General features: G+C 41.6%; 1 protein-coding gene across 6 annotated transcripts; it reads right to left on the bottom strand.

Moving 5' to 3' along the window:
* Positions 1-20905: 20905 nt before the first annotated feature.
* LOC121856341 (b(0,+)-type amino acid transporter 1-like) lies at positions 20906-120239 on the bottom strand. 6 transcript variants are annotated; one of them, XM_042351830.1, is made up of 13 exons: positions 120008-120239; positions 115886-116165; positions 51357-51545; positions 49903-50004; positions 45363-45644; positions 43840-44065; positions 43232-43276; positions 41814-41937; positions 40344-40450; positions 31838-31934; positions 29787-29936; positions 28987-29155; positions 20906-26621 (listed from the first exon to the last, which is right to left on the bottom strand). In XM_042351830.1, the coding sequence occupies exons 2-13, from the start codon at positions 115941-115943 to the stop codon at positions 26554-26556; spliced, it is 1617 nt and encodes a 538-aa protein (XP_042207764.1). In that variant the 5' UTR covers positions 115944-116165; positions 120008-120239; the 3' UTR covers positions 20906-26553. The 6 variants fall into 6 exon arrangements, with proteins under 6 accessions (XP_042207764.1, XP_042207766.1, XP_042207768.1 ...); XM_042351832.1 differs by lacking the exon at positions 40344-40450 and adding an exon at positions 36565-36668 and having other exon boundaries at positions 120008-120238; XM_042351834.1 differs by lacking the exon at positions 45363-45644 and adding an exon at positions 47086-47328 and having other exon boundaries at positions 120008-120237.
* Positions 120240-129422: the final 9183 nt, after the last annotated feature.

The following is a 129422-nucleotide window of genomic DNA, read 5'->3' as shown; positions in this document are numbered from 1 at the left end:
TTGTTCTGTCTCAGGTATCTTATTCCCATCTAGTAAATGACTACTGATGTATCCTTACTTTTACTTTTATCCTCTTCACCACTGATCGGCTCGTTAGCCGCTTGGGCGATCGGTCACGTCTCTGAGCAGTGTTAACAGGTGTAATATTGATAAGAGACGAGGGGTGAACTGGGGTTGTGACAACTGTGTGTGCCAGAATAACCTGTAACCCCAGTATTGAGAGTAATAATAATTACTGTACACGAATAACAATCTTGTGACAGGTATTTATGAGAGGATTTTCCCATTATTATTTATTTGTGTGTGGGCGGGCTACTCGCACACACATACTGTATACAGTACAGGTACAAGAAATCCTAAGGGCAAACACATATAGGGAATACAGTAATATCTCCGTTAGCCGGAATCCCTCAAACCCGTAACTCTCCGATAGCCGGAATTGAAATTTTCTCGGAAAATCGTTCCCAAAGCCAGAATTTTCTGGAAAATTCCTGCTTTGGAAACGATGGGGCACATTTTCCGGAAAAATTCCGAGAAAATCCCGGGGATGGGGGAGTTTTTTCGGGTTTGAGAGATGAAAATCAGGGGCATTTTCTGGAAATTCCGATAAGCAGAGCAGCACACAGGCGCGAAACGGACAAGTGTTTAACCTGGACTGTCACTGAGGCGGAGTGAGCGCACATGGCCGAGCCACCTGGGACAAGAGAGACACCTTGTGGGACGCCATAAAACTCGCAGACTCCCTGTCCCGGACGTGAAAATGCTGCCAACTTTAAAACTACCTGCAGACATTCTTACTTTTACTTTTACTTTTATCCTCTTTGCCACTGATCGGCTTGTTAGCCGCTTGGGCGATCGGTCACGACTCTTTTCCTTTATATTCTTCACCAAAAGGTCGGCTCGCTAGCCGCCCGGGCGATCGGTCACGTCTCTGTCACGCACTGTTGGCAAATACTGGGCATGCACCGGCTCCTGAATGTACCTGAACCCGCTCCAGTGTTGGTCAAGTCTTCTCTTGAAAGAGCTCACACTCGGTGCCGTCACAACACTTTCTGGTAGATTGTTCCAAGAGTTTACAACCCTCACTCCGAAAAAGTTTGCCCTCACGGTTTTCCGGACTTGCGGCTTCTTCAATCTTGAGCTGTGACCCCTTGTGGGGCGAGCGTCCGCCAGCTCCAAGTAAGGACACTCAACTGAGTAGTGCCCCCTGAGATGCTTATAAACCTCAACTAGGTCCCCCCTTGCCCGTCTGTAGTATAAGCTAGGCAAGTTCAGGCGCTCCAATCTCGCAGGGTAGCTGAGATGCCGAAGTGCAGGCACCAGCTTGGTGGCCCTCCTTTGAACATTTTCAACCAACTGACAGTCCCTAGCATATCTCGGGGACCAGATGGGGTGACAGTACTCCAGATGGGGAAGCACTTCACTCCTGAAGATCGTCACGAGGGACGGACCGTCTAGATATCTGAACGACCTTCTTATAAGACCCAATAATTTATTTGCCTGATTTACCTTCTTCTCACAATGGCCCGAGAACTTCAGCTCATTGTCAACATACACACCTAGGTCCTTCTCACACACAGTCTCAACTAGTACATTTTCTTCATCCCGTTGGGACATATGGTACGCCTCCTTACCGTTGGTACGCCCCAGGTGCATCCTCTTACACTTCGTGACATTGAATCTCAGCAGCCATTCCTTCGACCATTCCTGGAGCCCACAGAGGTCCTTCTGCAGCTCTTCACAGTCCGCTTGGTTCTTAATTTCCCGAAATAACTTGGCGTCATCGGCAAACATTTGTATGGAGGAGTGTACAACGTCAGGCATATCATTTATGAAACAAACAAACAACAGCGGGCCCAATACACTACCCTGCGGTACCCCACTTGTTACAGGTACAGATGACGATTTCGTGCCATTAATCACCACACATTGCTTGCGGTCATGTAGAAAGTCTTCTATCCACGCTAGGACATTTCCCCGAATTCCGTACCCTTCCAGTTTGATTTTCAGCCTTTCGTGGGGTACACTGTCGAAAGCCTTGGCAAAATCTAGGTAAATATTGTCGATATTACCACCCCGTTCTAGAATATGGGTCCAAATATCCAATACCTTGAGCAATTGTGTCAAGCAAGAGCGCCCCGGCATAAAACCGTGTTGGCAATCTTTTACAAGGTTGTTTCGTAGTAGATGTTCCATCGCTGCATCTCTGATAATACTCTCAAGTACTTTACATATTATGCTGGTCAGGCTCACTCTATAGTTGTTCGTGGAGTGACCTTCTTGAAGATAGGACTCACATAAGCCACTTTCCATTCACTGGGGACCATTTGTTCATCCAGGCATTTACAAAACAGAATCTTCAGGGGCTCTGCAAGCTCGTTGCACAGCTCCCTTAGCACTCTAGGATGCACCATGTCAGGTCCAGGACTCTTATGGACCTTTAGCCTGGACAGTTTATTTCTAATACCCTCTTCTGTGAACACAATGTGGGTCAGTGCTGTGTCGAACCGTCTGTCCTCAAACGCAGGAAGGTTAGTTGCATCCTCTCTTGTGAACACTGAGGAAAAGAAGCTGTTCAATGCCTCAGCTTTATCCTGGTCAGAATCTGCGTAACTACCATCTTCAAGCCTCAGGTCTGATACTCCTACTCGCGTTTTCAATTTCGACTTTGCATAGCGGTAAAACGCCTTTGGGTTTGACTTGACCTCGCGTGCAACCAGCCTTTGGAACTCCTTTTCAGCCCTCCTACACTCTATCTTTGCTTGGTTTCTGGCTCTTGCATACATCCTCCTGTCCTGCTCATCGTTTGACCCAACCCACGTCTTGAATTTCTGGGTTTTCTTCTTAATTTTGTCGACCGCCGCATGGTTCATGTGTAGGGATCCCCTCGTATTCCTAGAAGCACTGGGTTTGGTCTTGGGTATATATTTATCGATCAAATGGGTCATTTTACTAGTTATGATATTCAGCGTAGTGTCTGCGTTCTTGTACCTTAATAAGTCAGGCCAGTTGATACCCCTCATCTCTTCCCTCATCCCATTGTAATTTCCCTTGTAATATTTGCACCTTGGCCTGGCCTTATCTTGAACTAGGTAACAGTTAAATCTGAATGACAACACTGTATGGTGACTGGTGCCAACTGGGGCAAGGTGTTCCAGTTTGGCCACCATACCCTCCTCGTTTGTTATGATGAGGTCAAGTGGCTTGGGTGTTTGCTCCCCTCTGTAATGTGTCGGGTCTCTCACATGTTGGAACAGAAAATTATCTCTCAGAGTTTCTACAAAAAGAGTAGCAGGATTATTCAAGTCATTCGGGGTTGACTCGTTTCTCCAGTCGATGTCGCCATAGTTAAAGTCCCCCATGATAAGGAGGTGGCTGGGGTTGAGCATCGCCGCATTGTTTATTAAGGTTCTTAAGTTCCTTTGATTTAGTGGGCCACAGTTCGGGGATCTGTAGATACACCCGACGATAAGTAAGTCCCCTCCCTTTAATTTAATTTTACACCACTTGGACTCTTCAAAGACATCCTCTCCCTGTACCCTCGCCTGGCTGGCTCTAAGGTCTTGCCTAGCGTAGATAACCACACCCCTCCTGCAGGATTCTTGAGTTAGGTTCGTAAATGAGTCATATCCAGCAATACTGAACTCACATTCCTCTGGGTCGATTCTCCTGTTCTTGTACAACAGTTCTACAACTCCTACAATATCTGGTTGGTGTACTCTTAGTAGTGTTTCAAACTCCTCCCTCTTATCAAGGAACGTGTCGGTATTAGTGTACATGACATTCAAGCCAGAATTTGTTCTCGGTAACGTCTCTGCTCTTAGTAATAAACCCGCTCCACCCACATTCTCAGAAGCTGCAGCATTTGCTAAGTACACTGTATTTTGCAGGGTGTGGTTAAAAATTTCATTGTTTACACGGCGCTCGTTCCCTCCTGTCCGGTAGGCTGAGCCGGTGCCGCCTCCCGGGTGGGGGGTTGAGTGGGTGGAGGGTGCACTGCTGCCCCCTGGCCCTGTGTCGGCACACTTGTTTCCACTACCCTCCCCCTGAGTATAACCCATGTGCACCTGTCCCCGTTCCTTCTCGACTCCTCCCTCTTCTGCTTCAAGTCCAGCAGGAGCTTCTTGTGCTGTTCCCTCTGCATTACCGTGCGGTCTGGGTGGATAAATACATCTCGAAATGCCTCGCTCCTTGCTAAGTTTTTTGCCTGCCGGATAACTTGCCATTTTTCCTCCTCACTCCCTAGTGTGATCCTGAGGGGGCGAGGCTTAACCCCCTGCTTTTGTCCCAGTCTCCTCTTGGGTACATCCAGGGTGTTATCCACAAATTAAAAATCTGCGCATTGTAAGGGCTCGCTGGAATGTACTTGAAGAACTGATGACCAATCTTTGTTGTGTCACTGTCAAATAATATTACCAGTTACCTATAGTAAGTTCAACTAAACACTGCTCCTGTTAACGTTGAATATTTGTTTGGCTGACATTAAAGTAAGGCCAAGTGGTCTGTGCATTTTGTATCAGTGTTAATGTAAATTTGGTCAAGTCTTGAGTGAACCCCAAGGAGTGATTCATGTGTGTATGTTCTGGTAAAGTGTCAGGTACTTAATTTCATTTTACATAAACCATCATTATAGTACGTTGCGGTGTCATAATCACTGCAGTAGTTGCCTTTTTTTTCCCCTTATCATGATACCATTAAATACAACTGAATCCACATGCACTAGACACGTTAAAAGATTAAATGTTATATGCATGGGCCCTAGACCTCGCCACGCTACCACATGTTAAAGGCTAAAGCTAATATGAAGAAGATAATAAGAAGTAAAGTTACAAAGAAATAGATAACAGAAGGAATAAGTAAAGTAAGAAACAGAGAAGTAAGTATGTTGAGGAGTTGAATTAGAAAATAAAAATAAGAAACACATATAATGAAATAAAGAATAGAAAAGAAAAAAAAGATAAGAAATACTCCCTCCCTCCCTCCCTCCCTATAATGGTGTACAAAGGCACGTACAACAAGAGGACCACAACAGTTTAATAAAAGCTCAGATAGCTCACAGTTTGGCACTTGTTGTTAAGGAAGACGAACACTCTTGCCACTTCCCAGCAGCAAAAGAGTGTATCGACCCCTTAATGTCACTATGAGGTACAGGTACTCCTCGACTTAGGACCTACTCGACTTAGGACCACCCGGACATACAACCGCCGCAGCCGTATAAAGTATTTTTCAAATTACATATTTTCAAGTCCCGACATTAGTGATCGCACTGTGTACTGACAAAATTTTCATTTGTAATTCCCTTTAAAATGGCTGGCAAGCATAAAAGTGAGAGTTCTCGTGGTGCTGAGAAGAAAAAGAGACACACATTTTAGATTTTCTATGTATTATTTTCACCTTTTCGACTTACGACCAATTCGACTTACGACCTGGTCGTCGGTCCAGAACCCTGTCGTAAGTCGAGGAGAGACTGTATATTGTACTGGTTCGTGGTGATTTATTAAGTGTCTTATATTGTAGGTGAAATTTTGTAACACCAACTGAACGAAAATATAGTCTGATTTTCTCTTAAATCCCAATAACCAACCACGAGTCACAAGAACAAATTTTTTTTGCTTGTAGGGAAAGAACATTGATAAAACACTTCCACTGCAATCTACCATCTTGCCATTCATCAAGAAATCTGATCTTTTACATACAGTATATACTTGTATAGTATATATACAGTACCGTATACAGTATATATTTGACATCAATAAATGTACAATACTGCTGCAGGACTCAATTTTTTTAACAATTTGTAAGACCCAACGCCTATAGACTCAAATACAAGTACTGTACAATACAATATTTGAAGATCCAACTCAAATTTTCAAAGATCAAAAATTTATTAGTACAGTATTTTACAAAATTACAAATGACACTTACAGCTTAAAAAGGCTGTTAATTCAAGAAAATTCATCTAGTGATCAGAAATCAATTGGGTGACTCACAAGTGATAAGATTGAGCCCTGTGAAGTAATTCTGAAAATGTAACACTCACCACTTAGTAGGGAAGATGAACGCTCAGTTGAACACAAGCTGCAATGCAAAAATCACCAATTTAATAACCAAAAATTAAAGAGAGTACAGGTTGACAATCCTTTATCCGAAATCCTTGGGGCCAGATGTGTTTCGGATTTCGGAATTTTTCGGATTTCAGAATGGTTAGGTTAGTTATTTTATTTATTTATCTGTATCTTTTTTTGGGGGATCAGCCCACTTAGTCACCGACCCAATACATGGGGACCTGGGAACAACAACAACAACAACAACAACAACAACAACAACAACAACAACAACAACAACAACAACAACAACAACAACAACAACAACAACAACAACAACAACAACAACAACAACAACAACAACAACAACAACAACAACAACAACAACAACAACAACAACAACAACAACAACAACAACAACAACAACAACAACAACAACAACAACAACAACAACAACAACAACAACAACAACAACAACAACAACAACAACAACAACAACAACAACAACAACAACAACAACAACAACAACAACAACAACAACAACAACAACAACAACAACAACAACAACAACAACAACAACAACAACAACAACAACAACAACAACAACAACAACAACAACAACACAACAAACAACAACAACAACAACAACAACAACAACAACAACAACAACAACAACAACAACAACAACAACAACAACAACAACAACAACAACAACAACAACAACAACAACAACAACAACAACAACAACAACAACAACAACAACAACAACAACAACAACAACAACAACAACAACAACAACAACAACAACAACAACAACAACAACAACAACAACAACAACAACAACAACAACAACAACAACAACAACAACAACAACAACAACAACAACAACAACAACAACAACAAACAACAAAAAATAACAACAACAACAACAACAACAACAACAACAACAACAACAACAACAACAACAACAACAAACAACAACAACAACAACAACAACAACAACAACAACAACAACAACAACAACAACAACAACAACAACAACAACAACAACAACAACAACAACAACAACAACAACAACAACAACAACAACAACAATAATAATAATAATGGTAATTCATAGGTCTAGGTCATGTTTCTCACCTTTGGTCTTTTTTTCATTATTGTATTTCATTATTACTGTATTATTATTATTATTATTTGTATTATTATTATTATTACTTTATTTTTATTATTGTTATTATTATCATTATTATTTTAATATTTTAGTTTTGTGTATCAGTGACTTATACCCGGGTGGGAAAAAAGGGGGGAGGGGGAGTATGTGATGCTCCACGAAAAACTTTCAGTTTTCGAAATTTCGATAAGGGGTACAGTACAGTACAGTACAGTACTGGATACACACCTGACATCTTCATCTAGTGACCAGTGGCTCCCAACCTTTTCTGTTCTGCAGCCCCCGGGCAAACTATGATAACCTGCATGGCCCTCATCTATTAGTGGTACAGTACCAGTAGATACAGGGACAGCATAAAATAAAACTGCCACTCAAGAAAACAGTATGAAAAGGTTCCAAATCATGGGAATGTGAAAATTACGCGGGTGGGTGGCGCTATCACCACTGCCCGGCATAAAATAAACGTACTGAAACAGCACCGTGGGCATGAGATACCCAGCCACAATAATGCTGTACTAGTATACTGCCATGCCATTCAAGTTTTATTTAGATCTGATTTTTAATTAGCATCATTAGTTCATATGATTTGAGCTCTGGCACTCTGCTGTGAGGGTCAAACCTTATTTAATTTCATTACGAACTCACAAGGTTCAAAATACTCCCATGACTCCCCGAAAATTCACCGTGGCCCCCAGGTTGAGAACCACTAGGACTCTAGTCACTCTAGAGACTAGCACTAAGAGATACAACTGAACAATCTCTGGCCAGAACACATTGCCCAGTACAGTACAGTACCGGGAGGATCACAAGGTGCGAGATAATCATATATATATTTGTTTAGATACTGTACATAGAAAAATATAGACCCTTTAGTGAAACAATATTTTCTTAATAAATTGTTGCAATAAAAATTCCAGTGACTTTTACTGATAAAGGAAACTACATGTGCAGTACTTCATATATCTTGTATACTACACTGAAAGATTGATAATATTGTTCTACCTTATAAAATCATAGAAAAGTTTTCATTTTGATACAGTATTTTGATGGACTGTGAATACAGTATATATAAGACTTAAGGTGAAAAATATGAAGGTAGTTGACATGCTTAACTGTTTATAGTCAAGTTATTAAGAGAACAATTCTTCAATCTTCTGTTATGTAAACAAAAGACAAGAGTTATAATTTACCTTGTGTGTGTTAGCCGGATGTGGTCTTCTCAGCACTATTAACCTTTGTCTTCCACCATTCTTTCTTCCTGTTTCTTCACTTTGTCTTGTTTGCATCTTGAGACACGAGGACATATCCTGTAAATGTGTGTTAGTAGAACAGAACCCTAAAGCTGAACAATTAACAAGCCTCGGTGTGTCTCACTACCTGAAGTTGGCACCGTTATACGTTTCCAGCACTGGCGGGGCAGGTGTTAGTACAGTACAGTATAACAAACAACATCTAATATCCTCCCCTGACACACCAAGGCTCACGGGTCAACAAATCACAAATTTGTGGTTTATGGACCAGCAATACTGAATCTAAATTCAAATTAAATAAATTAACAAATACACATTGGATTACTTTTAAATTTTGGTGTGCAGATTTTAAAACTGCAACACAATGTAATATTAAATTAATGAGCTAAACGTTTAAACTTGCACTTACCTTAACCCATTCTTTGGCTGCTTATTAATTCTTGACTGGTAATTGTAATCGCTCATTGGAGTCATTGAGGCTGTGCAGGACAATAAGACCCTCTATGTTGACGCGAAGAATATAATTCGGTCAAAACCTGTTGAATAAATCTCACACGTAACAACTGCTGGCACATCAGGACACACAGTTTGAACAATAAGATCAATGTACAATATATAACTTCAATTATTAAAGTCATTTACGGGTCGAGGGGTAGACAAACCAATACGATGTCCTGCAGAAGAAATGTTGGCTGACGAGAATCAAGATGTTGCCTCTACAGGAGGCGATAGTCTGCCCTCAGGCTGTCTCATGGGCAGCTGCGAGCCTTCCGCCCACTTAGTCAGCTATCTTAGTTGTAAACAGTCGTCTCTTCACTTCTTCCTCTCTCCCTCTTATTCTTTCTATTCTGCCTGTACCTTCACTTTCACATGTTGCTGGCACGCACAATTTAGTGCGGCGGTAACAGTAATGACTTCCCACCCTGTAAAATACAGTAAAGCAATGTTAGATGCAGATTTTATCTGTTCCTCAAATGGGCTGTTTTATGAATCAAATAAAGGTTTTGTACCTAAAACAACTATGGACAAAATAATTTCACTGTGATAGGCTCCCATATTTTTTCTGGGTTTGAGAGAGTCGTCTCGTTACCCGGAAACCTCGCTTCCAGAAGCGCTCTGCACCAATTGTTCCGCCTAACGGGGATATCACCTGTACTTCTGATTGTGTGATGCATTGTGTAACCAGTATATTCTGTATATCATGTATAGTTAATACAAGGAAATTTACAGGAATACATATAAAACCCATTCTAAAACCCATACGTTAATGCATTATATACTACATTGTAACACCCACATATCGTAACAATGTCTGCCAGCCAAGTAAATTAGTCATCATATAGGAATTTCAGATATTATGAGATGCAACAACTTACATGTAAATCCTCAGTGTTATAACCTATACAGTATTACATATAAAGTAAGTTTTACAAGTGAGATAATACTGTACATGACCTCATCCAGGAAGACAACTAAATACATCAATAAGACAGTAAGAACACCAAGCAATACTACACATAGGGAACTGAGATACTGTTAAGAAGCAGATGTGTTATGAAACCTCTTTATTATGCCACAAAGTATGCTATGGTATGTATGGTACCTTAAATGTAATGAATATGTATGAAATGGAACAGGTTTAATTTGCCTCATCTTAGAGCGAACATGTCAAATAAATAGCAAAGCTAAAAAAAAAAGGGAATCGACAACTAGACAAAGACAGATAGACAAACAACTGGCAAATAACTAAACAGACAGGTAGACAGACAGACAAATAGTTTGTATCTATGGCTGTATATAATAGATAATTTGTATTATTTGCGTAAAGTAAACAATCATTGCACCTTACATTTGTTATAGTGCAGCAGGGGATAATATCAGTACAGTATTTTGTGTCATAATTGATTGGTTAGGTCAGGGGTAATTAGTGACAATAAACCTGTCACCCAATTTTCATATATAATTATTTTAAAATTGCCACACACTCACTGTGTTTTGTAGTGGACACTGTCGTAGTTTTGGCAAATGTATTTAATAGTGATTATAACTAAATTAGAACTAACCTAACCTTAATTGTTAAGAAAAACAAATAGCTAAAGCATTGTTAGAAGACCACACCAACCTAACCAAAGAAATCTACCTAACTGATTATAGGTTAGGTTTGAACATTTCCTCTAAAAATTATTTTATGTAACCTAACCTAATCTAGCCTAACTTAACCTAACACTCATTGGTAGTACCTCATGTAAACACCACCAGAACAACAACCCAAGCAGTGAAATATAGCATGGAAAAAAATGTCTAAGTTAATTATCAGCATCGGTCTCACAGGTGACTCTTTGTTGTAAACTATTACCTCAACAATCTACCAAACACATTTTGTATCATCTTGGATCTTTACTATATAATATTTTAGCGAGCTGGAAATGACGTTATATCTACCTATCACAAAAAAGTGCTCTTTTTATTGTACAAGGCTACGATAAGATGTTTACAATACTAGATAATTTGTGAGAAGCTCGATGGGGAGACGAAAAATCTTGGGAGTTGAAGGTAAACATCACAGGGGTACACAAGTGTCTTAAAAATATATATATTTCCATTAGAACTTGTTAGTACTAAGTAGTAACCCGAACCAAATCACGTATACTGTACCGTATCTGGTTTTAAAAATTAATGGCTCGGAGGGCACTTTCAGGATAATAATAAGTAATCCAAATGTTTAAAAAATGGTCGTACGCTAAAAAAAACTCAACTATTGTTAGTTAAATAAAATACTTAAGGCACCCAGAGCTACTAAGACCACCCCCCATGCACTCCTCTGTCCCAGACCTCCATAAAATATCATGGTAAGAGGGTGTGGAACAACTTACCCCCACACATCCGAGCAAAGACTTTTATTGTACCATCAAAACCGTTTTATTGGAAATTATCATGTAAATAAATAAGTAATTACCATTGCAATAAACATAATTGCCAACTAGACATAATCCTGACAGCTCTGTCCTCTTGTTCAACCTTATTACTGTACTACCCAGGTTGTACTGCTCCCCCATTATACTTATGTTTTTCAATTCCACTGTAATATATATATATATATATATATATATATAATGTGTGTGTGTGTGTGTGTGTGTGTGTGTGTATATATATATATGTAAGAATGAATAAATAAATAAATAAATAAATAAATAAATAAATAAATAAAAATAAAAAAAAATAAAAAAATAAATAAAAATAAATAATAAAATAAATAAATATTCAAGTGATAACCGTGGTAACATGAGATGTACTTATTACCACCATGCTATTGTACTATTCCAGATGTTACTAAATGTTACATAATACTTCCTTGAGATAAATGTATAGTATATATCAAGTGCCTCAAAAAGACCTCAGGTTCTCAACTGGCTCAGCCATGTTAATATTGTTATTATTATCCACTCTGTATCTGTATTTTTCTGGCTAAATAAAATGTTTCAATTCAATGTTTCAATTCAATGTTTTAATTCAACTGTATTAAAAATGGCAATCCTGTAGTAAAGGAGTTCAGGGAAAGAGTTTATTAGGAAACTTTGAGAATCCATCTTTGTGTCTTGCGTTAGTGAGTTTAAGAGATCTATTCTGACCTTATCAATGTGAATGTGCCCTTATCCGTCCCTGTGGTATAGTTCTGGTGTTTACCATCATCCAGTGCATCAGTGTGCCTGTCTGTTGTCCCATGAATATTAAATACTGGACTCCTATTCTTCCCCAACTACTTTTAAATTGGATTTGGTGACTCATAACTAGAGCTGCATCCCCCCTGATCCTGTAGCTAAAGGGTCCAACTACCAAAATGGCCGACCACTGTTCTTCAATCAATTACGCTCGCTGGTTAGTCCTACATAATTACCTTTAAAGCAAACAGTAGGAAGATCAGCTGCAATCTGGGAAGTGGAAGGAACATTTTCCCCAACCATGTCAATAATACGGATCAAAATGAAAGTGACTTAGCAATATCCTTATTTTAAGCTACATATACTTATAATCAACTAGTAATAACTAAAATCACCTACCGCCACTTGTAGTTCGATATTTCCAGCAAAAATTGGATGACTAAGATCTCGACGTCTCTTCAGATGCTTTAGGACCCGGCGCCATGGCTACAGGTAACGAGGGTAAAATATTCAAAAAAAAAGATAAATTTCTACTCTTGTGATATATCTACCCCATTTTCCCCAACAATTACAAAAAATGGAGCAAAATGTAAGGGTGTGGTGCTAACATTGTGTGGCGCTTAATGTGTGGTAATAATATTGTGGTGCTCATAGCCTCATACTAAACAATGGCAGATGAATTAGATGAATGGTTAAAAATTCACCCATTTGAGGTGTTTCCAACCTAACCCTATCAGCTTCGCAACATATCAATTAAATTAGCCAGTTTAAAGTAATCCTACAATAAAAATACGGACAAATATAGTAATTATCAATATTACCTTGTAGCTCATCGGCGTTGACATGAACAGAATAATTGTCAGATATTCTTCCCTGTACTCTACCACCATGACGATTGTTTAGTGGCGCTGTTAGCTCATAGATGGCGATCACCTCCATATTATTACCCACCACTTAAATTCTAAATAGAACTATATTAGCAAGTATTAGATTATGTGAATATAAATTGACTTCTTGGTGTACTGAGTAGATTAGTACTGGCCTCTATAATCTTTTATGATTTACATCACTGCCGCATAATAAACAAAATAACGTCCTAAAGTAGTATCTCAGTTTTCTATGGTGTTGCGTCATAGTAAATGATAAACTCCTCACAGGAGTAGTTCGTATACTTAGCTATTTTGTACGAATTATAAGTGTCCATTCTTATAATCTTAAGTCTGTATAGAGATAGTATAAACGAAGAACTCATGTTGCCTATAATGATAGTTCAGAGGGCCCAATTAGAACGTAATAGTGTAATGTTGTGTTTACGTCTGTGTAAGGTTAATAAACAGTTATAAGCTCACAACTGACAGATGATTATATATATATATATATATATATATATATATGTGTGTGTGTGTGTGTGTGTGTAAATAAATCACTGTACAGTAGGTGCACCTGATCCATGTATATGCTGATAACGGTGCGTTTTCGTTTCCCATGTGGTTATCAGCATATATATATATATAGTGTGTGTGTGTGTGTGTGTGTGTGTGTGTGTGTGTTTTTATTGCGTACCTGACTTTTGAATGATACTTTTTTTTATGGGGATTAGCCATCCCGGGTAGGTCACCGACCCACACCGGAGCCTGAGGAGAGAAAAATATAGCAAAAGAAGAAACAAATTGCAACAAATAAATAAAAATAAGAAGTGGAAAAAATAAAACTAACCTCAGCATGACATCTGTGGTGAAGGAGAGAGGTGTGTTGTTGTAGAACTGCTGTACAAGAACAGGTGTGTAGTGACCTGTTCTCCTTACAACTCCTCTCCTGTCTTTGCCCAGCCAATCAGCGGCACCACTCACCTCACACCTCTGAACCTGATCTGGCAGAATCGTATAAATACGGTGCTAACGCTAGACGCTGTGAGGCTCCCTGCAACTACACGAGGAAGCAACGTCGATGGGGATTGGTAAACGCCACAACCTCCGGCACTTCAGGCATATCACCGCTGCATAACAGCGACCGCATCCATGGTCTCAAAAACCCACGTGTACAGGCCTCCCAGCGCCTTCTCATTCAAAATGTCGTTTCGCCCGACATCAAGACTGACACTGGGAAATGGGCTGCCCAGTGTTTGGCCTACCAGTCCTCTAAGATACACCGACACACCCAGACTCCCTTAGAAACCTTTCTCGTGCCCAAAGGACGCTTCCAGGTAGTGCACTTCGACATCATGGGACCTCTTCCTTCATCCTGTGGGAACACCTACATTTTCACCTGCATTGACCGTTACACCAGGTGGATGGAAGCCATTCCCATGCCTGATGCTAAAGCAGAGTCAGCCGTCCGCGCTTTCCTGTCTGGTTGGGTCTTCCGTTTCGGTCCTCCCACGACTGCCATCACAGACCAAGGATTCCAGTTCGAGTCACAACACTGGTATAATCTCTGCACTTCCTTGGCACTACCAGGCACCACACTTCTGCTCATCACCCTCAACCCAACAGCATGGTAGAGCAGTTTCATCGTCAGCTGAAGGACTCCATCAAGGCACAGCACGACCCCTACAGCTGGATGGATGCTCTACCCTTAGTGCTCCTTGACATACGTGCATCTCATAAAGAAGACGTGGACTACAGCCCAGTGGATCTCACCCTAGGCGAACCCCTTCACCTACCCAGGGACTTCTCACCTACAGCAAACACTACGACAGGCAGTTTCTGCCAGCCTTCCCATCGCCCTAAACACATTCATCCCGCACCTCTTTCCTCTTTCGCCAATCTGCCCACCATTGCCGCTTGCAGCACCACCTCGCCCACAGCATTTCTGGGTACCCTCTTTTCATCCTCAGGTACCTACTGCTCCTGACGTGGACCCTGCTCCTGACGTGGACCCTGCTCCTGACGCGGACCCTGCTCCTGACGTGGACCCTGCTCCTGACGTGGACCCTGCTCCTGACGACCCTGCTCCTGACGTGGACGTGGACCCTGCTCCTGACGTGGACCTGCTGTCCTGACGTGACCCTGACCCTGCTCCTGACGTGGACCCTGCTCCTGGACGTGAACCCTGCTCCTGACGTGGACTCTGCTCCTGACGTGGACCCTGCTCCTGACGTGGACCCTGCTCCTGACGTGGGCCTTACCCCTGACGTGGGCCTTACCCCTGACGTGGACCCTGCTCCTGATGAGGATCCTGCACCTGGCCCATTGGACCCAGACACTCCACATTGCTCGCCTGTTCCTCCCGCCGCTCAATCTTCCCAAATCTACAACCCTTCTTCTCCCGATGCTTTCCCTCCTGCTTCTCCCACAGATTATGTGCCATTCGACAGAGTTATCACCCGTAGCGGCCGAGTGGTTCATGCCCCTGCTCGCCTTGCCTGCCGCGCCTTGAGGGGAGGGGGAGTATTGTAGTGACCTGCTCTCCTTACAACTCCTCTCCCGTCTTCGCCCAGCCAATCAGCGGCGCCGCTTACCTCACACCTCTGAACCTGATCTGGCAGAACCGTATAAATACCCCCAGCCTCGCCGCGAAGGTAATCTACTCAATGCTCTCAAATGGAAAGGACCTCCTCTCAACAAGCTCCTCACCACACAGCAACTCCTTAGCACTGCATTGTACATACAATACCTGTACATGTAGAGTTAAGCTATTTTTTGTTTCCTTTCTCACCTCCTCCATTGTGCCTCAAAACCATTGGATATTCACTAACCTCGCCTTCAAAGAGACAAACCAACCAAGCATAACCTTCCAATTTTCCCAACCTAACCAAACGATCTAAGTAATTTTCGACAGCAGACGAAATTACACAACTAATTGCTGTCATAGAAAACAGTTGATACCAGAACCAGGTGCACATCAAATCCAGAGAGAGGGAGCGCCCACTTGTATACTGTACCTCCCTGGCGAGAGAAAATCCGAAAACCAACAACACCCTTAGAAATACCTGCCGGGATGATTGTCTGGTTTACAAAATTTCTGTCATAATACATAAACAATTAGATAAGGCTGGGTTAAATCATCTACAGTATGTGGTTAAAATCTCTAAGGAAACCCAACCAACTTAAGCCACACTAAAACATTACTGTATTACCTTGGTCCTGTCTGAACCTACACAACAATGGTAAATTAACCCTAAGTTTACAAAGCTCATTCCAAAGGTAAATTGATTCTTTTTCTTTTGTGTTTGTAGTATTTTTAGTTAATGATTTGCTCTATATGGTTATAAATTACAATACCTGTTTTACACATTGATGAGTTTTATTTTCAATCCAGTACACTGATTTACAGTATTATAACATCTATAAATATACAGTAGTAACTCTGAATACCGATTACTGTACACCGATTTGGGTAATCCCTTTTCGTCTAGCCCAGTACAGTGTGTCTGCTCTGATATGTGGTGATGTGGAAAGGGTCCGGAAGGCCACCATATGTTGTCACATTGAATCTTTTATTTTCTATGTAATTCTGCAATAAACTGATTCTTCAATTCTGGTTTTAAATAAATTTCCAGCTAATTAGGACATATTTTTGGCAGTGTAAGAACACAACTGCATTGCATTACAGGATAAGGTGCTGAAGAAGTTACTCATCAGCAGAGATATTTCCAATAGCAGACAGACTTAGTTGGTATCAGTCAGGTATTCAGAGGATTTACTGTGTATTTCTCCTGATATCCACACATAGCTAACTTAATATATTGTATATCTATCTTAGTGGCAACTATTTGATGATGGGTTAGGGAGTAAAAGGAAATTTTAAACATTATGAATATAGATGCATGAAATGATAATGTTTGACTCCCTGTAATGACATAAGTTTATGATATTTTTGTTCCCTCAATGAAATATTACAAGTTCAAGAATATGCCAAAAATTCATATGTAAATATAGTATACATGGCAATGAGAGTGAGTTTGGCGTATTTCCTGAAAAAAAAATGCATTAATAAATGTATCTTCATTACACTGTAGGAAATTTTGTCAAATATTTTTCTATTGGTAAAAACCTGTCACCTCTTATGCTACTCAACGAACCCTGAGATTGAAACTCATGAATCAGAAGCATTTATGGACTGAATAACACATCAGTGTCTATTGCTTCTGGTTCACAAGGATGAATCTCAGGGGTCATGGAGCAGCAGAAAATGCAACAGGACTTTTGTTTGTGACAATACAGAACATATAAGCATGGCAAAGAAAATATATACCGGGCGTATTAGTTTTAATATTATGTGCGGATGCATGGAGGCTTTCACCATAATGAAGTGTAAAGAAGCTGATATATAAACTGAAGAATTTATATATATATACTGTATATATATATACAGTATTCAAAATTCATACACAGTAATTGTTCATTGGTCTTTAGTTTTAAAACACCTGACTTCTATTGGTCTACTGCACATTACACACATTTGCTCCATCATGTCCTCACCATCGTTAACCACTTTTGCTCGGGCTCCCCTGAGAGCCGAATACATTTCTGGCATTACACAAATAAAATAATGAGGAGTTCCTGAAGTGAAAAAGTTATTTATTTGTTTATGTACCATATTCATTCACATGTTGATCAGGCAAGGAATCTCATATTTTTTTATGGTAAAATCTTATTCTTTTAAGAGCAAATGGGGCAGTGTCCATAAACCAGTACAGTAGTTATATTCTAAAATTATTTATCCTATGATCCCCTAGCACCTAATACTGTTTTTTAATAATTAATTTTCAGTGTGAGTGAGTCCCATAGGATTTATGGCCCAATAGGGCAGTGTGGATACAGCATGCTGTAAAACTATACCTTTTTCGGTACATCAGTAGGCAGTGTGGCCAGTATTGTACTTCATCATCTACTCTTTACTTTATCCTCTTTGCCACTAATCAGGCGCTAAGGAGATTGGTCACATCTCTGTTACACACTACACTATTGGGCATGTACTGGTTCCAGAATGTATCTGTACCTGTGCCATTACAGAGTTCTATCACTCATAATTATTTAGCACATTGGACTAGTGTATCATTGTTGAGGCGCTCTAATAACATTATAACAACAAAACCTGCTTCAGTGTTGGTCAAGTCTGGTCTTGAATGAGCTCACACTTGGTCCCATCACATTGCTCTCTCGTAGATTGTTCCAAGAGTTCACAACTCTCGTTCCAAAAAAGTTTGCCTTGACAACTTTCTGAACTTACGGCTTCTTCAACTTTAAGCTGTGAGCCCTAGTGGGGCGGGCATTTGCCAGTTCCAGGTTCTGTAAGAACACTCGACTGCATACACTGTAATGTCCTTTGACGTGCTTGCTGTATAGACTTCAATTAAGTACCCCCTTGCCTACCTATAAGCTAGGCAACTGCAGGCAAACAAGCAGCCCTGGGACAGATGAGCACTACACACACACAGAAGCTACATCCTGATTTTTAAAGTTTCATATACCAGTAATATAGTAAATATATCATACATTCTTCACTCACACAGCTCTCTGCAGAATGGTGGGTCAAGTGGAGGAATGGGGAAAAGTGGAGGTTGAGGTGGAAGCCCCAAGAGACATGATCAAAGTTTGGTTTCAGATGAATAAATTCTATACGGTGCTGTATTTGTGTAAATTTTACTTATAAAGTACAATTACTCCCTAAAAATTGCTTTTGTGAAAAACGTCCTTAACAGTGGAATACAGTACTAATACTAAAATAAGAGATATTCTTGCCTTGTTCAGCTTACCTCACTTGTTTAAGGCAAATCTCTTTTTTTCACAAATCTTTTCTTTCTCCTGTATAATACATCCAGAATTATGTAGCAGTTTTTCCACTATTATGTGGGTGGGCCGTACTTTACCTGAAGGTGCAGTGACCAGTGTGTGGACAAGACTATGTAAGAATGACACAAATATGAAACATTATGAGGAATTATTTCTCAGGTAATTAAACTGGTAATAAGTTTGGTAAGGCATCATTAGTTGACTGTTTACATGTGCTACTCAGATGCTCAAAACATAACTCCCAATGTGATGGAATGCAAGTGTTTATACTTTATGAATATATCATGTTAATCCACAAAGAATCCTCCAGACTATCATCCTGGTCTTCCTCTAGTTCTCTGTGTGTGATGTGGTGTTTTTATAACAAGCTGGTAGGAATATGGTTATAAAACCAGTACTGAGCTAGTTCATGTCAGTACTATATGGTGTGTATATTTATCAACTACAGGTAATCTTTTATGGCAGCACATTTAGTAAGAATTGTGAAAATGAGTCCCAAAATACAATACAAGTTCTGATAAAAATAAAGATTAAAGGACATGTAAAAATACTAATACATATTACAAAAAAAGAATAATGTGACAAAGACTGGGTAAGGTTATAAGCTCGAATACAATACTTAAAGCAGACACCAGTGAAATTTCATAAAATGGCTGTTACTTAAGAGAAACTAGGACACCAAATTGACAATCGATTAGAATACAGAGGATTATGCAGTCTATGAAACGTCAAGGCATCATTCAACTGTGAAGGGAAAGAAATTGATTGGGAAAGTGAGGATTCGAGTCTTGAGGTAAACTTCGTATCTAAATAGAAGCCCAACAAAAATAAGAAAGGGACAGAGTTTGGGTTACCCAGCATAGTGTCAGAAGGTATGGGTTGTGGTACTGTTTTAGAAAGTATGGGTTGTGGTACTGTTTTAGAAAGTATGGGTTGTGGTACTGCTTTAGAAAGTATGGGTTGTGGTAGTACAGGCAATCCCCGGGTTCCGTACGAGTTCCGTACATATAGAACAATGTTTAAAACCCCACTAGGAGTACATTTTAGCCTAAGTCCTTATATACAGTACATCTAAAGTCACTTAATTTAAGAGAAAATAAGAAATAGAATGATAAAATGCAGTAAATGAAAGTAAAAGATAAGACATCAGGTAGAGATAGTAAGCAACTATGAAACAGAGATGATATTGGAAGTATAATGTGTTGTCTAATATACCTGGCTGGGCTAATCCCTGTTAAAAAAAAAACTATTTATTTTAAAGTTTAACATTATGAGACCTCGTTCATATCGGTGAATGTTCATAAGTCAGATGTACAGTCAGCCAAAGACACACCGACCCCACCCTGGGTCTCGTGCTCGCAATTTTACCTGGCAATACTTGGTAAAGGAAGGCTGTATGTAAAGGCGATTGTGATTGGTGGATCTGTTTTTGGCTGTATCACTGTTAGGATAATTAAGCAAACCAAAGGTAGAGTTTATAATAATAAACTGTTCATTGTTTTGTTTAATCCCCCTCGTTACAGAAGGGTTGCGTCTCTGGAAAATTGACCGTATCGCGAAACCTATTTTCCCATTGACTTCCATTATAAAACTGGAGATGCGTTCCTAAGGAATTTTTTTTCGGCCCCCAAAAAGTAATTCAAGCACTTTTATGAATGAAAATAAACATTTATAAACACATACAATACAGTACATTAAATAATTTATGATACACCTTTTAAAACATCAAGTTTAATATCCAATGTAATGCCTTTGTGGCTTCTTTTTGCACTACTGCGGTCACTTCCACTTGATGGCCTCTTTCCAGTCATCGTGAATAAGGGTAATGCACTGTACTGTACTTACTGTATGTTTGTAAAAGTTAAATCCAACTGCTGGGGCGAGAAACATGAGCGCACACTGGATGTAAACAATGGACTGACTCCTCGTGGAGACGCCACGCTTGGTGGTAGCAAACACCAAGAAATCCACACCAAACAAATTATAATTTTTAACCAAAAATTTTAATTCTATATAGTGACTTTTGTTTTTTAAATTGTTAAAATTTACCCCAATTTCCGTAAAGGCAGATTTACGGGCCGTATCGCCAAATTATTGGTCATAATTTACAAATTCCGTAAGAGCAAAATTCCGCAACCCGGGGGTTCCATAACACGGGGGATGCCTGTATATACAGTATATTATTATTATTTTTTAGTTATATTTTGCCGGGAAGTGAATTAAAATAAATGAAAGTCCAGTACATATGCTAACTACTCCAGTTGTGTTTTCTATGGTATGGTATTGTATTGTAATAAGTTGTACATGTATAGTACTGTACCCTGTATTGTGTAGTATTGTACAGTATGCAGAAGAGAAGGAAAATATTATGATAAATTCCTATAACTAAAATTTGGCACAGTCTACACCCACTGAGACCTGTTCAGCATGGGTTGTACAGTACTGTAGGAGGAACAAAAGAGGTAAGTTAAAGCCTTTCCATAGTGACTGTATCTGGTGAACCTCAGACAAGTTACATCTTTTGTATCAATATCCACATCCTCAATAATCTGCTGTAGGTGAAGTCAATCATTCATAAATTATCTAAAAATTAAATATCATTACCATCTCTTTTTCCAAGCTTAATAAACAAACCCAGAATCACTTTTAAACTGGAATTATGTATGATTGAATGAGCATCAACAGTTGTGTACATAACAAGTAAAACAAAAGACTCTTTAATGTTCATATTGCAGGTCTGCATGCAACACAAATATAAGAAAATGCTCTTTTATTTAAATAGGGATAATTACATAAAAATACTTCATGCACCTTACTGCTCATACAGAATAAACTGGAGGACAAACTGTGATTGCAATGTAACAAGTTCCTGTTTACAAAATGTGAGAAATAAAGACTGTATATGAACTTCAAGAGGACGGAACTGCCCTAAAAATCTCAAGAGTGGCAGCACAGGTCTGTACACGCCACCCAAGAGCAAATAAAATATTGAACAAATCCACCAATTATTTAGTGCATAATGTCAATTGTACTTCAGTGTTAACAATCAGCATTACTGTTATGTTTACCTTCAGTCACAACTCTGGTTAACCACTTGTGTATGGAGTTACCTTTGAGCTGAAAAATATTGTCTGACGTTACCCAAATAAAATATCAAAAGTGGCGTCCCGATAGTGAAGGGGTCAACCAAAACACAGTTGCTTGCTCAGGATGTGCATAAGACCTGACCTTTATCACAGATATGAAGGTTTATTCCCCAATTTATGGTTCCAAAAGAGAGCACCAATGTTATATACCATCATGATGTTAAATACAGAGCTATAAAACATAATCAAATCAAATAGTTTTTTAATATGAATTTCTGTACAATGGCTAAATATTAAAAAGAAAACAAAATCATGCATAAATGTCAATCATATTCTAATCATCTCAATTATGTTATACGGTTTCTCTACCCAAGGAACTGTATTATCTGGTTACATTCACAAAATAAACAAAGCTTCCTAGGAGAGAATTAACAGACTGAGGAACCTACACTGACAGCCACTCACTAACCTTGGGATCCATCACTGAGAATCATGAATTGGGATCCACTTACAAGAGTCTAGAGATAACAGTAACAAATTATAGAGCACCTCCGTTATACTGACTGACAAAAAAATAACACCATGAATCCCACACTCAACGTCAGGGACACACTCTTCTCCAGGAACTGTTTCTCCTCGGAGCTCTTTACCCTCAAGAAAAATTTAATGATTTAATTACATCACACATCAATAGTTTAGACTCCAAGTTTTCTCCACACTAATGATACATAATTTCCAAGTTCATAATACTGGCACTGTGATCCTTATACAAACAAAATATCAAAGGAGATAAGATTTTTGCACCATTCCTAAGTTGCATAAACAGTAATAATACACTGAACCAACGTAAGATTTCCTTTCTATAAAACTGTTGTAGTTGCATAAAGTTAAATATCCACTTAAAGTGAGATCTCAACCTTTCAAGGAATATTAACACAAATTACACAAGGTCTAGTCATGATCTAATTACTCTTGAAGGGAGGATCCAGAGGGAGCTGGGGAGCATCTGCCTTCACCCTCTTTTCTCTTTTATTTATGTTAAATTTCTCCTTCATATCCATCATTTTTGTTGTAAAATATAATTACATCTCTCAAGCTATCCAATTGGCCAATCATATGTTGCAGTACATTCCAATTAGCCAATCGTATGTTGCAATATATTCCAATTTACCAATCATATGCTGCAGTATATTCCAATTAACCAATCATATGTTGCAGTACATTCAAATTAGCCAATCATATGTTGTAGCTCATCAGATGCTACCAGTTGAGCTTCAAGACCTCAGCCCGTACCACATCAGGGCAATACTCTCTCTAGATCTACTCCCTCTAGTGAATTAGTATCAATGAAAGAGAAGAAACCCACAATGGCAGACAAAATATTACTACTTAAAAAATTATACAGTATTGTCTTTCAGAAGCCATACTGAACTAAAGACAAGCATTGAGATAATACTTGGAAGCATATTCTCCATTTGCCAATAACTCACAATGTATATTGATTATTCACCTCAGCTATATACATTACAGTACAGTATTACCCTGCATGTATACATACCAAGAAAACCATAAATTGCCTTGAAAATACAATCTTTCTTAACACTTTCATAAACATTCATTTACACAAAGTTTACACAATACACTGCATATTAGTTCAGCATATAATATCCTCTTTAATATGACAAAGAAACAAGAAGCAGTCAGTAATGTTATGTGTCTTAATAAACTAACTGATCTTTATATAACACTAATGTATGGAACAGTATTTCATGTGACCTCTTTAAATATTATAAGATTAAATGAACCATAATCTAGGTCTCCTTACAAAGCCTAATCCAATTCTAATGACATCAACGTACACAGAGTCAAAATTGAACACTGTGACTCCTGTTGTCTTGGTAGGGTTGTCAAAATCCTTCATCCATGGTGTCATATTGTCTCACACATAATGGTAAGGATAACTTTTGGAGTGAGTAATGGGTATAAAATATCCACTGTACTAATTACCAGAACAACTTTTTGTCTAGTGGGTGAGAATTGTTCAGAAAGTTGAGTCTTCATTACCACATACAAAGTCTTCAGCTTTTAAGAAATTACTTGTCACACATAAAGTTTTAGTATATTAATTAAATTTATGCTGTAGTAACACACTGTGGATAATTTAGTCTTAAAATTTTCATAATCAGTGGATATAAGTTAGCAAAGATGATCAAGAATTAGAGTTGCAGTGTATAATGATTGGAGTGTGGTCATCCTACATCACTTGTACACTTAGTGGGCTGGTATCAACATTGACAAACAACGCATCATAACTGTCGAAGAATTCTGTGTTTTCTCCCCTATGACTACAATGGTGACACAATTCAACTTAAAATCAATATATAAAATTCATCGTTCTTTATGATAATGGTTTATATTTATTAAAGCTCTAATCACCGCTTAATGGTTTATATAATTAGCAAGGAAAATCAAAGGTATTGTACTGTGATTAAATACAGTACAGCCAATAAAACCAATCAGACAAATTATAGAACACTGAGAATTTCTTTAGTAAAACCACATGAAGAATGAGAAACACTTTTATCTCCATCTCGCATGCCAATTCCCATCTTGAAATCATACATGTATATAGAGGAATACCCCAGTGTCAAAGATCATCAGCATCTCATTAATTTAACATAAACATCAAAGGTTAAAATGTTTACGGAAAAACCAACTGATGTAGATGAACTCTGATGCCGTTCTGTCTTCCTCACCCATATTATAGCTAATCACGTACCAGCTAACTAGATGGTGGTGTGTGTTTGTGTGAACAAGACATTCGAACATATACACACACACACTAAAGAACATTCAAATCAGTACTCAGAGCATTCAACGTTTACCAAGATTCGTGGCTGCACTTTTGCATGTTTCCAATCAAACTTGAATAATTTTTTCACATGACGTACACATTATATTCTGGCTTTCAGCTGTTTTAATAATATAATACAAACAAGGACTTAAACGACACAAAGACAAGTGAAAAAAACACACATCTGTTACAGACTTACACCTTTTATTTATGGCAACTGCAGATCGACATTTTGGTCCCTGAGCTTCTTCATCTAGCAGGAAAAAATAACATCTTCGAAAAGTACACTTAACTTATTCTAGAAATACTACCTTACTGAGTTGTCTTTATATGTTCAGAGTCATCCCAAAATTCCATTAACATAAATGTACTCAAAATTGGGTACTGAGCGTATGAAAATTTGAAAATAAGCAGCAGCGGCGGTGGCATGACAAATTGTGTTTCGTGATTCTCATTTTATTTCAAGTTGGTCCATTCACTGACAAAGATCAACGTAAGAAAGTTCGGTAATCCATCTTGTTAAAAATATTGGAAGTTGTTAAGGATGATTCTAGTCAAAGGATTTATTGCATCAAAGTTAAGTGCAGCAATTTCGCTAATGTGCCCAACACGGCAATACGTGAAACTGGCTATTCTGGATGATCTCGGTAAGTACTGTAAAACTACATTAACATCTCGCATAAATTTGGGGTGTTGATAAGAGTCCACAACACAGTCCATTAATAATCATGTAAAAAAACACCATAAATCATTAAAACATTACCATATATGACCAAATCAGTAATAAAAAACAAACTTAAATGAGTTTTGTACATGAGTGTTGCCTTGTTTACCTAGCGACCACAACAGCCAGCAGTAATGTGGTCGGGGGAAGGAAACCAACCTACTTACTGAATATCACAAGTAAAAGCAACCTCATTAAAGTATCAACTATTGGACACTGATTTTGTCACATATCCACCTCCAAAATAATCAGTCTCAGTCTCACTAGTCATTATAAAGAGCGCTTCAGGGTCAATCAGGAAATCACATGTCGATCTGTCAGGGGCAAAATTTCAAAATAATACTTTCGAATGTTGCGAAGAGTTGGTAAAAGTAAGAGGCTCCTAATGTTTGGTTTCTAAGGTAAGGTTCAAAGTATATATATATATACGTATATCACCGACTCTTAACCTATAGTAAAAACAAAAATAATTGTTATTCAGTTTTCACCATAACAAATATATCTTCCAAAATCTTTTTACTAAACTGTGCAGTAAATTTCTCTCTCCTTACACCAATGTCTGAATAATTACGAAGGTTTACATATCTTTGAGAAAAAACAATAGTTTCTGTTTAATTGAATAATAAAGATGTTATATATTTTTTCTTACAATATCCAGAAACACAACTTACGAAATCTGTCTCACTTTCTCTTTTCTTTAAATAGGTATTGAAAATTTGAACAAACATTGACCTAACAAAACAATTATCTCTTTAAAAATGTAAAATTATTTCCTAAAACAACATCAATCACAAAAAAGTCATAAGACTGTAAAAGGGATAAAGGGACTACTTGCAGCAATGAGATATATTCTTCTCTTATCTTGTCTAACAGTAAGTAAGAAACTATAGTCATTATAGCACTGTCATCACTGCAGACATTTTAAGACTCTGCTGCTAATGTTTCCCAGCTGGGGGTAAACACTGTTGCAGCTGCTGGTAATGATTGACTTATGGAATGATAAGGTGACCAATGAAGCTTGACCTTTAAGCATCGGGCATGGTGTTGGTGGGTACAACTTGGAGGAGCAACTGGAAGAATGTCGTCAAGTGACCTGCAAGGAGAAATAACCTTATCCAATACAACTTTTTATTTTATACATTAATTTATAAATTTTAATTTTCGGAAAAAAAAAGAGCTATTTGCTATAACTACAGTATCTCTTACACACTATCTACCTCTATCTACCAGTTATGACAATCAAACTTGATATATCTATGCACTGCAATGTGTGTAAGCGCATAATGAAAATTCTAGAGACTAACAAATTGTATATATCACTATAAAGTATTTGTAGTTTAATTCTTAACCTGAAATGAAATTCTATCTAGTATGAAATGTTGATATTAAGAAATTTTCCAAAGTGTAGGAGAAGTGTGACAACATCTGCCTCTATATATCTCCTTGGCTGACTTTGTGACACCTCTCACACCTCAGTAACTCTCCTCTGAGGGGCAACCATGACAGAAAGGCCTCCAAGAATTGTTATCATTATTTATCTCTCTTCCCTTCATCCTCTGCCCCATACTCTCCTTAATGTACTACTGCAATCCACCTTTCCTCCCCACAATATAACTTGCCTCTTTACCTACTACACCTGCTATATATTACTCAATAAAACACTGGGTCATCTGAATAAATTGATCCCTTGCCTGCATACCACACAATACCAGTACAGTAACACCCTGTACTGTACAAGGAGATCCCTCAGAATCTGTCAGTATAATACAATACACAACCAAATCCCTACATAACACAGTCATGTTAACCTTCTTGGATGTGTCTGGGAGGTAGAGACATGGCTGAGAGGTGTTGTGAGTCACTCATTACCACACTCTGTACATCATGTATTATAATTTCCATGCTGTGATTTTGTCTTCTATGAACTAATGTGTATGTTATATAATCACCCCCAAACACCATATGCAGCCTTCTGGTGATGCTGCAGATAATAAGAGGACTAGGAGAAGCATCAACCTAAAAACCGAGATACAGTTCCTCAATAGGTCAGCCAGGGAGTAGCAACAATATTGGTGGTGCTTTACTTAGGGTGAACAAGTCCACCACATGAATACCCAGGAAAAAGGTGTGAAACTGAAATCTTCCTTTACCTCCATTTCTTCACCATTACCCCAGGCCAAGTGCATCAAGAATCCTGCTTGGGGGTGTTACGATAACTGCTCTCTTGCTTCCAGCACCACCTTTAATGTCTCCAAGTCACATACTGTGCAGTCAACAACTAAAGTCCATTCACCTCTCCCCCTGAACCACGAACCCTGAGATTCAGATTCAGACTCATGAATCCGAAGTGTCTATGGACAGAATAATGTAAGGAACTTCCCCATTCAAGTGAATCATTCTCTCTACGTAACGAAGACAATTATCTTCTGGTGGATTTTATATGCTTGAATGACAGCTTAATAAACTGTAGTGAACACCTCACCATGCTGCTATCTTCCTACCAGCTCTCATGACCCACAGGCACAGAACGAAGGCCTGTAAGTGATATTACAAGCAAGGTGACCATGGATATCTTTAGTGCTGTATCCCTCAACATATAAACAGAACAGTATATTTGATAATGAACTTTATCCTTTGTTCATTTCAAGGTATGGTAATCATCCAAAGTTTTAATGACAATGGCCCAAGGAATTTAATGAAATCTAATTGATTGGTGTACAGAGAAAATGCCTCCCAAATTTCTACTACTACAGTACTGTACAGTAGTTAAAACAGCTATCTGTGCAGGTGGGGGTCAATATGCTCCGAAATTTTACGTATGACTAGTGGCAGCCCTCATATTCCAAAATTTATCGTCCATGGTCTCATATTGTTTCTCGCAAAGTATGCACAGATAGTTGTTTTAGCTACTGTACAAACATTAAGTACGGATTTACACTTGAATACCATTATGTCAAATTACATCACAATCGGTAGTGGGCTACCACCTACAGTACAGTTTCAAGTTTTTGTGTAATACAGTACCTGTAATGTAGAGTTCCCTCCTTGTACACTCCACAAAAAAGTAACACTGCACCACACACTACTGGATACACATGGCAATGTTGGAACAGTCATTGAATGGACTAGCATTCTGCCAAGAAGGTCTGATGAACCATAAGCTGCTGAATGCATGTGCAAGAATACTGTAAAAATTTTAGCTGACTAACCTATATAATTACCAAAGATCAGATGGTCATCCAATATCAAGTACATAACTCCTCAGTCACACCTAAGGCACTTGTGTAGTCATGGATACACATTACATTACTATGACCATTACCTAAGTCAGTTCCATTAAGCAACACTCACCCATTACTAGGAATCAATACCTATTCACCCTTACAACTATGAACACACTTATAAATTAATTAGTCACCCAAATGGGGATTCAAGTAAACGCTTATCAAAATATTTACCCATGCCGGGGATACTCTTCTTCATGTAGACGAAGGGGAAGTAGAAGAACAGGCCAGCGACGATGAAGAGGGATGCATAAAGGTATTCGATCTGAGGAGAATCGATGATGGGGCCAACCACCAGGTACACGGAGATGATCAGTACCAAAATGGGGATGAAGATGGGGACCTGTTCGGGGTTAAAACACACACGGTAATGCCACGTCACAGAACAAGACATTAAGGCTGTGACTACATATTCCTTCCCTCTTGTATCAGTCTAGAATTAAATAAAATGATGAACTACCTTATACAAAACAAATTGGTATGTCATCTTCCCTGACTAAGGAGGAATTATATCACCACCACTGACTGGAAGTTGCACATAACATCCAAATCACAACAAAAGGCTTCATTGCTCACATTGCATCAGCTCCAAGGTTTGTGTGAATCACTTAAAAACTGGCCATACAGTGTTGAAAGAAACAAACCTGTATCATGAACTCAACTTTTTCAGGATGTTAATAACAGAAGTATATCAGGGTATGTAAAAGAGCTGTAAAGTGTGAGGAGGTCAACCACTCAGAGTAAAGCCAGTGAAAGTTGATGTGCATATTATATATCACTGATGGACTGCTGATAGATACAGTACTAGAACTATATCTAATTATACAGTACAGGTATTTACGAGGGATCAGATGTAATGCCACTTTATCAGAACGTACACATGTGACCTGGTTATACAGAGTGTGGCATAGTCACTTTACTGAGTACACTGTATTGTTTAGAATTTCTACTAAATACAAAAACAAATACTGTACCTTATAAGGGCGTGGAGCATCTTTCATGGTATAGCGCATAATGATGAGGGCTGCCATAGCACCTCCATAGAAGATCCAAGCAGTGAAGCTGAAGAAGTCAATGAGGGAGCCGATATCCGAGGGGATAACCATTAATAGCGCGATGGACGCCTGGGGAACATCAAGTCCATATTATCAACACAGCCTTGATATACTGTAGCCCACTGGCATAAGAGTCTCTGTATGTACTGGTGAAAGATAAAGCACTGTATCTGTCAAATCAAAATCTACTTTACGATATAAGAAACTGTATTCTATGAAAGATTTGAGAATTCTATATAGTACAGTACAGTGGTCCCTCGATTAACGAACGGTTCAATTAACAAAATTTCTGTTAACGAATTAGCTCCCATGAGGCTTTCAGTTCCATTAACAAACAAAACTTCAATTAACGACAGCCTTACAAGAAACACGCTATGTTGTGCGCATCACCTGATCAGCTGTTTTTATTTATTATTGTACAGTACATGTATACTGTACAGTACAGTACTGTATTTAGTTTAAATTTAATGCTTTGTTAATTCTATTACCGGTATACAGTATTTTGTATGTATACTTTTTCTACGAGTTGGAACTAATTACCCAATATCCCATTGAAATAATAGATTCAGTTAAAAAAAATTCGGTTAACAACCGACTCTGTGGAACCAATTGTGTTCGTTAATTGAAGGACCATTGTATATGAAACTTTCGAATATATTGTACAATACAGGTAGTTCTGCTATAACGCGATAATTGTGTTCTTGTAAAATATCGTGTTATAGAAAATCGCGTAATAGAAATAACAGGGCTTATGGAGAAAATGGGGTTAGGTGCAGATTACTCGAAATCGAAAAAATTTAGTAGTTAGCCTAACACAAAGGATAGCACAGTCTAAATAAATGTTACATTCATATCTAATAATGAAATCATACAGTAAATGTAACACTTTACTTGATGGGGGAGAAGGGTGATTTTGAGGTTGATAAAATCGAGCTTCTCTTCAAGTGTTATATCCTTTCTTTTACGATCATCACCGGGAATTTTATCACCAGAATGCTTCTTGTTGATATTCTCCTTTACTATATTCACAGTTAATACCACAAAATTGGAGAAATAGTAAGCAAAAATCGCGTTATAGCAAACAAGCATTCGCGTTATACAAATATCGTTCCTAATTCATAAATCGCGTTAGAGCAAATTCGCGTTATCAAAACACGCGTTATAGCAGAACTCACTGTACAGTAATTTTCTTTTCTTTAAATTTTTACACATTACTGTACATGAGAGTAAATGAGGAGAAATTGGACAGTCAGACACCTGACTGAAAGTCTATGTGGTGTGAGTGATGATTTGGACCATCAGACAATTGACTGAGTGACTGTGTGTGGTGTGAGTGACGAGTCTACTTGTCTTCAAGTAATAACACTGAGAGAGTTAGAGAATAAAGAAGTAAGTCAGTGTACAGGTGTTGGTAGAAACTAATAATATAACCACAATGACACAACTAATGTGGTTTATTACATGCTTTTTGAACACTTGTTCATGATGGTCACTACTTTACATAATTATCCATTTTACAGATGCCTCTTGAGCCCAAGCATTATGAATGACAGATACTTCACACTACACATGTTTCTAGCATTCAATATATGAAAATGCAAGTGGGTTCCAGTGTGACTCTCTATTAGGGTCAGTGTGAATAGCACACTGTATACAATAGAGTAGAGTAAAGCAGAGCAGATTACAGTACAGCAGAGAAATACTGTATAGAGAAAAACAGAGGGTACATTCTAATCCTCAAATTACAAGCACTATACAAATAAAAGACATACATAAATTAACATTACTTATTCAACAAAATAAGTACATCTACCAAGAGATTAAAGGAATTAAATATTTTTACATATGTATACTCCATTTATACACCTACAAACACAAACAAATACACACACACCCCTACACACACACACACACACACAAAACAAACAAATACACACCCCTCCTAAACACACCTACACATCAGTACTTACATTGAAGAGGAGTGCCGGGGAGGGAGTAAGTTTTTTGGCATGGACATAGGAGAGGACATCTACCATATGACCCTCTCGTGCAGCCACAAAGCACAACCTACATGTCCAAAAATACATCACATTAGTGTAAGCGATGATCTTCAGATGAGAGTTTTGGCATAAAGTTAATTCCATATTTGTAAGTGATTCCATATTTTTAAGTGATTTTGATATTTTTCAGTGATTTCCATGCATGTATTTTTAAGTGATTCCATATTTTTAAGTGATTTCGATATTTTTAAGTAATTTCCATACCTGTATTTTTAAGTTAATTCCATATTTTCTACTTTTTTTTTAATCATGGCAGTCCAGAGGCTCAATGACATCCTCAGAAGGAATATATTGACCAAAAATTTTAATATCTGTGCCACAGTCTATTTAATATGTTACAATTTGATCATGATATAAAAACACATTCCCTGATTCCCTAAGTTACTGTAGTGATGTTCTCTGATGCTTTAGCTTAACACACAACTTCTAATATCACAACACACAATGAAGTATACAAATGACTCTACACAACTCACTCTCATTAAGCGTTTAGTGAAATTGGTGAGAGTGAATACGAGTTTCCTCAGTAAATTGACCATCACATCCAAAGACTCACTACTGATGATCTTTTTCTTTTAATTTTTTACTCTTTATCTCTGGTTTAGGAAGTAAGGATGCTACTGGAAATAATCAGCTAATGGCTTTGTTGCACAGTATATTATCACATGATATTTACAGTACTTAATTCCTTCTGTGATGTCAACTATATTACTCTTATTTTTCAAGGAACATTATAAGCTCGGTAAAAATAAGGCTACTTGATTTATGATTAAAATTTGGAACATAACGGATTTAAGAAAGAAATGCAACTTTACAAAATGTCAAATTTCTTTTTAACTTTATATACAACATGATTAAGAAGTCCCTGTACACCCATTAATTAACAATATACTACAGGTATAGTTATTAACTGTACCTTATTCTACTTATGGTAAATACTGGTAATGGTCAGAGTAAATAATGGTAGTTGAGACCATCGCAAATATTTACTGTGAGTAGAAGAAGGTACAGTAGAAGTCCGAAAATCCAGACTGCTCGGGGATTGGGTCGGTCCGTATTTTCAGATTTTCCGGATTCTCGGGCAGTACTTGTAAAATTCAAATTTAAGGAGGAATAAAGAAGAGATGAACAGGTAAATTTTGATAATCTACTACAGTATTCATTAGCAAATACTCAGACGAGGCTGTGAATTCTAGAATTTTATTCTTTGCCTTTTTTATATTGTAAATTGTAGACTTTCCGATGTCATATGTTTCCATTAGATCAGTATTGCTCACACCACGTTCTAGTTTCTTAATTATTTAAAGTTTGTCACTCAATTTCAACGTGTTCTTCTTTCTCTTCACACAACGAAGTTCATCTAATTTAGGAGCCATTATTATGGGCTTGTAAATACGTATGCTATACAGTACAGGTATATGGTAAATGGAAAGAGTAGGACACAATATTACATAAGTTGTCACAGTTTGATTGCTCATTTTAAAATGGTGACCGTGTGGTCGCTTGTTGTCGCTGTGCAGCTGTGGCGCTCACGCATGCACACACACACACACACAAAAGCTCCGCTAAATTTAAAAAGTTTGAGATTTCAAAAAGTCCGGATTCTCAGGTGGTCCAGATTTCTTGGCATCCGGATTTTTGGACTTCTACAATGAATGTATAATAAAAAAACACCATAGTTATTCATTGTAGGTGCATGGGGACTTTTTAAACACCCTAGATTCAGTGGCTCCACAGTTCATTTGGCAGAGCATTTGTCTTGTTTGTGAATGGTCATAGGTTCAAGTCCTGACCAGAAAGAAGGATTGGATTCCCATCTTGTACTCAGCAGTAAATGACTACTACACTGCTGATGGTAGAAAAACCCTTAGGTGGCCTATCATCAACCTAAGGAAGTGAAGTAACCAACTAGCTGCTGAATGTTAGTCCTTAAGAGATCAGCAACTGTGTAACCACCCGGTACCATGACAAGAAAAGGCTTACGTGAATAAAAAACAAAAATATATTTAGACAATAGAAATTACAAAAGCAATATCAACAATTAAAATGCTAAAGCAGTACACGGCAACATAAACCATGCAAGCCGTAAACAGGACATGGTGATGGATGATACGAGGGCTGTGAATGCATGCCCCCCCTCCCCTTCCTTATCCAAACACCCAACACAAAACTGATAAAACACTACAATAACATCATCAGCGCCTTTGAAATATTACTAAGAGGGAGGAGGTACTGAAATGACATCCTCTAAGCAGACAATGAATATTTCCTCCCAGCTTAAAGTTGTCTGATATTTCTGATGATAACTTTGAGGTCATTCACAGTCCCTTTATCATAACCTTCACAACAGGCCTGAGAAAACAAGGTAGATGTTAGTTATTACTTGCCATAAGGAGTTAACACAGTGATACCTCGATCCAACAGATATACAGTAGTCTGTTAGATGGAGGTTTCACATCTAATGAATCGTATACAGAAGGAAGTCAGTTAGGTGTGAAACCTCCATCTCTATAAAATTCATTTGAAAGAAGTAAAAGAGCAAAGCATTCACAAGCAAGAAATATAAAAGCAAGTGTTGGCTAAAACTAGGAAATTTTTTTTACAGACAAACCTGTGAAATAATAAGAGTCAAAACATGCAAGATTCACGATGCAAGATTTTAACAACTTGGTTCCATAAAATTCAGATTCAAAAGCAAACTAGTCGAGAAGTCGTGACTCAGAGAACAAGACGCTATGTGTGGGCACCGACATATTAATCGGTGATGCGTGTGCGTGTGTGTGTGTGTGTGTGTAAAGAGTCAACTAGTGTTTCTAAATGATATTATCCTAACAAGCACTCAAATATAGTTCCTAGAGAAGACCTCAAAGCAGAGTATTAGGTGGCTGATTGTTGTTCGCCTGATTCTTTAAGAGAGATTGTTTAACTGTTGTATTTTACGAGACAGAAGTGAACAGGTCACATACACCCTTCACTAACTGTCACAAGTGCTGTAAATTATACGTTAACTGTAATTAACTGGAAATAGACACTTATTTAAATACCAGTTGTCAATAAACCAGAAACTATTTACAGGGTGTCACAAAAAAAAGTATACAAACTCCCTTATAAATTTTCATAGTGATTGCAGAGATGTTTGTACATATTACTAAAGCAACATTGTCCTCACTTGTAGATGTGTGAGGCTTCCAACAAGTGGAGACAATATTGCTGGTGTAATGTAGTCATCAATCCACCGCCACAAAAAATCTATTAGGTAGTGTGTTTATGGTACATCTTTTTGAGACAGTCTGTATTTGGTGTCACTCACAAGTAATATTTTCTTCAAATTCTTTCTTGGAAAACTAAATCCTGTATGTTTTAACTTTCATCACTCAAAACCTCACTCCAGCTGGCTCCCCTCAGACTCCCCTTTGAGTGGTGATCATCCCTAGTCCAGTTGACTCTCCTCTGAGTGGTGACAATCCCTGCTGCCCTGCTGTGCTAAATAGTTTCTCTCAGAGTAAGGAAGCTCTCTACTGTGCTAAATAGTTTCTCTCAGGGAAAGGAAGCTCTCTACTGTGCTAAATAGTTTCTCTCAGGGAAAGGAAGCTCCCTACTGTGCTAAATAGTTTCTCTCAGAGTAAGGAAGCTCCCTGCTGTGCTAAATAGTTTCTCTCAGAGTAAGGAAACTCCCTGCTGTGCTAAATAGTTTCTCTCAGAGTAAGGAAGCTCCCTGCTGTGCTAAATAGTTTCTCTCACAACAAGGAAGCTCCCTGCTGTGCTAAATAGTTTCTCTCAGGGAAAGGAAGCTCCCTGCTGTGCTAAATAGTTTCTCTCAGGGAAAGGAAGCTCCCTGCTGTGCTAAATAGTTTCTTTTGTGCTATCTAAAGAGAGAAAATCCTAATATATGGGGTGTAAAAAGGTCTTTTCTGTCATATATACAAGTTATGTTAAAATTAATCAGTATATGTTGCAGTTATCATGGTTACACCTCAACGACACAGACAGATACATGGAGGGATGGAGTCCTATAGCTCCCCCCACATGTCAGCAGAGGGTAATAAACAAAAGAGGGAAGCTTAAGTATAGGAAATTAAAATGAAAAACCAAAGAAGAATAATAGAAGAAAGAAAGTGAAAAATGTCTATGTATTGTGATCACTTCTTTCAATGTACACAGAGTCAAAAAAGTATCTTCATGGAGAGGTTCGGTGAATTTCAAAATGAACACTGCGACTCCTGTTGTCTCGGTAGGGTTGTCAAAATTCTTCGTCCGTTGTGTCGTACTGTCTCGCACGGAACTGTAAAGATACTCTTTTGATTGTGTGTACAGGCATCCCTCGATTTAAATAAGGGTTCCATTCCAGATAATTAGTGGCAAATTAATCCTTTGTATATCAAGTGATGCCTGTGTTGTTCTCCCGAGAGGTGTTGTTGGTGTCCAGTATGATGATGTTAACTCCATGATCTATTTCTCTATGCAAGGTAGAGTATACACCTCTCTCTAGCTCAAACTCTATGAATGAATTTTAGGATGGCCAAGAAACATCATTATTAATATATACAGGATGTAAATGCAATGTTAAAAAAAAACCATAAAAAAAAGGTAAAAAAATAACAAACAGACACAATTTGTCACCAACACCACAAGCATACCTGCCAGATGTAAAAGCTGTTCCATTTGCAGCCCCGAAGGTGGATAGCGTGACAGCTAGAGGCATGAGGAAGGCTGCCCATCCTAGCACTCGATTGCCGAATGTCTAGCATAAGAAGGTTAATTGAAGACATTGGAAAGAATTCCCAGAAAGTTTGATGGCTACAGAACAGAAGTGGCTACAAACCTATACCATTATACCACAGAGTCACTTACAAACAACATTAACATAAAAGGATCTGATAATTATTCTATACATAAATGACTCCGGAATATGAAATAATGGTATGTTTATCACCAGAGCATGGGAGAGTCTTAGTACCATTTGGTTAATACAGTACCCAGATTATCACATAAAAGCACCAGTAAGAATAAACGAAAATAAACAGCATAGGAAATATTAAAGCATCAGCAGACCTCATTGTCGGGCCTAACGGAGAAATCCCCAACCAGAAGACAGATCATTTCACCTCTATACATTGTACACTCACAAAAACACGCACACATAACCCTATAGTAATTATGTATGTACTATTGATGTTTCTGTGTACACAAATAACAAAAAAAACTCTTACACACACGTAGAAAAAAAACTTGCTTGGAAGAGACAGAAGAGATCCATTTGGTAAGACTAACGTGATGTGTGAATTGTGTGAGCTGAAAGATGAAGTGTCTATATTCGTTGTACTGTGGGATGCACCTTACTGCCCTACCATGGCTCTTCACCAAGTTATAAATGCCTGAGCATCCTATGACAGTTAACAAAGTTTGTACATTTATGGAAAAAAGTCTTGTCTGTCCTTGGTCCCATTCATGAACCCTGACTCACGAACCGATGAATCCGAGGTAACACACAGTGAACCATCTATGGGCCCAACAATGTGTGATGTCTCGGTTCACGAGTCTCAGGGTTCATGGACGGGACAGGGGAGTGACAGTATATTAGGGCTCTAAATATATTAGATAATTAGCAAAGATGATGTTGAGTAATATAAGGATGGTCAATTTAGGTGTTTTGTCAAGGGATAAGAGGGTTGTATATAAGGGTATAAAGCAGTCTGGTTAGGTTTGAGTTAACAGAGATCACTGCTTTAAGTCTTCAAGGGTCAATATATTCATCATAAATAACATGTATTGGCCAGTTCTGTATTTTACTCAATATGAACTAATACAAATACAGGTAAGTGAATCTTCCTACATAAGTGTATGAACTTTTCAATGGGAAGTCAATACAGTATGACAGTATTACATCATGTTTCCAACAAAGGATGCGTGGCATGTGGGTGGGTAGGCGCATAGTGCTCTTGAGATACAATTGGCTACTACTGTCATGTGACTGCATGGCTGATGTGTCTGGCAACCTATCTCCTTAAACTCTTGCATCATAACACTTTTAGTTCACTGTCTGCTGCCATTGTACAAGCTTGTTTGCTTGCTCGCTGCTGTTTTTGCATACGATCTGTACTGTACATTATTGTAGTACCAGCATAAAAACAGCCAAGAATACTGTTAAAACTGTGTTAATATGTAAATGTGATTACAGTTATGTATACTGTACTGTATATTCATTAAGTGTGAAAGTACCATGTACAGTACTGTAGATAGCAGAGTGGACAATGTATGCCTACTATAGACTAGTGTGTAGAGGGTGTATACAGTATAAGGTGCTTGTATAATCCCTCCTTCATGGAGGGAGAGGAGAGTGACAGTTAGCAACACCTGCCACAATAGATGGTACAGGACAAAGGCAGGTCATCCTGTATTATCATATCACCATTTGACCTGCCTGCATCACAAGTTCAAGATGACAGCATCTGCTGGTGAGTGCAGCATAGTGTATACAGTATATATGTTGTTTATTAACAATATATTGTATGGTACAATAGTGTTTGCATAAAAAAATACAGCTCTGAGCCTGTCCAACTGCAGTCTGATGCAGAAACATTACAGGAATGTCCAATTTTTTCCAGGGATGAGAAAATTTGTCTCAGTACCCGGAAGTCTCTCATTCCCAGAACCACTCTGCACTAATTATTCCGGCTGATGGGGATCATATTCCTACAGTGCCCTGTCACCCATGAGGCCTAGTTTTTTTTTACAAAGTTTTGGTCTATGTTGGGGTGTAATAAGGTCTTTTACATGTTGAGGTGTAATAAGGAGGTCTTTTACTGTACATGTTGGGGTGTAATAGGGAGATCTTTTACATGTTGGGGTGTAATAGGGAGATCTTTTACATGTAGGGGTGTAATAAGGAGATCTTTTACATGTAGGGGTGTAATAAGGAGATCTTTTACATGTAGGGGTGTAATAAGGAGATCTTTTACATGTAGGGGTGTAATAAGGAGGTCTTTTACATGTTGGGGTGTAATAAGTTGGTGTGATTGTCAACAAGGAGTGGGCAAATAAAGAATAAAATCACAAGAAAGATCTTAAACTGAAAAATGACAAAAGAAAACAAAAGACAATCAAAGCAAAGTGTTATCAATAATAAAAATAATAAAAACCCAATTTTTTTACTTTACTATGATGGTTCACTGACCGATCCAAACTATGGCAAAATTACTGTTAGTATCTTGAGCATAACGACTTAATACTCTGAGCACAATTTATTAGTCCAGCATGATGGCTTAACCCCTTGAGCATGATGGCTTAACCCCATGAGGATGATGGCTTAAACCCTTGAGGATGATTGCTTAAACTCTTGAGTATGATAGTTTAACCCCTCAAGGATGATGGCTTAATGCCTTGAGTATGATGGCTTAACCCCTTGGGTATGATAATTTAACCCCTTGTGTAAGATGACTTAACCCCGAGTACAATTAATTAGCCCGGTGTTTATTATACCATAAACTCTCAAGTATGATGACTTTGCACCCAAATATAGATGCATCATTCTATTTAAGGGAACTTAACTAGTCATCGTACTCAACCAGTTAAAATTCTGTACTCAATACCCACAAAGCAACACACAGAACTCTTAATGGATACTCTGACAACACAATGACAGTCAAAATCACCCACATTCTACTCAAAACACAATCCCAAAACCCATCTGCAAATTAAACTACAAAACCTAAGCTGAAAATTAAAAAAGAAAAAAGAAGGAAATATATCATCATTATGGTCTTTTCTCCCCAATAACACAAACCAAATTTACTTCACCACAAAAATGTAAAAAACCATAAGAAACGATGCTCGATTGCCCTTAAGCCCCACATACATTCCTTTGTATCGCTATCATCGTCCTCTAAGTGGGCCATTAAATACTTGTAAAATTACCTCCCGGATGTGAAACAGTTGCCATTGGCCGCCCCAAAGGTTGACGTGACCACAGCAATGATCATTGTAACCTCTCCAGCAAACCCAAACACTTGACTACCAAAATACTAAAAAAAAAAAAAAGTATGTTGATGGATCATTATTTTATCATAGTGAGATTGGGGAAAATTATATATAGATATATGGATTAATTGCCTCGTGTAGTAAGATTTGGGATAACGAAAACAAAAACACATAGAGATGAATAATTTGCCTCGTGTAGTGAAATCAAGGAAACAACAACATAAATAAGATGAATAATTTGCCTCTTGTAGTGAGACTGGGAAAAAAAATAAGTTGACCCTCCACCAGCAGAGAAGATGTTACATAAGCACATGTTCAAGCAGCTACATGTAATAGTGTTCCTCCACCAAGAGCCAAGAGAGAGAGAGAGTAGGTCCTGTAGCTGTCATAAAATAAAAGTGTCCTGCATATAAAGAACTGAATTGAACGAAAAACAAACCTCCCGGCTGTAAAACTGGAGCCATTAGCTGCCCCAAATGTCGACATAACAACAGCGAAGATCATGATGCCTTCACCTGCTCTCCCCATTAGTTGATTCCCAAATAACTAAATAAAAATAACAAAACCAACAGGTCAAATTATAAAGAAAATTCTAATTAAAATAAAAATACTCTCAACACACAAATATTAAGACACATACATTACTAATATTCACAAAGACATTTTCTCTATTCAAAAAAGATTATTTAATACCTACAAGGAAATGTGACCATGTATAAAGAATGTCAACTCAGCCATCAAGCAAAATGCCATAAAACAAATGAAGATGTGGATGTAGTATTAGTATGTGGGCTAAGTACTCTGATATTGGGTACTGTTTCCATAGCTGGTAATATAATGAGGCTAATATAATGTACAACTTAATTATGGGATGGGTGACATTTATCTATCTAACCTGACCTAATGTAACCAGTTATTCATTCATCTAATATAACCTTACCTAACCTACACTGTATGCCTGCACTGTCAAAGTACATTGTTTATATACCTACACTGTCTAAACTCTAGGTACCTTGTATACCTACAGTGTCTACACTTTAGGTACTAGACTTTGTTTGTATACCTACACTGTCTTGGTACACTGTTTTGTATACCTGCTGTGCTTGTGTATCTGATCACTTCTTGTATATGATATATGATTATTTTATATTGCCTAAGTATGATATAGAACTCCTGTCTAAACCCGGCACATGTTCCCGTTTATGTATGAAAGAAGAAGTAGGATGAGTGCATATGACATGACCTGTGTATGAAGGCAGACATGACCTGTTAAAGAAGACATGACTTGTATAAACAATGACTCCCCCATTGGTACAGGTAACAGCCAATGGGGTAATAAAGACATACAGAGAAACAAAAAATTCATAATAATTAAAAAAAAATCAAAATCGTACCCATCAATTATCTTATATCAACAATTAAATATTTCTATGGTAATAAAAACCTTTAATCTTACATCTATGTTAAATTCTACATGGAATTATAATACATAGAAGTACTTTTTCACCAACTAAATAAACATCTACAACTATATACAGTACCTGGGTATTTATAAATCACTTTTGGGGTTAATTTTCATTCAATTTATCTCAATTTTTGGGGGGGATGTTTTTATTCTTGTTTGATTTTTGGTAAAGATAAAGGTCTTGTTGACATGGATAATGACTTAAGGTAATGATTAAAGCCTCATTGATATGGATAATGACTCGCCATTATTCTATGTTAATGAAAAATTACTTTCTTAATTATATCTCAACTTGGGTTAGCATCACAATCCCAACCCAACCCAACCTAATGAAAGGTCAAGTTACCCCAGGACATACTGTAACTCCTCTCCTGGGTGTGGGGTAGTGGGGGGGGGAGTGTTCGTGGGAGATTTATCCTATCCCAAAGTGGGGTCAATACGTACCACTGCCACAGTCTCCGAGGCGAGGAGCTCCTCCTGACTCATAACAGCCAGGTAGGAGACGTTGACCAGCAGGTAGCATACAGTGACCAGGGGAAGTCCAATGATGATGGCCCGGGGAAGGTTCCTGTAGAGGGCCATATTGATATTGTATTAGTACCTGGTGTGTGTGTGTGTGTGTGTGTGTGTGTGTGTGTGTGTGTGTGTGGGTGGGTGGGTGGGTGGGTGGGTGTGTGTGCAATTCAATTTATCACCCATTATTCTATTTACTGTCACATTTACTCCCATTCATTTGAAACTCCTAACTTCCTCCACTCTATCTCACTTTACACTAACAATCATTTCTCACTGTCTTTGTTCTCTACATATTATCATTACTAGTCTAAGTATGTTCACATTTACTTTAAAATCTTTGAAAAACAAAACATGAAATTCACCTTCCCATAATGGCCACCTTGTTCGTATATAACAAAAGCTTATAACATATAATAACATCAGTGTTCCAGTTGAGGTTCCATCACATTACTTAATGGGTTCTGGTAGTCTCAGATATCTGCCTTATGTAGATAAAATCCTCAAGCTTCATAGTGCCATAATGATTGGATCTGTAGGCTTAACACCACAACACTGACTGCAAGTTTCACCCTTAAGTATTACTCCCACAAGCTACTGAGCAGCGTCAGATGTCTCAAGAAATAGACTCATCCACGTGATCCACAAAAAGGTTCAAATAATCAGACACCATTACCTGGCATCACAAGGTTTATTTTGGCAGATTAAATGTGGTACACAGATGTGTTGATGAAGTGACACCTATTCTAATTGTGGACACTGATGCATGGTGTGTGTGTGTGTGTGTGTGTGAAGAGGACTGTAAAGTATTTACCTTACAAGGTCCAACACTCAATCCAAGCCTAATGGAGTTTATTACCGTGTAAACTAACTTCCACACCCAGTAATAAGATGTATACACAGTACGGTGTCTGGTTGCCAAAATGGTGGAGTAACCCACTACCTGCTGAATGGTGGAACAACCCATGGGTGGACTAGCATCCTGCTAAGGTGGTGGAGTAACCCAGTAGTTGCTTAATACATAGACAGTAAACAAAACAAAAATAGTCTCTGAATTAAGGATGGAGGGAATAGAGTATTGATGTAGTAACCAGTCAACCTAACAAAAACATATGTTGTCCACCTGATCTGTAATTCTTAGAACTACATCATCACTACACAATTATTAACCCAACTTTCATTAATACTACTACAGTACTTAAAATTAAGACACAATCTAACTTAACCTAACCAAAAGAGTAAAAAATACCTTAATGATTGAAAAATAATCGATTCTTATTATCATTCCAGTAGAGTATTACTATCTCAAGGTGTTACTACTGGAGGAAAGATGTGATAGAGGGACTTACGTGTAGGGTTTCTTCAGCTCCTCTGTCACATAGTTGAGGTTGTTCCTGTGGGAAGAGGCTGTGTTAATACTGGACCCAGATTATGTATTCATACTGTGAAGACACATGTACAGTATTCTGAAGAAACAATAATGTATTGTAGACACATCTATGTACTGTATATTGCAAAAACACATGTATGTACAGTATTGTGAATAAGAGAGAGAGAGAGAGAGTTATTGCCTGTGTTTATGCTTACGAGCTTGAGTGTATTTCTACGAGACTGTGGGCATGTTTGCGTGTCATAGTACATTTTCTTGAATGTGTGTTTATGGGTACATGTGCTTGTGTATGTTTATGTGTGTATGTGAGCTTATGTTGGTGTGTGATCTTGATTATGACTATATTTGTGTGTGTTATTGACTGTGTTTGTTCAGAAATGTGTGTGTATGTACTTGCCTTTTCCTAAGCACCAACACCTCCTCTTAACCAGAAAGAATAATATATCTTTAATTTGAAATGTAGAAGACTAATTTACTAATATATAATACTCTATACTACATATATAAAGGCCTTAGTTACTGAAGCAGACAAATACATTACTAAACCAACATTCTTCCTTGACTCACCAGCCATCATAGGCCCAGAGTCCACTGTAAAAGGCTGTCGCTATGTCACCCAGGCTGGAGGTGGAGCCTTTGAACCCTGTAGCTAGGTACTGGGTGTTTCCCTGTGCCAGCTTCACCACTCCGCCAATCACGATGATCAGGATGGCCAACAGTTTAGCCGCCGTGAAGATGTTCTGTACCTTTGTGGCCAGATTCACCGAGTACGAGTTGATGAAGGTGATTAAGACTGCAAGAGTGAATGTGGGAGTTATTTATAGGGTTGATATGCCTAAGGGTAGTGTTGCTAAATTGGTTTGGTTGGTATGCATGATTAAATATTAATGAACTGGATAATGATTGGATAATGAACTGTGAACTGGTAAATGACTGGATGACGAGATGACAGTGAACTAATTGGGAAATGAACTAGGTGAGCTTATTAATGATTGAATAATGAACTGAAACCGAATAGTAATAATAATAGTGAGATTAATAATGATAATAATACTACTAATACCTATAACAATAATAATAATAATTTGAATTTAGTATTACTAAAATGACTTTCTTAAGTAAGTTATAACTACAGCAATTAACTTATAAACTAAACTTGTAATACTTAGGAAAAATTACTGAAAATAATACAAAATTGTAAATTCAGAACTACCAGTAATCATTTTTTTGGTAACATTAAGATACAGTCATTACTACAGTATAGCAAAAACAACCTTATGAAATCTTATTACTGTATTGTATTTGTCTGTCTCTATTAATTCCAATCATCATCAATTCTCTACTGTTCTCAACCTCTTCCTCTCTTCGTTATTCCTTATATACATATAACATTCTCAGTTTACACTGGTCTCTCCTCCACCCTTCAGATGCCACTGCTCTCCATCTACATAGGGTATCCTCACACACACCCCTACCCACAAATATATCCATCTACCCACCCACACACACCTACACAAACAACTATCCATACACCAACATCTACCCCACACACACACAGCTAACCTCATCCTTACCTACCAACACACACACACACTCTCTTTGCCTCCTGCCGTGGGTGGTGTAAACAGTGTGTTCATCACGTGCTGGTGGCCGGGGAGATGAGCCAGTGTATGCACATGACTTCCGTGTTGTATGATGAGCGTCACCTGTGCCAACACTCCTAAGTTATCCCTTAAGTGTTCGTGCCATCATGCTTGCTGGTCATCTCTCGCAGTTATTAAGTACAGTATATACATATTTACATAATTTATATATTCTGTACCACCGAGTAAAGGATTTTAGGTTATATATAATGGTATATCAGGATTTATACCGTGCAGTGATGCTGTTATGTGTGTCTAAACTTACCATTTTCTATAACTTGCTAACATTTTCATTTTCTATAACTTGCCAAACATTTTACCTGCACTGGTATTTCTCTTCAACATAACAATTAAAATTTGTCTCTTATCTCTTTCTGCATATTCTCACAAACTTTTATTTCTGTATTTATAAAAAAATGATGTAAGAATAAAGTAGTCATTGAGTACTTATGACAAAGACGGCGAAGAGTTTGACTGCCAGGTCTGGCGGGGCACAGTCGCTGCTGCCTGTGTTGAAGATCCTGACGAAGTACTCGGCACAGGTGAGGCAGATGATGGCAAGGCTAGAGGGCTTCAGCAAGAACATTGACACCCAAGCGTACAAGAACGCGGGTATGGGGCCCCACCACGTCCGTCTAGTCTTGCCCGGGGCGAAACCTTCAAGGAAATAGGAGTACTCTCCCCCCGAGGCATCGACGAGCGTTCCAAGCTCAGCGTAGGCTAGCGCCCCTGTGTGGGTGTGGCATGCAAGGTTACGTCACACACACTAACTTTAACTAAAGCAATAATAATAATAACAACCATAAAGGGTAAAAATTAAAGCATGCAGGGATAAAAATGGATCATTTATAGCATAGCTGAAAAAATAAATAAAGTAATCTAAACTTAGAACATCAACGACAAGGGGGGATTTAAGCATGCAGGGGTGACAGTTATCATACAGTGCTGTCAAGGAGAGAGAGAGAAAGAAGTGTTAAAACGACTCCATCTCTGTATTCCAAGACTCAGGTGGTCTGCGGGTCTAACATGAACCACCGAACCTGTGAGTCATTGAAACAGAGGACAGGTTCCATTAAAACACCTGAAAACATAAGCAAAGGTGTATAAATGAAAGTCGAGCAAGTAACATAACTAAAAATAGGAGCAAACATATACTGTATACTTATTTGACCTACAACAACATTATGCACATGTAGAGGAAAACTTGTACATTAATACAATACCTATACATTAAAATACAAACTATACATTTATATATGCAGACTATATAATACAACAATGCAGATAAAAAGCCCTAGAGTATAATGTCATCTTATCGAAGCGGTTAAGTCATTGTAATAAAAGGGTGGTCATCATACCTAGGGGTATATCACTGTAATCCAAGAGGATAAATTATCGTACTCAGAAGGCAATCATCACACTCAAGGGGTAAAAGTCATTGGGATTATCATAGTTATGAAGGGCCAATTCACGGTATACTACTCGGAGAAGTGTCATCATACTCAAGGGGTTATCATCATACTCAAGAGGTTAACATAAACACACTGTGGTCAAACATGCTGGAAAAAAAAATACAAAACATAAAACAAATTTATTAAAAATATCACTATTATGTGCAGAAAAAAACTAGCAAAGAAATATCTGTGAAGGTCAAGTTACAAGGGAAAGCACAGAGCAAACAACAAAGTAAACACAGAGAGAGGCAATGTGTGTGTGTTCATATCCTCGGAGAAAAGAAGGCGAAGTATTTAGTTCATTGCAGTGGTGTTCTTCTAGGCGAGTATCCCATTTGGTTTTCGTTGCCTCATGGTAACTTCGGCTCTACTTGACGGATTTGAGTGAAACTTGGTACAGTATATTTTTGTCTTTTGGGTAGGAATTCTAGTCACTTTTAAGCTATGGTGGGGTATGATGCCCAGTTTGTGGTGGGTATATTAGGCACGATACCATGGCGAACGATTTGTGAAGTTAATTCGTGTGTTGACGGAGGTGCAACGGTAGGCATCTTGAGCTACTGTCCATATACCATCAGTCACTCACTATCACACATCCTCACCATCAGTCACTATCATGCATCATTACCATCAGTCACTATCACACATCCTCACCATCAGTCACTATCACGCATCGTCACCATCAGTCACTATCAAACATCGTCACCACGGCTCACCAATAGTCAGAGCACCCAGCAGCTGAATGGCCATGAGGGGAGGTTCACAGTTGGTAGCGAAGGCCTCGACTAGGTACTTGGAGAAGGACAAACATATGATAGCCAACATTGCGGGTTTGAGAAGGATGATGGAGACCCAGGCGAAGAGGAAGGCTGGCAGGTGGCCGAACGCCGTCATGAAGTAGGTGTGCTCTGCCCCCGACGACGGTATCATGCAGCCCAGCTCCACGTAACACAGCGCCCCTGGTGTGTACGTCATCGTCGTACCAACGTATTGGAAGTCGTACAGCACGAATCACGTCGTCGTACGGTGAAGACCATATTGTCGTCCAGCGAGTAATAGTGATATTGCATGGCGGGAGGATAAGTCACAGTGCATTGGAAGGATAGGATGTATTGCAGTGGGGAACAAGTTATCGTTCAGGGAGCAACGCGACACATTTACAAAGGTGGTAAAGGGTTAGTGATAGGAATAAATTATTTACAAAGGTGTCATTTAGGAGTAAATTATCAGACGAAAAAGCAGGATTAATAGAGGAGGTGGTATTGGTGAAGGACGGCGTTGTGTTGACAGACCCCAGATGATGATGGTGGTGGTTGTTGTTGTTGTTGAAGTTGTCCAGGTCCAGAGGAAAGCAATAAAACAAGAAAAAAGATAGAAAATAAGAATCACCTGAATAAATTATCTTACATGTGAGTTAATTAAGACATTGTTACCTGTGTTTTCTGATTAAGTCTGATTCTACCTGTATACAAGACTCATTAATGGGACTGCTGTGAATAATATCCCTCATCAATCCTCTTAAGAAAATAGTTGGGTAAAATATACGTTAAGTAATAGTAGCATTAAATATGTCCATCTGATGTTACTGCTCTCTCTCTCTCTCTCTCTGTGGGAAGAAATATGATAATTTAAACTACATCAGAAAACACTGTAATCAGGGTTCCGGGTTTGGAGTTCGGGTTCATGGGTTCGGGTTCACGGGTTTTGGGGTTCCAATTTCGGGTTCGTGGGATTGGGGTTCAGATTTGGGGATTTGGATAGTGACATCACTAGGAGGCATTGGTTGGTAAATATAAGTTCCACCAATGTTCATACAAGTTACATTTTATTTTCTCAGGATTCTGGCTGAATTCTTTACCTTTTCTCTTAACAAGTACAGGGTAGGGTAAAAGATCTGGTAACTGTGTATAAAAAAAGATCGGTTGCCCTCCCCAATAGTTGTCGGGTATTTGCTTTTTTGTGAGAGGGGGGTGAGGGGGGTGAGGGGGGTGGAGGGGTGTAACCTCTAGCAGAATTATTGGAGGGGTGTTACATCCCCCCCCCTCCTCTTCATGACGTTACTGGTTAGGATTAGGGATTCGTGGGTTCAGGATCCGGTAGTGAGTTTGTGATTAGAAGAACTGTATATATTGTATAGACGGATGTAATGTCTAAGGAATATTTATATAAACATTCTAAGTCTTGTATATTAATATTTGCAATAACATATATTAACATTCTAACTGAAGTAATACATCTTAATACTGTATTTCAAGGTACATAAATTCACTAAATTCTACTCATAAATATAAACCAACATCCTAACTTATAAATGTTTAAATTCTAACTTCAAATATAACAGAAACATCCACACATTGATAAGTTTTCTCTAGTTTGTTTCAACATATAAATGCATTACAAAAATCAAATTCCTACCAAATTATTCTCAAAAATATTCTTAAGTCGATTATATTGAAGGGAAGGCAAATTATGTGAGAGGGCAGTACATAATTATAAACATTCGGCCATTGTTGACCTTCAATCTATGACACTACGACTCTAAATCATTTATGAAAGATGACAAGAGTTAAATTAATCCATAACTACCTGACAAAGAAATCAATTTAACCCTACAATATCAGGCCTAAACTAATATCTTTTAAAACAATACTTTAAATCGTTAGTTCATGTCATGTCATCTTTCATAAGTAGTTGTCTATGACTCATGTTACTTATAAGGAATGACATGGCAAAACATTCCCAATATTTCTAGTCCAAACCAGATTAACCACCGAGCAACCACAACATTCCCACATGTGACGTCAGTGTGTGTCGTCAAATCACTGCAATTCTGACAGTGACGTCAAGCGAGTACTTACCAACCACATCATTGCTATGTGTGCCATCGTCCAATCATATCATTCCCTACTGTGAAGTCAACACCAAAAAGTCATAAAAAAATATTGGAAAAGCCATATTATTTTAATTAACAATGCCACAAAAGTTATGCAGTAAACAATAATGAATTTGAACGTAAGTCAGCTAGTTTTTTAAAGTTATTTTTGCATACAAGGTTACTAAATATTTATGCAAATAACGAAAAAAAATCTAATCTGAATGGGGAGCGTCAACTAAACCAGTTAGTTATATTTCTACATATATTTAATTCCGTTTATACATAACTAAAGTTTAATTAAGTAGACAACCCCAAACTACCACCATACATAACGTTGCTCAGTTAACAACTATTTGCATCACATGACGTCAGCAACAACCATGACTGATAGCTGACGTCGTGTTAGTCTTGGCACGAGAGCTCCCTTACTGCCGGAAGTGACAACTTGACAACCTCGGGATGACAAATGACGATCAATCGGTGACGTCACACAGTACTGACAAATAGCGATCGCTGTGACGTCATTGAAGGGCGACTCATCAAGGTAAGATAGATCTCTAACTCATAAGAAGGAAGTTTCATATTTAACGGACTAATCCCTCACATAGTCCGTTAAATAGAATGTTTGAGAGTTTAAGAGAGACTCCAAGTGACTTACCGAGGAGCGATAGGATGCCACAGCTAGCCCAGACTATGAGACTCAGTGCTACGCTTCCAGTCCTCTCGAGTAATCCTTTTGGGCTCACGAAAATTCCTGAACCTGTGGAGGAAGATGTTGGTCAGGTGTGTGGGGGGTAATGAGGTCAAGTTATAGTCTCAGGTAACACTCAGGTGGTATTATAATAACACTCAGTAACACAAGTATCACTAATAGCACTCAAGTAACACTCAAGTATCAATCTGGTAACACTCAACTAACACTCAAGTATCAATCTAGTAACATTATCATTCTAGTAACACTCAAGTGCCACTATCAAGTAATGTACTACTCAAGTATCACTCAAGTGCCATCTAGCTTAAGACTATCAGTGGCACCAAGATAAGAATTCAACTTTGTCTGACCGGGAAGACAGTGCCAAACCTGATCAATATCCCGATGGAGTTATGAACAGTCAACCAAAAACTATCCATACAAAATTGGGTTGATAAAATATGACACAACGGACGAAGGATTTTGACAACCCTACCGAGACAACAGGAGTCACAGTGTTCATTATGGGGTTTATCGATCACCCGGAGTACAGATAGTTTTTTTGACTGACTGTACATAGGTTAGTGGTGTACAGGAGTTAGTTGTGGTGTACAGGAGTTTAGTGGTGGTGTACAGGAGTTAGTGGTGGTGTACAGGAGTTTAGTTGTGGTGTACAGGAGTTAGTTGTGGTGTACAGGAGTTTAGTGGTGGTGTACAGGAGTTAGTGGTGGTGTACAGGAAGTTAGTGGTGGTGTACAGGAGTTTAGTTGTGGTGTACAGGAGATAGTTGTGGTGTACAGGAGATAGTGGTGGTGTACAGGAGATATTGGTGGTGTACAGGAGTTTAGTTGTGGTGTACAGGAGATAGTGGTATTGTGTACTACTTCAAAATCTGTTACAAGAGGTATATCTATACAGTATTTGTATATCAATAAGCACAATACATCATTATATTTCACGTATACTTGTTCAGTGATGCCTAACTCATGAACGAATACCTCATATTGGAATAAATAAAATACACAAATAAATAAATAAATCGATTTTTTCAACAATTAACTTGATGTTTTTTTCAATTACTTCGTCGTTAAATCCATAAATAATAGTTATATAATTTGTCCATCGCTTCCGTGATATAACCCGTGGCGACTATCGATCTCGGTCACACTAACCAGAAGACAAATCAATGGTACTTATCAATTACTTCCAACCAATTAATCAGAATACAATAATTATTTACCAATCACAAGAAAATCAGTCCTCTCCACTCACAACCAATCAGAAGGCTACTTACCAATCACAAAAGAATCAGTACTCATCAATCACACTCCCAAACCAATCAGAAGAGCTACTTGTCATTCACATACTCAACCAATCAGAACTCACCATTCATACTTAAACCAATCAGAAGATCTACTTACCAATCATGGTCCCGACAATCAGAGCAACCCCACTGAGGAGCCCCACCCGCCTCTCGAGGTTAATAGCGTCATTCGTAGTTGGTCCGCCCCCCTCCACACTTGTACACTTGCCTTCAGCTTGGCTCTCTGACCTCGGGAGGCTCGACCCCCTGCCCCGCACACTCTGGCTGCTGCTGATCCCCTCATGTCCTGTAGGGGAAGAGAGAGAGGTAGTGTAGGTTAGCTTCTGCAGGTATAATAGTGATTTAGTTTGTTTATCTTCTCCTTCAGGTAAAGAGGGAGGGAGGGAGGGAGGGAGGGAGCACATGGGGTCAGGGAGGGAGAGAGGAACTTGGGGGGGGGGGAGGAGGTAGAGAAGCACTTGAGGTGAGGGAGAAGCACATTAGGTGAGGGAGAAACACATAACGTGAGGGAGAGGCACTTGAGGTGAGGGAAGGAGGAAGGCAGAAAATTTATTTTAATTCATATCCTCACCAAGACCAAAGGCGACAGGTGTTAACATCTCCAGGTAGGTACAGAGGTGAACACAGGCTGAGGCATTGGTTTAAAATCTTCAAGTACAAAATTAACAACACAACACAACACACCTTAAAACACTAACACAACACACCTTAAAACACTAACACAACACACCTTAAAACACTAACACAACACACCTTAAAACACTAACACAACACACCTTAAAACACTAACACAACACACCTAAAACACTAACACAACACACCTAAAACACTAACACAACACCCAAAACACAAACACAACACACCTAAACACAAACACAACACACCTTTAAAACACTAACAACACACCTAAACACTAAATACAACATACCTTAAAACATTAAAACACAACACACCTAAAACACAAACACAACACACCTTAAAACACTAACCCCCCAAAAACAACATCAGCAACACGACAACAATACCTAACAACCTCGCCATTACAACACGTAGATACAATACAAACCCCTCATTACTCATGTCGTCATTAGGGACATAAGGTCATGATGTAATTAAAAGATAATGATGGTGTACCTTATCTGGCTCCTATACGTGTACTGTACTGCCTCCATACAGCCCATAGTGGAGGTGTATGATGTAAGGAGAGGTGTATGATGTATGAGAGGTGTATGATGTATGAGAAGGTGTATAACTTGGAGGTGTATGATGTATGAGAAGGTGTATAACTTGGAGGTGTATGATGTATGAGAGGTGTATAACTTGCAGGTGTATGATGTATGAGAAGGTGTATTATGTCACGCTATAAATTGGCTCTTCCGGCAGGGTGATAATGGGGGAGGGAGGGGAGGCACAGGGGAGGGGAGGGAGAGAGGGACAGAGAGGGGAGGGGAGGGAGGGAGGCACAGGAAGGGAGGGAGGCACAGGGAGGGGGAAGGAAGGAGGGAGGGGAGGGAGGCACAGGGAGGGAGGGAGGGGGAGGGGAGGCACAGGGAGGGAGAGGGGAGGGAGGGAGGCACAGGAGGGGAGAGGAGGGAGGGAGGCACAGGGAGGAGAGGGAGGGAGGGAGGCACAGAGAGGGGAGGGGAGGGAGGGAGGCACAGGGAGGGGAGAGGAGGGGAGGGAGGAGGGGAGGGAGGAGAGGCACTGGGAGGAGGGGGAGGCACAGGGGAGGGGAGGGAGGCACAGGGGAAGGGAGGGAGGGAGGGACAGGAGGAGAGGGAGGGAGGACAGGGAGGGGAGGAGGGAGGCACGGGGGAGGAGGGAGGGAGGGAGGCACAGGGAGGGGAGGGAGGCACAGGAAGGGAGGGAGGGAGGCACAGGGAGGGGAGGGAGGACAGGGGGGGAGGGAGGGAGGCACAGGGAGGGGAGGGAGGGAGGCAGGGAGGGAGGGAGGGGAGGCACAGGGAGGGGAGGGAGGCACAGGGGAAGGGAGGGAGGCAAGGAGGAGAGGGGAGGGAGGCACAGGGAGGGGGGAGGGGAGGGAGGGAGGGAGGGAAGGGAGGAGGCACTGGGAGGGGAGGGAGGGAGGCACAGGGGAGGGGGGAGGGAGGGAGATGGGGAGGGGAGGGGAGGAGAGGGGAGGGAGGGGAGGAGGCACAGGGAAGGGAGGGAGGGAGGAGGGAAGGGAGGGAGGGAGGCACAGGGGAGGGGAGGGAGGCACTGGAGGGGAGGGAGGGAGAGACGGGGAAGGAGGGAGGAGGCACGGGGAGGGGAGGGAGGCACAGGGGAGGGAGGGAGGCACAGGGAAGGGAGGGGAGGGGAGGCAGGAGGAGGGGAGGGAGGACAGGGGAAGGGGAGGAGGGAGGCACAGGGAAGGGAGGGAGGAGAGACGGGGAGGGAGGGAGGCACAGGGGAGGGGGAGGGAGGCACTGGGGGAGGGAGGAGGAGGAGCAGAGGGAGGGAGGGAGGCACAGGGGGAGGAGGGAGGCACAGGAGGGGAGGGAGGAGCAGGGGAAGGGAGGAGGGAGGAGGCACAGGGGAGGGAGGGAGGGAGGCACAGGGGAGGGAGGGAGGGCTGGGGAAGGGAGGGAGGGGAGGCACAGGGGGAGGAGAGGAGGAGGCACAGGGGAGGGAGGGAGGCACAGGGAGGGAGGGAAGGAAGGAGGAGGAGGGAGGAGCACAGGGGAGGGAGGGAGGCACAGGGGAAGGGAGGGAGGGACTGGGGAGGAGAGGGAGGGAGGCACAGGGGAGGAGGGAGGAGGACTGGGGAGGAGAGGGAGGGAGAGGGCAGGGGGGAGGGAGGCACAGAGGAGGGAGGAGGCACAGAGGAGGGGGGAGGGAGGAGGCACAGGGAGGGAGGAGGGAGGCACGGGGAGGGAGGGAGGGAGGGAGGCACAGGGAGGGGGGAGGGAGGGAGGCACAGGGAGGGGGAGGGACGGGGAGGGGGAGGGACAGGGAGGGGAGGGAGGGACGGGGGAGGGAGGGAGGAAGGAGGAGGGAGGGAGGGAGGAGAGGGAGGAGGAGGAGGGAGGGAGGGGAGGAGGAGGGAGGGAGGGAGGGAGGGAGGAGGAAACATATAAACACCCCCACCAACTTACTCCTCGTGACGTCATCGCAGTGTTGCCAGCTAATTATGACGATGAATAATATTAATAACTTTTAATGTGAAGACGAGTCCCGGTGAATAATGAACCAAACCTCATTAGTAAGAAGTAATTAACCCACGGATATAATAATAGACGTTTAATGACCTGTAATTGCTTGTCGGCGGTAATTAGTGAGTCGTGGTCACATCAGCTCGATTTGTTTTCAGTTCGTGACGTAAAACTTGACATTTACACGAAAATAAAGTTATTGGGCCAGGAAGCTCAATAAAACACGACTAACCTAACTTAACCTAATCTAGCCCTAACGTAACTATACCTCTAATCCAACCTACCTTACACCTAACTTAACACAATCTAACCTAACTTTTCCCTAACCTAACTTAACCTAATCTAACTTAACCCTAACCTAACCTAACCTACTTCACCAATACAAACATTTGGGGAGAAGAGATGGGGGAGGGGGATTCCCATGCTTAGTTTGACCTAATTTCCAGTGTCCGGGTCAACAGAGACGTCAGATCGAATGAGGCTAAAGGTCAAGCCAGGTGAGGCGAGAGGTCAAGCCAGGTGAGGCGAGAGGTCAAGCCAGGTGAGGCGAGAGGTCAAGCCAGGTGAGGCGAGAGGTCAAGCCAGGTGAGGCGAGAGGTCAGCCAGGTGGGGCAGAGGTCAAGCCAGGTGAGGCAGAGGTCAAGCCAGGTGAGGCGAGAGGTCAAGCCAGGTAAGGCGAGATGTCAAGCCAGGTGAGGCAGAGGTCAAGCCAGGTGAGGCGAGAGGTCAAGCCAGGTGGGGGGCAGAGGTCTGGCCAGGAGGTGAGACAAGAGGTCAGGGGGCAGCTACATAAATTCACCCTTGACCTGACCTGACCTGGGAGAGAGATAATGAGACAGAGAGAGATAGAGACGTTGTGAGAGACATTCCTTATTCCCCTCTTTCTCCTACCCACTCTCCTCAAGGCGTAGACTCACACACACACACACACACACACACTCTTTCATTCTTTCCTGACTCCTCCCCCCTCTCTCTCTCTCCCTTGGACCATCAAAGAGTCTTGTTATGGTACAGTCTAGGTACATTTTCGCCGCCATCTTGGTGACGTGTTTTAAACCAGTCACTAATAGGCGTTAGGTGAAGGTTGGTTAGGTTAAGTGATAAAAAACAAACAAATAAACAACATAAGATATTTATAAACAAGTAAACAAATTGAGACAAACAAGAAATAGTGAGGAAAACAAGAGTGACATGAAATATTCCGGTAGTAATAAATTAAATTGTAATTCACGTCACGTTTCAGGGTGTGTGTGTGTGTGTGTGTGTGTATGAGAGAAAGATATATAGATAGCGAGACAGACAGACATAGATAAAGACAGATAAATAGATAACAGCATTAATAAGAATAATAACCTTACGTAGTGAATTATGAAACATTTGTGAAGGTGTATGAGCCAGCCGTGTGTTGTGGTGTCTCAGATGGCGGGAAAGTCGAGCTTGGCAAAATAATTACCAGAGACCACAACAAATATTCCTTCCTCCTCGGTTCATCCCCTGCTGACCGAAACCACTTTTGCTGCTTCCTCGCTGTTTTGTAAGTGTTATTTAATGTATAGGATACTTTAAATTGTACTGGAATGTGTCTGTGGTGCTGGAACGAATCTTCAAATTGATGTACACCCAGAGACGGTGCTGTAATAACTCAATAGAATTTAGTACTTTTAAGCATAGTGTGCACATAATTGACCCAACACTGCTGGCTGAAGAAACATGATAAATCTTATTCTTGGAAGTATGGCGGATACTGACGCCCACGTGTAGTGTTCATATTGGTTTATGTTTTCCTCTAACCTAACCCAAAAACAAACCTAAACCTAATCACAACCAAACCTAACCTAAAACAAACCTAAACCTAACCTAATCTAACCTAACCAAACCTAACCTAACCAAACCTAACCTAACCTAACCTAACCTAACCAAACCTATCCTGTTATCATATTGACAATTACATTACGGACGGAAGCACTAACGACACAGTCATAACCCCCCTTGTGACAACAGAGACCTTATGGTGAATGACATTAAAGACTAACACCATTAGCACCATCAACACCATAGATGCACACACACACACACACACACACACACACACACACACACACACCCAAAGCTCTAGACAAAAGGTAGAGTCTCGGTGTAATTTAGCCGCCATCTTGAAAGTGAGGTAGTAAGGGCGCTCTTAAGGGGGTATTATTAAGTGACATTCATAAGATGGCATCACATTCACGCTGAGACTCTACCTTATGTGTTAAATCTTCACTTGATAATAATTAAGGTGATATAGATATTAACTTCGTGATATTTAACCTAATGTAATTTAACCTAACCTAACCTACTCATAATATAACCTAGTATAGCCTTAACTAACCGGTTCATCCTAACTTATCCTTAACCTAACCTAACCAAACCTACCCCCTAACCTAACCTAACCTACTCATAATATAACCTAGTATAGCCTTAACTAACCGGTTCATCCTAACCTATCCTTAACCTAACCTAACCAAACCTACCCCTAACCTAACCTAACCTACTCATAATATAACCTAGTATAGCCTTAACTAACCGATTCATCCTAACTTATCCTTAACTCCAACCCAACCAAACCTAACCCCTAACCTAACCTAACCTACTCATAATATAACCTAGTATAGCCTTAACTAACCGGTTCATCCTAACTTATCCTTAACCTAACCTAACCAAACCTACCCCCTAACCTAACCTACTCATAATATAACCTAGTATAGCCTTAACTAACCGGTTCATCCTAACTTATCCTTAACCTAACCTAACCTAACCAAACCTACCCCCTACCCTAACCTAACCTACTCATAATATAACCTAGTATAGCCTTAACTAACCGGTTCATCCTAACTTATCCTTAACCTAACCTAACCTAACCAAACCTACCCCCTAACCTAACCTAACCTACTCATAATATAACCTAGTATAGCCTTAACTAACCGATTCATCCTAACCTATCCTTAACCTAACCTAACCAAACCTACCCCCTAACCTAAGTTAATGTGGCTTCACTAAAATTCTCTCTCTGAACAAGATGCCAATTGTCTCAGCGTCATGTCTCAGCCAATCAAGGTTAGCCACGTGGCATCTCAATTACGCTATACCAATCATAGAAAGCCATGTGGTTTCGGCAACATGGATCAACCAATCACAGTGTAAGAACATAATCAAAGTCTATTCAACATCGTTCATTGGCTAAGAGGGTCAGTGTGGGCGTAGTTAAATCAACCAATGGACAAGAGAGGTGGGTGTGGCCTATCACGTCATGCAAGATGGGCGTGACCTATTGCGTCATTCACAGTGGGCGTGGCCAACTACGTCATACATAGAAGGCGTGGCCTATTCTGGATACAAAAAGAATGTAAAACTAAAACAGGGTTGTATACGAGAGAGAGAGAGAGAGAGAGAGAGTCACAGCCTCCCCCGTCAGTAGCACATGCTCCACCCCCACACACACGAGTCCTTGGCTAGGCTTATGGCGTACCCGAAGGACTCACAGGATCGATAAGCCTCCTTGACACTTGGCACTATCTGATTGGGTCGTTTACGCGATTGGTTAACGTGGGATTGGCTGGTTATAATGTAGAGTTTAAAATCATGGTAAAATATCCCTCAAACGTAGGACAAATTTATCAGTGAAGTCACGAAGGGATAAATATCGGGGTATTCATTATAGCAACCACAATAATAATGAAAGTAATAATAATGATAATGATGATGATAATACCTGGCGTCTGGTGACCTTGTTGTGGACAGTTGGCTACCCGAGGCTTCCCGCTGCCAAGTTAGACAACAGGTATGCACAAGTGAACGACGGCTCTGATTGGCTGATAAAATTACACCGTCCGGAAAATTTTTAATAAATATAAATTTCAAATGACTAATGATTCTGAATTAATGTGAATAGTACATAATATTAAAGAATAAAAAGGATTAGATAGTATAGATTTTATTGTGTTAAGGAGGAAAATATACGAGACATTTTATTATAGGTGCATCTTGCTGCCGTATATAATTCTTCTAACTGACTAACGTATGAACAATCTTCTTGTATATTAATTAATTATTTCATGAGCTCAGTATTATAAATAAATAAACTATAAGCAATATATAAATTAGCAAATGATTTTAACATTAATGTCGACTGAAAAAATATATCTAATATACTATAGGAGTAGCCGTGTGTCTGTCTGTCTGTTCTGGGCAGCCGAAACGGCACAATCGTTTTTCATCAAACTTGGTGGAAAAATCGCAAGAAATTCGTAGAGTGGAACAAACCTGGTCCCATGTCGATGGTTTCTTTAGGAAGGCATTAATTAACCATTTTGTCGCTGTCAGCCGGACGGCGGTTGCGCACTAGCCAAGCACGAGCGTTCAAACTTTCACCGGGCACGAAGGGCCCGCGATCACTTGTAATTTACTATGGCACGATATTTTCCCGGGTCTCTCTAGTTCAGGGAGTCAGCCAATCAGATACTGTCGTACTACCGTTGTTTATGTGAGGCAAGACAAGTTTATCCCCAAAACAGCTTTATAATAAACAATAATGATTATAATAGTCTTATTTATAAAAATTACGTTATATTATGTTCAGAGTTAAACCAGTGTTATTAAAAAGTGCTGTAATAGAGACGGAGGGAGTTATATATACGCTCCCTCTTTCGTCCAGGCCACCATTTCTTACATTAATGGACCGCGGCCAGGCCACCAACTCACTCCGGCCAGGCCATCACTATCTGGCCTTGTTTGGCACCACCATCACCAAACATTATAATTAACGCGCCGTCATGAGCTGGATTAACTCACAAACGTTCACTACTCACTGTTCGACATTCTTGGCCAGATGTATAACATCTGACATCTCAATTGTATAGTTCTGGCTACAAATTCTGAGCGTTTGGGTACATATGGTAATAATTTCTCTTAACTGACATATAATGTAGGTTAGGTTAGGTTAATATTCAAATGAAAAAAACTTCGGTGTAAAATATTCCCCATTATAATTCCACACGCGACTGACACCCAACTGTGTGTGTGTGTGTGTGTGTGTGTGTGTGTGTGTGTGTGTGTGTGTGTAAGGTAGAGTCTCAGTGTTAATTTTGATATTATTTTCATGTTTTATCTCAAGTCAACAAGTTAGTTACATTCAAATATCTTCACTACATAGGAAAACTTATCGTACGAACCTGTGTGAATTAGGAACCTTAACTCTCTCTCTAAAACTTGTTCTTAGAGATGAAGGTAATAATATTAGCCATAAGGATCACATGAAGTATAAACACCCCAGCTTACTTCACCTACCAGGGGGTCAGGTTAGGAGCACCTGACCCCCCCCAAGCATCTCGTGTCTACAGTCGATTTCCATGAAGTGACGTCAGGGGTCATATGTGACGTCATAAGGGAGGCGGGGTGGCATGAGTGGCCGTTTGTATCCCGCCCGTACACACACACACACACACACACATCCTATAACTGGACCCAAACCATGCCTAATTTACGCTAAGATAGCACCTAATCTAACCTAACCCACCTTAACCTAATCCGCTCGCTTGCGAGGCGAGGATGCTGACCATTACACCACAGGCATACATACACACACACACACACCGGCTGCAACTCTATTGATAAACCGTTTATTATTATTTTTATCACACACACACACACACACACACACACACACACACACACACACACATAACAATAAGAACCTAAATCCACCTAGGAAAAAAATCCCATGACCTCTACTGTGATAACTCCTTCTTGGGATAAAAATAACTTTATCCATCGCGTGTGTTATTTTCACCGCTAAAATGGGATAATTATAACACCACAGCGGCCATTAACTTACGACTCGCTGAAGGAGAGACCTCAAAAAATAACTTGGATGAAGAGTTATTTGAGAGACTTTCTTATTTTTCGGATTGATTTTTGATATTGTCTGTCTGTGTGTGTGTGTGTGTCTTGTGTGTGTGTGTGTGTGTGTGTGTGTGTGTGTGTGTGTGTGTCTGTATGTCTGTATCTGTATTGGTGCTTCAATTATCTCTCTCTCTCTCTCTCTCTCTCTCTCTCTCTCTCTCTCTCTCTCTCTCTCGTGAGTGGTGTGGCCTACTACTTAGAGGTCAAGAGAGGTGAGGGTGGACGTGACCGGCCTCAGGTCATGTGAGGTAAGGTGAACAAGGAGGCCATACAACCCATCCACCTTGTCCTGAGGGTTAGGTTAGGTTTAGATTAGGTTAGGTTAAGGTTAGATTAGGTTAGGTTAGGTTAGGTATTAGCCTCGTATGGGATGACAGTAATCCATCCAGTGACATGCGGCAACTCCATCCCTCAGTTGGTGACGTCAGAGCAAAACATGGTTAGGTGTCTGTCTGTCTGTCTGTCTGTCTGTCTGTCCATTTCTTTCTCCACACACACTCACTGTTTCTGTCTTTCTCTTTCTGTCTCTCTCTCTCTCTCTCTCATCTATTTGTCTGTCTCTCTACATCAATCTGTCTCTCAACCCATCTATCTATTAAACACTATTTCTGTCTGTCTGTCTGTCTGTCTGTCTGTCTGTCTGTCAATCTATCTATCTATCTATCTATCATTGAGGGGATCATCTGTTTCTCATAATTAAAACAATAATTAATATAATTTGAAACTAATAATTATAGACCAATTATTAATAATGACTTGAACCTTTAACAGAAATAATTGAGTGAGAGAGAGAGAGAGAGAGAGAGAGAGAGAGAGAGAGAGAGAGAAAAGCAATGTGTACCAAACCAAGAAGCAAACAAAGTAAACAAACAGTACCAGAGACCAAGAAGTAAACAACCTCAGACCAAGGTGTAAACAACCAGTACCAGGAAGTAAACAAAGTAAACAACCACATACCAAGGTGTAAACAACCAGTACCAGGAAGTAAACAAAGTAAACAACCACAGACCAAGGTGTAAACAACCAGTACCCGGAAGTAAACAAACACAGACCAAGGTGTAAACAGGGAATACCAATGTAAACAAGAGGGGAAAGTGGTCACCGCTATCCGACCTTCAAACACCCTTGGTTCTCCTCACGCACGCCCAGAACTACTGCTGGAACTGAGGGGAGATGAGAGGGGAAGGGAGAGGGAGGAGAGGGAAGGGAGTGAAAGGAAGAGGGGGTGTGGGAGGGAGAGGGGATGTGGGAGGGAGAGGGGGTGTGGGAGAGGGAAGGAGTGAAAGGAAGAGGGGAGAGAGGGATGTGGAGGAGAAGGAAGGAGGGAGAGGGAAGGGAGGAAAGAGGATGTGAGGGAGAGGGGGATGTGTGGGAGAGGGGAGGGGAGGAAAGGAAGAGGGGAGAGAGGGATGTGGGAGGGAGAGGGAAGGAGGGAGAGGGAAGGGAGGAAAAGGAAGAGGGGAGAAGAGGGGAGAGGGATGTGGGAGGGAGAGGGGGATGTGTGGGAGGAAGAGGGGAGAGAGGGGGGATGTGGGAGAGGGGAGGGGAAGAGAGGGGAGAGAGGGGAGGGAGGAGGGAGGAGGATGTGTGTGTGTGTGTGTGTGTGATATGTGTGTGTGTGTGTGTGTGTGTGTGTGTGTGAAACCACCATTATTACACTACAAACGTATCTCAAGTTTAATCTTTCTATTTTAAGACGTATCTTATAAAGTGAGGCTCAGGTGTGGGCCAGGTGGTGTGGCCAGGCATGGTGTGTGGCCAGGTGGTGGTGTGTGGCCAGGTGGATCAGGTGTGGCCAGGTGGTGGTGTGTACAGGTGTGGTGTGTGTACAGGTGGTGGTGTGGCCAGGTGTGGTGTGTGTGGCCAGGTGGTGGTGTACAGGTGGTGGTGTGTGGCCAGGTGGTGGTGTGTGTGTGGCCAGGTGGTGGTGTGTGGCCAGGTGATGGTGTGTGGCCAGGTGGTGGTGTGTGGCCAAGTGGTATTGTGTTAACGAGGTGTGGCCAAGCGGTCATGGTGTTAGCGTAGTTAGTATATGGTCAAGGGATGGTAGCAGTGTGGCCATGTGATAGTACAGTAGAACGTACGTGTGTGTGTGTGTGGCCCTGGGGAGACAGTGGTGTGACCCTCGTGTGTGGCCAGACCAAGATGAGGAAGGAGATGAGGGTTGTCTACTTGTTGTATATTTAGTTGAGGGCCACAACATCCCATTTTCTTTCCCATTGTTTACTTGTTTACTTCCATTTTCTGTTGTTTACGGTTCATGGTAAACAAACACAAACAACAACATGACACTCTACCTGGACAATAAAAACGGTCTGTTAACAGGTAAGTCACTTCTTTCACAAACTCATTCTAAGTCCATTCTCTTACAACAGAAGGCTTCATTTACACATGGTTCAAACAGAAGACTTCAACATGGTTCAAACAGAAGACTTCAACATGGTTCAAACAGAAGACTTCAACATGGTTCAAACAGAAGACTTCAACATGATTCAAACAGAAGGCCTCAACATGGTTCAAACAGAAGACTTCAACATGGTTCAAACAGAAGGCCTCAACATGGTTCAAACAGAAGACTTCAACATGGTTCAAACAGAAGATTTCAACATGGTTCAAACAGAAGACTTCAACATGATTCAAACAGAAGGCCTCAACATGGTTCAAACAGAAGACTTCAACATGGCTCAAACAGAAGACTTCAACATGGTTCAAACAGAAGGCCTCAACATGGTTCAAACAGAAGACTTCATTCAATAATACTCCAAAACAACAGGAAGCTTTCACTAGAATTGAAAAATTCCTAAATCTAAACTAAATATAAAAAAACACATAAACTTCTACAAACTAAAAAACCAAAACCCAAAATTCACTAAAACCCCCAAAAACCTAAAACTCAAACCATTATCTCTTGTAAAACTTGGCGAGGGAGCAAGTTCACCCCGCCAACATTATTCGCGCGCCAAGATGGAAGAATGTCTATATGTCAGCCTCGCCAAATAGGTTAACAGCTTGGTAATGAGGGTTTTAGCGTGTGTGTGTGTGTGTGTGTGTGTGTGTGTGTACTGGCTGGTGTAGGTGTATGAGTTACTATATGTGTATCTCCCTATCCCACCCACACACACACACACACACTCAATATCTACAGCAAACATTCTTTCTGTTTATCGCGGAAATTGTCACGACCGGCGCCAGACAGATCGATTGTCCCGCATATTGTCTACACCCATCGTGGACAAGTACATGACCTTGATCTTGTTTACATCTTGGTCTCTTTGTTTACATTCTGTTTACATCTTTGGTTTTGGTAAGGTCAGGTCAGGTCAGGTCAGGTCAGGTAAGGTAAATTATGCCATATATTTAAGCAATTTATATGATTACCTACATGACAACACACCCACACACACACACACACACACACACCATCGCTAGCATATACATCACCCCTTAACCCCCATAAACATGGTCAGGTAGGTTGCCACAACAAAAAGTGACGTCATCAATATTTACCTCGCACACCTCCCTCCCCAGGACACAGTGACACGTGGCTCAACTCTTGCGACTCTCATTGAAACCCCGGCACGGCTCTATGACTCATAACTAATGGTATTTTGAGCAATAATGATGATGATAAATAATAATAATAATAATAATAAAATAATAATAACAATAATAATAACAATAATAATAATAATAATAATAATAATAATAATAACAACAATAATAATAATAATAATAATAACACACATACACCTTTCCTACACCACCACCACCAAGCCCCTGCTCCAACAATAACTCGCCAAGGTTGCATTATGTGTCAATCTTAATATGTAATTTTGACATGTTGCTTGAGTGTGGGTGGAGAAGTGTGGGTGGAGGAGAAGTGTGGGTGGGGAGAAGTGGGTGGGGGGGAGAAGGTGGGTGGGGGGAAGGTGGGTGGAGGAGAAGTGTGGGTGGGGGAGAAGTGTGGGTGGAGGAGAAGGTGGGTGGAGGAGAAGGTGGTGGAGGAGAAGTGTGGGTGGGGAGAAGTGTGGGTGGAGGAGAAGTGTGGGTGGGAGGAGAAGTGTGGGTGGTGAAGAAGTGTGGGTGGAGGAAAACACTCACTTAAGCACCATCTCAAGAAGTACTGTACATTACCATCCTGTTAACACCCTCAAGCGTCACCCCTCACAGCTGATCCAACTCACCTGAAACAAACAGATCAGCTGTTAGTGTGACGTCACAATGTAAACAAATAACAGCTGTATTTGTCAATTCATTTATGACACAATTTATTTCTTATATCTATTTGTAAATAATAATAAGAAAAATAGCATTTATTTTTGTTTAATTAGTAGTGTATTAATTAATTTTGTAATCATAATAATTTGCAACATAAGCGAGGCCGCATAATAATAAATTAATAACAACAATTAAATCAACAAGAACAACAATAAAATCAACAAGAACAACAACATCAACAATAATATCAACAACACTACACAAAAAAACGCGCGAAGATTCCTATCAGCAGTACGTCGCAGAGGCCAAATCAACCAGGCAGCATACCAACATTATCGATGCTAGGCGGGGTGTAAGGCACGCTGGTTTAATGTATGATCACAATTCTACCACATTCCTTAGCAGTTGGTACCACTTGTAACCCGGTTTATAGGGACCCCATATATATATAAGGGACCCAGGTTTTAAGGGACCTCATATTTAAGGAACCCCACATCTATAGGACCACAGTTTTAAGGGGACTCATATCTAAAGGACCCCAGTTTTAAATTATTTTCAAAATTTTCTTCATATTTAGATAAAACAAACTTACTCAAGGGGTTAAGTCATCATACTCAAGGGGTTAAGTCATCATACAGAGGGGTTAAGTCATCATACCAAGGGGTTAAGTCATCATACTCGAGGGGTTAAGTCATCATACTCGAGGGTTAAGTCATCATACTCAAGGGGTTAAGTCATCATACTCAAGGGGTTAAGTCATCATACTCAAGGGTTAAGTCATCATACTCAAGGGTTTCATCATACTCGGTTGTCATCATACCAAGGGTTGTCATCATACCAAGGGTTGTCATACCCAAGGTAAGTCATCATACTCAGTGTATACAAGGGTTGTCATCATACTAGGGTTGTCATCATACCACAAGTTGTCATCATACTCAAGGGGTTAAGTCATCATACTCAAGGGTCATCATACCAAGTTGTCATCATACTCAAGTTGTCATCATACTCAAGGTTGTCATCATACTCAAGGGGTTAAGTCATCATACCAGTTGTCATCATACTCAAGGTTGTCATCATACAAGGGGTTAAGTCATCATACTCAAGGGTTGTCATCATACTCAAGGTTAAGTCATCATATTCAAGGGTTAAGTCATCATACCAAGAGGTTGTCATTATACAAAGTTGTCATCATACTCAAGGTTCATGTTCAAGGTTGTCATCATACTCAAGAGGTTAAGTCATCATACTCAAGGGGTTAAATCATCGTATCAAAGCCTCGATATAACGAACTATACCTATTTTGTCAGCCCCTTAGCTAACCAAACCCCGATAAAACGCCGTTCATATTTTTGTCATTACACTTGATAAAGGAGAAGTGAGAGAAAGAGATAAATAAGGAGAGAAGTGAGAGAAGGTGATGAATAAGGAGAGAAGAGAGAATAAATAAGGAGAGAAGTGAGAGAATGTAGGTACAGTGGGGTAAGAGGGAGGTAACACGTATGCCTCTGTTATGTGGCTTCCTTGTGTCTGTCTGTCTGTCTCATCACTCTCTCTCTCTCACTGTTCTATGTTCCGTCATAGGTTTTATCGATGACTAATTCACACACACACACACACACACACACACACACACTGGGCATTCTTTTTCCATGACCCAAAATTCACCCTTTGGCCAAATATCTTCCATTAGGCCGGAAAGGGAGAGAGGGGGAAGAAGAGGAAAGGGGGAAAAGGAGACGAAAGGGGGTAAAGGTGGAAAGGAAGAAAGGAGGAGAGAGAGAGAGAGACAAAGAGGGAGGTGAAAGAAGGGATAAAATTAACCAAACATGTAACACAAATAGGAAAGAGTGGGTTAAAATTATCTTCCCCTCCTCCCCTCCCCTCACCCCTTCGTGTCGTTATGGGCGGAAGTCTCGTGTATATAGGAGGGGTGAGGTGACCTTATTAGCTCTTGGTATAGGGTGGAGGCTCCGACTACCAGAGGCTACATAAATAGACTCCTGGGATGGTTGACCGTGATGTAGTCTTGAGAGGTTGAATCATCTACCACCTACAGCCTCTCTCTAATTCTCTTATTCCTCTTTCTGATTCTTTCTACTCTCCCTACTGTAGCTACGAAAGCCCAAAGAGATGACCAAAAACACATTATTTTCTTTCAATAATAAAATAATACCATGGGTGGCCACTACGTCATTACCATTATCATCCGCCTTCCATCTACTCACACGGCTGCGTTCACGTGTTTATTTTCTCCCTCCCGTATAAACTGGATCAAGACGCCCGTGTGATTATTAAGACGCCCGTGTGATTATTAAGACGCCCGTGTGATCATTAAGACGTCCGTGTGATCATTAAGACGTCCGTGTGATCATTAAGACGTCCGGGATCATTAAGACGCCCGTGATCATTAAAACGTCCGTGTGATCATTAAGACGTCCGGATCATTAAGACGTCCGTGATCATAAAGACGCCCGTGTGATCATTAAGACGCCCGTGTGATCATTAAGACGCCCGTGTGATCATTAAGACGCCCGTGTGATCATTAAGACGTCCGTGTGATTAAGACGCCCGTGTGATCATTAAGACGCCCGTGTGATCATTAAGACGTCCGTGTGATCATTAAGACGTCCGTGTGATCATTAAGACGTCCGTGATTAAGACGCCCGTGTGATCATTAAGACGTCCGTGTGATCATTAAGACGTCCGTGTGATCATTAAGACGTCCGTGATCATTAAGACGCCCGTGTGATTATTAAGACGCCTGTGATCATTAAGACGCCCGTGTGATCATTAAGACGTCCGTGTGATCATTAAGACGTCCGTGTGATCATTAAGACGTCCGTGTGATCATTAAGACGTCCGTGTGATCATTAAGACGTCCGTGTGATCATTAAGACGTCCGTGTGATCATTAAGACGTCCGTGTGATTAAGACGCCCGTGTGATCATTAAGACGCCCGTGTGATCATTAAGACGTCCGTGTGATCATAAAGACGTCCGTGATCATTAAGACGTCCGTGTGATCATTAAGACGTCCGTGTGATCATTAAGACGTCCGGATCATTGTGTGTGATCATTAAGACGTCCGTGTGATCATTAAGACGCCCGTGTGATCATAAAGACGTCCGTGTGATCATTAAGACGTCCGTGTGATCATTAAGACGTCCGTGTGATCATAAAGACGTCCGTGATCATTAAGACGTCCGTGTGATCATTAAGACGTCCGTGATCATAAAGACGCCCGTGTGATCCCGTCTTAACTGTGGTAAATACTGGACTAAATATTGCCTTTGTTGACACTTTTACGATACGAGTTAAGCAGGTGTGTGCGTGGTCACGGGGTCTCCACACACACACACATAATACAGTACTCTTAAAGTGTGGAGAGCAAGACAAGGGCCTGGAAGGGGTTGGGTCTGAGGGCAGGCACTGGGGTAGGCGTGGGGGTCGCGTGGGGTCTCGCGTGGGGGTCGCGTAAGGGGGAGTAAACGTGTGAGGGAGTGGGTGTGGGTGGAGGGGGCGTGTAGGGGGGCACATCACGGGGTTTCTCAGGCAGGTCTGCCAGAACACACACACACACACACACACACACACAGTCTCGCTGGTACCAAATATAAATATTTAACCCAATGACGCAAGCTTTAAAGCCTTGGCTGACACTAGACCTTCTCAACACCCAGATTCGTTCGCTGTGGTATACGTACACGACAGTACACACAGGAGAATACATGGACGTTTATCTGTATACCGATATACATTTCAAAACACATTAGTATACATGGTAGTATAAACCATAGTACATATGCAGTAGCAGTATACATATAAATACAAGGTATATATATACATACTTACGAACGTGTCTGGACTGGTTAATTTCATCACAAGCACAACTACCACCACTACTACCACCCCTACCACCTATTGTAAGTGTACTCTGAAACCCCCGAGTACAACAGAAACCCAATGAGAGTACAATTAACACCCTGAGAGTACAAGAGCTACCCTCAGAGCACAACAGAAGCCCCCCAGTGAGTACAATAAACCCCTGAGAGTACAAGAGCATTACCCAGAGTACAGAAAACCAGAGTACTAGAACAATCCCGAGTACAATAAACCCCTGAGAGCACAATAAACCACAGAGTACAAGAGCAACCCCCAGAGTACAACAGAACCCCCCAGTGAGTACAAGAGAAGCCCCCAGAGTACAAAGCCCCAGAGTACAAGAGAAGCCCCCAGAGTACAAGAAAAGCCCCCAGATGAGAACGCCATCCTACCCAGCAGACAGGACACCCGGAGTGGTCCTCAGACGCCTGGAGGTTGAACGACCGACCTCAGGAAGGACGCTGTTTGGCGACCTAGTTGGCGCCTTATCCTCTTCCTCCTTCTCTTCTCCATCCTCCTCCTCCCCTTCTTCCTCTCCTCTTCCTCCTCCTCTTCTCCATCCTCCTCCTCATCTTCATCATTTCCTCTTTCCTCCTCCTCTCCTCCTCCTATTTTTCTTCTTCCTCCTCCTCCCCTTCTTCCTCTCCACAGTCCTTAAATCCACTATCATGGCCCTTAAATCCACTACCATGGCCCTTAAATCCACTATTATGGCCCTTAAATCCACTATCATGGCCCTTAAATCACTATCAGCCCTCCTAAATCCACTATCATGGCCCTAAATCCACTATCATGGCCCTTAAATCCACTACCATGGCCCTTAAATCCATTATCATGGCCCTTAAATCCACTATCATGGCCCTTAAATCACTATCATGGCCCTCTCTAAATCTATCATGGCCCTAAATCCACTATCATGGCCCTTAAATCCACTATCATGGCCCTCCTAAATCCACTACCATGGCCCTTAAATCCACTATCATGGCCCTTAAATCCACTATCATGGCCCTTAAATCCACTATCATGGCCCTTAAATCCACTATCATGGCCTTGTCTAACTACACCGTTCTAAATATCAACAAACATAATGCTATACTAATTAATGCGTTAAGGACTAAAATATGAACCAGATTACACGTGAATATCGACCTTATGTTTGGTAACAGTTGTCAGGCAGATAGTGCTATATGTATTGTCTTAAAGGCGGAAAATAAAAAAAAATACACATAAAAATAGACCTTATATTCACCTGCAGCTGTGTTTACATTATAGGGATATGTAGATAATGCTATATGTGTTGATGTCATAAAGGCGATGAAAAAGTAAGAATATACATGAAAATGAGGCTTATGCATGAAGGGAGATGTGCCGTGGCGAGGGAGGAGGAAGGAGCCAAAAGTAACGCTACTGAGGTATTTCCTGTTTAATATGTCCTGACAACACACACACACACACACACACACACACACACACACATTTATTAACAGGACCACCTAAATATTCCCGCCTCGAGTGTTGATTCACTATTTATCAATACACTTCAGCCTCTGTGACACATTGGCTACTGAGTGCTCTAAGGTAAGCTAGTAACCTGTAACACTAATATACGCAACAACAGTTTTATTGATCACGACAGGTAAACACGACTGCCTGACTTGACAGTGTGATTCGTTGTCAGCCCACGGTGTCAGTCATGGGGGTCTGGTGTCAGTCCCCAGGAAGTACTATCACCCCAGCATGATAACAATTTAAACAAGTCTCACGGGGCTGCTATTATTATTATTGCTATTATTATTATTATTATTATTATTTATTATTATTATTGTTTCTACAACTATTATCATCATATATTATTATTATTAGTAGTAGTAGTAGGAATATTTTTATTAATGCCGCCCCTTGTCACCACTTTCACAATCAAAAGACACCAAAGGCACTAGACCCCGCCCTCTTGTCATCACTTAACCAATCAAAAGACACCAAGGGAACTAAACCTTAACCAATCAATAGGCACTAGACCCCGCCCACTTGTCACCACTTAACCAATCAAAAGACACCAAAAGGCACTAAAACCCGCCCCCTTGTCACCACTTAACCAATCAAAAGACACCAAAGGCACTAAAACCCGCCCTTTGTCACCACTTAACCAATCAAAAGACACCAAAGGCACTAAAACCCGCCCCTTTGTCACCACTTAACCAATCAAAAGACACCAAAAGGACTAGACCCCACTAATATGAGTAAGAGGTGAAACAGAGTAAGTGAAACAGTTTACAGTTTATGAACCTAACCTAACCTAACCTAACCTAACTGAGGGGCTTTTGTCCGGACCCCGAATAAAATAAAAGATGAAATATAGTAAGTAAAACACGCTAAAGAAGGGGAAACAATGAAAGTAGATGAAACAAGGAGAAACAAGATAAGTAAAGCAGGGAAAGTAGATGAAACAAGGTAAATGAAACAAGGAAAGTAGATGACACAAGGTAAATGAAACAGGGAAAGTAGATGAAACAAGGTAAATGAAACAGGGAAAGTAGATGAAACAAGGTAAATGAAACAAGGAAAGTAGATGAAACAAGGTAAATGAAACAAGGAAAGTAGATGAAACAAGAAAAGTAGATGAAACAAGGTAAATGAAACAAGGAAAGTAGATGAAACAAGGAAAGTAGATGAAACAAGGTAAATGAAACAGGGAAAGTAGATGAAACAAGGTAAATGAAACAAGGAAAGTAGATGAAACAAGGTAAATGAAACAAGGAAAGTAGATGAAACAAGGAAAGTAGATGAAACAAGGTAAATGAAACAGGGAAAGTAGATGAAACAAGGTAAATGAAACAGGGAAAGTAGATGAAACAAGGTAAATGAAACAGGGAAAGTAGATGAAACAAGGTAAATGAAACAGGGAAAGTAGATGACACACTGGGAAACATGAGACGCGTGAATATTATAGATCTGGTGTCTGGTGAAGCAGGAAACTGGTTGTAACCAGTTCTGGCGGTCACCATCAGACGGAACAGGAGGAGAGAGGGAGAGGGAAGAGGAGGAGGAGAGGGAGAAAGGAGGAAAAATGAGGAGGTAGAGAAGAAAAGGAGGAGGAAGAAAAAGACAAAGAGGAGGAGGAAGAGGAAAAAAGAGGAGGTAAAGAAGAGGAGGGGGAGAAGGAGGAAGAGTAAGGGGGAGGGAGAAAAAGAGAAAAGTAGAAGAAAGGAAACAAATATAAAGAAGAAGAAGAAGAAGAAAGACAAAGAGGAGGAGGAAGAGGAAAAAAGAGGAGGTAAAGAAGAGGAGGGGGGAGAAGGAGGAAGATAAGGGGAGGGAGAAAAGAGAAAAGTAGAAGAAAGGAAACAAATATAAAGAAGAAGAAGAAGAAGAAGAAGAAGAAGAAAGACAAAGAGGAGGAGGAAGAGGAAAAAAGGGAGGTAAAGAAGAGGAGGGGGAGAAGGAGGAAGATAAGGGGAGGGAGAAAAAGAGAAAAGTAGAAGAAAGGAAACAAATATAAAGAAGAAGAAGAAGAAGAAGAAGAAGAAGAAGAAGAAGAAGAAGAAGAAGAAGAAGAAGAAGAAGAAGAAGAAGAAGAAGAAGAAGAAGAAGAAGAAGAAGAAGAAGAAGAAGAAGAAGAAGAAGAAGAAGAAGAAGAAGAAGAAGAAGAAGAAGAAGAAGAAGAAGAAGAAGAAGAAGAAGAAGAAGAAGAAGAAGAAGAGAGGTAGATAGTTAGATAGGAGAAGAAGAAGAAGAAGAAGCTAGAAGAAGTAGAGGAGAGAGGAGTGTAGAGGAGGAGAGGAGTGTAGAGGAGAGAGAGAGAGGAGTGGAGAGAGGAGAGAGAGGAGAGAGTGTGGAGAGAGAGAGAAGCCAGCTGGGGCCAGGCCAGCTGTAGCCAGCCAGCCAGCTAGCAGCAGCCAGCCAGGCAGGCCAGCAGCCAGCAGCTAGCAGCCAGCAGAAGAAGCAGCCAGAAGAAGCAGGAGAAGGCAGCAGCTGTAGATGTAGTGGAAGAAGGGAGAGGCAGCAGGCCAGATAGCAGCAGCAGCCAGCCAGCTAGCCAGGGCCAGGCCAGCCAGCTAGCTAGCCAGCTGTCAGCTAGCCAGCTAGGCCAGCGAGCCAGCCAGCTAGGCCAGTTGTGCTAAAGAAGAAGAAGAAGAAGAAGAAGAAGAAGAAGAAGAAGAAGAAGAAGAAGAAGAAGAAGAAGAAGAAGAAGAAGAAGAAGAAGAAGAAGAAGAAGAAGAAGAAGAAGAAGAAGAAGAAGAAGAAGAAGAAGAAGAAGAAGAAGAAGAAGAAGAAGAAGAAGAAGAAGAAGAAGAAGAAGAAGAAGAAGAAGAAGAAGAAGAAGAAGAAGAAGAAGAAGAAGAAGAAGAAGAAGAAGAAGAAGAAGAAGAAGAAGAAGAAGAAGAAGAAGAAGAAGAAGAAGAAGAAGAAGAAGAAGAAGAAGAAGAAGAAGAAGAAGAAGAAGAAGAAGAAGAAGAAGAAGAAGAAGAAGAAGAAGAAGAAGAAGAAGAAGAAGAAGAAGAAGAAGAAGAAGAAGAAGAAGAAGAAGAAGAAGAAGAAGAAGAAGAAGAAGAAGAAGAAGAAGAAGAAGAAGAAGAAGAAGAAGAAGAAGAAGAAGAAGAAGAAGAAGAAGAAGAAGAAGAAGAAGAATAAGATGAAGAAGAAGAAGAAGAAGAAGAAGAAGAAGAAGAAGAAGAAGAAGAAGAAGAAGAAGAAGAAGAAGAAGAAGAAGAAGAAGAAGAAGAAGAAGAAGAAGAAGAAGAAGAAGAAGAAGAAGAAGAAGAAGAAGAAGAAGAAGAAGAAGAAGAAGAAGAAGAAGAAGAAGAAGAAGAAGACCATATTTACATACACTGTCCTGACAGTATTTAGTTCTTTTGTTGACATAAATACAGCTTATTTCACCTGATGATTAAGTTAGGTTAGGTCAGGGTTAGGTTAGGGTTAGGTTAGTCAGGGTTAGGTTAGGTTAGGTTAGGTCAGGGTTAGGTTAGGGTTAGGTTAGGTCAGGTTGTTAGGTTAGGGTTAGGTCAGGCTAGGTTAGGTTAGGTCAGGGTTAGGTTAGGTTAGGTCAGGTTAGGCTAGGTTAGGTCAGGTTAGGTTAGGTTAGGCCAGGTTAGGTTAGGGTTAGGTAGGCCAGGTTAGGTTAGGTTGTGGGTTAGGGTTAGGTTAGGTCAGGGTTAGGTTAGGTTAGATTGTGCTAGGGAGTTTAATCATCAGGTGTAATAAGCTAGGGTGTCTAATCTTCAGCTCATTCCATCTAACTACTAATGGTTGGAAGGGCTCACACACACACACACACACACACACACACACACACACACACACACACACACACACACACACACACGTAACAGACAGTAAGTTCCTCTTCCCCATTCCAGAATTCCTAAAAGTCTGGAACAACAAAAACGGTCCTGGAATCTTTCGGTCCAGCAGGAAGACATTCACCTGGTAGACACTGAGAGACCGCTATGTACTGCCTCCTACACTGACAGACAGACAGACAGACAAATCCTCTACAACACTTAACCAACCAGCCAACCTACAGAGAGAGAGAGAGAGAGAGAGAGAGAGAGAGAGAGAGAGAGAGAGAGAGAGAGAGAGAGAGAGAGAGAGAGAGAGCATATGCACCAAAACACTAAACCAACCTATAGACAGACTGACAGACAGAGAAAGACAGACTGACAGACAGAGACAGACTGACAGACAGAGAAAGACAGACAGATAGACAGAGACAGGCAAAAGACGAGCCACCACAACACTCCTCAACCCCAACTATGGAAGACGCCCTCAATACCCACCCGTGCCAGTTCAATTCTTAGCTACCAAGGTCACTTCTAAACTCACCCACCACATAGCCTCAGTCTGGGCGCCAATGATTTGTCCTTCGCTATAGTCTATGTGACAAATACCTACCGTATATGGTGTATGTCAAGTGGTATAGCTCATAATGATGGAGGTATAAGAGACTGGTGTATGATGTGTATTTCTGTGGTATATTGATTTGTTATAGTACAAGAATATAACACATATACTTAGCATACCATTCACACCTATGCAATATATACACACACACACACACACACACACACACACACACACACACACACACACTTCACCCTCCCACACATCCTCAGTCTCTCACCACCACATACTTCACCCCCTCTACCACATACCCTCAGTCCCTCACCCCCCCACACACTCCACCACCCCCACACACCCCCACTCCATCCCTTGAAGGACATCACTAAAATCTTCGCTTTATATCAACCACTGTGACACCAACACAATGGAAGCGTCACAAGCAGTAGAAAGACTTAACTCAAGGTTCTTTAACAATCGCCAAAAAAAAAAAATACTTGACCTAGTTACATCACCAGTAAATTGTAAATAAATCAAAATGACACGAATTTAAATCAAGGTTGTTTACACAGTCCCCAAGTATAGTGTAAATTGTAAATACATCAAGGTGGCGCGAATTTAAATCAAGGTTGTTTACACAGTCCCCCAGTATAGTGTAAATTGTAAATAAATCAAGGTGACCCCAACGTAAATCAGGGTTGTTTACAGTCCCCAGTGAAGTCCAAGTAAATAAGTGTGATGTCCTTTGTTGATATCAGGAGTCGAGTTTGCCTTTGTTGATGTCAGGAGTCAAGTCTTTGTTGATGTCAGGAGTCGAGTCTTTGTTGATGTCAGGAGTCTAGTCTTTGTTGATGTCAGGAGTCGAGTCTTTGTTGATGTCAGGAGTCGAGTCTTTGTTGATGTTAGGAGTCGAGTCTTTGTTGATGTCAGGAGTCAAGTCTTTGTTGATGTCAGGAGTCGAGTCTTTGTTGATGTCAGGAGTCTACACTACAGAATTTATAGCCTACAAAAATTTACACACTACATAACCCGAAATACCACCATGAGAATGTTGGGTGGACCTGAGTGTGTCTTCCCGTAAGTGCCTTGTCCACAATCGACCCCATTGAACCATTAGTTAAGAGGCACTCAAGGGTCGCCAATATGTCAATTCGTTCGATTATTTCCCCGTTGATACTCTTCTTGCTCAGCATAAATGAAGCCCTTCAGGATTTAACTCAGGTTGGGTTAGGTTGGGTTAGGTTGGGTTGGGTTGGGTTGGGTTGGGTGGGGTGGGGTTGGGGGTGGGTGGGTGAGGTGGGGTTGGTGAGGTGGGGTTGGGTGGGGGTGGGGTTGGATGGGCTGGGTTGGGTTGGATGGGGGTGGGGTTGCGTTGGGTGGGATGGGGTGGGGTTAGGTTAGGTTGGGTTCGGTGGGGTTGGGTTGGGTCGAGTGTTGCCAAGTACCCTAGTAATGTAAATCTCTTCCCCCAAGTCTGCCTCACTCCTAAGCTAAGCTATGTTTAGCTATCCTAACCCAACCTACCTAATCTAGCCAACATCACTCCAAGACACTCCTTCACTAATTATTACGAGTGATCCCTATGTTTATATAAGCTGGAATGAAGCCATCTCTCAAACTTTTATCGCCTTGGGTTATAAGCTGGCATGAATCTGTTTCTGAAGCTTTATCACCTATGTTCATAAGCTGGCTTGAAGCTAATCCCATAAACCCCTCAGGCTAACGTTAGGGTGGTTAATCTTCACGTTAAATAATCAGGGAGGTGCCTAATCTTCACGTCACCCTAAAACAAATATACCCCCCCACACCTGTACTCGTAGTGGACGTGACTTCAGCTGTTATAGAATCCCGTGTAAGATTCCCTATGTCACCATTGTCTCCAGTCCTACGCTGTAAACACAAACACGTGCATTTTTCGTCACGCCTCACCCTGGTCATCGTGAGGGTTTCAGTTAAGACCCAAAGCGATACGAGTTCATTCATCTCCTTCAACACCAGTGGTCGCCAAGATGCTACCCCAAAGTCCATATTATTGAGGGTCTTTGGAATGTACCGGATTGACTTGAGATAAGAGTGTACAGGATTAACTTAAGCCATGTATGTACCGACTTGACTTAAGGTAAAATACAAAGAAACGAAAAAAAAAGACTTATCACCGGTTAGGGGATGATTCTGTGACTTTGTTTGCTGTTGAAAGATTGCAATTTTGTTTCCTGTTAAAATATTATGTGAGTTAATATTGTTTGCTGTTAAAAGATTGTAATTGTGTTTGCTGTTAAAATACTTCCACTATTATTAATGGTTATAAATTTAATTCCACCACAAATCAACTACTTAAGTGCATTCCAACACATATCACTTAAAAGACCTACTTATCCCTCGAACCTCTGAGACTACGACTATCATTTTCGACTTTTACCTTACGAGGACTACACACGGTACGATCTTTAGTGAGTATAGACCATAGACCAGTGACCTGTATATAAGAACTCATACCACACTGAATGGCACCTTAGATAATTAGTTCACCTGGTTTAATATTTCTGGAAGTGGAGTTTATCTGAAGATGTCCCCACCTCACCTAACCCCAGCCAAGCCCCACCTCACCTAACCCCAGCCAAGCCCCACCTCACATAACCCGAACCTCACCTAACCCCAGCCCAACCCCACCCGGTTACTGTACTACATCCTTCGTGTAGGTGTAAAGTTCCTCACTGCTCACACACACACACACACACACACACAGTCTCTACCCATCTAAGCGCCTTACTACTATCGCAACCCCTCCAGTACCTACCTAACCCCACCCCCCCCAACTGGCGCACCATCATGAAGCAGTAAACCAAAGAGGCGCCACAGTGATCTCAAGTCAGTATTGGCGCCATTAAACAGAGACACTAGTTCTTGGCGTGGTGAGGACGATGACCAACCAGCGCTCTCTAAGTCACCTAACCTAACCTAAACGGCTGTCACCTAACATAACCTAACCAGATGTCACTTAACCTAACCTAACCCCCCCCCCCTTCTGCGTCCGGACCTCACTGTGACAACGGGTGCAGTGGTTGTAAAGATGCCCGCAGTCTGAGGCCATTTTGTGTAGTCTGAGGCCACTTAATATAGTATAAGGGCATTTTGTGTAGTCTCAGGGCATAGTGACGAGAAAATACAACAAAAGTACAGTTAGAATAAGACTGTGGCAGAGTGGATATAGTATTTGCCTCCTGTCCGAACAGTCCCCGGTTCGAGTGGGGGGTGGCGCCCCTAGTCGACCCTACAGCAGAATGGTACCTGACTTTTTTATAGTTCAGAAAAAAATATCAGCCCCCCAGTGGTTGGGATATTGTGGTGTTGAATGTTACAGATTATTTCCAGTAAATTATTAGTTTAAGTCGGTACATAAGAGTTGACTTAGTTACTAGGTGTAAAAAAGAGGATACAATCTTAAAATGTCAGCTTTCTCACCACTAGAGATAGAATGTTGTGACAAGATATACGTTGAGTTTGGCTTCAGAGACAAACGGGTGACAAGAGTTTAAGGTATCAAGAGCAAGTAGTGAGGATAAGGAGTCAGTGATGATTAGACTGTCAGTGGCAGTCTTCAACAAGTTTCAGGGCTGTGAGTATGACAAATAGTTCAGTTTATAGAGTGGATGACCTGTTACTAATTCTAGCTCATTTCTCTGTTACATTACCGTTAGACTGACAGCCCTCCCACAGACAGTGTTAAGAGAGCCGTCAGTGTGATGTTATTACCACAGTCTGTAGGTTGTGTGTGTTGGAGGTAGGGAGCGTGTGTAATATGTCGCTTGGGAGGGAGAGGAGGGGAGACGGGTGGAGGGGAGGGAGACGGTGGGAGAGGAGGAGGGGACGTGGAGGGAGGGAGACGGTGGAGGGGAGGGAGGGAGACGGTGGAGGGGAGACGGGAGGAGAGGGGAGGAAGCAAGAGGAGTTGGTGGAGAGAGGAGACAGGGGAGGGAAGAAGGCAAGGAGAGGCGGGTGGGAGGAAGGCAAGGAGACGGGTGAGGAGACGGGGAGAGGAGCAAGAGAAGGGGAAACAGGCCAGGAGACGAGAGAGAGAGAGAGAGAGCAAGAGAAGGTGTTGGTTTAAAGCTGTCATGCTAATCAATGGATAAGGTAGAGCACAATCTGACAACTGACGTACACATAAGGGGGCTAACAGGACCCCCTCCCTCAACAGGCAAGGTCAACAGGTCATTTAGGCGAAAGGTCAAAGGTAAGGAGGGGGAAGGAAGGACGGGTTAATGGGGGATAATGAAGTCACTTGTCAAGGGAATATGAATAGGGGAGGGGGGTAGGGGTCAAGGTGAGAGAGGGGGTCAAGTCTCAGGGTCACAAGCAAGGGTAGTAGGTTATGGTGGTCAATGGGAGGATGGTCAGGTGTGTGTGTTTTACCAGAGGCAGCGGACAAAAGTATTTCTCGGTAATGGACGAAATGTTGCCTCGTCATGAACCTGTTGGCCTGCCTCCCACCCCACCCTCTACTGATGCCTCCCACCTGCCCACCCCACCCTCCACTGATGCCTCCCACCCGCCCACCCACTCCACCCCACTGATGCCTCCCACCCACCCACCCACTCCACTGATGCCTCCTACCCACCCAGTACCCACTCCACTGATGTCTCCCACCCACCCACCCCACTCCCACCCTCTACCGATGCCTCCCACCCACCACCCCACCCTCCACTGATGCCTCCCACCCACCCACTCTACTAATCCCCACCACCCACTCCACCCTCCACTGATGCCTCCCACCCACCCACTCCACTCTCTACTAATCCCCTTACCCACCCACCTCCACCCCTCCACTGATGCCTCCCACCCACCCACTCCACTAATCCTCTTACCCACCCACTCCACCCTCCACTGATGCCTCCCACCCACCCACCCACCCCATCCTGTATTGCCGTCCCCAACCACCCCACCCACCTCCTGTAACTCTCACTCCCCACCCTTTACCGCCGCCCCCACCCTCGATCTCTACCGCCACCCCCAATCATCACCCTCACCTACCGCCACCCACCTAGCCCCTATCCTCCTCCTCCTCCTCAGTGTCTGGCCTCGTGGTGAGCCTAGCTCATCGATCTGCCTGCCGAGGGGATGGTTAGTATAGAACTGGTGATGACGCAACACCTCCTACTTCACCACTACCTCCCCCTCCAACCCTCTACTGTAGAGATCTTGGAGGACCAGCGTGAATAAACGATCAGCGTCATGGTGTGGTAGAAAGGTGTGGTAGAAAGGTGTGGCAGAAAGGTGTGGCGTGGGGAAAGGCGTGATACTCTACGGCTTCCCCCCGCCACTTTCAACTAACTCTCCCTGGTGGCCAAGTTTGAAACTACTACCAATGGCGACGTTTTTCCCCTCCCTGTGTGTGTGTCTGACAGAACTGACTCCATTTAACAATACTCCCAACGTAGGTGTCAGTATTTTTACCTGGGGATAATTTGCCATACACGAATGCTTAATACTTTCAATACATGTTCCTGTAACTCCATTGTATACATACGACTGAAATAAAGTAAAAATAATTTAGATCATATTTACATCAAGGTGATAAGTTTACAGTAATGGTACAGCGATGCCCTTCCTGTACCTTCCTGTACCTGTAATTCAAGCCTTAGTCAGAGAGAGAGAGAGAGAGAGAGAGAGAGAGAGAGAGAGAGAGAGAGAGTCTATGAAAGAGTGTGAAAGATTTAGAGCCAGGAATAGTAGGTGTGAGTGAGCGAGAGGGTAGAGGGAGAGGGACGGAGAGGGACGGAGGGGGAGAGGGAAGGAGGGGGAGAGAGGAGGGAGAGGAGGTGGTGAGAGGGGGAGGTGGAGGAGGAGGGAGTGGGGAGAGGAGGGGAGGGGAGGAGAGGAAAGCGGGAGGGAGAGAGCGTACTGAGACTCGCGTTACAACAGCCATATTCGGCTGACGGGGAGAGAGGGAGGAAAGAGGCCGGTAGGGATGTCTCTCTCTCTCTCTCTTTCAAAGGATCTCGTTCTCGTGGTCTCGGTGTCTCGTACTCGATCTCGATCCTTGTCTGTCTCTCTCTCTCTCCGTCTGTCTTTCCCTCCGTCTTCCTCACCCTCTCTCTCCGATTCCTTCCCTATCTTTCCATCTCTCTCTCTCTCTATCCTCCTTCGATTCCCCACCCCACCCCTCCCCACCCCCTCCCTCCCTACCCTCCTCTCCCCCACCCTACCCTCTCCCCACCCTACCCTCTCCCCCACCCTACCCCTCTCCCCCCACCCCTCTCCCTACCCTCTCTCCCTCTCCCTACCTCCCTCTCCCCCACCCCCTCCCTCACCCTACCCCTCTCCCACCCTACACCTCTCCCCCACCCCGTCCTCAATTCTACCTCTCCCACCCCTCTCTCTCCCTACCCTCTCTCCCCCACCCTACCCTCTCCCCACCCCCTCTCCTCACCCTACCCCTCTCCTCCACCCCACCCTCCCTCACCCTACCCCTCTCCCCCCACCCCTCCTCACCCCACCCTCCCCACCCCCTCTCTCCCTCACCCTACCCTCTCTCCCACCTCCCCTCACCCCACCCTCTCCCCCACCCCCTCTCTCCCTCACCCTACCCCTCCCTACCCTCCCTCCCTACCCTCTCCCCCACCCTCCCTCACCCTACCCTCCTCCACCCCCACTCTCCCTCACCCTACCCCTCTCTCCCCACCCCCTCTCCCTCACCCTACCCTCCCCCACCCCTCCCTCACCCTACCCTCTCTCCCCCCACCCCTCCTCACCCTACCCTCCCCACCCCTCTCCCTCACCCTACCCTCTCTCCCACCCTACCCTCTCTCCTCACCCCACCCCTCTCTCCCCACCCCCTCCCTAACCCTACCCTCACTCCCCCATCCCCTCCCCTCACCCCACCCCTCTCCCCACCCCCTCTCCCTAACCCTGCCCTCACTCCCCCCATCCCTCTCCCTCACCCTACCCTCCCCCACCCCCTCCCTAACCCTACCCCTCACCCCCCACCCCCTCTCCCTACCTCTCCCCCACCCCCACCCTCCTCACAAACAACAGATTCACGGAGTTTCAAAGAGTTATTTTTACAGGTTATTTTTTTACAGCGTCATTCACAATATTGACATTTGACCGAATATAAAACAAACACGATTGATTGGCCAATAGAAGCGTTCTCTATTATTCTAATCTAATCACCAATCATGCTCAAGTTCCAATCATATCTCACAAACTATTCATATACAACTTCCAATCATGTTGTCATTACTAATTCTCACACACACACACACACAGACTATCATGCCACCCCCCCCTAACCTAACCCCTGTAAGTGAAAAGTGATGAACCCACATTACATAAATCTGCCTGCCACAAATACCAGGCGAGTCTGACACACAACTGACACTTACAAAACACGAATTTGATCCAAACTTAGACTTGACACTAGACACACACACACACACGCGCGCGTACACACACACACGCGTACACACACCTGAAGATTAGACACCCCGGTTTATATCACATGAAGATTAGACACTAGGATGTTTACTAATCAGTCCTGAATTTACAATAACCAATTCTATCTAATCACCGCAAAGGATTCGATGCCTTTACTAATCTACCAATCAATTTAAACACTTTTCAACCCATATAATCATTCTATCACTTATGAAACCTAATCAATCAATGTAATCAATCATTCACACATGCTTCGCTAATCAATTCCAATCAATACCAGCACTCAAACCGTCACTAATCATGCGAACATTATAAAATTCTCAGTTATCCATCATTCACACAGTAAGTCTATTGGCATACTATTAATTTGGCTTCCTTTTTTAAGTATTTATGTTTCTTGTTATTGTATTATCAGTTTTTTTGTCTATCACTTTATTAAATTTCGTTCTTGTCTATTAATTTTGTAACGTGAAGTTGTCATATATTTCATCATTTCAGTATTTTGTAAACATTCGCCTTTAGTTAATATCATAAACACTTCCAAATTTGTTCGCGAATATATATCAATCATGCATTTAATTTCACTTTTGCTTTTAATAATTCTCTAAGTTTTCCTTTTCGGTTTTAATACATTTTCCTTATCATAAATATTTCATGCAAAATTTTCACAGGAATGAATTCAATTTTCGCGCCAAACGACTAATCGATGAGCGCGTTCCCTCAATCCCATACTTGGTTGATTTAAATAACATATACTGTTCTTAACATTAAAAGGTGGTCTATTTTTAATGCATTTTCATTATTAAACACGTAAACTAGTTAAATAATAAACTGTATGAATATTAAAAAGTCTCTGTACCGAATTCAATTTTCCCGCCATTTGACTAATCTGTCCGTTTCCCCTAATTCACATTTTTTTCTGAATTAACTCACATAACGTTGCCCTAAATTGGCTATAACCTCCTAGGATATAATAGTATTACCTAACAATTGCTAAAGGAACAAATTTTGCTAAGATTCTCAAAGCCTTTCATTATTTTAAACGGTTAATGTTTAAGTTGAAGTTGGTGACACTGTTGAAACACTTTAGTACATAAATACAAAACAAACACTTAACTTTATCTTCCTTACACTTTAAGTTATATTGTGTAGAAACTTAAGGCATCATGACCCAAACGGATATAACACGTCGTACACGGTAAATTCAGACAACATATCGTGTAATATTCGGTACCGTACACGGGAGATAGAGCCGATAATGCCTACCAACCTGTCTCACCATACGAATGACGTCATCACTGTCACCATTCACTCACCAGGCATACATGACGTCACCAATACCTCCATCATAGTGAAGTAAATCTCGCTTAAAAAACCTAAAACAAAGGTGATTTTTCTTGGTTTGGATCTGGCAACATCAGTACAAAGGAAAAATCCATTTGTTATGTTTTTCCCAGTACAATATTCCTGTTTTGATGTGCCAGGTTGTATTGTGGATTTATAAAGGTGTACTTGACATATTGGAGGGTGACGGATAAGTAGGCGAGGCGTGGGATGGCTCGAGCATAGCGCCATACACACACACATACACCCAGGATCACCAGCGTGGAAGCGAAGGATAAATAGAGTCTCTTACCTTGCACTGTGAAGCCATTTTTATATTGCATTTCTTAAGCAGGTCTATCATGAAATAGGTGCTCACTTCCGGAGCCCGTTGGCCACTGCTCGACACTAGGTGCGAGCCGATGCTTTATACTGGCTCTCCACCGGCAGCCCTCCACAGTCTGAGGCTCGTGAGCAGTCTGTCTGGCCCAACCGCGCTAATACACACGCAAGCGCACTCACACCTCTCTCTCTCTCTCTCTCTCAATCACTCACGCACGCGCACACTAACACTTCAACTCTCCCGCTTTCACTCACCCCCTCCCATCCCGCTCAGACCAACCCCCTCCATCGCGAACCCAAACATTTACGTGTAGTTGCCCTCAGGCGGGGGCACAGTACACGGCCGCCATGCCCCGCACCCTCAGCCACACACAGAGCCTCAGGATATAAATATGGACACCCCCAGGAGAAAATGTTTGCGTGCAGGGCGGCCAGCTGAAGAAAATACCTCACCAATGTGGAGGCTTGACACAAATAATCTCAAATGATTACTCACAAAAGCTCACATGACCAAATCAGCAAGTCAAGTTAATCGCTGATGCTGGCGTGCGGTCCTGGCGACAAACTCTCACTCCTCCAAACACTCTGCCATGATTGTTTTTTTGGGGAGGAAGGCACATGATAATTACCCCCCCCCCCCCTCCTCCCTCCTAAACCTTATTTCATCAGATAATTAAACCCCTTAGCATTACCTGAGGGGTTAAGTTAGGTTAGGTTAGCAGTAGAGCGTATAAATTAATCATGTAAAATAATATGGGTGCCTAATCTTCATATGATCTATTTTTTTCATTACTTATTCACAACGGCCGGGACTAAACCACGGATTATTCACTCTTACTTCACCAGAATAAAATGGCACTAAGAAGTATTAAAAACGAACGAATTATCTAAAACAAGAATTTATGAAGAAGTAATTATTTTTATTATTCAGTAACCGGTGATCTATTATACACAAGACTTTATGAACAACTTCACTACATCACCTAAACTCTTACCAAGATCAAAATACCTGACAAAACGAAACGCCAACACAAACAAACACCTAAATGAAGAAAAATCAAAATATTTCACGCAGATCCACAGGTATTTTTTTTCTTCAAAGATTTTTCCCAAGTGTGTAATAAAACGAACGAAAATAAAACAAAAACAAACAAACTAGATTTAAGTAGAAATGAATGACAAAATAAATTTACTTACAGAGAGAGAGAGTTTAACGACAGATAGACTGAAGTGTATATTGTAGTTGTCAAAACAAACCTGAGTGAGAGAGTAGGAAGCAAAGAACTGCACTCAAATGGCACGTGTTAGTCTCTCCTGCCTGCCTGCCTCTTAATATTCCTGACACCTCACACCTCCAATACCTCACCCTCCAAACACCCCCAACACCTCACCCTCCAAACACCCCCAACACCTCACCCTCCAAACACCCCCAACACCTCACCCTCCACACCCCAACACCTCACCCTCCAAACACCCCCAACACCTCACCCTCCAAACCCCCCAACACCTCCCCTCAAGCACCTCCTCCCCTCCAAACACCCCAACACCTCCCTCCACACACCCCCAACACCTCCCCCTCCAAACACCCCCAACACCTCCCCCTGGCAGTGGCGTGTGTCTTAGCCAAGTTGCAAGTCGGGTCACTTAATCCAGCAGCAGGAACTGATTACACAACCCTGGCTAGTTGTTTCTCTCGATCTCGGAATCTGGGCGATTTTCTGATCCTGAGGGAGGGAGGGAGGGTGAGGGAGGGAGGGTGAGGGAGGTGATTCATGTGACTATAACGAGACGAAGCGACTAATTTCGACTTAATAAACTGAGGGTTGGCGACCACGGCCATAGATAGACAGATGTATAGACAGATGTATAGACAGAGAGACAGAGAGACAGAGACAGACATAGATGAATACAAAAATAGACAAGTTAAAGATAGATGGTTACTCATTGAAATCCTCACAAGAATAAGACTGAATGGGTGATGACATGTATGTATGTGTGTGTGTGTGTGTGTGTGTGTGTGTGTGTGTGTGTGTGTGTGTTCTTAACCCTCAACACACAGTCAGTTTGTCACTCAGGTTTAACTGTAAATGGTTAAAAAGTCTTTACCTGCAGGAAATAGAACTACACAGTTAAACCCAAACGTGTGGAGGCGAGAGCGACAATGTGCTCAGTCCAAACACCACATGGAGGACTTGTATAACTTATCGAGGAAATGTATAGATATGAGACGAGAGAAGCGGTGGTGAAAAAAGTAAACAACATGAGAAATACCTACTGTAAACACTTGAATAAACAGTAACAATGTCTCAGGAGTTTGCCTCGAGTCACTCTGTAAAGTCACTCAAAAAAAAAAAAACTCGATACAAATTTATCTTGAAGAAATATGACACAACGGACGAAGGATTTTAACAACCATACAGAGGCAACAGGAGTCACAGTGTTCATTATGGAATTCATCGACCACCCCGAGTATAGATATATTTTTGAGTGCCTGTACACACACACACACACACACACACACACACACACGATCCAAAAGTCAAAACACTATATTGCCAACTCAGAACCAGTTACACTATCACCTTTTCTTAAGCCTTGCGTCTCATAAGTCAAGCGGTAGAGAAAGTCCTAAGTTCTCATGCATTAAATATAAGTAAATAAATAATAAATATAATGTGGAAGGACTGGATTACCTGGTGAATAACCTTTCTCACTTTATTTCACCTCAGTACACACAAAACATATGACAACTCAACACAAAAATACAAACACAACACACCCCCCACACAACACCCCCCCACACCCCACACCCCCAACACACCCCACACACACCCCCACACACAACAACACCCCACCCCACCCCCCACACAACACCCCCACACAACCCCCCCACACAACAACACACACACACCCCCCCCACACAGTTCTCCGCATTTAATTGTTTACCAAGCTGTAGGTGGTGACAAATGATCAGAGGTGTTCTAACAGGTGAGAATATTATTAGAAAAATATTCCGCCAGTTTCTTCACCCTTGTCACCTGTTACTTTGGTTCAGGAAGAGGATTGGATCAACTAGCAGTCATTGGCAGGTGTTTAATCACTTTGGGAACAGGTATTTTAGTTAGTTATTTGCTTATTTACTTATTTATTTACTTATTTATTTCTATTTATTTTTATCCATTTATTTATTTATTGATCTATTTTTATTTATTTAGTTAGTTTTATTTATTTACTTTATAAGGAGATTAACTCACCCAGTCACCAACCCACATCGGAGCTTCGGGGGAGAGGGGAGGGGTGATGAACTGAACCACAAATTAATACACAAATGAAACAATAAAACAGATCAAGAGTGAGAAACGATATATATATTATGTTGTCAAAGTAACAGAAACAATTGAGACCCGGCAATTGTGTGTAAATGAGCCCAGAAAGCCAAATGACAGCCGGATCCACCATTAGGGAACACATTATGCTTCCAATATCTTCCCAGGCTGCCTACTACTGTACCTAATAACTTACTGGGGGGTTAATCTTCAGGTGAAAAGAGCTGGGATCAATGGTTAAGTGAAATAACCTAACCAGTTGGTATTTCATGAGCATAAACAAAATTAAAGTTGTAGTTTTAAACAATACACACATACAACTGACCCTTGACCTCTGACCTTTAGGAAATGGGTCATGAAAAGAGCCCAGTGTCGTTGGTATTGCTTCAGTTAACCAGCTGGTGGAATTTGCCTGATTAGATTACTTACCGTTTGGGAGATGTGGATGGTCAGGGTTTGGGAGATGTGGATGGTCAGGGTGTGGGAGATGTGGATGGTCAAGGTTTGGGAGATGTGGATGGTCAGGATGTGGATGGTTAGGATAAGTAATTTACTTAATACAATATAACAGATAAAAATTTCCATTCTTAGATTCGCAAAAAAATGGGGAAAAATTCGACAAAAAGTGATACCAAAAATTACAAAATATTTACAAAAAATAAAAAAAAGTTACAGATAAAAAAGAACAAATATATACTATTAATGTCTCCTGTATAAATAGAGACACATACACTATTAACGTCGCCAGTATACACGCACATTTATATACTGTACACACACACACACACAACAAACTTGACTGGAAGGCCCATGTAAATAACACAGTCAAGGCAGCCTCGTACCGTCTCTACACGCTACGACGACTTAGGTCACTTGGGGCACCCACGCCAGAGCTGAGGACCATCTACAACGCCTTTATTCTCCCCATACTTACATATGCGTCACCAGCCTGGTCGTCTTCTCTCAACTCCACCCAACAACGTCAGCTAGAGAAGGTACAGAAAAGGGCCTGCAGAATCATGCTTGGCGCAGAATACTCCGGCTACACCAACGCTCTCTCCACCCTGGAAATGCTATCCCTCAATGACCTCCACCACCAAGCACTGGAAAGGTTTGGCAGTGGACTACTGCACCAGTGCACCACCCTCGTCATCGCCACCTCCTGCCACCTGCAACCCCCCACCCACCTCGCGCAGTCCGCCACTACAACAAAATACAGTCCCTAAGAGCAAGCACCGATAGATATAAGAACAGCACCATCCCATCTAGTGTTAAAATAATAAACAACTCCTGATTTATGTACTGTACAGCCCTGTAAATGTATTCAATGCATATTATATCATTATGTCTAAATCAAATGTAAGTCTGTATATTTTCAGACACCGGCTGCAACTCTATTAATAAACCGTTTATTATTATTATTACACACACACACACACACACACACACACACACACACACACACACACACACACACACACCATTTGAACCTGAAATAATTTACCAAAAATAATACAAAATAAACACACAGTTAGCAAACACACCTCAACCCCTTCAAACACAGTTCAACACACTTCACCACACCTCAACCCACTTCACCACACCTCAACCCACTTCACCACACCTCAACCCACTTCACCACACCTCAACCCACTTCACCACACCTCAACCCACTTCACCACACCCCAACCCACTTCACCACACCTCAACACACTTCACCACACCCCAACACACTTCACCCGGTTCTTACAGATAACCCGTTGTTTTTTTTAAGCCAGAGAAGAGGACAAACAGTTTTTTCTAGCGGTATTTACTGATCAAAGACCTGTAAGAGTTTAATTAAAGGGGAAATTAGCTTTGAGATCTGTTTCTTCCTGTGTGTGTGTGTGTGTGTGTGTGTGTTGACTAGATACGTTCACTTCACACCAATGAGATACCAGGCAGCTACCAAACAGGGAGGTACTACCGCCTGGGAAGATATTGGAAGCATAATGTATTACCTAATGGTAGATCCTGCTGTCACATGACTTTCTGCCTCATTTACACACAATCGCCGGGTCTCTATTGTTTCTGTTACTATGACAGCACAACATATATATATATTGTTTCTCACTCTTGATTTGTTTTATTGTTCATTTATGTATTTATATGTAAAATACAATTTGTTTTTTTTCTTTTGTTTTTATACGCCCCCTCCCCCTCCCCCCCTGGCCTCGATGCGGGTCGGTGACCTGTACCCGGGTGGACTAATACCCGTAAAAAAAATAGACTGGATACCTTCACTTAGCACCACCTAGGAGACAAAATTAACAGACTCTAACTGAACTAGATACGTTCACTTAGCACCAGTTAGGAGACAAAATTAACACAGACTCTACCTGAACTAGATACCTTCACTTAGCACCACCTAGGAGACAAAATTAACAGACTCTACCTGAACTAGATACCTTCACTTAGCACCACCTAGGAGACAAAATTAACACAGACTCTACCTGAACTAGATACCTTCACTTAGCACCACCTAGGAGACAAAATTAACACAGACTGTACCTGAACTAGATACCTTCACTTAGCACCAGTTAGGAGACAAAATTAACACAGACTCTACCTGAACTAGATACCTTCACTTAGCACCACCTAGGAGACAAAATTATCGTACAAAAATTGGTGTTAAGTGAACGTATCTAGTTAAGGTAGAATCTCTGTTAATTTTGTCTCCTAACTGGTGCTAAGTGAAGGTATCTAGTTAAGGGAGAGTCTCAGTGTTAATTTTGTCTCCTAACTGGTGCTAAGTGAACGTAGCTAGTTAAGGTAGAGTCTCAGTGTTAATTTTGTCTCCTAACTGGTGCTAAGTGAACGTATCTAGTTAAGGTAGAGTCTCAGAGTAACTTTAATATTTTATCGTAAGTCAGCTAGTGAAATCCATCCTTACATCACCACTTAAGATAAAGATTCACCCTAAGTTACTCTGAGAATCTGGGCCGACCAATTAAATAAGGCGATGTGTAGCAAGTTAAGACGACAATTATAAGATAATTATCAAACATTGTACAATTTATAAGCTTCAGTGCCAAATACTCTGGTTAAATAAACAGTGGTGCCAAATCATTAGATGAAATAAACAGCAGTGCCAAATGCTCAGGAGTGCCAAAGCTGGGGTGCCAATCTTCAGGTGAAATAAGCTGGGGTTGCCAAATCATCAGGTGAAATAAGCTGGGGTGCCAAATCAGCAGGTGAAATAAGCTGGGGTTGCCAAATATTCAGGTAAAATAAGCTGGGGTGTCTAATCTTTCACATTAACTCACTCGAATCGAACACGTGATACAACCCCGAACGCCCACCAACCCACAGATTAAAATAATCGAACCGTGTCTATTAGCGAGCTGGTCTCTCTCTCTCTCTCTCTCTCTCTCTTGCCTGAGTCTCCAATACCCCGTGCCAAAACTCGGGGTATTATTGTGCCCCGTGTGTGTGTGTGTGTGTGTGTGTGTTTTTTTATAGCTATATAATTGAGAACGCGATAATCATCATTAATCTGACCTAACCTAACCTAACCAATCCTAATTAACCTAAGCGAACCTAACCAATCCTAATTAACCTGACCTTTACGTAACCTAATCTAATTTGTTCTAACTAACCTTATGTAACCTAATCTAACCAAAATATTATCTCCAGTCTCAAATCACACACACACACGAGTATATTATATGAAGGTATACTTGGGTATCGTATATAGGAGTATAACTGATACAACAATACTACCAGTCCACTGCCACCACTACCACCATTACTTACCACTGCCTCCCCCACCACTACCACCACCTTCACCACCACCACCACACCTACCTTCACCACCACCACCACCACTACCACCACCTTCACTACTACCACCACCACCACCACCCCTACCACCACCCTTCACTACCACCACCCTTCACCCACCACCACCTTCACCACCACCACCACCACGCCCCACACACGTGAACAGCACATGTCCAATTTGATTCATTCTTATCTCTCTCTCTCTTTACCTCTCACTCTATCTCTCCATCTCTCTTTATCTCTCACTCTCTCTCTCCTTCTCTCTTTATCTCTCACACTCTCTCTCCATCTCTCTTTATCTCTCACACTCTCTCTCTTTACCTCTCACTCTCTCTCTCTCCATCTCTCTTTATCTCTCACACTCTCTCTCTCTCTCTCTCCTCAAGTTACATTCCCCAACTGAGAGAATTGAAGTGAATCAGAGTTACTTAACGTAGTGGGAAGATTGCAGTGTCTAGTATGGCTGTCTGGGGAGCTGGTGCCAACACAAACCTCGTGACGCTCCTGTGCCAACCAGTGCCACCCGTAGATACTACCGCAGGTGCCTACCACGCTCACTTACCACTACCACGCTCACTTACCACTACCACACTCAACTATGGCTACTACCACGCTCAACTATGGCTACTACCACACTCAACTATGGCTACTACCACACTCAACTATGGCTACTACCACTACACACACTCAACTATGCTACTACCACTACCACACTCAACTACGCTACTACCACTACCTCTCAGCTACCACTACCCTCTCAGCTATGGCTACTACCACGCTCACTTGTCGCTACAGAGAGGGTTGACTAGGTGACGTTGCCAAAATAGTCCGGGCAGGGGGTGTGTGTGTGTGTGTGTGTGTGTGTGTGTGTGTCACTACTAAAACCTCTTAATATTCCTGACGTCTGTCCTCACCTTGTCCTCCTGTTACATACCTTCCCTCCACCCCCTCCATCCCCTTCCCTCCACCCCCCTCCATCCCCCCTTCCCTCCATCCCCTTCCTTCATCCTCCACCCCTCCCTCTCTACATCCCCTTCCCTCCACCTCCCCTCTCTACATCCCCCCTTCCCTCCTCCCCTCCCTCTCTACATCCCTCTTCCCTTCATCCTCCATCCTCCTCTCTACCCCCCCTTCCCTCCACCCCCCCTTCCCTTCATCCCTCCACCTCCCCTACCCCCCCCCGCCCATAAACAATGCACTATCAAAAGTATTCATCACACAACTGAAAGGTCTAGTTGAATAAAGATCTAGGTTAAGGCGATGCAAGAGAGCATTAAGTCACTTTACACACACACACCCAATCCTTCATTTCTCCTCTCCCTCCTCCACTCTTTCCCCTCTCCCCCACACTTCCTCCCTCCCACACATTCTTTCTCCCATCCCACACTCTTTTTCCCATCCCACACTCTTCCTCCCATCCCACACTCTTCCTCCCTCCCCACACTTTCTCCTCTTCTCCACACTTCTTCCCTCCCACACACTCTTTCTCCTCTCCCTCCCTCCTACACCCTCCTCCCTCCCTTCATCACACAACGTCACCTCAGCCATGTATCGTTAATTAAATATAAACACAAACCACAATGCTTCGTTACCACAAACAAACAAACAAGAGCAAACAAACACCCTTTATTGATAGTAAACAAGAGCTTAATAGAACACCAATGACAAACAAATTCAAGAACAAATACAAAACATGGCGGTGAACAAAAACACGAACAAGTAAATTAAAAAAGAATAAAAACACCAACAAGTACATCAAATACACGTACAAATACATAAAACAGAAACATAACAAAAAGTGTCAGTGCTAGCGGGGGACTGGGGGAGTCACAACAGCGGGTGCCAAAGAGTCAGTTTACGTCCACTCGTTCACGACCACCACAGGGTTAAAAAATATGCCAGATACTTTCCCCAGCTTGATACAACCAGTCACCACTACTTACCTCCCAACCCCTTCTGGATAAACTCAGGGTCAAGCACCACACCCAATGAGACTCTCCTAGTTAAACCCCTCTGGTCCATCATCAATGCTTCCCTCAGCCAAGCAAGATGCCCAGCTGACTGGAAGACATCATATGTGTCACCAGAGCTCAAGTTAATGAGCATACAATCCTTAAATGAGTTACAACCTATTACCATCACCCCAATACTGAGCCTAGTATGTGAAAGTTTCATTTTGACTTGGCTTATGCTGATATTATAAGCGCCATAGATCCTCAGCAATTTGGCAACATTAAAACTTCCTCCACTACCCACTGTCTCATCAGCTTTCTCGACTACATATACAGTACCGCCATTTGGAAAAACCCAAGATGTCTGTGGCTGTCATCTTCGTTCACTTCACCAAGGCATTCGAATTAGTGACCGCCGCTAGGCTTTGAGCTTCGGAGGGGCTGTCTCCACCTTTCAGTCACTCACCTGAGGCGTCCCCCAAGGCACCAGGATGGGACTGCTGGAAACATGTCGACGACTCCACCACTGGGATCAGTGTGAACAATTCGGCTCCCGCCAACACCGCCCTCCAGGATATATTGAACAGTCTCCAAAATTGTGCAGCCAACAACCAGGTCACCATCAACCATACCAAGACCATGGTTATGCACATCAACGTCTCCTCCAACCATTACTTTGGGCCCCAACACACTCCAGGTTGTGGAATCCGCCAAGGTTATCGGCGTCACTATAGATAACAAACACAAGTGTAAACCCCACGTCAGTACAACCGTCAAATCTTCCTGCTGTTGTCTCTACATCCTTTATCGTCTCAAGTCCTTCGGAGCTCCCACGTCTGGGCTCTTACACAACATTCATACTTCCTACCCTCACCTATGCCTCCCCTGCCAGGTCTTCTTCCTTTACTGATTTACAACGAGAACTAGAAAAAGTGAAGAAGGGGGCATGCAAGATTATTCTCTCCCCTTCCTACTCCACATATCAAGAAACGCTCAACACACTGACCCTCTCGGCTCTCTCTGATCATCGCCACGACTTCATCAACAAGTTTGGGGAGAAACTTCGGCACCTCCTCGACACCGTCTCCTGCTTCCACCCAAGATCCCTCGTTCACGAATTGCTGTTCGACACCACAACCGCATCCAGCCCATACGAGCACGTACTGATCGCTATGAGACAGCTCAGTCCCAACTATTGTAAAAATTATCAACAACTCGCAGTCAACCAGTGTGTTCACTCCCTGCCAAACTTACTTTTGTACTGTTACTATTTTTAAATTCCCAGTTGAATGACCTCATCCCCGCCACTTGTTACTATATATCATATTTGTACAATTTGTTACTTGTATATTATTTGGCAATCAGTTATCCATACCCCAATTACGTAAATGTATATTTTTAGTCTTTTGGCTGCCATGCTCTTTCAGTAAACCGCAAATTAAAACACACACACCCACACCTTCCCTCCCTCACCCGCCTTCTCTCTCTCACCCTACCTTTCCCTTCTCTTCCCAGACTAGACCACTTGCTCGCTTACCAACACACACACACACACACATAAACTTGCTCGGGAATAAGTATTTAACACCAATATTATCATTACTGTCTATAAATTAACGTCTATACAGTTTATTTATTATCACCAACAGTCCATATAAACACAGATAAAACCTCACTAAACACTCCTACACACTCGTCATCTTCTCAATGTCATCACTAGTGGGCGATGATGACGTGATGACTCTGGGTGACAGTGTTCCAATGAGACTTCCTACCTTGGGATGACCTTACTCCATGACCTCTGACCTTGATTGTACTGCCCAGGTCACTCAAAGGTGTAAAGCCTATTATGATGACGAACAGACAGAGATACCCATCAACTATGAGGCGGCGTCACACTGGTAATTTTGCGTCAATTTCTTGCATCAATTTTCCTCAGGTTGGGTCCAAAGATGGTTCATTGGGTCGGGTGAGGTCTCGGATTCACAGGTCCATAAATTTCGGGTTCATGAATGGGACGGAGAACTGACAGGACTTATTACTGTCACTTATATACTGTACACTTAAGTAGTTTATAGAAGAGATAATGAAAATTTTTAAGAATAATTTAGTTTTTTACGTGGCTCGATATTCTATTTTATATAATTATCCTCATTATCGACCATAGATCTTGATTTGGTCACATGAGTTGGTGGAAGTTAATCAAGGGAAACAGATGTGTGTTGTCTGAGCGGGAGAGATGACAACTTGAGGGGAAAAAGACAAAAAACGACACAAACCAAACCTAACGCTAACCTAACCTAACCAAACCTAACGCTAACCTAACCTAACCAAACCTAACGCTAACCTAACGCTAACCAAACCAAACCAAATCTAACGCTAACCTAACGCTAACCTAACGCTAAACTAACCTAACCAAACCTAACGCTAAACTCAAACGCTAACGCTAACCTAACCAAAACCTAACGCTAACCCTAACTCAAACCCTAGCTAAACGCTAACCTAACCAAACCTAACGCTAACCTAACCAAACCTAACGCTAACCTAACGCTAACCAAACCAAACATAACGCTAACCTAACGCTAACCAAACCTAACGCTAACCTAACGCTAACCAAACCTAACGCTAACCTAACCTAACCAAACCTAACGCTAACCTAACCAAAACCCCGGGAGTACAGCATAAGGCATTTAATCATCAGACAAAATAAACCAGTGGTGCTATTCTTCAGGTGATCCTTAAATAAATAAAATATATCAGATTGGAAGTAAAATTCACAAGCGTGACGAATCTCTGCCACAAACAACTGGAACACGAAGTTAAATTACTTATTTTTTTTAACATTTTATCTATTTTTTTAACATTATTTTTACCACTTAATTCAATTTTAACATTTTACTCATTTTTTAACATACTGGTGAAGGAAAAATTATTGCGATTGTTAAGTGAGAAAAAAAAGTTGAAGCATTTGGCACCCGAGTTAGCGAGGATACTGACCTTGGAGGTATTTATGACATGATCATCCTAAGTAAATACTCAGCCCAAGACAACACACACACACACACAAATAATAAATGCATAAATATAAACAGTATATAGAAGAGGTGACAAAGCGTACAGGGTGATGGCAGGAGGTGGGAGGTGAAACTTCCGTGTGTTGGAGAAGCATCCGGGCACAACACGTGTCTGGTATTAGTTTACTTCTACTGTATACTGTATTAGTAAGTGAAGACTGGTATATCGCTTTATATCCCTAATAATCTTTAAAATACTGTGTGTGTGTGTGTGTGTGTCCATCCCGGGATGAGGTAGCTACTGCCATCAGAGCCTGATGGAATCCCAGCCGAGGTGTATAAAGCAGGAGGACCTCTACTTACCAGCCGTCTCCACTCTCTCCTGGAGAATATATGGGAAAGGGAGGAAATCCCCCCATGCTCTTAAAGACGCCTCCATCATCAATATTTATAAGAACAAGGGAGACCGGTCAGACTGTGGCAACTACCGCGGGATTTCGCTGCTGTTCACAGCTGGCAAGATTATCGCCCAAGACCTCCTTTGGTCTGACGTTCGCCAAATAAAATATTAACATCGTTGTCCGGAACCCGCAGTGAAGGGATTAACAGAGGTCTTCCTGATGCAGAAAATTTCCTCTCGGAGTCACAAAGTGTTTTAGACAACATCGTGGCGCCAATTCTCTTTTTCCATTTTCTTGGCTGCCTTCCTTGCCCATGCCAGTGCCAATCCATTACTGAACTTCAGTATGAAGATGACCGACCTCGTCGCTCACACAACACCTACAGATAATGAACACCTACGCAGATTCTCTTTCAACCTGCCCCTGGTTCAGACACACCTCCACCATCCATCCATCTTAACGGTACTACCCTCTCTAATGTTACCCACTTTCGGTATCTCGACTCCCACCTGTCCACCACCGCGGACATCGATGAAGAGATTCAGCATCGGGTCAGATATGCATCTCAAGCCTTTGGCAGACTCCGAAACCGTGTCTACAGCTGTAGGGAGCTGAAATTATCTACAAATGTTACACATATATCGAGCAGTGGTCCTCCCCACCTTGCTATATGACAGCGAGACATGGATCACATACAGGAGGCACCTCAAGGCACTTAATAACTTTCACCAACGTAGTCTACATCCCATTCTCTGAATTCGCTGGGAAGACAAGAGAACAAATGCCAGTATTCTTGCTGACACCAACTGTAAGAGCATCGAGGCTACCATTATCCATGAACAACTACGCTTGACTGGCCATGTTACCCGCATGGACGACAATAGATTGCCAAAGCAGCTACTTTACAGTCACCTAACGATTAGTAAACGTAACGCCAGTGGGTAACTGAAAAGGTATAAGGATAGTCTTAAGACAAACCCGAAAACTGAATAAACACCCCAACACCTGGGAGGGGGTGTTTATCCATCAGGTGATGCAAGTTTTTGTACAATTATTCACTAACTCACCGCATGCAACACAACACAACATGTGGGAAAGTTGCAACATTGTGAGTGTCATTATCCACTTGTCCATATACGGCCACAAGGAAGACTTAAAACTTGACAACCCAATTATCTTAGCACTAACAGCGTATCTATCTATCGATTAATTTATCTCTGTGACTATATTTCTGTCTGTCTGTCTGTCTGTCCAGCTATCTGGCTACTGCTGTTTATACAAGATATATATTACCCTTAACCCATTTGCTCTTACTTGCCACCTTTTACAATAAAACACCTTACTTACAACATTAATTCATCCACCACTCATCCTATGGTAACTGTAGTATTTTCATCTGGTGAACGAGACGATTACACCCAGCTGAGGAAACCACTGTTGTCAAAGCCTTATCCCGCACTGTAATCTCTCCCAACCTATAAACTCTTTCCCTCCTCACCCCCCCCCCCTCACTCACTATTCCGAGGAAGTTTTATTACAAATTAAATTACTTCTCTTGACCTATAATTTAAAGAGCCCTAATATAGACCCAATACTATAATTTAAAGTCATAATATAGCCCCATACTATAATTTAAAATCATAACATAGCCCCATACTATAATTTAAATAGCCCCCATACTATAATTTAAATAGCCTTAATATAGCCCCCACACTAAAAATTACTTAAAGACACAATCATATCTCCCGTGATGAATGTTGAAGTGATATTACTTAGATTTTTAAGTGTCTCTTGTAAGTAATTTTAAGGACCAGGGTAGTAATGGTACTGGATGACGTCATTGAGGTAAAGTGCCTAACTCAGCCCTTACCTGTGACGTCATTAAAGTTAAACTGCCCAATTCCGACTGTTCTAGAGAGAGAGAGAGAGAGAGAGAGAGAGAGAGAGAGAGAGAGAGAGAGAGAGAGAGAGAGACCACAAGTATGCACAACAAAATACTAGCAATTCATCTTTAGCTTAACACAAAAAAAAAATATCTGTGTGTGTGTGTGTGTCTAAATATCACTAAGGAATTATTTAACACAGTCCCCCAAAATTAATATTATTCATCACTTCTCTTATATTTTTCTTAAGTCAATTTCTGGCGACACATGACCGCCCGCACTGTACAGAATTGTGCCTTCAAATGTGGAACATCGTCTTGGCGAGGTGGATGGAAGTGCATTGTTTTGTAGCGACGTCACACCCCCACCCTCCTCCCTTCCCCCCACCCCTCCCCAGGTCAAGACAGAGGTCAAGTCAGTCACGCAACACCAATCAAGACGTCAACAAAATAAAAAATAATAAATAAACAAGGGGCGGAGGGGTCTTCAAGGTCTTACACCTGTACAGTGATGCCACCCAAGTGTGTCCCATCAAGTGACGCTGTAACGCCATAACTGACACTCAACGCAATACTAACCTAACCAGACCTGACGTAACCTAACCTAAAAAAGAACATAAACCTAATCTAACCGAACTTGACCTAACAAAACCCAAGCTAACCTAACCTAAACTTATCTAACTTAACTGATAACAAGAGAGAGAGAGAGAGAGAGAGAGAGAGAGAGAGAGAGAGAGAGAGAGAGAGAGAGAGAGAGCTACTTGACGTTATCCTTGACAGGTAACATATTACAGGTAAGCCACTCAGGTGAAAATAACCCCTTTGACTCACAACCTGTAACAACGACGCACTCTCTCTCTCTCTCTCTCTCTCAGGTGAATGGATATAACATCAAGAGGTACATCTTTTCCTATTATATGAGGTGTGTGTGTGTGTGTGTGTGTGTGTGTGTGTGTGTGTGTGTGTTTTGGTCACTGGGAGTATCAGCGTCACTACAAACACACAACGTTCACCTACCACCACTGTCTTTGTTTATTCAGTAACAACAACACTAACCAACCCACCACTGTCTTTACCAAACAACAACACTGTAACCATTAATACCAATAATGAACCACCAAGCGGCGACAAGTACTGTATTGTAAATATTGTAAATCATAACTAACCCCTGTATACATATTTACAACCAGCAGACATAACAACACACTACAACCGGGCCATATTAATAACACATCACAACTGGGCCATATTAATAACACATCACAACTGGGCCATATTATTAACACATCACAACCGGGCCATATTATTAACACATCACAACCGGTCAATTTAATACACTACAGTCCTCTCACCACTAAGCATTCAATGTCACAGGAGTTATGAGTTCGTGTCATTCGCTAGTACGATGCCACAAGTTTATACTCAACACGTAACAACAAAATATTCTTAGTGTGGTTCTACCTCATACAGACCCCAGTCAGACAGTCACGGTGAAAGAAAACGAATGTAAATAATGAAAATCTTGGACATGAGAGAAAACGGGTGTAAACACTCAGGGTCTTGGCCGCCAGAGAAAACGGAGAGTATTAATGGGTTAACTATGATATCTTAGACCTTTTTCACCCGAACGTTTTTGTGTGTTTCGCCTGAGTTATAAATCAATCGAATTTACTGGAAATTTCTAGTGCAAATGAACGGTTATGGAGATATGCCCCCTTTCCTCCATCCAACAATTTGAAGTCTGGGCAGGGCTTTGGATCAGGGTAATTGTGGGGTAAAATAAGGCGGTACAGACACAACCCAACCTTAAAAACCTAACGTAATTTATCGCTGTGTTCCCGGACCCCCTACTGGCACATCATGGTTGGTGAGGGTTGTATCATTATACAGTACAGTCGACACACGCTGATTTCGTCGACAGGACCATTTAAATATTGCTTATATCTCCTTTACTATCAATTTATACAAGAAATACCATAGAAGAAAATCGATTCAGAGCTGAATTCCATAATAGTAGAATGCCTGTACTTCCAAATCACGATGCATAAAAATACACCCAGAACTTTAGAGTTCTCTAGGTGACAAAATAAACGCGCGTCTGGTGCCCAAAATCCCCGCTTTCACACCGAAATTTTTTTCCAGCAGTGCGTCACTTCAGCTCGTGACGGGGGAGGTAAACAAGAGGAAGGCTTCTGTGTACAGTATGCAATGACTAATATTAAACACCTGAAGAGTATGTGTAAAAGGTGGCTCCACCCACTAAATGGCGCTACAGTGTATTTTGCACTATATATTCTGATTTATAAGCTCATGGTGTGAAATAGGCCATGAGACGATGATATACTTATTTATGAACAGGCTATATGATTATAATATATAAATAAACTATTATAAGAATAAAATATATATTATGTAGTTATACGTTGATGGTCGGTCCCCGTAACGCTCATCAAGAGTGAGGTGCTTCCCCGTCTGGCCCCCGAGATATGCTAAGCAGCTAGAGACTACCGCCCTACGGCACCTCAGTTACCCAAAGAGATTAGAACACCTGCAGCTGCCTAGCTTATACTACAGGCGGCCAAGGGGTGATTAAACTGAAGTTTACAAGCATCTCAAAGGGTACTGTAGTGGATTCCTCCCCAACAAACGCTGTTTGTCGCTGAGGAGCCGACCCCACCAATTCCCCAGTGTATGCCTCGTGGTCTAGGTCAACCAGCGCCGCCATACATCACGGAGCGGGGGTCAACTACTAAGCCACGCCTACCCCCGCTATTTAAGACCTGACCCCGTGGTGACCTGTCTCTTTGTACCTACACCAACCAGCCAGCAACACCTCCTCCGCCTGCCTGGCGGTCCTCGCTCCCGCCGGGGAGCATGGCGACCCACAAGCTGGTCCTCCTCTGAGCATCCTCACCAACCAGCTCTCTCTACATCACGCTTGTAACCACGCTGCCACTTCCCAGCACCAAGCTGCATTGTACATCCAATACAACATGTATACATGAGAGCACATAGTGAGTTTCCTTTCTCCAACCCATCCTGAGTGTGAATCCAAACATCTCATACCCCACAGCACTACTCAATCAAGTGTCTATACCTGGAGCTGGCAGACGCCCGCCCCACAAGTTCAAAAAACAATGAGGATAACTTTTGTAGTGAGAGCTGTAAACTCTTGGAGCCAGAACACATCAAGTACTTGCAAACAGTGCAACAGAGACGTGATCGACCGCCCAAGTGGCTTACAGACCAATCAGTGGCGAAGAGGATAATGTAAAATATATCCAAATACACAATAACATACAGCATAAGTTACCAGAGAAGAAAGAGAGAGACACACAGAGAAGTGTTCACTCCACCACAACTGACACCCAACTGCCGCGCCACAAAACAAACACTCCTCTGAAATCCTCAACCGAGACATGAAGAATTGTGTATCACTGAACGATATTTATGCGTCCGTGCGAATGGCCCCATAAAACTACATTGTATTTCGGTCGCGCTGCACAACAAGAAATTATCACATTTTTCTGTTTGGAACTTTACTGAAATATTAGTTTACACTTTGTTCATAAGGTTCCAGTAAGAAATAGTAGTGACCCTCTTTTAATTCAAGTGATAGACAGATAGATCATAATGGAGATGGGATAGTGGGCAGGTGTTATGTGAAGGGATAGTGGGTAGTTATGTGAAGGAATGGTGGGTAGGTGTTATGTGAAGGGACAGTGGGCAGGTGTTATGTGAAGGGATAGTGGGCAGGTGTTATGTGAAGGGATAGTGGGCAGGTGTTAACATGATGATGTGGGAGGTGTGTTAAGCGTACTTGAGTATGGCCGGTCATGGAGAAGAAATAAACACCATTGTTACCACCACTTACACCCTACCACCATCACCGTCAGCTTTACTATCATCTACACCACCACCGCCATCATCACCACTAACACAGTCCACCACAACCACCAGTACCACTATCACCACAACCAGTACCTATCACCACCATCTTCACTACCACCCTTTACCAATTACCATCACCACCACTACCACAACTACCACCATCAGACAAACACCACTATCATCACTTGACTCTCCCTCCCTGAACACTGCCTACAGCTCTATGTCTGTCACTTCTGATTTATTCCAGTCACCACTCAACAGCTTGGGAACAACAGCTTAAGACAACTAAAACTTTCCCTTCTCAACCCCAGTAACCCCCCCCTCTCCCGCCCACTCACTAGAGAATGCTTCGGATTCACACTTCAGAGTTCGGGATTCAGACCTCAGAGAGAGAGAGGATTGGCAATGCTACGTGGTAAACGCCGAAGTGAAGCCAAATGTACACGCAGTCTTATAGATGAACACAAACATAACACACATATACACAGTCTTATACTCGTAGATTAACACAAAACTAACACACCTACACACTAACCATTGGCAAGAAGGTGGTAGAGAGATGAGCTGGGATTAGCAGAGAGCACCTTAAGCATGGCAGAAAGACCAGACCCAACTTGATAACTGATGTACCATCACACACACACACACATACACACTGTCTCCCCCAGACACCAGGATATGCCACAACACAACAGTATCTGGGAAAAAAGTAAGATGGAAAAAAATTGCCCTGATAAGAATCGCTGATCGGAAATATCACTTAAGATATAGCATTTCCAACATTGATAATATCTCCCTCATGTGGTGGGTCATTAAACTATGTTAACCACACGTACATTTAACCCTTGTCGACCCTAGATAAGATTGTGGTATAATTTGGCCTAGTCTTAGTACTTGAGTCAGGTCGCGACACTGAGGATGCTATCACTGCTCACTGCCACATAGGACAAAGGTTCATACACAAAAGGATGTAATAGAGTACGTCATATGTTATATTATAATTGAGGACTAATCAGTGTGGACTACCAAATTTAAGATACACTGTCAGAATATACTCAAAGCTTTCTGATTCACTGAAGTAGTTAAATAATTCATGAGTGTTCCGGAATGGGCACATCATCAACTTGCCAGTGGTGTGTGTATCTTAACCTAATTCTGGCCACGTCTACATCACATTATCTAGTTGTGTCCATGTGCTGGCCATACCGGTATCTCGTCACAGAATTTTTCATGTCTACTAATGCTACAAACATCATCTCTGCAACACAGGCAGATGACATACACCAATCATATACCAACAAACTAAAGGGGACATTATTATCCATATAGTCCCTTGTGTTGAAAAAATATGGCACAACGGACGAAGGATTTTGACAACCCTACCGAGACAACAGGAGTCACAGTGTTCATTATGGGATTTATCGATCACCCCGAGTACAGGTAGTTTTTTTGACTGACTGTACACTTGACACATCATCACTATAAGCTCTGACTACTTCAATGATAACCTACTTGCATTACGATCACCCCTCACAGTGCAAGATGCTGGGTCTGTTATCTAAGGTTATCTTGTGACTACGAACGATGCAGGTCACCTAGTTGAGGAGTGATGGCAATAGATGCGTAAATATATTGAGTGTTACTGTGACTTGGAACACACAAGTAACACTACCCTCTGTTACTGTAACTTAACCCAAATTAGAAAAACTCAACACGTTACAACACACAAGTAACACCCCCTCTGTTACTGCAACTTAACCCAAGCTAGAAAAACTCAACACGTTACAACACACAAGTAACACTCCCCTATGTTACTGTAACTTAGCCCAAACTAGAAAAACTCAACACGTTACAACACACAAGTAACACTCCCCTCTGTTACTGCAACTTAACCCAAACTAGAAAAACTCAACACGTTACAACACACAAGTAACACTCCCTTCTGTTACTGCAACTTAACCCAAACTAGAAAAACTCAACACGTTACAACACACAAGTAACACTCTTCCTTATGTTACAAAGTCCCTATGCTACACAACTGGCCTCCATAACACTTTAACACACCTCTCCATCACGTGTAACAAATAACACAACCTTGTCTCGTCACACAGCAGTATTTTAAGTGTTAATTTCATGAGGATATTAACAAAATACTTCAAGATTTAACAAGTTACTTACAAGGTGGAGTTAACTTTATTTTCATTCAGTGTATTGCTATTTATCGGTTCATTTACCTTCTGATATATTACACACACACACACACACACACACACACACACACACACACATACATACATACTGTACACAGAGTAAACATGTCAACTTACCTCAGTCCCCCTCCACTAAGATCCGTTTTCTTTCACTATATTCTCTTACCTGTAAAATAAAATTGATAAATTAATAACAATAAGGAATAATTCTTTCTATACAAACAATAGATAATTATATCAGGTATTAAATGAAAAAAAGAATAAAGGAATTATGAATGTAAATTATTGGGGTGATGTGTTGATCAAAGAAAACGATGTAAGTACGGGAGAGGCCTGAGAGAGAGAGAGAGAGCGAGAGAGAGAGAGAGAGAGAGAGAGGCCCTAAATAACTACCATAACAAAGTTTACACCTAAATATGAACAGACACAATGAACCAGTAACATTCAAGGTTACCACAATAAACACTGCCTCACCGTAACAAGTGATCACGGGGCCCTTCGTGCCCAGTGAAAGTTTGAACGCCCGTGCTTGGCTAGCATACAGCGAACGAGGGTGCGCCAAGTCCGTAGACTTGCATCGTTTTCCATCATAAAATAAAATGGTTAATTAATGCCTCCCTAAAGAAACCATCGACATGGGACCAGGTTTGTTCCACTCTAAGATTTTTTTTTGCGATTTTTCCACCAAGTTTGATGAAAAACGATTGTGCCGTTTCGGCTGCCCAGAACACAGACAGACAGACACACACCTAGTCCTATAGTATATTAGATAACACAAAGGTGATAACACAGGTGAACTCATATTCTTACACACAGGTGATAATTCTAGCACCTCGTTATTACAGTGATATAATGTTACAAACACACGTTATAAAAAGATGTCACATAAAACAAACAAGGTAAACACAAACATACAAACAAACGGACGTACATACACAGATTATCAGTTTATTTTACGACAATTCATTCTCACTCCTTGACCCCCGCCACAACAGGCCCCAATGACCTCTCTCTCTCTCTCTCTCTCTCTCTCTCTCTCTCTCTCTCTCTCTCTCATGTGTTCTACAATGTCATCTATAAGTAACCCGAAATTGGGCCCAAATATCCCTACTAAAAGCGCCGGTATATATAGGTTAGGTTAGCTAGGTGAGGGAGAGTTAGCTGGGTGAGAGAGGGAGACTTAGCTAGGTGAGGGAGGGAGAGTTAGCTAGGTGAGGGAGGGAGAGTTAGCTAGGTGAGGGAGGGAGAGTTAGCTAGGTGAGGGACGGAGGATTAGCTAGGTGAGGGAGGGAGAGTTAGCTAGGTGAGAGAGGGAGAGTTAGCTAGGTGAGGGAGGGAGAGTTGAGGCTAGGTGAGGGAGGGAGAGTTAGCTAGGTGAGAGGAGAGTTAGCTAGGTGAGTGAGAGAGGGAGACTGAGCTAGGGAGGGAGAGTGAGGTGAGGGAGAGTTAGCTAGGTGAGGGAGAGTTAGCTAGGTGAGAGAGGGAGACTGAGCTAGGTGAGGGAGAGTTAGCTAGGTGAGGGAGGGATAGTTAGCTAGGTAAGGGAGGGATAGTTAGCTAGGTGAAGGAGAATTAGCTAGGTAAGGGAGGGATAGTTAGCTAGGTAAGGGAGGGAGAGTTAGCTAGGTGAGGAAGGGAGAGTAGTGCAGCGGACGTGTTAGTACTTCAAAATGTCAGAATGCATAGTTGATACGTGTGTGTGTGTGTGTACGTGTGTGTGTGTGTGCGTGTGTGTGTACGTGTGTGTGTACGTGTGTATGTGTGTGTGTACGTGTACGTGTGTGTGTGTGTGTGTGTGTGTAAGTGGCAGTCATACACACACATATTAATATAGGTTCATATATCATTATAATAACATACAGGTTGAGTCGCTATAACGTAATTTACATAAGGTAGATACTTCCTTCCTTCTTCCCTCAATGTAAACATACCAACAACGACATGTCAACAACAAGAACACAACAACAGGAACACAACAACGGGAACACAACAACAGAAGCAACAAGAACATAACAACAACAGGAACACAACAACAGAAGCAACAAGAACATAACAACAGGAACACATCAACAGAAGCAACAAGAACATAACAACAGGAACACATCAACAGAAGCAACAAGAACATAACAGGAACACATCAACAGAAGCAACAAGAACATAGCAACAACAGGAACACATCAACAAAAGCACCAAGAACATAACAGGAACACATCAACAGAAGCAACAAGAACATAACAGGAACACATCAACAGAAGCAACATAACAACAACAGGAACACATCAACAGAAGCAACAAGAACATAACAGGAACACATCAACAGAAGCAACCAGGAACACATCAACAACAAAGAACATAACAGGAACACATCAACAGAAGCAACAAGAACATAACAACAACAGGAACACATCAACAGAAGCAACAAGAACATAACAGGAACACATCAACAGAAGCAACAAGAACATAGCAACAACAGGAACACATCAACAAAAGCACCAAGAACATAACAGGAACACATCAACAGAAGCAACAAGAACATAACAACAACAGAAGCAACAAGAACATAACAACAGAACACAACAACAGAAGCAACAAGAACATAACAACAACAGGAACACATCAACAGAAGCAACAAGAACACAACAGGAACACATCAACAGAAGCAACAAGAACATAACAACAACAGGAACACATCAACAGAAGCAACAAGAACATAACAGGAACACATCAACAGAAGCACCAAGAACATAACAACAACAGGAACACATCAACAGAAGCAACAAGAACATAACAACAACAGGAACACATCAACAGAAGCAACAAGAACATAACAAGAACACATCAACAGAAGCAACAAGAACATAGCAACAACAGGAACACATCAACAGAAGCAACAAGAACATAACAGGAACACATCAACAGAAGCAACAAGAACATAACAACAACAGGAACACATCAACAGAAGCAACAAGAACATAACAGGAACAGGAACACATCAACAGAAGCAACAAGAACATAGCAACAACAGGAACACATCAACAGAAGCAACAAGAACATAACAACAACAGGAACACATCAACAGAAGCAACAAGAACATAACAACAGGAACACATCAACAGAAGCAACAAGAACATAACAACAACAGGAACAGGAACACATCAACAGAAGCAACAAGAACATAGCAACAACAGGAACACATCAACAGAAGCAACAAGAACATAACAACAACAGGAACACATCAACAGAAGCAACAAGAACATAACAACAACAGGAACACATCAACAGAAGCAACAAGAACATAACAGGAACACATCAACAGAAGCAACAAGAACATAGCAACAACAGGAACACATCAACAGCATCAACGGAAGGGCCTCGGGGGGTGGGGGGGTGGGTGGGGGGGGGATTGCATATTTCCGCCCTGGTCCTCACCGGCAGACAACACGCGAGCGGCCACCAAGGTTGTCACTCACAGCCCTCGCTACGTCACTTACAGCCCTCACTACGTTACACACAGCCCTTACTAGGTCACTCACAACCCTCACTACGTCACTCACAGCCCTTACTAGGTCACTCACAGCCCTTACTAGGTCACTCACAGCCCTTACTAGGTTACTCACAGCCCTCACTTGGTCACTCACATCCCTCACTAGGTCACAAAGTCACTCACAGGCCTCACTAGGTCACTCACAGCCCTCACCTGGTCACTCACAGCCCTCACCCCTCCCCCGAGTCCATTAAATGCGTAACAGATATGCAAAATGCGTAGTTGTTGTGGTCTTGCGCGTAGATAACGACACTAGCATTGATAAGGCGTTGAATATAACTTACCACAGCGTTAATTTGACGGTTAAGTGGAGTGTGACGGTGGTGTGACGGGGGATGGTGTGACTGCAGTGGTGTGGCGGTGTTGGTGTGACGTGATAGCAGTGGTGTGACGGCAGTAATATTCTCTCTCTCTCTCTCTCTCTCTCTCTCTCTCTCTCTCTCTCGTAAGGTAATATACGACCTACACACACAGCCAGACATGCCAGCACTAACTACAACAACTAACAATCATAACTACTATCTCCCGAAAACAACAACAATCACAACCACCACAACTACTAACAACCATAACTATTCTCTCCCTAAAACAGCAACAATCACAACCACAACTAGCAACCATAACTATTTTCCTCCTAAAAACAACAACAATCACAACCACCACCACTACTAACAACCATTATTATTCTCCCACTAAAACAACCACCACCACTACTACTAACAACCATAACTATTTTTTCTCCTAAAACAACAACAATCACAACCATCACCACTACTACTAACAACCATAACTATTTCCCCCTAAAACAACAACAATCACAACCACCACTACTAACAACTATGATATACATGCAAACACACACACACACAAACACACATTAACGTATGCGTCACCAGCCTGGTCGTCTTCTCTCAACTCCACCCAACAACGTCAGCTTGAGAAGGTACAGAAAAGGGCCTGCAGAATCATGCTCGGCGCAGACTACTCCGGCTACAACAACGCTCTCTCCACCCTGGAAATGCCATCCCTCAGTGACCTCCACCACCAAGCACTAGCAAGGTTTGGCAGTGGACTACTGCACCATCCCCGTCATCGCCACCTACTGCCACCGGCAGTCCCCCGCCCACCTCGCGCAGTCCGCCACTACAACAAAATTCAGCCCATAAGAGCCCGCACCGATAGATATAAGAACAGCACCATCCCATCTATTGTTAAAATAATAAACAACTCCTGATTTAGGTACTGTACAGCCCTGTAAATGTATTCAACGCATATCATTATGTCTAAATCAAATGTAAGGTTGTATATTTTCAGCCACCGGCTACAACTCTATTAATGCCCGTTTAGTATTATTAGACACGCACACTTGTCAACCACCAGCGAGACAAGACGTGCCCTAAAGGCGCTCACAGTTTGAGCAGCCAGGCCGAGTCTGTTTGCCCCTTCCCTTGCTATACCCCAACGCCCTACCAGCCTTACTACACCGCGATTTATTCAGCAGAAAATTCAAGTGATAAGTGAACGATTGGGTACCTTATTATACAATGGATATCAATTCACTGGAGTCGGTGCAGCGAAGAATGACGAAAATGATTCTGGGACTTAGAAACCTTCCATATCAGGATAGGTTAAAGAAACTAAACTTGCATTCCCTAGAAAGACGAAGAGTGCGGGGAGATATGATAGAAGTATTTAAGTGGGTGAAAGAAATCAATAAAGGGGATATAGATAAAGTTCTTATAATAACCGAGCAGGATAGGACTCGTAGCAACGGATTTAAGTTGGATAAGTTTAGGTTTAGGAGGGAGATAGGAAGGAACTGGTTCACAAATAGGGTGGTGGACGAGTGGAACAAGCTTAGCAACTTTGTAGTAAGTGCTGGAACGCTGGAAAGTTTTAAAAGGAGGCTAGATAGATTCATGGATGATAGAGAGTGGTAGTAACTCTCGACAGGAGCTGCCATGCACAGGCCAACCGACCTATTGCAGACTCCTTATTTTCTAATGTTCTAACCTAATTTAACTTAACCTAACCCGTGGGCTGGGTGTGGCGTTGGGGCACTGTGGGCCTAATCAACCCTAACCTAATCCAACCCAACTTGACTTGCCTTAACATACCTAAATTAATGTAAACTTAACCTAAAAATAACTAACCTAACTAAATCGAACTGAACTACACATAAACCTAACCAAAACCAACCAACCCTAACCAAAACTTGCCCTTCCCTAACCTGAGTTAACGTAACCTAACCTAACCAAACTTAACCTAATCTAACCTAACTTTCACACACACACACACACGCAACCTCATCGTGTCCAAAACTACACACTAGTCATTAGCTCAAACACACAGTATATACACAGTACACACCATGTGCATAAGTCTTAACCACACAGTGTACAAGGTTAACGGTACAGCTGGGTCTACCTGGTGCTAAGTGAAGGTATCTAGTTAAGGTAGAGTCTCAGTGTTAATTTTGTCTCCTAACTGGTGTTAAGTGAACGTATCTAGTTAAGGTAGAGTCTCAGTGTTAATTTTGTCTCCTAACTGGTGTTAAGTGAACGTATCTAGTTAAGGTAGAGTCTCAGTGTTAATTTTGTCTCCTAACTGGTGTTAAGTGAACATATCTAGTTAAGGTAGAGTCTCAGTGTTAATTTTGTCTCCTAACTGGTGTTAAGTGAACGTATCTAGTTAAGGTAGAGTCTCAGTGTTAATTTTGTCTCCTAACTGGTGTTAAGTGAACGCATCTAGTTAAGGTAGAGTCTCAGTGTTAATTTTGTCTCCTAACTGGTGTTAAGTGAACGCATCTAGTTAAGGTAGAGTCTCAGTGTTAATTTTATCTCCTAACTGGTGTTAAGTGAACGTATCTAGTTAAGGTAGAGTCTCAGTGTTAATTTTGTCTCCTAAATGGTGCTAAGTGAACGCATCTAGTTAAGGTAGAGTCTCAGCGTTAATTCTGACGTTACAACTGTGCGATATTTTTTTTTAACCTTAAGTAAAACAATTCAGCATAGTCTTAAAACTTTACTTACGACAAACATACCAGGCGAACTTCTCAGGAAACACAACAGGTGGCGGACACACATTTTAGCAATGGCGTAAAACCCACTTCCGGTCTGAAACGTTCTTGTATCATTATAATATTTACCGATTTAATGGCGTTACAGTTATTATATTCTCTATTAAATATCCCTTGAGTGGGGGGGGGTGAGGGTCGGAGTGGGGTTGGGAGGGGGAAGAGTGGGGGGTGGGTGTGGCGGGTGGGGGGGGCGTTGTTTACATATTGATTCATCTATCTATCTATCTACCTATCTATCTATCTATCTATCTATCTATCTATCTATCTATTTAAAGTCAATTACAGTCCCCACTTAACTTTAAAAGGATTAGTCACCAACCAGACGCGGCTGTTTTTTCTTGCTAGTACCGGATAAAACTAGCCACACATAGATTATTTTCCTATTAACACCGTACAGAAGTAGCCCCAGACTAACTAGTACTTTAATAACTAGCCAAATACTCTGCTATTTTTCGTTCTAGACCATTACAAATCTAGCTACACTTTCTTTTCCTACTAGTACCATATAACTAGCCATAAACATTGGCTATTTTAACCTACTAAGGCCATAAAAAGTAGCTATTTTTCCTAGTCTTTATATAAGCTACGAAGATAACACTAGCAGAGGTGACCGTGGGTCTCTCTCTCTCTCTCTCTCTCACACACACACACTATACAAACAAAATAACTCACTTCCGGTTGGGTTAAATCCTGTACACACCTGACACATAGATAGACAGATAGATAGATAGATAGACAGAGATAGATAGATAGACAGAGATAGATAAAACAAATAGATACCCATAAATAGACGTATGAACAGACAGACAGACAGATACGTAGACTCCCGGTAAAAGAAAAACAACTAAAATAATGTGAATAATCCACTACGTTCATCACTTAACTATAAAAGTTTACAGTGTACAGTATGGCGTATTGTGTCCTGTGGTGGTGGTGAGGATAGTGATAGCGGTGGTGACAGTGGTGGTGGTAATAATGGTGGTGGTGGTGATAGTGGTAATGGTGACGGTGGAGGTGGTGGTAATGGTGGTGGTGGTGATAGTGGTAATGGTGATGGTGGTGGTGGTGATGGTGGTGGTGATAGTGGTAATGGTGGTGATAGTGGTAATGGTGACGGTGGTGGTGATAGTGGTAATGGTGGTGGTGGTGATAGTGGTAATGGTGACGGTGGTGATAGTGGTAATGGTGACGGTGGTGGTGGTGGATAGTGGTGATGGTGGTGGTGGTGGTGGTGACGGTGGTGGTGGTGATAGTGGTAATGGTGATGGTGGTGATGATAGTGGTAATGGTGACGGTGGTGGTGATAGTGGTAATGGTGATGGTGGTGGTGGTGACGGTGGTGGTGGTGATAGTGGTAATGGTGATGGTGGTGATAGTGGTAATGGTGACGGTGGTGGTGGTGATAGTGGTAATGGTGATGGTGGTGGTGGTGATAGTGGTAATGGTGATGGTGGTGGTGGTGACGGTGGTGGTGGTGATAGTGGTAATGGTGGTGATAGTGGTAATGGTGACGGTGGTGGTGGTGATAGTGGTAATGGTGATGGTGGTGGTGGTGACGGTGGTGGTGGTGATAGTGGTAATGGTGACGGTGGTGATAGTGGTAATGGTGACGGTGGTGGTGATAGTGGTAATGGTGATGGTGGTGGTGGTGACGGTGGTGGTGGTGATAGTGGTAATGGTGATGGTGGTGATAGTGGTAATGGTGACGGTGGTGGTGGTGATAGTGGTAATGGTGATGGTGGTGGTGGTGACGGTGGTGGTGGTGATAGTGGTAATGGTGATGGTGGTGATAGTGGTAATGGTGACGGTGGTGGTGGTGATAGTGGTAATGGTGATGGTGGTGGTGGTGACGGTGGTGGTGGTGATAGTGGTAATGGTGACGGTGGTGATAGTGGTAATGGTGACGGTGGTGGTGATACAGATAACATAACCCTGGTATACAGTGTCCCAAGGTAATGGTTCCGCCTGGTGTCTTCTACGGTACAGCCCTTACATAACTCGCTACAGTAATAACATCCGCCCCTTGAACACAAGGCCAGAATTTCATTCATCACATTATCTATCTTCCCTTCACCCTCTGGCATCCATTGTCGTCGTCTTTATTCGTTATGTCTTTCGTTATTAAATTTCCGTATGGTTCTTCTCGTTCGTTATGTCACTTGGGCCTTGTGACACCGAAAGCTTATGATGACACGGGTTTCTTTAGTCAATGCTAAGAGTGTCGGCCAACTTGTTATTAGATTTGGGATTTGAGTTTCATCTAAAGACACACACACACACACACACACACACACACACACGTCATTTACCGCAACCTAAAAAAACGTAGGACCTTCACAGACGTCATCAGAGCGTTAGACTTAGATAATTACAACAAAGTCATAACTTGGGACTCAAGAATTCCATGGATGACAGACAAACTTAGTGACCGCCGCTAGGCTTTACGCTTCGGAGGGGCTGTCTCCACCTTTCAGTCACTCACCTGAGGCGTCCCCCAAGGCACCAGGATGGGACTGCTGGAAATATGTCGACGACTCCACCACTGGGATCAGTGTAAACAATTCGGCTCCCGCCCACACCGCCCTCCAGGATATATTGAACAGTCTCCAAAATTGTGCAGCCAACAACCAGGTCACCATCAACCATACCAAGAGCATGGTTATGCACATCAGCGTCTCCTCCAACCATTACTTTGGGCCCCAACACACTCCAGGTTGTAGACTCCGCCAAGGTTATCGGCGTCACTATAGATAACAAACACAGGTGTAAACCCCACGTCAGTACAACCGTCAAATCTTCCTGCTGTTGTCTCTACATCCTTTATCGTCTCAAGTCCTTCGGAGCTCCCACGTCTGGGCTCTTACACAACATTCATACTTCCTACCCTCACCTATGCCTCCCCTGCCAGGTCTTCTTCCTTTACTGATTTACAACGAGAACTAGAAAAGGTGTAGAAGGGGGCATGCAAGATTATTCTCTCCCCTTCCTACTCCACATATCAAGAAACGCTCAATACACTGACCCTCTCGGCTCTCTCTGATCATCACCATAACTTTCGAGAAAATATTGCTACCCTATCCTCGTCCCCTGTGGTCCCTCGTCCGTGAAATGCTGCTCCACACTACAGAAGTACCCAGCCCATACGACCTCGCACTGATCACGGGGAAACAATAAAAGCCATATCCTAACCATTGTAATAATCCTTAACCAATCGTGTTCTATTTTTTTACTGACTCCTGTTGTCTCGGTAGGGTTGTCAAAATCCTTCGTCAGTTGTGTCATATTTTATCAACACAATTTTGTATGGATAGTTTTTGGTTGACTGTACAGTATTCTCATGTATGTGTTTTACCAGGTCAGTATTTTTATTCAAGAACCTTAAATAATTACTGTAGTTTAAAACGTTCAACAAACATATACCTAAAATAAACAGGTATAAAATCTTATCATTGTGAAGACCATCAATAAGACCAGACTTTATTCCCAGTCATAAGAGGATTATACACTTAATTTACATAATGTATGAACTAAAAATGGAACTTTATGGACACCCTGTATAATTTAAGGTAATATTCTCCACCCTGTATAATTTAAGGTAATATTCTCCACCCTGTATAATTTAAGGTAATATTCTCCACCCTGTATAATTTAAGGTAATATTCTCCACCCTGTATAATTTAAGGTAATATTCTCCACCCTGTATAATTTAAGGTAATATTCTCCACCCTGTATAATTTAAGGTAATATTCTCCACCCTATATAATTTAAGGTAATATTCTCCACCCTGTATAATTTAAGGTAATATTCTCCACCCTGTATAATTTAAGGTAATATTCTCCACCCTGTATAATTTAAGGTAATATTCTCCACCCTGTATAATTTAAGGTAATATTCTCCACCCTGTATAATTTAAGGTAATATTCTCCACCCTATATAATTTAAGGTAATATTCTCCACCCTGTATAATTTAAGGTAATATTCTCCACCCTGTATAATTTAAGGTAATATTCTCCACCCTGTATAATATAAGGTAATATTCTCCAGCGAGCGGAAAGGTGGTGGAGAGAGTCGGATATACTGGTTACTCACCGGAAACTATCCCTTGTAAACAATAAAATGTCAACAATCCCACACAGTCTTAATAAGGACATGTGAATATAATTAATTAATGGAAACAAACAATTTTAATGGTTTTTGGTGTATATGCTGTGAATGTTCGTGTTAAAAGAGCAACATTGTGGATCGGGTTTGTTCGTGTTAAAAGAGCAACATTGTGGATCGGGTTTGTTCGTGTTAAAAGAGCAACATTGTGGATCGGGTTTGTTCGTGTTAAAAGAGCAACATTGTGGATCGGGTTTGTTCGTGTTAAAAGAGCAACATTGTGGATCGGGTTTGTTCGTGTTAAAAGAGCAACATTGTGGATCGGGTTTGTTCGTGTTAAATGAGCAACATTGTGGATCGGGTTTGTTCGTGTTAAAAGAGCAACATTGTGGATCGGGTTTGTTCGTGTTAAAAGAGCAACATTGTGGATCGGGTTTGTTGATGTGTGAGGTTTACCACGAATAAGGACAATGTTGCTCATGTCATCGATGCACCCACGTTACTATCATGCTCACGTCACCAACACAGTATCATTAACTGGTGAACGTGATATAATTTGTTAATATGAGAATGAGGAAATGAACACAAACATACGTACATACATACATACAGCGGTTTATATTACATACATACATACATACATACATACAGCGGTTTATATTACATACATACATACATACACACACACACACACACAGGGCAGCAGCAGAGTGGCTAGTAGAAATGAAAGTGGCCCAAACCGGTATGATGAACCTTGCCTTAAGCGCCTGTCTCTACCATCACAACACCATTACTTACCATTTCACTCCCATTATCACCATCACCAGGTCCCTTATACCCCACCATGACACCGCCATTACCCTCGCTACCATCACCACCATCACCCTGAAACACATCCTGCCGACACCCTGAAACACATCCTACTGACACCTTGAAACATATCCTGCCGACACCTTGAAACATATCCTGCCGACACCCTGAAACACATCCTGCCGACACCCTGAAGCACATCCTACTGACACCCTGAAACACATCCTGCTGACGCGTCTTTGACCAGGGTGTACAGAAGTCTCATTAAGGTTGCTCGGGTGCATTGACATACCTGGAGCGGGGAGCGCGCGCGCGCGCGCACACACACACACACACACACACACACACACACACACACACACACACACACACACACTGGTATTGACTTTCAGTTAATGCAAAAGTATTGAAAAGTTGATCCTAATAAAAATACTTGGAAGACTTTCACACAGGTACTCACCTTTCCCCCTCTCCTTCAGTTGGTTTTCAGTATCGCCGACGAAGGCTGGGTTCTCCATCCTACTGAAGCCTTGATGTCTTCCCTTTCACCAGGATTCAAGTCACTCTCTCTAACCTCCCACTCTCTCTTTTCTCTCCCTCTCTGTCCACTTCTCTTTCTTAATTCACTTGCTTTATTATCAATTTCCTTTTTTTTTTCAATTTCAGTTCATAAATCACTATAGAAGAACGTCACTGTCCTAAATACACTGGGTATTCCAAACGCCCCTTCAGCAGTCAACCTGTAGGGAAGAGAAATAAATATATATAAATAAACTGAATTTATATTGATTTTTTTATATATAAACATCATTCAGACGAGTGATTTATATACTCGTAAACAATATGTATGTATGTATGTATGTATGTATGTATGTATGTATGTATGTAGGTATGTCGAGCCAAATTGGATGAGCACCTTCCTTCTCCGGTTCTGAAACGCCTAAATATAGTCCCCAGATTAGCCCAATATAGACCCCTTGTGGAGATGAGTGGGGACTGACTGAGCTAAAGTGAAAAGGTCAATAATTCAGGGTTAGATAAAATATTTCATATCTGTATTTCAGGGTAATGTTATACTGTATATATTTTGTTTTCGTATTTACGGGTTTGGTTAGGTTAGGTTACAAGCCTTACAGTGATCAACACTAATACGAATGATGCGAACCTTCTCTGAGCAGGTGGGTGTATTGGGCAGGTAGGTGGGGGGGGGTGAGATAGTGGGAAGGGGGTGGGCAGGTGGTGGGTGAGGGGACGTTTGGGTAGGAGGGGGCGGAACATTCCTCCACTCCACTCCACACAAAACATGTTAGGTGCGTCATAACACCTAACCTAACTTATCCTCACCCAACCCAGCACTAACAGAGACAATCAGCTGCTCTACCAAATACCCCAAGAGACTTGCCTTAAAAAAAATGTAATTACGATTCATTTAAGTCCGAACCTACATGACGTAATACTGGGATCAGTCAGGCCAGCGGTAATAATTTCACCGTGCAGCGTTTGTGAGGCAGTCAGGGCAAGTGTGATAATGTGAGGAGGAAGGAATGGTGTATTTTTATTACTGGAAAAGACGAGTTGGAATATGAGATGAATTCTAACTCCAGGGTTTGTGTTCAGGCGGCACAACACGGCAGTATACAGTGTCTACAAGATCGTCTACTGAGAAAATATAAAGTCGCATTTCCCTCCTTGAGAAAGTGCGTCATAATGAGGATGTCAAGGTTAGTCTTCCCACCCACAGCTGCTGTGAGGCGTGGAGGGAGTGGAGGCTGGAGTGAAAGACTACCACCCAAAATGTGGAATTGTTTGACAGTTTAAGAGGGCCAAGAAGCCCAGCAGCACTCGGAGACCAAAACTGTCTGATGGTGCACGTGAGGTGGAGCAACTAAACTGTATTACAATGATGTTAAACTGTATTACAATGATGTTTATTCTTGAGTGTGTGGGCATGTACAGTACGAGACCCCGGATTCGTCCCGCGGGCCGCTGTTTGTTTACGTTCTGATGACAATCTTAGGGATGGTAACTCTCTCTCTCTCTCTTTCTCTCTCTAATTTTCAACCTCCTTCACCTAATAAGTGTCCAGAGAATTTGGTCCACAGCTGTACGGACAGACACCTGCTACACACCTGTGCATCAGTTCAGGTGTTCGTAGCTCATGTGATATGGATTTTTGGGATCCACAGGGAGTGTAAAGGTATTATTTTACACATACTCTATACCCTTATATTCTTCTTCGTCATCGTCTCCTCCTCCACTGCTTCGTCTCACCTCCTCATTTTCTTATTTCTCTTCCACTTCTCCCTTTGTCATGGACCCAAGGGAGAGACCAAATAAAACCCTCTTCTTTAAAACCTAACCTAACCTAAACACAACTAACCTAACGTAAACACAACTAACCTAACCTACGCTAACCTAACGAGGGGCACAATTATGATGCGATATATCTCAACTTTAGCAAAGCCTTCGACAGTCCCCCACGAAAGACTAATAAGAAAGGTAGAGGCTCATGGCATTAAAGGTGATATTCTAAATTGGATTAGGGCGTGGTTACAGGACAGGAAACAGCGAGTGAGCATTAACGGCACTAAATCCCAGCAACGTCACAAGTGGAGTTCCCCAAGCCTCAGTACTTGGACCATTATTATTTATTATATACATAAACGACATGGATATCGGCATAGACAGCAACATAAGTAAATTTGCTGATGACACTAAAGTAGAACGTGTAATTAAATCTGACGAAGACTCCGCAAAACTACATGAAGATCTAAACACCCTTCCCGCACCCGACCCAAACAGGAATTGAACCCAAGACGCGAAGGTGTGAGACGCGCTATTATTGTTCACAGCTTCAGGGTAAAATTTGTCAATTATGGCAAAATATTTGGCGTACTATTTTTGATATGTAGGGATGAGTTGATTTTGTGTTGTTGTTGCTGGTGTGGTGGTGTGTTGGTGGTAGTGGTGTTGTGTTGGTGGTAGTGGTGTTGTGTTGGTGGTAGTGGTGTTGTGGTAGTGGTGTTGTAATCATTGCTGTTGATTAGATCTGGTAAAATAGGTTAGCGTTAGGGTGGTTAATCCTCAGATAAAATAAGCTGGGGGAGTCTAACCTAACCTCCAGATTAACCACCCAACGTTAACCTATCCTAAAATTAACCCCCCCCCACCCCCCTCTCAGGTAACACGCGTACCTCTCACCAATACATCAATGGTTCGAGTCTCAGCCCGGACACACACGAGAAGGGGGGTTGCTATCCAATGTGACCCGACCAAACATCACACGTTTCCCGGTCCCCCGTTTCCTCCTTTACCACCACTGGATAGACCGCCCACTCGAATGACTAGTAAGCTGAAGATAATAATAACAAGCTGGCTAATCTTCAGGTGATATAAATATAAACTTTCAAGTATGATAAAAAAGCTTAAGATAACTGCTCGAACGTGTATTGGTTACCGAGCTGGCGAATCATTGCCTTGAGTTCCTTGCCATGCATCTGTTGTTTCTCTTACACATTAGGCGGCAGGGGGAGGAAGCGGGGTGGCGGGGAAAGAGAGTGGCAGAGGCGAGGTGGCAAGAGAGGTGTCCGTGGGGGGTTGACTGGCTGAGGGAGGAGGGGGCGATCAGCACTCAAAGCTTCCCGATATAAACACTGTCTCACCCGATATATCTTGTGTCTTTAAGAACATTATAATATATACTATTGTTGATCTGTCTCACTTATATAATAGTAGGTATACATACACCTAAATAGAGTAGGTATACATACTACAGTACCTAAAAAGTGTAGGTATACATAGTACAGTACCTAGATAGGGTAGGTATACATACAACAATGTAAGTACTGCATACATACAAATATCGGCTGCGGTATAATTACTATTGGGTATAAATATCGGCTGTGGAAAGGTCAATATCGGCTGTCATATTTTCACTACTGGGGTTAAAATATCGGCTGCCGTATTGATAACTTACCACAAAATACAAATTGGCACATTACAAAATACACTAAATATACTAATTACACAGGATACAGACACTACCGCAAAATACACAATACTGATTACATTGGATACAGTATAACAATATGGTGATGCAGTTTGTAAAGCATTAAGTGAAACACGGTTAGGTAACAATTTGAAGTATTCGTTATAACCACGAAATGTTTGGGTACAGTTACCGTGTTTGTTTCAATACGGGGTTGTTAAAAGTTATCAAAGGTCAGAGTTGGGTCACCAGTCATGCAAGTGTGGGTGGGTCATGCTATACAGGTCATTTAGAGGTCATATAGCCCACAGCCAATGCATATTTGACCTTACCTCACCTGAAGAATCTCTACCCCAACCCACTCTACCTGAAGAATGTCCTCCCCAGTACTGCCTTCATGACCTGTTGTTAGAATAGGTCACAGAGACGAGTGATGTCAATCCTCCATACGGTGGATACAAATACTAATAGGAAAATAATGCTGTGTAGCGGCATTCCCCAGGACAACTTTCCGCCACACAAACATTCACTCACAAAGGCTTAATATCAAGGATGTCTTGTTAAATAGACTGTACAATACGTTTTATGTCTTACCTTTAAATGTCTTGTTCAGAATGAGATTGTTTTCTTGTTGTTGATATTTAGAGTTCAGAAACACTACGACGCAGTAAAATTCACTCTTGACATTCTCACCCTATTCATACATACACCTTGTTTATCACACAGTCACAGATTATCACCCATAAACGATAAGGGAAGTAAAGGAGGGAGCACAGACACACACACACACACACCCACTCTCACCGACAGCCAGGCCAACACTGAATCACTCAAGTTAAATACAGTGGCTGGACTTCCTCTGTGGGTCTCACCTGAATACCGTCCACCCTTCACGGCCGAGTGGTTCACACTACACTGTTTACCTCACTTAATATATGGGTTAATTCATCACAACACAGTGGTTTAAACCCTTGAGGTATGTTTATAATATCTGAGACACCCTTCCAGGCCCGTCCTTCAGGGGTTAGAGTCATCATACGTCCGACAGCGAGAAACATCTTTGGAAAACCCCCTACATGACCTGTTCAAAGTCTCGTACGGCTTCTCTTTAACCTCTCCACAACAACAACAACACCTGATGCTTCGACCCCGCTGTTGTGAACTAATATCCACTGTAGTACGGAACCCGACTCACTCACTCAAGAGTACCGTTCACGGGAGGTTTTTATCAGTCATCCAGTCCAGTCCCTGCCCTCCCCTGACCCTCCTACCCTCAACTTTGCCCATAAATATTTGTTATTATTCCCTCATCCCTAATTATATGATCAAAATATCTCGTTTTTTCCTTTTCTGTACATTTCAAGTATTTATTTTGAAGTTTTTGATAATCTTAGTACTACTTCATTTGTTTTCCTATCAGTGTAATTTATCTTTAACATTCGCCTATAACACCACATTTCAAAGGCCTCCAACCTCTTTCTGGTGTCTGCTGAAAGTCTCCACGCTTATGACCCATACATCAGTCCTTGTCATATAAGCCTACAGCAGCCTTTTCCTCAAGCTGAATGTCCCTTTTCATTAGGTCTTTTAGATTATTAAATACTGTGTTTGTTGCCCCTATTCTTGTTTTGATCTCTTCTCTACATCAACCATCACAGTTAATGTAACTTCCCAAATAAACAAAATTCTCCTCCTGTTCCTGTTGCCAAACATAAATTTTAGTTTAGGATTCATTTCAAATTTCGAAACAAGCAAAACTAAAGTCTTTCCAGCATTAACTCTTAAACCACATTTTTCATCTCTTTCCACACATCTGTTAACGAGTTTCTGTAATGCCTCTTCACTATCTATGATAAGAGCGGTATCATCAGCATGGCGCATATTTGACATTACTTTACCATTAACTTTTAGTCCTTCATTACCACTAATAACTTCTCACATTAAGCATTCTCAATATATATTAAACAATATTGGAAACAACGAACCGAACCCATAAACTTGAAGCCGAACACAGCCTTGTCTTCCTCTCAATCTAACAACGAACCTAACCCATAAACTTGAAGCCGAACACAGCCTTGTCTTCCTCTCAATCTAACAACGAACCGAACCCATAAACTTGAAGCCGAACACAGCCTTGTCTTCCTCTCAATCTAACAACGAACCGAACCCATAAACTTGAAGCCGAACACAGCCTTGTCTTCCTCTCAATCTAACAACGAACCGAACCCATAAACTTGAAGCCGAACACAGCCTTGTCTTCCTCTCAATCTAACAACGAACCGAACCCATAAACTTGAAGCCGAACACAGCCTTGTCTTCCTCTCAATCTAACAACGAACCGAACCCATAAACTTGAAGCCCGACTCAGATAACAGAATCCCAAATTCCACGTTATAAAACAGCAATACTCTTTACGACACTTCAACGACTGGAGACTTTTACTACACGTATATATGTTGTTTACAAGTCCACATATTTACCTGATCTTGAGATACCATGACCCTAATTCTAATGGATATTACTGGAGGGATCATCTGCGTATAAATACATCAATTTTATTTCACCTGATGATTGAATATCCCTACGTTAGCTGATCATTATACTGTACAGTTAAGCTTCTGTCAATCCTAAATGAATAGTACATGTATTACAAAATAATCTACTTTATCAACATTTAATCATTCTAAATATGAAATTTAAGAATATAGAATAATTTTCTTTAGTAAAATTTTCCATACACAAAACATAAAGGTAAATGAGGAGAAATTGGACTACTGACTGAGTGACTGTGTATGGTAGTGTGGGTGATGAATTCGAATTTGCAATCCTTAATACATAGTTTGCAAATTCGAATTCAATGGGGAATATTATGCTCAAAAATTTGGTATGGCAATGGGTAATCCACTCTCACCTGTATTAAGCAACCTACAGTATATATGGAATTCTTTGAAAAGAAACTATTAAGTAATATTTTACCACCCTCAGCAGTCTGGTTTAGATATGTTGATGATGTATTATGTCTCTGGCCATGTAATGAGGACCTAAAAGCTTTCCTGCCACAACTTAACAACTTAGCCCCCTCGATCAAATTCACTGTGGAATTAGAGCAAGACTGTAAATTGCCATTCCTAGACTGTCTGATACACAGAATAGGTAACACTTTTAAGTTCAGTATTTATAGAAAACCAACTAATGTGTGTTCATACATTCATTATTATTCTGCCCACCATAATAAAGTCAAACAGTCAGTATTTTCAACAATGTTTTTACGTGCCTTGAGAATTTGCAGTCCGGAATTCATCGATGAGGAATACAAATATATATATAATATTGGCTCAAACCTTAAATACCCTAGATCTTTCATAGACAAATGCCTAAACATTACTAAGAAAACTTTTTTATAGAACTGATCCCAAGCCCACCCATGACCATAAGAATCTCTTAGTATTACCATTTCACAAAAATTTCTCACACATTCCTGCACAGCTAAAAACCTGGAACGTCAATGTGGCATTTAAAAACTCATGCACTGTTAAACAAATGTTAATGAAGAACTCCCCCAACAACACAATTGGTTGCATTTATAAAGTTCCTTGCAAGAAATGTAATATGTTTTACTTAGGCCAGACAGGTAAAGATCTTGCAACTAGAATTAAACAACACAAATACAGTGTTAGGACAGGCCAGGAATCCAATGCTCGGTTTGTTCATTTGAGGGATAACAAGCATTGCATTGACTGGGATAATGCCTCCTCAATATTACCATGTAATTCAATTGATAGTAGGAACATCATAGAATCTAGTCTTATTAAACATACCGAAGCATTCAACATGAATTTGAGTAACGGCATGTACAAGCTGGACAATTTTGTAATTAAGAAGATTTGTGACCAGGTGAGAAGGCCGGGTCACCTGACCATCTGACCACCACCGTTGTGTGCTATTTAAAGATTAGTAGGGTCATTACCTAATACCTGACCATTGTGGACCTGGTCTCACCCTCCTCTGTATATATACACCTTGATTTGTATTTCTCTCTCTAGTCTGTACTCACCCCTGAAGATGTGAATTACACGAAAGCGCTTGGGAACTTCGTGTTTTCTTCTTTCCTTGTGGTTATCAGCATATATATATATATATATATATATATATATATATATATATATATATATATATATATATATATATATATATATATATATATATATATATATATATATTATATATATATATATATATATATATATATATATATATATATATATATATATATATATATATATATAGAATAAGTTCCTGATTTTCTTACACTACAAATTTACATTATTTTTCCCGATGCTCTAGTAAATTTTAATACTTTTGTAGTGACGTCAGGCTTTATATATGTGTATAGAAGGAAACGTCTTTTTATTTTGCTTTGAGGCCTCCAATTGGCCCGCCATCTAGTGGCCAGGCGTCCCAAACAAAAACGATTTTCTTTTTATTTTAAAGGTAAACTATGATAGAAAATGAATATTTACTTTTTTACGGGCATGAGCCCACCCGGGCACGTCATTTTTAATGACCCACATCAAGGCTTAGGGGCTTAAATATTATAATTATAATAATAATAATAATAATAATAATAATAATAATAATAATTTCTTTGGTCTTTACCCATGGGCCCCGGCCCTATCAAACAGATCCACGGCAGTCATCACCATCCCAAATCAGTCACGAGAAGACCAAACTGTAGCCACTCCCTTCTCACTGGGAACTTTAATAACAGCAAGCTAACGTTGACTGAAGGAATGAATTACACCAAATGACCTGAATAACCTAGACGGATTCCTGGTTTCTAATACATCTCCCGGAGAAAAAAATAAATCATTTTGAGCGTCACGAGAGAGGCAGAACATAAAACAAGTTGAAGAACTGTTTGAGGCAGTTTTTCTGGTGCATCATCACAGGAACAATATTTAATTGTACTGTAAGTTTTAACAACACGGGTAACTTTCCGTTCAGTATTCTGAGTGACGAACAAGACAATTCAGACCATGTGCTGAAGTCAGGACTCACAGGCTACCTCACAGTTGTCTGAGGGCTGATGTATCGACGGGGACACCTCTGGTCACCATGGTCATGTTCACACCAAGGAACATACAAAGAAGAACAACTCAATACATTTTATTTGTGATGGGCCGCCGATTCCTTCGTAAGTAGTTTTATCATAGAAAACGTTGTGCTTGAGAAAATGAACCTTGTTTTAACGGTAACTATACAATATAACTCCCTCACCGTATCCGAATGTTTAACATGATACGGTGTTTCCGTTAATGTTTACACAGATACAACAAATTAATATAATAACTCTCCATTAGTCCACAACATTGAAACAACACCGAGAAAATAAGAGGCAGATAAAACTCTTAATATATCAACACTGTCCTTATAGAAGACACGCCACAGTGAAAAACAAAGTGTGGTTAATGGCGTGGTTAATGGTGTGGTTAATGGCGTGGTTAATGGTGTGGTTAATGGTGTGGTTAATGGCGTGGTTAATGGTGTGGTTAATGGCGTGGTTAATGGCGTGGTTGATGTTGTCTTAAGCCCCTTTACCTAGCTGTCTCTCAACGCCAATCTCCATAAGAAAGAAAACATTCTCATGATAACCTAAACTACGAGCAAAAAATAATAATAAAATTAGTCAACATTAAAAAACAGAACAGGTGTCTTGAGCTAAGGTTAAAAACTGCTTGAAATTAGGAGGATACGTTCACACACACACACACACACACACACACACACACACCTTATGTACGACTGCGACAAATACTGACAGATGGCCGCCAGTGACAACATCTACTACCACTAGACGTTGAGAGAGAGTTGTGGTGGTGGTGGTAGTGACAACATCTACTACCACTAGACGTTGAGAGAGAGTTGTGGTGGTGGTGGTAGTGACAACATCTACCACCACTAGACGTTGAGAGAGAGTTGTGGTGGTGGTGGTAGTGACAACATCTACTACCACTAGACGTTGAGAGAGAATTGTGGTGGTGGTGGTAGTGACAACATCTACCACCACTAGACGTTGAGAGAGAGTTGTGGTGGTGGTGGTAATGACAACATCTACCACCACTAGACGTTGAGAAAGAATTGTGGTGGTGGTGGTAGTGACAACATCTACCACCACTAGACGTTGAGAGAGAGTTGTGGTGGTGGTGGTAATGACAACATCTACCACTCTACACCACGTGGGTTGGCTTGACACACTACCCTATCATGTCCAGCCGATTTTTCCTTGCCGTAAATTCTGCTTAAAAACACAGTGTACCCGGGTCTGTGCATGCCGGCGTCAATAAACATCAGTTTAACCTTGGGTAAACTACTGAACTTGGTCTTGTCGCCCCACACACGGTCCTTACCATCGGCTGTCTTCCTTGCGTTAATAAGCATTCCTTTCCTAGCTGTAAGACCAGTGAGCACAAACATTAATTACTGTATGAACAAATAATGAACACAAACGTTACTTATTGCCTGAACAAATAATGAACACAAACGTTACTTATTGCCTGAACAAATGATGAAAAACGTTACTTATTGCCTGAACAAATAATGAAAAACGTTACTTATTGCCTGAACAAATAATGAAAAACGTTACTTATTGCCTGAACAAATGATGAGCGCAAACGTTACTTATTGCCTGAACAAATAATAAACACAAACGTTACTTATTGCCTGAACAAATAATGAACACAAACGTTACTTATTGCCTGAACAAATAATGAAAAACGTTACTTAAGTGTTACCATACAGAGCCCTACGTGTTACCATACAGAGCTCTACGTGTTACCATACAGAGCTCTACGTGTTACCATACAGAGCTCTACGTGTTACCATACAGAGCTCTACGTGTTACCATACAGAGGTCTTACGGTTCTTAAAGTAAAGTTCCATCATAATGTCATGTTGCGTCGTTGTCTTGTACATAGCGAGGCGATGACCAGGAATCCTAGCACAGAGTTCTTTAGCCCGTTCCCAAGATGTCATCTCATTCAACTCCACATACAGAAGATTGTCTAAAAATATACCGTAGTATTTTCCAGGTATGCCATCTGAAACAAACAGTACCATACAAATAACGGAACCAGAGTACCCTGTATGGTACCTAAAAGCACATACTGTAGTACCACACAGTTTCACATAAACATTACATTAGTACGAATTCCATAACTCAACACTGAAAATATGTATCAATTATCTGGGATTTCTCTACACACACACACACACACACACACACACACACACACACACACACTATACAATATAATAATAATCATATACTAATAATTCAAGATTTATCAATGAATTATAGTCAATGAGATACAATAATTGACTCACCTATCCAGAAGAAATAGTAAGCAGTAGAATCAGGGAGGAGCTCGGAGGTAAGAGGGCCGTGGTCAGCCAACAGACACTTGTACTTGTCTTTAGCATCGGGTAGTTCATGTACAGCCACCGCCTTGCACTTACGATGAGCCCAACATAACATGCGACACTCACCTGACAGTGTAGGATATTGAAGGAAATAGTTATCTCCAGTTTGTAGTCAGTATTAAATGTACCAACCTAACCTAACCTAACCTAACCTAACCTAACCTAACCTAACCAAACGTAACCTAACCTAACCTAACCTAACCTAACCTAACCTAACGTAACGTAACCTAACCTAACCTAACCTAACCTAACCTAACCTAACCTAACCTAACCACTATTGTTTACACTTATCCCTTACTTCATTCAGCATCCACTAATTTCATTCAAGCTGTCATTCATTTCGTTCAGTATTTCTCAATTAATATTAATTTGGAGTTTTGTAAAGCAACATATATATCATGTGTGTGTGTGCGTGTGTGTGTGTGTGTGTGTGTGTGTGTGTGTGTGTGTGCGTGTGTGTGTGTGTGTGCGTGTGTGACATCAATTACACCACAACACACCACATCACTCACTAAAAACATCACTTCACCACACACTACACATCAACCTATCCTCCAAGCGATAAGAAAAAAAACAACGTATAATAATCTCACAGTCGCTGCCAGTAACGATAGTCCAAGCGAAAACATCCTTAATATTTAGTGTCTTCCCCCGAACTGCCATGTAGTCATCGATAATTTCACTCCTCATGTAATTAATAGATGGTTTGGTTTTGGTGGAGCGAGCAGACGAAAGCGATCCCCTCACTATCATTCCAGCCACCACGAGACGCCAGCAGCCAACTAACCTCATGCTTCTCTCTCTCATGTCACCTGTAGAAATGAATCATTATCAGAGATTTGAAGTTTGTTAGGATTAATAGCAAGAATGAGATGTTGTTAGATATTGTGTTGGGATGTGGACTGTTGTATGTGGTGTTTGCTGTTTGACGTTGAATATATGCACTAACACTCACAGATTCATTTAAAGGACTTCGCGCCTTCTCTCTCCCTGATGACTCTTCAACCAGAGCCTCTACTCCACCCACCTGCGCTCTGTGAGGTGAGAGTTACATTGTTTCATCCCTTGGCCGTCACATACACCCACCAGCAGTCAACCTTACCTTAACCCTGGGGTGCAGTTGGTCCACGAGGCGGGTATCTCTGTGGTCCAGCTGGAGAATGTGTCGTCCCTATAAGAAGCCCCGTCAATAAACACCTAAAACTAGACTAAAACAGATGGAAAAGATCACACCTACACCGACCCCCAGTTTATTCCTCCTGGTGATTAAAACACCATAAACGAGCTGACACAGTGGGTGGATACTGTCACACCTCCCCCCTTGTGGTGACACAGTGGGTGGATACTGTCACACCTACTCCCCCCTTGTGGTGACATAGTGGGTGGATACTGTCACACCTACTCCCTCCTTGTGGTGACATAGTGGGTGGATACTGTCACACCTCCCCCCTTGTGGTGACATAGTGGGTGGATACTGTCACACCTCCCCCCTTGTGGTGACACAGTGGGTGGATACTGTCACACCTCCCCTGTCACACCTCCCCCCTTGTGGTGACACAGTGGGTGGATACTGTCACACCTCCCCCCTTGTGGTGACATAGTGGGTGGATACTGTCCCACCTCCCCCCTTGTGGTGACATAGTGGGTGGATACTGTCACACCTCCCCCCTTGTGGTGACATACTGGGTGGCCATTTAGGACAAGCCTTAACGTGACTTTGAAGTAATGAAATACAATGATCCTGTAACACTCAGTGGCCTGGTGTGGCAGCCTGAGTCACGTGAGTAAGCTTCTACAGTCCTCCTCAGTGCAGGTAAAGGTGCCAGTTAAAATGTACTATTATGTAACAGGACGAGACAGGTCGCTTAAGGAACACCTGGTGAACCCTTCAGTATGGGAGCTACTGAACAGATTGACAACACTGGATCAGGCGAGAGATAAGTCTTAACTAATGCTGAACCTCAACAAAATATAGTAAATATCACCTGAGTCACTAAACCAACCACTGAAGATCTAGGAAATACTAAACTCTGTTGGTGAACCACAAGTTAATGAAAGACAATTAACACGAGAATATATTAATGTGCCTGATTTAACTAATGGTCACACACTAAGCCGAGGGAAGGTGGCCATGTTGAAGCCCAGTACTGTTGGTGACTCCACAACTTGGGCTGGTAGACCGTTCCATAGGTCTACCAGCCTCTGTGTGAAGTATCTCCTATGTCTGTTCTCCGTGATAACTTGGAGAGCTTGTTATTATATCCTCTCGTGTTGGTGGTGCGTGACATCACAAACAATGTCCCGGGTTCACATTTTTCGTCCAATTCAATTTGTTTAATGTTTCTATAAGATCTGCCCTACTGTGCCTGGTGTGAAGGGTTGCTAGTCCCCACAGAACATGGCAGCATCGGAAGACCTTACATTATATGAGAAATAGCTGAAGGAACTGTATCCAGACCTCTCAGCTGCCGCTCCCCCAGCGACAGTGGCAGCTGCACACACGAGCTTCTTGAAATTCAACCTCATCAAA

The sequence above is a fragment of the Homarus americanus genome, unplaced genomic scaffold, assembly GCF_018991925.1.
Source record: "Homarus americanus isolate GMGI-L3 unplaced genomic scaffold, GMGI_Hamer_2.0 scaffold48220, whole genome shotgun sequence".
Taxonomy (NCBI): domain Eukaryota; kingdom Metazoa; phylum Arthropoda; class Malacostraca; order Decapoda; family Nephropidae; genus Homarus; species Homarus americanus.
Note: the sequence above shows the minus strand (reverse complement) of the source record. Positions and strands in the feature narration are given on the sequence as shown.

Excerpts from the sequence above, each read along its gene's own strand:
- LOC121856341 (XM_042351830.1), bottom strand. The coding sequence starts at position 115,943 with ATGGAGAACCCAGCCTTCGTCGGCGATACTGAAAACCAACTGAAGGAG. Across the intron at positions 44,066-45,362 it reads CTTCGCCGTCTTTGTCATAA|TCTTAATCACCTTCATCAAC; the intron begins GTACTCAATGAC and ends TCACTCTTGCAG. Across the intron at positions 29,937-31,837 it reads CCCCGGCACTCCTCTTCAAT|GCGTCCATCGCGCTATTAAT; the intron begins GTAAGTACTGAT and ends GATGTTCCCCAG.